At 32.2% G+C, this 130,333-nt stretch overlaps 12 protein-coding genes, 3 long non-coding RNA genes and 4 pseudogenes across 34 annotated transcripts; 6 read left to right on the top strand and 13 right to left on the bottom strand.

Annotated features, from left to right (window-relative positions):
• Positions 1-13,005: 13,005 nt before the first annotated feature.
• LOC111291804 (homeobox-leucine zipper protein HAT22-like) lies at positions 13,006-14,923 on the top strand. Its single transcript, XM_022883832.2, has 3 exons — positions 13,006-13,941; positions 14,052-14,131; positions 14,412-14,923. Exons 1-3 carry the CDS (start codon positions 13,447-13,449, stop codon positions 14,689-14,691), a joined length of 855 nt encoding a protein of 284 aa, XP_022739567.2. The 5' UTR covers positions 13,006-13,446; the 3' UTR covers positions 14,692-14,923.
• A 361-nt stretch (positions 14,924-15,284) lies between these two features.
• LOC149516362 (uncharacterized) lies at positions 15,285-16,043 on the top strand. Its single transcript, XR_016345594.1, has 2 exons — positions 15,285-15,698; positions 15,768-16,043. It is a non-coding gene; the product is annotated as an uncharacterized LOC149516362 (long non-coding RNA).
• Positions 16,044-18,899: 2,856 nt separating this feature from the next.
• LOC149516361 (uncharacterized) lies at positions 18,900-19,970 on the bottom strand. The gene is made up of 2 exons (XR_016345952.1): positions 19,225-19,970; positions 18,900-19,144 (listed from the first exon to the last, which is right to left on the bottom strand). It is a non-coding gene; the product is annotated as an uncharacterized LOC149516361 (long non-coding RNA).
• A 3,175-nt stretch (positions 19,971-23,145) lies between these two features.
• On the top strand, positions 23,146-25,821 carry LOC111292420 (uncharacterized; annotated as a pseudogene).
• Positions 25,822-25,836: 15 nt separating this feature from the next.
• Positions 25,837-27,564, bottom strand: LOC111292968 (putative xyloglucan endotransglucosylase/hydrolase protein 6). The gene is made up of 4 exons (XM_022885637.2): positions 27,313-27,564; positions 27,086-27,186; positions 26,790-26,986; positions 25,837-26,544 (listed from the first exon to the last, which is right to left on the bottom strand). Exons 1-4 carry the CDS (start codon positions 27,485-27,487, stop codon positions 26,154-26,156), a joined length of 864 nt encoding a protein of 287 aa, XP_022741372.1. The 5' UTR covers positions 27,488-27,564; the 3' UTR covers positions 25,837-26,153.
• Positions 27,565-34,793: 7,229 nt separating this feature from the next.
• On the bottom strand, positions 34,794-39,148 carry LOC111293167 (uncharacterized). Of its 5 annotated transcripts, none has more exons than XR_016345589.1 (5): positions 39,042-39,148; positions 38,234-38,329; positions 38,071-38,156; positions 35,955-36,012; positions 34,794-35,523 (listed from the first exon to the last, which is right to left on the bottom strand). It is a non-coding gene; the product is annotated as an uncharacterized LOC111293167 (long non-coding RNA). The 5 variants fall into 5 exon arrangements; XR_016345591.1 differs by lacking the exon at positions 39,042-39,148 and adding an exon at positions 37,895-37,985 and having other exon boundaries at positions 38,234-38,485; XR_016345592.1 differs by lacking the exon at positions 39,042-39,148 and adding an exon at positions 37,895-37,985 and having other exon boundaries at positions 34,794-35,332; positions 38,234-38,485.
• On the top strand, positions 39,030-40,995 carry LOC111292279 (EPIDERMAL PATTERNING FACTOR-like protein 2). Of its 2 annotated transcripts, XR_016345588.1 has the most exons (4): positions 39,030-39,764; positions 39,866-39,900; positions 40,010-40,325; positions 40,502-40,995. XR_016345588.1 is itself a non-coding variant. In XM_022884575.2 (3 exons), exons 1-3 carry the CDS (start codon positions 39,659-39,661, stop codon positions 40,256-40,258), a joined length of 390 nt encoding a protein of 129 aa, XP_022740310.1. In that variant the 5' UTR covers positions 39,030-39,658; the 3' UTR covers positions 40,259-40,476. The 2 variants fall into 2 exon arrangements, 1 of the variants encoding a protein (XP_022740310.1); XM_022884575.2 differs by lacking the exon at positions 40,502-40,995 and having other exon boundaries at positions 40,010-40,476.
• A 6,361-nt stretch (positions 40,996-47,356) lies between these two features.
• On the bottom strand, positions 47,357-49,221 carry LOC111293474 (cysteine desulfurase, mitochondrial pseudogene; annotated as a pseudogene). The gene has a single exon (XR_016345587.1). The product of XR_016345587.1 is annotated as a cysteine desulfurase, mitochondrial pseudogene (transcript).
• Positions 49,222-49,331: 110 nt separating this feature from the next.
• On the top strand, positions 49,332-53,040 carry LOC111293473 (uncharacterized). Of its 3 annotated transcripts, none has more exons than XM_089766482.1 (2): positions 49,332-49,462; positions 50,594-53,040. In XM_089766482.1, the coding sequence occupies exon 2, from the start codon at positions 50,615-50,617 to the stop codon at positions 52,847-52,849; it is 2,235 nt and encodes a 744-aa protein (XP_089622608.1). In that variant the 5' UTR covers positions 49,332-49,462; positions 50,594-50,614; the 3' UTR covers positions 52,850-53,040. The 3 variants fall into 3 exon arrangements, with proteins under 3 accessions (XP_089622608.1, XP_022741941.2, XP_022741940.2); XM_022886206.2 differs by lacking the exon at positions 49,332-49,462 and adding an exon at positions 49,556-49,754 and having other exon boundaries at positions 50,599-53,040; XM_022886205.2 differs by lacking the exon at positions 49,332-49,462 and adding an exon at positions 49,556-49,754.
• A 1,048-nt stretch (positions 53,041-54,088) lies between these two features.
• LOC111293475 (cytochrome c oxidase subunit 6a, mitochondrial-like) lies at positions 54,089-56,565 on the bottom strand. The gene is made up of 4 exons (XM_022886209.2): positions 56,346-56,565; positions 55,968-56,074; positions 55,762-55,804; positions 54,089-54,346 (listed from the first exon to the last, which is right to left on the bottom strand). Exons 1-4 carry the CDS (start codon positions 56,458-56,460, stop codon positions 54,309-54,311), a joined length of 303 nt encoding a protein of 100 aa, XP_022741944.2. The 5' UTR covers positions 56,461-56,565; the 3' UTR covers positions 54,089-54,308.
• A 1,213-nt stretch (positions 56,566-57,778) lies between these two features.
• Positions 57,779-61,969, bottom strand: LOC111292221 (agamous-like MADS-box protein AGL29). 9 transcript variants are annotated; one of them, XM_089766477.1, is made up of 3 exons: positions 61,720-61,969; positions 58,612-58,690; positions 57,779-58,532 (listed from the first exon to the last, which is right to left on the bottom strand). In XM_089766477.1, exon 3 carries the CDS (start codon positions 58,489-58,491, stop codon positions 57,943-57,945), a length of 549 nt encoding a protein of 182 aa, XP_089622603.1. In that variant the 5' UTR covers positions 58,492-58,532; positions 58,612-58,690; positions 61,720-61,969; the 3' UTR covers positions 57,779-57,942. The 9 variants fall into 9 exon arrangements, with proteins under 9 accessions (XP_089622603.1, XP_089622606.1, XP_089622604.1 ...); XM_089766480.1 differs by having other exon boundaries at positions 57,779-58,523; XM_089766478.1 differs by having other exon boundaries at positions 61,793-61,969.
• Positions 61,970-63,332: 1,363 nt separating this feature from the next.
• Positions 63,333-64,991, bottom strand: LOC111292346 (uncharacterized). The gene has a single exon (XM_022884671.2). It carries the CDS (start codon positions 64,662-64,664, stop codon positions 63,540-63,542), a length of 1,125 nt encoding a protein of 374 aa, XP_022740406.2. The 5' UTR covers positions 64,665-64,991; the 3' UTR covers positions 63,333-63,539.
• A 1,847-nt stretch (positions 64,992-66,838) lies between these two features.
• On the bottom strand, positions 66,839-68,978 carry LOC149516360 (uncharacterized; annotated as a pseudogene). The gene is made up of 4 exons (XR_016345459.1): positions 68,966-68,978; positions 68,402-68,886; positions 67,900-68,111; positions 66,839-67,805 (listed from the first exon to the last, which is right to left on the bottom strand). The product of XR_016345459.1 is annotated as an uncharacterized LOC149516360 (transcript).
• Positions 68,979-70,123: 1,145 nt separating this feature from the next.
• Positions 70,124-72,653, bottom strand: LOC111292422 (tubulin alpha chain-like). Its single transcript, XM_022884809.2, has 4 exons — positions 72,419-72,653; positions 71,516-71,750; positions 71,061-71,431; positions 70,124-70,980 (listed from the first exon to the last, which is right to left on the bottom strand). The coding sequence occupies exons 1-4, from the start codon at positions 72,509-72,511 to the stop codon at positions 70,324-70,326; spliced, it is 1,356 nt and encodes a 451-aa protein (XP_022740544.1). The 5' UTR covers positions 72,512-72,653; the 3' UTR covers positions 70,124-70,323.
• An 850-nt stretch (positions 72,654-73,503) lies between these two features.
• Positions 73,504-77,882, bottom strand: HSL2 (HAESA-like 2). The gene is made up of 2 exons (XM_022885983.2): positions 74,764-77,882; positions 73,504-74,043 (listed from the first exon to the last, which is right to left on the bottom strand). The coding sequence occupies exons 1-2, from the start codon at positions 77,327-77,329 to the stop codon at positions 73,652-73,654; spliced, it is 2,958 nt and encodes a 985-aa protein (XP_022741718.2). The 5' UTR covers positions 77,330-77,882; the 3' UTR covers positions 73,504-73,651.
• Positions 77,883-88,950: 11,068 nt separating this feature from the next.
• LOC111293205 (malate dehydrogenase, glyoxysomal-like) lies at positions 88,951-92,803 on the top strand. The gene is made up of 8 exons (XM_022885984.2): positions 88,951-89,493; positions 89,940-90,254; positions 90,613-90,702; positions 90,789-90,872; positions 91,867-91,902; positions 92,079-92,168; positions 92,298-92,392; positions 92,498-92,803. Exons 1-8 carry the CDS (start codon positions 89,200-89,202, stop codon positions 92,568-92,570), a joined length of 1,077 nt encoding a protein of 358 aa, XP_022741719.2. The 5' UTR covers positions 88,951-89,199; the 3' UTR covers positions 92,571-92,803.
• An 8,194-nt stretch (positions 92,804-100,997) lies between these two features.
• Positions 100,998-105,158, bottom strand: BAM1 (Leucine-rich receptor-like protein kinase family protein). Its single transcript, XM_022885982.2, has 2 exons — positions 102,460-105,158; positions 100,998-101,899 (listed from the first exon to the last, which is right to left on the bottom strand). The coding sequence occupies exons 1-2, from the start codon at positions 105,044-105,046 to the stop codon at positions 101,430-101,432; spliced, it is 3,057 nt and encodes a 1,018-aa protein (XP_022741717.2). The 5' UTR covers positions 105,047-105,158; the 3' UTR covers positions 100,998-101,429.
• A 7,506-nt stretch (positions 105,159-112,664) lies between these two features.
• LOC111292375 (putative hexokinase-like 2 protein) lies at positions 112,665-115,510 on the bottom strand (annotated as a pseudogene). The gene is made up of 7 exons (XR_016345586.1): positions 114,871-115,510; positions 114,626-114,777; positions 114,260-114,438; positions 114,092-114,167; positions 113,854-113,992; positions 113,460-113,776; positions 112,665-113,011 (listed from the first exon to the last, which is right to left on the bottom strand). The product of XR_016345586.1 is annotated as a putative hexokinase-like 2 protein (transcript).
• A 3,898-nt stretch (positions 115,511-119,408) lies between these two features.
• On the bottom strand, positions 119,409-121,989 carry LOC111292211 (transcription factor bHLH18-like). Of its 2 annotated transcripts, XM_089767272.1 has the most exons (6): positions 121,882-121,988; positions 121,460-121,543; positions 120,997-121,374; positions 120,769-120,903; positions 119,940-120,311; positions 119,409-119,804 (listed from the first exon to the last, which is right to left on the bottom strand). In XM_089767272.1, the coding sequence occupies exons 2-6, from the start codon at positions 121,493-121,495 to the stop codon at positions 119,730-119,732; spliced, it is 996 nt and encodes a 331-aa protein (XP_089623398.1). In that variant the 5' UTR covers positions 121,496-121,543; positions 121,882-121,988; the 3' UTR covers positions 119,409-119,729. The 2 variants fall into 2 exon arrangements, with proteins under 2 accessions (XP_089623398.1, XP_089623397.1); XM_089767271.1 differs by lacking the exon at positions 119,409-119,804 and having other exon boundaries at positions 119,819-120,311; positions 121,882-121,989.
• Between the last annotated feature and the right edge of the window lie 8,344 nt (positions 121,990-130,333).

Below are 130,333 nucleotides of genomic sequence, written 5' to 3'. Positions count from 1 at the left end.
ATTCTATTGTTCATAAGAACTTTTGAAATTACTACTTTATTAGTTCACATTTATTATTAATACATGAAATGTGTATATGACAATATGAATATAAATTAAATGATGCATATTATTATATTTTCTAACAATTTGATTTTATTTAAGACGAAAATGGCATTTTTGGGATTAAAATTATTTATTTTTATTTATTTAATTTTTTTAACTTTCTAATGTTTAGGTAGAATTAAAAAAAAAAAAAAACTTGATTTTTTGCTTAAAAAATTCATATGAAATTTTATTTTGAGAAATGTTCTTAATGCAAAAAAAAAAAATTATTTGAATTCACTCTAATATTTAGATAGGGTATTCAAATATCATATCTCCACAAGAAAATATTATCGTATTTCTACTTCCAAAACTCCTTTCTTTTTAAAATCATTTTAAAACCACAAAATATCCACACTTCAGGTCTCATTTCAGTTTATCAACAACCACAAACAAGATAATTTTTAATAATATGTATGTTATTTATTAGTTTTATTTTTTACAAACTCTAAAAATAATATTATAAAGTATTAGAATGATTAAATGTCATGACATAAAATGAAATACTAATAACAAATAAGAAAATAAGAGAAAAAAAAAAAAAACCCATAAAAAGCCCTTGAAGTTGAGCCCACAGCACCATAAAGAATACTCAAATCTGGCAGCCCAATTCCCAGGGAGGGGTCACAGGTCAGGCCCAGTCTAGGTTTCATTTACAATTGTAAGTTTTATTTGCTGAATACTTGAGCTCAATTCATTAATTAATAAGTAATTTAAACAATAAGTAGTATTGTTAATAGAATGTTATATTTTTTATTTTAGTAATTAAATTTAAATTTTAATAATTTTAAATATAAAAAAATATATTTTAATATTAAAATTTGGGCAATTTTGTAAGTACAATAAAGGTTATAAATCTTTAAATAACTATAAAATGCATATATGTTTGTTTACTACAAATATACAAAATTCAAGTTAAAACTCAAATTCAAATCCAAGTTAAGTATTAAATTCTTTTTTTAAAATCAATGATAATTAAATTGAGTCAAATCATGTCAAATTTGAATAGTTATATTATTATTTTTTTGAGACAAACTTAAATAAAAAATAAATAAATAAATAAATAAACTTCAAGCTTCAAGAATTATGGTCAAGTTAGATCTTGAACTTTGCGCATATTGATTTTTACATCCCTAGTTTAGATGAATAATTTTTTTTTTCATTTAACGTGTATTCCTTTTGAAATTGAATAAAAATAAATAACATGTTTAAATTATTTTTCTTAATATATGAAACACTCTCAAAAGCATATTTATCACTTGCTAGGGCTCTGTTTAATTTTTGTTTTTATTTTTTCTATTTATCTTGTATTTTCAATTCATGTTTAGCATTTTCTTTTGTTTGGAAAAAGAAAAACGATAAGGGTAAGAAATTTATTGAGAATAATGATATTTTTTATGGAAAAATATTAATCTTGGAAAACGTGATGGGTCAGATCATGAGTTGATGTAGTCAAACTCAAGCAGTCAAATCTTTTATAAATAAAAAAATTAAAAAAAAAGCCATGAATAACATGTGGGCCTTAAGGAACCGTATTGGAAAATTTGATAACCATAATTATGGATTTCTATTTTCAACCACCGATAGTTGGAATATGGACTTTGTATACTGACATAGACCCATAACCAATTATAGCAATAATTAATTACCATTTTCTCACAAACCCATCCGAATCCAACCAATGAAATTTGTTGATTATTTTTATACACAAAAATTATAATTTGAGAATATAAAATAATTTCGGATATTAAAATTTAAATACGAAATATATATTATTTTTTAAAATTGGTTTTTTATTAATATCGTTGGAGAGAAAATTTTGGTGTAACTTAATCAAATGTTTAAGTACAAAATATTTTAGTTTTGGTTAAAAATAAAAATACTAAAAGGAAAAAAAGCTGAAAAATTAAAAGAAAATGATGGAGGAGGGGAAGAGATAAGGGTGGATAAGTTGTAAAATGAATAAGAATTTACATCATTACATGCTTAAGACCGAATCTAAATATAAAAAATAAATAAAAATTGAAAGCCCTTCCAACTTTCCAAGTGACGAAAAATAAATTCCATCTTCCACAATTCTTGTCCAACCCCAATTGGTGCAAAGCATCGCTCTTTCCCCAGTAGTGAATTCCCATCATAAACTCCAAAGTTCAAACTCAATATCATAGCTTGATTAATAGTTAAAAAAAAAGTAGTTAACTCATAATAAGATTGGTACCAAATTTGTTTGGCTTTAATTTGAGAATTACTGTCTATGATTTATTTGTATTATTGATATTTGGGGTAAGAAAAAAGTTAAAAAAATAAAAAAAATTAATTCAAAATCATAATGTTCGATTTAATTTGGATCAATTTTTTTATTCAGTTTGAATTAAATTTAAATATTAAATTTATATATTAGATTTGAATCAGACATCGGATTAATAACTAAAAAACAAAAAAAAAAATTGAACAAAACTTAATTATATATATTTTAAAAATCTTAATTTCAAAATTTACGATGAAAAAAATATATTTATGAGATAAAAGAGAGTTTTTACAAAAATCATGAACATTGATATAAATAGTAAAAAAAATTGTTATAAATATTTAGATATAAACAAATAGAGTTATTGAAATTTGAAATTTAACTTAATTAGTTTATTAGTTATCCTTAAAAAATAATATCTAATAAATTTAAAATTTAAATATCAAAATTTACAATTTTTTTCTCATCCCTAAATTACGTTTTTAGTAAAAGAAAAATGATGGGTTAGCAACTCAAAAATCTAATATCATTCACCTCCTTGGAGAATGAGTGTTGTGTAAACTTATTAAAATTTGAGTTGTAATACATTAATACAACTCCCTTGTATGTTTCTAATCAATGAAATTCCAAAAAAAAAAAAAAAATTTAACCAAAATGGAAAGAAATTATATCTTTAATAGAAATCTCCCAAATAATTACACAACATGAAAGCATAATCTTGATGTTCATTTTAAGTTTGGCAACATTATAGGGAAAAAAAAAAAAGACAAGGCAACTCATCTTCAATTTAATCAATTGTTGATTTTAATAAGAAGTTAAAGACAATTAATTGATATAAAATAATGCAATATGGTCAATTTGATCATCTACCATATGAGTTTTAAACTTGCCTTGAATGGCAAAAGGATTGGATGGGGGGTGGGAGAGGGGTCCAAAGCTCACGTGGGCATGGGCATGTTCTTGTCTTTAGCAATCCTTTTGCGTGCCGCCCTCTGCTTTTTCAAGTTCATGGTTCATACAAACAAGCTCGGAAACCTTTGGCACTTTATGGTGGGGCAAGAAAGTGAAAGAAAATCCTCAATCCAAAACCATTATCTGAAAATATTTTCTTGCTATTTATCCATCAATAATTTTCAAAAAAATAAAACGGATATTTATCCATTAAGAAAGATGGTTATTGTTTTGACAAACTAAACGAGTTTAGATATTACTTTATACTATGATTAAGTAATATATATTAACATTAACCGTATATGTTTTAATAATTACTTTATAATCACTTGAATTATAAAGTAAAATTATCGAATTCAAAACTTGATGGTATAGTTCAAAAGATAATAGAAAAATCATCGAAATCGTATTTGAATAAATTAATGTAACATATAACTTTTAAATTTTGATCTAATTGGCATGTATGTTTTTGGCTATATGTCTTTATTTCTTTACCAAGGTTAGGTGGAATCCAATTATCCAACCAAAATTTGGGAACTTAGTACATGAAGGAAGCTTCACATATCTTAGTTGCAATATATATACACCTTATGAATGGTCCCTGCCTCAATTGGATGTAAAGGGAGAAGAGAGTTTAAACCATTGCAACCACAACCAAAAGTTCAGGTGCATGTGGAGGATAGTGATATTTTTGGTTCAACTTTAGATTCCAAATGTTAAGGTTCTATGTTGTGAAAATGAACCAAAGTACACATGAAAATAGAGAGGAAATTGGATTATATAAAAGGAAATATTCATTTTACCCTTAGGGGCATTTGGTTTATAGAAAAAGTAATTTCCAAAAAAGTATAAATTCCTAACAATGAATGATTTTTTATGATATGGGATTGCTATCGATGCAAGAAGATTGAAAAAATCAAATAAATTTTTTTCTTTTACAAAACTTATTAAAAGATAAATTATTCGATAGATCAAATTGTTAATGTTACGTCAATGTCAATATATGTTTGTTTTGTTTCGTTTAAATTCTGTCACGTAATCTTTAATTATTTTTTTTAAATACATCATATGTATGTAATAATCAATTATAAATATTTATTTCAACCATCTCATAATTAAAGGTTTTTATAATAAATAAATGACTTTTAACACAAACATGATTATATATGCCATTATTTGAATAAAATAAACATACGTGGACGCTTTCATAGAATATTTTCTCAATTTAAAATGGATGACAATTTCAATTTGAGTGTGCAATCAGAATAACATTAATTAATTAAGGAGTGTGGTCTTCAAATTAGAATTGCTGGCATACAAAATTGAAGTTTAATGGTAAATGGTAATAAATTCGGCTACTACCATCATTCCTTCAATAGAAATCTAAAGCTAGTTTGGTGAGCAAATTGGTGGGGAATGTACTAAACCTTATAATCCCCATTAATATTTCCTTTTGGGACAATTAAAGCTTCTAATTTGCTACATCTCAAATTGTTAGATTTGCACAAGAAAATTTTCACTTTTCGTATTCTTTTTTCCTTTTTTTGTAATTAACGTTACCAATAATCATCTTTTATGAGTTAATATATGATAAAAGTTTAATTATAAATTTAAAGACATCGAAATAAAATTTCATTATATAGTAATCTAGTGATTTTATTTTCATAAAAAAGAAAGTTGTCATTTTAAAATTTTTAAAAATCGTTATCAATCTCTTGTAAGGTGAAACCAATAAAATCATGAAGGGAAATCAAAATAACAAATCAAGTTGAGAAAGGATCGAGTTAAAAACTATGATATTATAAAATTTTTTGAGAGGACCATGGTCTTGGTTGCCCTAAATTCGGTCGAGTTTTAATCATTTTTCATTAATTTCATGAATATATATACATACAAAAAAGTTAATTTGTTGGGCAGGCAAAAACATCCGAAGAAACTGTTTAGCATAGGAAGGACAGTATGTCACCATTTCACATGGAAGAAAAAAAAGAGAGAAAGAACAATTTTCTAAACATGGATTGTTTTAAAAAAAGAAAGAGGTTCATCTTATTTTTGTTGAATTATAGGTGAAATTATGAGTAAAAGTCTTAAAAGACCAGCCAAGGCCAAGTCCTTATGAAAATAATTTATGTTTGGATGTTAATTTCAATAGTTCCATACATGGAGATTATAATGGAAAATGCACTTCAATGATTCAAATGAGAAATTTGCACATGAATTTTGTATTGATGTGGTACCTATGGAAATGACAATTGGGTGAAGAATTGTTTTGGACTGATTATCTTGCATTTATGGTTTCATGATTAACTTTGGTGGGGGAAAAGATAGGTAAGGTTGTCTGCCCCAAGAGCCAAACAAAAGGGTAAAAGATTAATGTTACAAAGAATTTAAATTATGAATCTTAATATGATATTCAATTTTAATGTAATTAATTTTAAATAATAATATATAACAAGCAAATAATCATTTAAATATTACATTATTTATAGATATTTTTAAAATTTAATTGTATTAAATATTTTATTCGTGACATTATTTTATTTTAATATTTCATATTAAATTACTCTTACTTTTAAAAAATTAGCAGAAATATTACAAAGTATTATGCATGTTTCTGGTTAAGTAAAAAAAATAAATCTATTGCTGTTTGAACAGATAGAGTTGGGGGGTTGGGTTGGCTCAAAATCTAAAATATTATCAACCCCACTAAAACTGAGTGACACAATTATGACACCGAGAATAATTTTTCAACAGAGAAAGAATAATTCCAACTGCAAAAACTTAATAATATCCACAGCTATCACGCCATGGCCCCCTGTCCAAGTAGCCATGCCCATCCCCATGTGGCTTAGCTCTGGCCTCTGGCACCCACAATCACTGCATCACTGCAGCCATGCTCCACCCCACCAACGAATCTGCCCATATCTAAACCAACGAGCCTCTCCATCTGTTGCTGAACCCTCCTTTTCTTTATGGTTGGACCATGGGACCCTATTGCCTTAACTTTGTGCCACAATGCAGCCGGCAATTTCTCAACTGTTTCTGCCTCCCCCTAAGGTCCTTAGCCCCTCCCAAGCAACAAGTTAAAATTTGGGGTTCCCCTCCAAGTACTTAATGTGGGGTCCTTTCTCTTTGGGGGTTTCCCCTAAATGTCTCCTCTCTTTTTCCGATGGGAACAAACAACAAAGAGGAAGTCACCATTGTTGGGGGGTCTCCCATTTCCCTACTTTCAAACGCAAGCAATGATGTTTTGTGAAAGCTTCCATCCCAACAAGTCTTATTTAAAGAGAAAAAAAAAAAAAAAAGGGAAAGTGTTTTAGTGGGGCAAGCTAAAGCTTTTGCTTTAGTGAAAGTCGGTGGATTTGTTGATGCTCCCTTCTCTTGACAAAGGAAATAAAGAACGAAAAAATATATATAATAAAATCAAACAAAGATTAATGTATTACTATGATTAAATTGATGGTTTTGTTTTCCAATCCCAAATGATTCTACCTTTATAAAAATTCAACTCATCCCCTCTTATTATATGATTTTTTTTTACATTTTAAAATTTTGTTTGTATCTAATATTTCCTTTAGATGATAAAAAAAAAGTATTGGCACACATCAATTTGATATATCTAAATTTTTTAAACCTCAAGTGCATCCAACAAAGATCTTTTTATGATTTATTTTTCATTCACATTCATTAAATTTTTTTAAATTAAAAATTCAATCCCAACTCTTTTTAATGGACCCTCATCATCAAATGATTCCGCCCTTTTTTATTATTTTATTTTTCCTTTTCTACTTGAGGTAATATTCCATATTTTATGTCCAATATTTTTCCAATAGAAAACCATGGTCTGAGTCAAAAGGCACCTACGCTCCCTAGACCTTTTAGCAAATACAATAATAATAATAATAAAATAATTTGTACAATTATTATTATCCAAAAAAAAAATTAATTAGGTCTCCAAATACATTAATAATAATAATAATAAAGTTTAAGTACAAAGGGGATTATATCCACACGTGCATGGTACGGTATTTGTTCTTTAGTTTGTTAAAGTATGTGTGAATAATAACAATAATAATAGTGCATAAATTTCTAAACATGTGGCTGGAAATCTCCGTGTAATTTAGTAGGTCTATGGACCTACACCTAACTTTGTTTTTTTCTTCCTTCCCTCTTATAATAGTAATAGTATGAAGACTCAAATTGAAAATTATTTTAATTGTAAAAAAAAATATTTTTTAATATTTGAGGTTGTTAGAGAATGATCAGATCATTCGTCACTCTATTAAGACATCCGTGAGTAAAATTATAAAAAAAAAAATTATGTAAATAATTTTGAAAGTCCTCTAAGTGATTTATCTTTTATTCATGTTCATGTACATAAAAATTTTTGTTACTCATGACAAAATTAGACGTTGAAATTAAAATTTAAAGTATCTAAAGTATTTTTTTCATTATCTCATTGGTTACCCAGAAAAATTATTTTCATCAATTTAAGTAAAATTATATTTAAATTCATACATATTATTTAAGCATAGAAGAAGAGATTGTATGTATTTAAATTTAAATATTAAATTTATTAAATATTATATTTTAAAAATGATTTTATATGAATCAATTAGGTTTTATTTAGAATTCAACATCCATTCATTTTAAATCCATACTATATTAAAATTAGTTCCACATCAAGTATTCAATTCAACATGACTATAGTACACAAATAATACCTTAGTCTTAATTCCATCTCATCAATTACCTAGGCTAGTCTATATTAAAATCTTCCCATCAATTATGTAAGTCTATCCTAATCTTATAAAGGTCAAAAATTAATAGATTTCTAACCATTTTCATGAAAAATAATCAAGTTGCTAAATTCAATTTGGACTATCGTCTAGAAGAGTAATAAAATTGAAATTTCGTTACAATTGATTTAGACATATTTTTAAAAGTTAATATTCAATAAGTATGAAATTTAAATTTTAATATTTATAACTTGTTGTTTTATTCTCAAGTTACATTTTTTTTTGTAAAAAAGAAAAATAAAAATTTAACCGAAACTAGAATAAACAATGTTTCTATGGTAATATATATATATATATATATATAAATAATTTGTGTCCACATATATAATATGATAATAATAATTTCTTTATTCCATTCTCACATGTTACTAACAAAATTTTAAATCAATTCAAAAAATAAGTGAATTTCATTTAAAAATATATCCATTAATTATTCATTAAATTAAATGATACAAATATTTTGGACTAAAATTAATAGGACATGTAACATTGCATAAAGCTAAAACATGTACAATTAACATCCTACTTATCAACTATAGAAGGTAGATAAATAGTCATTAGTGTATTAATTAAAGAAATATTTTGGTATGATTTCTAAACTTTTAACCACTTTAATTACATCTAATGCAAGCAATTATAATCTTTACACCCTTCACTTCTAGCAATTGTTAAGGGGATAAAGTAAGACAACTATTTTTTTTGCGACTCTAGAATACAATGTGAATAAGGGAAGTATTTCACTTATAATTATTATAATATAATTAACTAATCATAATATAAAATTATATAAATTCTTTCAAATTTTATGTAAAACCCACACTTATAAATGATGAATCTTTAAATAATTTTTTATTATGAACTTTGTACTCAGCCAGGCAATTGAAAATATAGGTAAATATATATTCCCTCTATAATTTGCAATTTCAAGTATAAAATCAATGGCCTAAAACCTAAATCATTCTAATCCTATTAGAAAAAAAAAATTCTCACCCTATTAGATTGATTAAAAAAAAAAACTCATTTGGTTTCTCTTGATTATATGAATGCTATATTTAATGTAAAATATGAAAAATGATTTTATTTATAGGCAAATTTTTTTTAAAATTTTACAAACAAAATTATTAAAATGATACATATATTTTAAGACATATTAAAAAATAATAAAATAATTAAAAATAAAATATATCAATTTTTTAATTTTATTTATAAAATTAAAAAATTTATCATCAATATATTAAGAACGAAGTCAATATAATACTGCATTTAATAATATTGTTGAGAATTATTAATTTATTATCATAACATTTAGAAATACAAAAGCATTTAAACTTTAATAAATGCAAAGGAAAAGAAAAAAAGAAAAAGTGATCCCAAATTCTTACCTCCATCATTGCCAACTTCTACGCTCCAAAATCATCAAACCACCACGGAATCAAATGCCCATCATACCAAATCATTGGTGGCCCCTACCTGTCTCTTAAAATCTCTCTTCCTCTCAACATGCCACGTGTCCATTATTTAATTAATGGAGGAGATTTTTTGCGTTCATATTAATTAATTAATTATTTATTTTTCATTAAATTAGCGGATTTTTTAAAATAATGAATGTTTAATTAATTGCAATCATGCCCCTCAAAAGTGAAGGACAGGATGTGGGCTACCAAACATTTAATTCATTGTTTAATTAATTAATTATGATAAATAATTTTTTGATTTTTTTCTGGTTGTTTCAAAGTCAATGTCTATCTTCTTGTGTCCAAAATTAATGTCTAATAATATGATTTGCCTTTGTTAATTCACCCACTAGCTGACTCAATCTTTTTGGATAAACCACGTTTGCATAAATCTCATTACACGTATCTTTTCCCCTACAAAATCTGGTTGTGCTTCTGCTCCTTTTTTTTTTTAATTAAAATTTATTTTTTCATGTCGTATAACCAAAGTTGTTTATAAATAAAGCCATACCAAACTTACTTGGGTTGGATTTAATAATAAAATATTTTAATATTTTCTATGCATCAATAAGTTATAGTTGTTGGTTGGATAATGAAGCTTCCCGTGTGGGATGAAAACCCTTTTAATAGACCCTATGAAAATTCTATCCCATAGGATAGCAAGAAAAAGTACAACAAATAATGTTGCCTTTATGAAGTCTAAAATTCTATGTAGCCATTCTTTTCTTTTTTTTTTTCTTTTTCATTTATTGAATAGGGAAATGTGCCTATTAATTCTCCTTTTTCCTAGAATCATTTTTATACCCAAAAGAATATTTTTTTGGTATTCAAATCTTCATTTCATACGTCATTAGGATATTAAGGAATTTTTTTTTTCATACGAGAGTAAACAACTTTATATAAAAAAAAAAGATAATAGTATTAGAATTTACGTTCACATATATATTTTTAAGTTTCTTAATTACTAAATCAAAAGGTAAAAGATAGATATTAAAGAATATTGAGACTCAACTTGGGTTTAAATTATGATTTATCATAGATTCTTTTACATAAATTAAACTTTATGTAAAAAAAGAAATGGAAATTCAAACAAAAAACCCCTAATTTATTTATTTTTTTAAATTCTTTCATTCAAAATTTATACACACACCAAAATGAGTCCTTTTTTTTTATTTTATATAGTATGATTTTATTTTAGTTGACTAGCCCTTTTCCAAGCAATGATAAATCAATAATATGTTCTACGTTGTTGCACCCATTCAAAGATTGCTTATAATCTAAAATTAATATGTATAAATTTTCCTCTCATTTTTCCATTAGTTAACAAGCTAACGTGTCATTTGATTGTTAGGTTGGCTATTTCCTTTTAGTTTTCTAAAGCAAAGATATTAAAAACGTGTTTCTTATTTTAAAGTACATATTCACATATATGCAAAAAAAACATGTTAGCATATAAAAATAAATTATACATTACAAAAATATAAAAGAAAAGTATAATTATTTCGAAAAGTAAAATACATAATTTTACTTTTATATAAAATAATTGTGTTAAAATTATTATTACATTTTATTATTTTTTCATTTTTCAATAAATTTTTAAAAGGTGAACAAATAAATAATAAAAAAACATATACCACAACAACCCAACTGCCAAAAGCAAATGATGTTTACAGTTTACTAATGGTCTCGACTCGTTATCTTGAAGCTGAAGATAGTGATTCCCATTGGCGTTGGCTGAGGCTGACTCGGCATATGCTTAGTGACCGTACACACCCACACACAAGCACCAAATTCAGCCTAATCCGAGGATCACGAAAGAAAAAGCACAATAAAAAACTGACTAATCAGAGAACAGAATTCCTTTACAAATTTCCAATTGATTAGTAAACAGAATAAACTTTTCGATTCAAGTTTCAAATTTGATCAGCTGATGAAATTTTATTTGAAAAAAAATATTTACTAAACCATGGAGAAAACAAGCCATTTTATTTCGTGGAAACAAGTGCACCACACCTTTCTGATAAATGACTGGTCCAGGGGGCCAACCAACAATCAAAAGTCCCTCTATTGAAGCAAAATTTTCGTTCGGAGATAATGATTTGATTCGGACAAGATTTGATTTGATTTTTTATATTATATAATATTATAAAAATTTAAATTAAATTATTTATTAATTTAAATAAAATTTGATTTTATTAATTTATTTTTAATTTATATATATTATTTTAATATAAAATTATTATTTTATTTTATAAAAATTTAAAAAATATATAAAAATTTAAAAATATATAATTAGATTTAATTTAATCTTTCATTTTTTTATTTAAAATTCGATTCAAATTTAATATATATATATATATATATTTAATATTTAAATTTAATTTAAATTAAATAAAAAAATTGATCTAAAATTAAATATTATAATTTTAAATTAATTTCTAAATTTTTATATTTTTTTTACGCCTTTAATTTTGTATGTCTTAATTTTTGGGTTTAGCCGGTAACAACTAACAAAAGTTTGATCTCGTGTTATTTGACTTTGTTTTATTGTTTTAGAGGGTGGTTTTATCATGTTTTGTGGGTGACCCAACTTCTGATCATTATAGCCGACAAAGCATTATTGGGAAGTGCTCATACAATGTATAGGAGAGGGGGGCAGTAGGCCCCAAACTCTCCACATCAACTTTTCTAGTTAAGCAAAGATCCGGATTCTTGCTGATGAATCATATTCTGGCACCATTATACCTCTTTGAAACCCCTCCAATGGTGTCTTGTACCTGCTTTTTGCTTTCTTTTTATTTCCCTATTCAACAAACAAGAAAACAAAGAAACTACCACATACATTATCATTGAACTATAAGAGAGAGTGGACATCCTTTTCTAATCTCCATATTCATAATAAGCAAGAGAAAAACTGCCCACCAGCTTTTTATAAATAAAAACCAAAAGAATGAAAAGAAAAGAATAGATCAAGTTCAAGTGCAATATTTGGTAAGCAAGGTGACATGATACCCATCTTTAACCAGTTAAACCAGGCATGGAGTGGGAGACAGTTCATCTGGTCTGTTATAAAGGGAACTTGTTAATCCAACGATGTCCCCCCTTGGAATCATAATCTCAAATTTAGGCATAGCTTTAATAATTACCCAAATTATCACTATTATACATCAAGAAAATTTGTAGCATAAGTAATCTTTGAATGGGTGCAAAAGTATAGGCCATATATATAAATTAGTGGGTATTGTTTGGGAAAGAGTGAACAGAAAAGAAAGTTATAATCTAAAAAATAAATAAACAAAAAGAAGAAAAATATCAAGGATGTTGGGGACATAAGTTAAATGAAGCAAAAGTTGGCTAATAATTGAAACATGCAAAGTAAAAACAACATATATACATATAGTAGAGTAGGAGTAAAAGTTAAATTTGGTACGTTAATGGGTGGCGAAGTGGTGATGGATCATTCTGTTGATGTGTTTCCCATTATCATGTGAATTGTGGTTATTTCTATGGGTTTGAGAGAGGGAGAGGAAATTGCCTTGTTTGTTTGTTAATATAATGGAGATAATTGTGGTGGGCTTCAAATGGTCAACCTTTGTATAGAGAGAGAGAGAGAAAGAGTAAGGATAGATAAGGATAAGCTTTCATAATTTTTTCTCGCACACCCAGATTCGTTTCTCGACTCAATTTATTCCTTTGATTAATAATCATAGCCAACCACCCACCCAACTCCCCCTCTCAAAAAAGTCTTTGCTCATTCTCTTCCCTTCTTAAGACCCTTTTGCACCCTCAATATCTTACAAACCACTCTCCCCCTCTATCTCTACTTTCTCCTCTCTTTCTCTTCTTCCTTCATTTTCTCCTAACAAAAAAACCTGTCCAACTCCATTGGTAAAACAAATTTTTCAGCTTAATGGGTCTTGATGATGCATGTAATACAGGCCTTGTTCTGGGGTTAGGCTTCTCATCGACCCTGGAAACTCCATCCAAGGCCAACAATCAAACACCCAAGAAGTCACCATGTCTCAAGTTTGAACAAACAGCCACGGCAGCCACAAGTTTTGAACCGTCGCTGACGTTGGGGCTTTACGGTGAGAGTTACCAAGTTACTGCTACCAAAAAGATTGATGTGAACAAAGGTGGTGGTTATCTTCATCACCATGAGGAACCTGCCGCCGGTGATTTGTATAGTCAAGCTTCTCCTCATAGTGCTGTTTCTTCGTTTTCTAGTGGTAGGGTCAAGAGGGAAAGAGACCTTAGCAGCGAAGAAGTAGAGGTAGAGAAGAATTCCTCTAGAGTTAGTGATGAAGATGAAGACGGTGTTAATGCAAGAAAGAAACTCAGGCTCACCAAAGAACAATCTGCTCTGCTCGAGGAAAGCTTCAAACAGCATAGCACTCTCAACCCTGTAAGCTCTTGCCTCTTCCCAAATCTTTTATCTGATATTAATCACTCTCAGCCTGATTAATTAGTTTTGATAAATTATAGTAATTGGCTGATTATATTTTATGCTAACAGAAGCAAAAGCAAGCATTAGCAAGGCAATTAAACCTGAGGCCTAGACAAGTTGAAGTATGGTTCCAGAACAGGAGAGCCAGGTGAATTAATAATCTTTAGTCTTTGTAATTAAAACCATCAACCACAAAGTTTTTAAAACAGATTAAACAGTAAATAACGGGGAAAATTTTCCAAAAGGCCCACGAAAAGAAAAAGCTTTTCTGTACCCCAAAAGAAACATTATCAACAACATTTGCAGCGCAAAGGAAACAAGTACTTCAAAGAAGCTGGCTTTCATTTTTATGTCTGGAAAGTTTTTGGCTTTACTTTTCAATTATCAAACAAATCATGAGAATTTTTTTTTCTTTCTTCTTTTGACAGGACAAAGCTTAAGCAAACTGAGGTGGATTGTGAGTTATTGAAGAAGTGTTGTGAGACTCTGACAGATGAAAATAGGAGACTGCAAAAGGAGCTACAAGAACTCAAGGCACTCAAACTGGCTCAACCCTTTTACATGCACATGCCAGCAGCTACTCTCACCATGTGCCCATCTTGTGAAAGAATTGGCGGCGTTGGCGATGGCAATTCCAAGAACCCATTTTCAATAGCTTCAAAGCCTCATTTCTATAATCCCTTTACCAATCCTTCTGCAGCTTGTTGATTAAGTTTGTTTAGAACTTAGTCGCAAAAAAAAGAAGAAAAAAAAAAAGACCCCCCGCAACCCAACTATTTTTTGGTTAAAGGGCTTTTAGTGAATTAAAATTAGTGTAATTAATTAATTTGTAAACAAACAATAGTATAATTACCGATCAATCTCCTCATCTTTTTTAAATATATGTTTGTAAATCATTAGAAATATATAGTATCTATGAAGGGATTACTGTTAGTATTTATTATTGATTCTTTTGTTCCATGTCCAATGATAGACTTCTTGTTTTGATCATCTGCCCTTTAAATTTTTGTTGTTTGCTTTGAGATGATTAATTTGTCTGACGACAACATTGCTTTGATCTTTTTATTTTTCAATTTGACATAGTGTTTTTGACTGTCAATAAAAGTCTGCCCTGATATTTGTACAAAGTTCTAATTAAAAAACAGAAGGAAATAATGGTGTTCACATTGACTTTCTTTTCAAGCTTTTTCAAATCAAAAGTTAGAAATCTTGTTGGACATGTTAGTTGAAAATCAACCATGTATGTACATATATATATATATATATATATACACTTGCTCTGAAACTTCGTCTAATGTATTTCTTTGAATGTATAGTACAAATGGGTCATCCCACTTTCATGCTGAAATAGTGCCCACCTTTTTAGGTGTCTCAAATGAAGAAGAAATTGGGATAATGATAAATCATTTGGAGGTTATGAATGATATGATTAAGTGAGAGAGGAAAAGGTTGTGGGGAGAAGGAGGTTGGCTCACGTGTATTTGTCTCTAATTTAATTTGTTTTCATACTTGAGAAGAGAAAAGCTCGAAAGCGAGAGAGAGAGAGAGACTGTCAAGAAAAATTTTTATAAAAAATAGGTGGTGAGAGGCGTGTAGACAAAGAAAGGAATGGATGATTCACTTGAAAAACCCACAAAAAAAAAAAAAGAAACGAGCAAGGGAAAATTGGAGGCCTAGCCATAGTCTCGTGAGATGCTCTCTCTTTAAGGGAACTGGTAGGCCATGCCCCACGTGATGTCCCAATGGCTCATCTCTTTTATTTTTCTCACAATCTCATCATGCAGATTTTCCATGAAGGTCAGACAGGACGACCCTTCTATTATATGGGCCCCAAAGGCATAGCGACCACCCCTCCTTTGCCTCATTTCTCAAATCCACTGTTGTAATTAAAATTCCAAATCTCATCCCAAAAGCAAGATATTCCACTTTGCAATAATGGAACCTATCTTAGGTTTCATGATCTATTGTTCAAGTGGAAGGTCTTTTTGTCATGGGTTATTGCAACTTTGCAAGTAATACATGTATTCGTTATATGCACGCTATCATGATTGGTGTGGTCATTAACATGAATGAAGAGAAACTTCTCTCCTTAGCAAATAGATAAGTATTAAGCACTAATATCTAAGTTCTGAATGTATTCCATTGATGATGATACCAGACAGTGCATTCTTAACGAACTCAAACAAAAAACAAAATAATTTTGGTTATGTTATTATGTGTATTCATCTAAAATTATTGATAACAAGGGTAAGGTATTGTGTATAAAAAAATAGTATTAGTTTTTTTTTTTTTTTTCCCTTTCATTCTTGTGATTGATGGCCTAAAATTATGGTGTGGACCAAGAAAATGATGAGAGCACTTTCCTGGAAAGAGAGGGTGACTTTCCACGAAACTACTCCAGCTTCCCTCGTTCTCGTCCTCATCATCATCACTTTCATCACCCATTTTTTTCCATCGCCATCATCATTATATGAACTCTTCAACCCTCTTTTGAACTTGAAGCATAAAAAATAATTATTCATTTGACGTTCGCCAAAGGATTATTATTTGTTATTCCTACTCCTTTTGGCAGTTTCAAAGAAGAGTTGTTTTTTTGTCTATGGGTGCTAAGCAAGTGGGGGGAATTACAGAGCAAATTCTAGAGTGGGAAAATTGACATATCTCCTTTAAATTAATAAAAAATTTTCCCAATTCTAATACTAATAATTAATAAATAATTCCTCTCTTGCATGATTAAAGATCTGCCTTACGTATGTGCCAACGTTATTATACCTAAAACACTGAAACCCCAAAAGACATGTGGCTTGTGTTGGCTGATTTGTCGGTCCATGAAGCTTTTGTTTTTGATACCAAAGAGTTGGATATGGTATTATCAAACAGATCTTTGCATTATTTATTTTGTATTATTTTTCGCCAATTAATGTTTGATAGCAACTAAGCTGGTTTTTAATGCAAGCAAGATCTGGTTATAATGAAACAGCAAAACATATATTAAAAAACAAAAACCTACGTGTTTTTTGTATTAAATGACATCCCCCTCCAATTATGGCTACCTTGAGTGCAATTTCTTCCCTGCACCAATCAAGCTTTCATCAGCCATTTTCCAAAAAAAAAAAAAAAGGTCAAGATCAAATTATTTATATTTAGTTTGGTTGATATGCTTGGAAAAAAAAATAGTGTTAAACGATGATTTGTATAGCATTTCGGATTTGGATAGAATTATTTATTTATTTTTAAATAAAAAAATTTTTATTTAAAATCCAAACGCCAAAAATTTTATACTTCAAATTTTTTTTTTTTTTAAAAGTGCAGTATTAATATTTACCGATATCAACAGCAATCAATTAAAAAAAATAATCATTTGAATTTTTTTGAGCTAAATATTTTTATAAATTTCTTTTTTTTTTTTACCTAAATGTTCATGTAAATCTCATGAAGCTCACTCATAGAATATCCTCATTTAATTTGTCTTTAGCCTTTTGAATTAAATATACTAGACTTTAACCGTAAACCGACTTGGTAGTTGGTTTTGATTAAAAGGGGCCAGATTCTTGATTAGGGTTAGGCAGGGAATTAGCTCATGATTATTGTTGATTAAACTAGACCTGACCCTGACTCATCCGTGATAAAAAAGTGGGATTGATAGAGCCGACCTAGGGGATTAGGAGTAATATAAAAGCAAAAATATAATTGAGGGTTAAAATGACTTGCTGCCAAACTTAGTCAAATTCCTATTTATGGAGCATAAGATTGCACGATAAAGTCAAAAGGAGAATCGGGGAAGGTCCATGTTGCTTCAACAATGATATGCCCTACATAAATTAACTCTAGTAGAGATGAGAAATCAAACTCAATCATATCAATAACATGTGATTTTTTTTTTTTTAATGACACGAAGGATTTGCTTTTTGAAAGCCTCTATCTAACTATTTTAAATGTCGTAAAGTCCGTCGGCAGGTGTAAAATTGTGTTATCTTTCAACTTATTTAATAATTCGATAAAATCATACTTAAAACTAAAGTGATATATTTTAATTCATAAATTTATTTAATTAATTTATGTAATTATTTTTAATAGGTGATATCTAATAAATTTAAATTCAGATTTTAACTTTTATAAATTTTTTTATTCTCAAACTCTTATCTTTCTTATACAAAAAGAAAAAATTGTTTGGCCCATGTTTTTGTTTATAGTCATGGGTTTTCATAGCTAAAAGATTATTACTTTTTTTCCAACTTAAAAAAAAAAAATTGCTTTGTTGTTGATATAATAATGTGTCTTTTAGGGACTCTGTCTTCCTGTTTGGGCACTTTCAAGGGGTTATTTTTCTTCCCATGAAAGGGAAGGACAAGATAAGGAGAAAAGACATGATGACTAGGCCTTTTGGCTGAAATTGCTTTAATAATTTGTTCCATAAAAAATATCAATTATATACATGATTGCAGCAAAAGATTACAGACTGAAAGCTGTCGTCGTTTGAAAATATAGCTTCCATGTAGACAATTCTACAAGACTTTTAAACTTGTTCCTTAACTGGGTTTAGTTTAACAGGTTTCTTTTTTATGATGTTATCGGCTGCATTTTTGTCTCCAATTCAAGTTAATTAGTCATGAAGATGATAAATCTTCAAAATTTTATCATACTGATATAATTTTTCTTCAGGTTCCATATCCAATCTTGTGAATGCAAGAATATTGCTGGAGTCTTGATTTTCATGTTTACTATTCTTTTAACTATTTCAAATCTTGCGTCAACTGTCAATGAAATTTTCATATTCTACAAAACCCGTAAAAGAAGTAAACAAGAGAAACTGTCATTCAAACCTAACCCGTTTTTTCTTGCATTGAGAAAGGATAACATGCAGTGAGAGAAAATCAAGAAAAGAGCATGGCATGTGATGTAAGCATTCCAAATCAAATCATGAACATGGGGGCCCTCTAGCGTTTCGTTCAACAAGCTGGCACTGTCAAACACATGACATCCAAAAGATTGGTGGGGGAACTGTGGCATTGCCATGTTTCATACATATCAACGCATCATCCAAAGGGAAACCAAATCATACATATGAACAACATTTGGATGGCCCCGTGACTCGCCCTGCCATGACCGGAACAGACACAGGAAGAAGAAACTATTCCAATTAATATACCTTGAATCAGTCCTACAGAAAGGAGGACCACAATCAACCAAAAACTTAATGTAAACAGAAGAATGAAAACTTGACAAGGCAGTTTGTCAAACCTTAGATAAAGACCTTTTATGGTAGTCTTTATAGACAGTTTCAATCAGATTTAATCAGGGACTCACGCCTGCAACCATTTCTGATATCCAATTATCTTTGATGGGTCCCCATAATCTTTTTAGCTTTTTCAGCTTTGTTTTAGTGGTATTAAACAGGGAATGACATCACCATCATGAAATTTGGATGTAACTTCCTCATCATAAATTTTTTTTACTGTTTTTTTTTCCCCAAACCTTGTTGTCCCAATGTAAAAAGGAAGCTTTGGATTGCCGATGAAAGAAAAAAAAAAAAATCTTTGAAAAGTATGCTCAAAGGAAAGATTTGGGGGAAGATTCCTAGAATGATTCTTTGGTCAAAAATCAAACACGACTTGAAGAACATACCAATAATTAAGCTGATAAAAACCCTTTAACGTCATTTCTCTTAATTGTGAACAACAGGCTCTGAAAGCTCTATGAATTTGCTGCTCGGCTCTTTTTTTTTTTTTTTTTCACTCCATGTCTAATTTCTTCCCTCGTTTATCCACAGAATTTCTACTTGTATATATGGGATTTTCTCCCATTTTTGAATACATATAATAATAAATTAATAAAATATTGGTTTCTGAAAATATGGCAAATACTAAATATTGGTGGATTTGGGTTGGGCATAGTATGAACCACAAGGTCACGGCCCAATTCGTTTTGTCCCCATCCAACGGGCTAGAGGGGGACGGTTGGGCCATGACGATTTTTTTTTTTTTTGATGAAACGAAACGATACTTTAGATCCAAATGAAGGATATCGGTTTTTTTTTTTTTTTTTTTTTTTACAGTTAATTTCAGGTGATTAAAACAAATTGCTTCACATGTAGCATTTTTATTTTTTTGTTGATAAGCATGATATTAAGGCTTTTTGCGATAGATATATATATATATATCTTTCAAAACAAATGCTTAAAAATTATGATATTATTATAATCAATTACTGTATATAATTTTAAAAATATTTTTATCATCTTAATAAATATTTTTAGAATATTTATTAATAAATGATATTTAACATATTTGGAGTTTAAATTTTAACACATCTAACCTTTTTCTTTTATTTTTAAATTGTGATTTTTTTTATATCAAAAACAAAATCTTCTGCTCCAAGATACATATCTATGTCAATTATTTTTGGCCAATAAATTGCACGTCAAATTGATAATTGGGTATTTATTACTTGTAAAACAGGTACGTAATCTAGTAGTCAAATGTTGATCATCTCTTCTAAAATGAAATCTCGCAAGAAAGTTTAATTTCCTTAAGGTATCCTACCAAGAAAGTTTAATTTCCTTAAGGTATCCTACCAAGAGAATTAAAATATACTTCTGTCTTTTTCTCAATGAAAAAAATATATTATTGGAGAAAAGACAGAAGGATATTAATAATTCTGCATTAAATTTCTGCACTTTCCACAAAAATTGGGGAAAGAGGTGTTTGTCAAAAGAAAATTGGTCATTTTAAGCTCTCCTGATCTTCAAATATTGTTTTTTTTTCCTGATCTTATATATCCATGATGTGATCTTATATTAAGAAAAATATTGAAGGTATTATAAAAAAAAAAAGGGAAAAAGATTGAAGGAGATGTTAAGATGGACAATTTGTTAATTTGAACATGAATATGGAACTTTATTTGTTGAAAATTGAATTAAAAGAGGTCTAAATGGATAAGTTATTATGAGAACAAGAAATCATTTCCTAGAGATAAAACCAGCAATAAGTAAACGTTGTAAATGGAATGAGAGTAAGAGACAAAGGATATAGCAAACCAGGAACAAGGCCAAGGTTTATATAAATAACAATTATTCAGGCGTGTGTTTCAGGTGTTTTCTGTAAATAGACAGATTGTTATCGAGATTGGTGCAACTGTTGGGACTTCTGAGTGTCTCAGACAAAAGTACAAAATGGACTTGGTTAAGAAGATATGGTTGTATATAATCTGTCCACTGGCTATCCATTCAAGGTTAAACGGTAGCCAAGTACAACAGTAACTACTGTCCAAAAAACTTGTCCATAAGACGAACCAGACATCGAAATGAAGATTCAAAACATTCATCGATCGCCCAAAGGCTTTTTCTGATATCCCATTTTGTTTGAACTTCCTGATAACTAGCTGAATCATTCCTTCAGGGGGTCTAAAACAAGATTAATTCAAGCTGCTTTTTTTGAGTATGCCAGTCTTCCTTCATCAAGAATCAGAAGTGCCTCCTTCAGCAGCTATATATTAATATGGTTAGTGAAGATCTTTTCTAGACATCTTACCGTCATGTCATGGTTCATGATCATGCTTTTGAATAATCGTTAATCCAACAAGTGAGGTCGAGTTTTGTTGAATGGTGATGAGTATGGGTGCAATTACATTTCTTCTTGTGATTCTATTGATTTTTGCAAATTTTGGAGCTCCAGCCGGTGCTCCTGGAACTTACAATTTCTCCCAGACGGATTCATTCTGCAAAATTTCTTGCAATAACACTTTGGAGGACAAGAGAGGTGTGCCAACAGGAGCAAATCCTCTCCATAACAGGCAGAAGAAAGGAAGAAATTAAGTTGGAGGTTAATTTCCCCAAGCTCCTCAATTTTTATTACGAGGATGGAATCATAAGTTGCATTTGCCAACCTAGCTACTCTCTCTGATACATCAATCATAATGTCCCTTGTAATTAATCTAGTGCAAACCTACCCTTTGAATTGAAATGATGACAAGATATGATAATCATAATTAACTTTTCTTCACATGAAAGATGCATGCTGATGCTGAAAACAAACAGCAAACAACCTTAAAGCATAGAACTAGAGTAGAGTATTATATTATTTTCATCTTGTCTGCTAAATGTTTTCATCAATACCACGCGTGATATGAGAGATAATTAAGCTTCTACAAATTAAATATGAAAATTACAATTAAATGATATTTCTATATATGCTTGTCCGGTATGGTTGGTTTTTTCTGATGTTCTCTTTCTGTTTGTCAGGTTTCTTATGAACCTGACTGGCCGCCTAGCTACGACAATATTCAATCACATTATATTAACAAGGATTGATTTGATTGTCAGTTACTTTATATTTGTATTTTAATTTGTAATTTAAGTATAAATAATATAATTATTTAGCTTAACTTACCGTAATTTGAAAATAAAAAAATTATAAATTATAAATTTATTAAATATCACTTTTTAAATATGATTACATTAATTAATTGAATTTAAATTAAAATTTAATAATATAAGATTTTTTTGAGATTAACTAATTGAATTTTAATAAATAAAATACATTAAAATGATATTAATTTAATTTATATAAGGGTTTTTTTTTGGAGTATATTTAAGGGTTAATTTGGTTGCATGGCTTTGTCAAGTTTTGGGTGTGGTAAATATCTACTATTTCTACTTAATTTGCAGAGTTTAGGTTATCAAAGTAGAATACAGGGTTGAGCCAGTGGGCCGGCTTGCAAAAGATCTCTCAGCCCACTGAAAAATTTCCACGTATCTTGTTTTCTTACGGCCCCCCCCCCCCCCCCCTTTTTTTTTACATGTAACTTATGTAAACTACTAGCTTAGTCCTTCAAGTATTTTTTATTTTTTTTCTTAAATATTTATGTAAATATATTACTTTTCACCAAAATTCTCTTTATGTAATCCACTTATTCTCACTGTATAGTTTAAATTTTCATATAAATTATAAAGTTTTTTTTTTTTTTTTTGCTTTTAGTCAAGTTATTTCCTTATGCTAATTTTATGATAGAAAAAAAAAAAGAACAAAATAATTATTTTGAATCCATATATAGTGTACATTAAATGAAAATATACTAGAATTTTAACTACATATATATGATATTATATATACAATTTACACTGTTAATATGATTTTTTTTAATAAAAAGTGTATTTAATATGATATGCTCATTGTATTTACATAGTCAGATAACCTGATTAATTGTGCAGGATGAGGGATAAACCCTTTTCATAGAATCTTGAGTGTCTTCTGAAGGCCCAGCCACCAAGGCCCCCTGATGAAGGGAAGAACAATCATCTAGTTGAATGTGGAATCTGTTATGCTTAATATCTCCCCATTTGTAATGCTTTACATGCTTGAGATGTTCCTGAACTATTGTTTGTAGACTTAACTCTAAAATGTTCATGCAGGTGATGGGTTCGGCCCTAACAGTGGAACTGTGACTGATTTACACTTGTGAGAATAACAGTTGCAGCAACGCTTTCCACAGTATGTGCCTAGTGGACGGGTTGCATTCTATCACAATGAAAAGGCAGTATGTCGAGCTCTTAAAGTGGTTGTATATTTTAATCTAGTTCATACCGGAGTGTAATTTTATTTCCTATCTGCTACGTGTTGTGATCAGTTGAAAATTGTTTGGTTGCTGTGGCATTTCCTGCTGCTGGAATTGGGCTACCTATCTGCTCGAATGATCAATCCTGCAAACAAGTTGGGTCACTTAATCCTTGTTCATGTCCTTGTTTATGTCTTATTGATCTAGTACACCGAGTGCCCTTTTGCAGAGGTTGGACCCACTGTACCTGACCTCATATTCTTTAGTTTCAACTAGGTACTGTAGTACAACCTGTGATGAGAGGGGACCCACATGAAAGTTGGAGGGGCAATATAGATTGGATGTAATGTGGATGTCTTCTGGGATTTGGATGCATCTGCAATTTTTACCAAGCTTTTAAGGGCACAAATACATTGTCCAATAAATTATTGGGGCTACTTTCACCGGAAAAGGTTGAATAGCGTTAAGGTTTGATAAGTTGATGACAAAGAGCTTTTTTGCTTTTCATTTTTGTGTCAATTTACAGGTGACTCTTTCAGTTATTTGATTCAGGGTACAGTCTCTCCATACATTGTAAATCGGATTGGCTTCCAATATTTCTCATTGCTTGTGCATACCCCTCATTTTTATTAGCTGATTTGCAGATTTGTGTTATGTTATTATATTTTTCCTCCTTCCAAACACTCGAAATAAAAGTTTCCCAAGGAATTGTTCAAATTTATCTTAACATTTTGAGATGTGAGATTATCTGCAATTAGTTTATGAAAAAATATTAGCGGAAACTGATCTTCAATGCTGTTGAAAGGCTAAACTAGCACTAGGCGTCTTTTTCACTTCATATCATACCACGTTTACCATTGGGTTTCTCTTTCTTTTTCCTTGGCAACTTGGTTGTTTAATTTATGGTTGTTCGCTTGTGTTGCAGGTCATTCAATGTTCAGTTTGGTCATTGTCCGTACTGTTCAGAGCCAGTTGCAGTCAAAATCAATGCCACAAAGAATTAGAGATTTTATTAGTTCTTACCAAAGATCCCAAGCTGATTCATCCTTCTCAGAGATCCTCTCATTGAGGGGAAGATTAAAATTATAGGAGCCTGTGAATTTCGTAATGGCCAAAGCAGCTAAACTTCTGAGGTGAGGCACCATAAACTCTAAAAGATTAAAGCTTCTTTTGTCCACGCAGCTACTGAAAATCCATTCCATTTTGCTGTAATGAAGAGCATTAAAACAGGACTAACAGTTTCAGAGAATCCAATGTAGGTTTGTGCCCACTTGTACTCAACTGTTTCATTTACTGTGACTGGTGACCAACAATGACTTGTGGCTTTCTCTTTATTATTATTATTTTTTTGGAGAACAATTTCCATCTCTGCACTTGATTTTTTTTTGAAGTCATGTTAGAATCTGATTGAACGGGAATGGAGTTGCAGATGATATTGCTGCTTTGCTGCTGCTTCACAGTTCACTGGATGGTTTCTGCTTTCTAGTACTAATGGGGTCGTGCCATGATTTATTTGGGGCCCTGGACAGTAAATCGTAGTAAATACACCTATAAAATAAAGGTAGTTGGCTGGCTCTCCCCAAGTTGTATATGTATTTGAATATATCATTTGTTAGCAGCTACCATGAAATTACAAATTTACAACTCCTTGTGGATTGAATGACAAAAAAGGAGGGGATTTAAGTCGTCCTTTTCTCTAGCCCATATTTTGTCCTCTTCTTTACCATGTATAAGCATTAAACTAGCGACTTAAATGACCAAAACAAAAATTAAGCCAGTGGTACTGATTTTTTTCCCTTTCTGAACCCATGTGTCATTCACTGCAAAACTTAATCTGCAGCTAAATCTTTGGCTAAGCATCCTCTCCTTCCCGAACAATGATTAAAAAAAAAAAAAAAAGGCCATAACCTAGACCTCACATAGAAATGAAGTACTTTCCAAACAAATAATATATATGGACGAGATCAATGAACCGACGACTAATCGTTCACCCTGGGACCCTGAATGTGGTGCACGTGCTTAATCAAGAAACAACTTTTATGTATTTCCAGTACCAAATGAATCAATATTGGCCAAACATTCAAGTGAAATACAATGCATCAAAAGAGAGGGGACCATTCATTAATCAATTCAAAGCAAACATTTCAAACACTAATGAATTTCCAGCGTTCTGTCATTTCCTTACAATAAATCTATTTTGTTGTTTTGCATCATTATGATGAACCATTAAAATACGCCAACCATTTTTTTTGAAAGCCAGCTAGATTTTTGCCTTTGGCCATGAAAAAGTATAGATAAGAGTTAAATTAATAAATTATCCTTTTGATGAAAGCTTTTATTAGGCACAAAATAATATGCTCCAAATACAGACAATACTTGTCTACAATTAGAAATTGACTTTGCCCATTCCAGGAACCCTACCTTTCACTTCACAATTATATGCACACAAGAATAACTTATTTTCCTTTATAATAACCCCAATTTTTTGCATGGCTCTCTTATAACATATATAGCTATTATTGTACAAAGGCAGGCGTGTACGTAGAGTATGACATGAAACGTATGGTATATCAATATTCTGGACAGTTGAGTTTGGATATGGAACTTTGGATAAGATTTCAGATGCCTGCCATGCACTCCGGCGGGGTAACCGGGTATCGAGACTTGTCGGTGCAGTAATTGTAGATCATATGGTTCATACGAACCCACCTGTATCTTCTAGCTTCCATGGCATTGAGGGCTTGGTAAGCAGTCCCCTCCCACCAGTTACTAGGGCTTGAGGCACAGTTTGCTGGCCCTGGCACAGGACATCCTTCAATGTCAAAGTCCTTGTAGTAGGCTAAGAAAGGAGCTTTGCTCCAATCAATTTTCTCCAGGCCTCCTCTTGTTGCCCAATCATCAGCTTCCCACAGTGTTGAATACACTCCCATTGGCTGGAACTTTGGATATGGGATGTTCCTAGCTTCATTGTTCTTGTAAACTCTGATCGGCACTTCATCAACATAGAACCTGTAAAAACCACCAACCACAATTTAACAACGACCCATTAATAATAATAACCATTTGTCAGTTTAACTCAACTAATCCTTGTATATCATTAATTAAAGTCATCCCAATTAATCATGCTTGACTTTATACGTAAAACTTTATGGTGTCTTATTAAAAGTTGATACAACTTTTATTGATTTGATAGATATTTTTTTCTCTCTTGTTTTCCTCCTCCCATTCCATTACCAATATTTTACCCAACTTACACAATATGATGATGGTTCCACATAATCGTGTAAGTATGGAAATCTGCAGCAGGATCAAACCAAAGGTTAACTCTTTGTTCCCTGTCACCCTTTCCATGAGCATAGATATTGGTTTGAACAGTATAAGGCTGCCCACTTCGGTTTCCCAAGAACTCAAAATCTAGCTCATCTCTTACAGTATCTGTATCAGAATTCATCTGCAATCCGAATTAAAATGAAAACCAACTAATTAATTATTTTCAGTGTCTGAAAAAATATATAAAGAGACGTGAAGCATTGAAGATTATGTAGCGTACATAAAAGGCGGTGACTGTTCCGGCAGAGTCACCAGGGATGAGCTTGATCTTCATGCTGACACGTCCGAACAAATACTGCCTTTTGGAAGCAAATCCACAGCCTGAAAAAAAAAATGAATAACAAAAATTATAACATATGGTTTTGTTAATCATGATTATCCAATTTAAGGTTTCCAAAATAAATTTTAATTACTTCAAATAATAAGTGACCCCACGAAAAGTGTAACCTGAATTTTGGTCTAGAACAAGTTGGATGGCCCTCCCTCCATCGATTTGCCTAATATGGGAATCAGACCAAGTGATTCTAAAATCTTCAAGGAAAGTGGCTGGTCGTCCTGAAACAGAGACGGAAATTGCAAGAATACAACAGAAAAGCAAAAGAAAAGCATTACTTAAAGCCATGGTCGTGTAAATTAAGAAGAAAAAGGAAAAGAAAGAAAGATAAGAGAATTATTATGATCAAGTTTGTTGTAAAGATGACATGGGAGTGTAGTATATATATAGGTGGGAGATTAAAGTGAGACGGTCGATGTAGACTGCTGCATTCAAACGGAAAGTGCCATCACCAGCTTAGCTTTCTATCCAGCTAATGGCAAGCCGTCATTAGGCCCTACTACACAACTGTAGTTATTTTGCCTTCGGAACCTGATGTAACTCATACAATAGCTTATGCTTATATGATATTAGAGTTTAATTTACTCGATCCATGTAAATACTTTACGAGATGATATTTAATATATCTAAAATTTAAATTTTTATTTTAAATCCATACTGTGACTTGAATTTATGCTTCTATCCAAAATTTTTTTTATTCTCATCCTTTTGTTTTTATTTCCAAACCTAATTAACTTATTTTCTTATTAGATTTTGTCCTTATGATTAATCACTGTCAATAATCGTCAATATTCTCAACGGTGAATCCAATAATTTTTTTTAGAATATTCACTTATAATATATATAATTTTATTAATTTTATTAATAAAAAGGGCTATCAACAGAAAATTTTGAAGTATTTAGGAAATTTTTTTTTTAATTTTTGATGTTGTCCATAAACACCGTAAATTTACATTTGATTTGACCCTACATATCCTTTATCGTGTGCCATCATCATCAAAATATATTTACATTATGAATTCTTCTAACACTTTATATAAGCAGTACTTAAAATCGCCCGACTCTTTGACTCATTCGATTTTTGAATTATATATTGCCTTAAGATTAAAAATAAAAGTGAATTATTACTTATCAATTAGATTATGGGTCAATATTTCATTCATGGAATTGATTTGGCATGAACCTAACCGACAAGCTGTGCCTAAAAATTTTAGTCAACTAGCCTTGGACTTAATGCCATAGCCAATCTCATCCAATCATCCTTCTCTCATCATATATCTTTGGACAGCCAAGAGATGGTGATTGATAAGGAATGGGGACTGGCTGGATTCAACTCATAATTGCTAGCTCCTAAGCATAATTTAAAGATGCAACTGATTGGCATTTGATTTTTTTTTTTTTTTGTTCATAGACGAAATAAAAATGTTATCCATCAAATTGAAGGGAACCTGACCGATTGGGGCCAAATTAAGCTTCAAAACAGCCAGAGAAAGACTGAGAAAAATATAAGACAAAGAGATTATTTTTCTTTCTTTGCATAATGAAATAGAAGAATCCTGGGTTTCACCAAACATTGGCTGCCACGTGGTTTCCAAGTCAATAATTTTTGTTAATTTCCGAGCCCAAACAGGCAGAACTCCAATTTCAACGACGTGGAGGTTTCTAATTGGATATAGGACAGATTGATGACTGGGTTAGTAAATAGTGGGGACCTCTCTTGATGTGCCTGTCAGAAAGTCGGGAAGCTTACGTGTTAAAACAAGATTGGTCTATTTTGTTGCAGTTGATTAAGGTAATTTATGAATTTTTTAATTAAATAATTATGATAATAATATAGAAAGCAGTATAATATTTGAATTACTTCATAAGGTATTATTCACGTAATAAATTAAAAAAAAGAAATAATTTCCTAATCCAAAGAAAAGAAGATAGGACATTTTATTTTACTTTATTTTATTAATTTTAGTGTATAATATAAGATGTGGGTGGAGATATTTTGGGGCCATATGATAGAAAGATTTCATAGAGGAACAGGTGAAAATTTTTGGTTTTATTTAATGTTATTTTATTCTTTTCCAGCATGCTATCCGTTAGTGTTGTCTACAGTTTTCTTTTACTTTTTTTTTTTTTTTTCATTTTTAGATTTTTAATGATCTCTCCACATAAATTAGAATCAACGGAATAATAATAAGAAAATAAATCTTATGATTTTTTCTATTTACAATGAAACACATTATCTTATCAGATTTTGAATTATTATACAATAAACAAATAATTCTATCTTATCTTATAAATTTAATATTAAAACCATTATTTCCATAATTACAAATTTATCAACTAAAATAAATTTTGGTAGGACTGCTCTTGGTGCCACTAAAAGAACATGGAAACCACGAGAAAACTTTGGAGCATGTGACAGATTTTAATATAGGAAAAGCCATGCTATTAGTTGATCCCTATCCACACTTTGTACTTAATGTAAATATATATTTATGAGAAAATTAATTTAATTCGAGGATCAGTTGCACCTATTACACAGTTTTATAGTTAAAATAATTAATATCTGTGCAATAATTATGGCACGTTTTGCTTCATTAAAATGAATAATTGATTAAGAGTAAGGATTCATTTACATCAATATAATTGTTACACTTTTTTTTTTTTTTTAAATTTTGAATTCGGATCAAAATAAATATTTTATATCTTAGCTATTTTGATTTAATGATAAAAAAATATAACACTTATACTGATATAAATGCATCTCTACTCATTAATTAAAACTAGATATTTTTTTGTAAATTAAAACAACAAAACGCCGCGTTTCACTTTCCCAATTCCCACCACACTTGCCTTTTATTATTACATAGTATTTTCTTAAAATATAAAAACCTAACCTCTTAAGAATTAAGAAACCTAGGTAATTAGGGTTTGAAAATGAAGCGAATTAATATCGACCCTCCACTATCTTTTCTCTTGTACAAGGTTTTTCTTTTTAATGTACAAGGTTATAAATTTGTAGGTTATTATAAGCCTAGCTAATTAAACCTTCAAGAAAAGCTCACGAATTAAAATAAGAAGAAAAAAAATACTTACAAAGGAAAGACATGAAATTTGTGTTAAATTTTAGATGGGTATCCGACTTTAAAAAAAATTGATAATATATTGGAAGGCATTTGTTATATTTATGTGTTTAAATTATTTTTATTAATTTAACTGATTTGATTTTTTTTTTAATCTTCATTCTAATAGACTTATTAAATTACATCTAAAATCGATTGATAATAAATTAATTAGTGACATTGTTATATATATGTTCAAGTAAAAGTAACTATTTGGAGTTGCCCATGACTTTAATTAAAATTATTATAAGCATATGATCATACAAATTCTTTTTTTTTTTTTAATATAAAAGAGACAATTGCCCTAGAATATACCTATCATTACAAAGGTTAAATTTGATAAACTTTAACAAATTATAGCTAGTGAATAATGACATATGAATTGAGATTGGCTCCCTTTATGTTTCCTGATTCCGTAATTTTTTCTTACATATATAGGAATAGTTTCGGCAAGGTCTCAACTGTACATGGTTACAGCTTGACTGTAGTTTTCATAAATTTGGATGCCATTAGCATTTAAGAAGATATAGATAGAATTAGGTTAAAGGGGACCAGAGACCAGAACAATTGCACGAATGGAGGGCATTTTACGACTATACGTGTTTTGATAAATTTGAAAGTTATGATGTCAACATCGGCCAGGTATGTACGTCTTTGAATGGTGGTGATTGATGTATGGCTGGTATTCATGTACACATCCACATGATTTCATGGATTTTATGGATATTTAAACTTTATATATGTATAACAGTACTTCTCCTTCTATGTACAGAAGTGTTGATTATCTGGTAGATAGAATTTCATTAATTGCTAGAGAATCAATTTCATCTGAGCTGATCTTACTATTACGCTGAAAATTCCCTTAATTGGATTTTTGAATGACTAAGTGCTAATTTTTTGTTTGAATTTTTTTAGTGTTCGATGATTAATATATAATAATGTGGAACAATTTTTATGAATGATTATATTCATTGAAGGATGAAACAATCAGATTATCCAAGAAAATAAAAACCAGCACCTTATTAACTTGATTAAATCGTGTGAGGATTTCTCTTCTATTCAAATTTCACAGGAACCTAAAGTAATTTGTGGGGTCTGTTTAGGGAGGAGCTTGAAGGTTGGCACAGTCCAACAAGAAAATAATAGAAGAATCTCACCACTTTTGCAATATTATCTGTAGTTTGATTTGAATGCTTCCCTTATTGAATTTGGCTAATATGTCTTTCTCCATTCATGTTATTATCCATTTAAAACTTAGACATGAGAAAATGGGCACCCACATGCTAATGGATAAGAAAAAGGTATCCACCCAATTTTTTTTTTGAAAGAAAGGATAATTATGTTATAATCATATTGGCATTATCATGATGTGCATACTATAACCACCTTCAACACTGCTCTGTTTTTGTTTATGCATATTTTATTTATTTATATCAATTAAATGACCGATAATATAAGTTTTTTTTTTTTTTTTTTTATAAATTTCAAACCTATTAGATATCATTTTTTAGGTTTTGCTTAGTGAGAATGAAGGAAAATAAATGAGGATAAAAAAATTTCTAATCTAATAGTTAAAATTCATAATTACTTTCTTACTTTCCATATAAATCTAACAGATTTTTCTTACTTTGTAATTTAATCATTAGATTTATATATTTTTCATTCTCGAACCCTTTCCATTCTTTCTATTAAACAAAACTTTAATAATAATTATATAAATTAATTGAATTAAATCGTCAATTTAGTCTTATCTTAATTTTGTTTTTTGGCCAACATAAGTGCTATTAATTAATTATGGTTAGTTTTCTAACTAATTAATGAGCTTTATTAAAAACATGTGACTTGTGCAAACACAACATTATTACATTTTTTTGGGTTTGGTTCACTAACTAATTAGGAGTTGTAATTTTATAGAATTAACAAATATATATTAGGTCTTTCATATAAATAAAGGACATTCTACTACTTTTTATTTTTATTTTTTACATAATCTATTTCCTATATGTACAAAAGCAAAGAGAGGATTAATTAATTTTAAGCAAATTACCAAATAATTATTTCTTATTATTTACCTTAGGGTTTAGATGGGATCATGGTTGGGAGTGACATGGCTTTGAAACCCTAACAGTTTGTGGAATATCAAATCAGGCACTATCAATTTGTCTTTAATTAAGCATTCAAAATTTGATTCGATTGCAAGGCATATGCCATCGTTTTCAACTTGAAAAAGATTGTTAATGTTATAATTATTGAATAAGTATCAAAAAAGCATATCTAAACATTTTTTAAGATTGTATTAAATGATCTAAATTAATTAAATTCAAAGAAAGAATATAAAAATAAGGATTTCGTCTTTGTGTATAAATAAATAATATAAATTGTAAAATAAATTCTATTTAAATTATTCTAATAATTAAAAATATCAAACTTACCATCAAGTCAAATGTTGGGTCGTTTAAACAATTATTTTAACTTTATTATTTTCTGTTGCAATCAAAGTTCTGACCTCCAAGCCGTATATAATTTTCCTCATCGTTATGTGCATTGTATATGAATGAATAACAGTGCACGGCTGAAGCTCATTTAATGTTGCATGGCAATTGCACGTGCAGGGAAGGAAATGCACTTGCCCTGAAAAAGACTGCTCAAACATTTTTACTGTTTACATGCAGAAGACTTTTTGGCTAAAATAATTGCGCAATCATTTAAGATCTCTTTTTTTTTTTTTTAAGAAATAATAAAGATTTAAATTAGATTAAATTTGATTTAATTTTTTTTAATAATGTATAATATTATAAATTTTTAAAATTTAATTTGAATTCAAACTTACATTTTTTTTTATATCAATTCAATTCAAATCGAATTTTATTAGTTTAATTTAATTTATCGGTTTTTAAATTTTGTATATGTTATTTTAATAAAATTTTTAATATATTTAAATATATTTTTATATAAAATAATTTTTTTATTTTATAAAATTTAAAAAATATAAAAATTAATAAAAATATATAATTAAGTTCCATTCAGTTTTTAATATCTTGATTTAAAATTCGATTCAAATTTAATATTTAAATTTGATCCAAATCAATTAAAAAAATCAAATAAAACTAAACCGAATACTTTAAAGCTTTATCCTCTTGATGTAATAAAAAAATAAAAAAAAATTAAATATTATAATTTTATGTCTCCAAATCTTTAACCTAATGATTAAAGGTGTTTGAAGGAATATCAAGGACTTGATTTTAAACTAAATCTCTCCCTTTCTTTTTATTTGTATTAGAACTTTGTTCTCTTGATATAATAAAAAAAAATAAATATTATAATTTCAAATAAATTTCAATTTACTCAAAATTTTTTCCCATCCCTAATTCTTTTTAACTTCTTTTACTTTCAAGCCAGCCATTGGCCTATAATCCTTCGGACCATTCAAAGTTAAAAGTTTTAACTTAATTATTTTTTTTCATAAAAGAACGAAAATCCAATTACCCTAAAACTTACAACACTCTAAGCGTCATCTTACAGCAATTTAACTACATCAAAGCTGCTTCCGATTCTTCAAATACAAGTTCTTTGAAAAGTACATTTATTTATTTATTTATTTATAATCCAACTAATTTTCAGACATTGAAGGGATGCAGGAGGGGGGGAGGGAATCTTTTCCTTTCCTATGCTATATATGTTACAGTCCGTGCAAACAAATGTGGTTGAGGCATGGGTTAGGGGAAACCTAAAACACACAGCCTAGGCTCACGGTAAGTGGTCCATGACCTCAATTTATTTCGTTTTTCTTTTTGGTGACATTTATTTCGTTTTCGATTGATCAGAAGATTGGTTTGGTTACTCTATTGTTAAATCCACGTGGGATTGCTCACTGTCCTTTCAAGGTTTTGAACATTCAATCTTTTAAGAAAGGCCATTGGCAACTTGGATTTCAACTTCAACTTTGTTTTCAGTTTCCATTCTTTTCCCTCTGAAAGTCGATAGCAACAACGGGTTTTACAAAATTATTCAAATCAATAATATATTTAAAATTAAAATTTTAACATATAAAATTTATTCTTTTTATTTTCATATCATAATTTTTTTTCAAAAAAATAAAATTGTGTAATTTGACAAAGTCGGATAAACAATAATAAAATATGGTGGCATACCCACCGACGATGTAGAACTACGTAACATGGAAGAAGAAAGAAAAGGAAAGGAATAATATAAGCATATGTTTAAAGCTATTAACGTCAATGTCTTTCTCTGAAAATTATATGTACTTGATGAGCTCATAACCACACAATGAAGATGAAACAGAATAATCTCATCAGCAATTTGATGCCTTAGAAATTATCACCATTATTATGTTTATTTCCCATCTTTATAATTGTCATTCTCATTTCTTTTTCCTGGTTTTCAATTTTCAGCATAAAACATGGGCATGTCAAGATCATTCCCCTGGAGAATTGTTTTAGAGACACTTTCAGTCACTTCTTTTTTTTTTTGCTAAGCAAATAGATTTATTAATAGAAGATTGTTACAAAGACGGAAATCATCACCCAACAAGGAGGAACTTAAGATAAGAAGCGCAAAAACAAAATACAATCAGTGGTCGCATAAGCAATAAAAGAAATCAGCACCAAGGCTCAAAAAATGTTACCTTATTCACACCCAAGTTAGCCAGATGATCAGTAACACCATTCTCTTCTCTTGGGATCTTCTCAAAAGTAACATCCACAATAACAACTAAAGACCAACAATATCATTAGAAAATTTCCTCAATCTCCATGGCCTGTCCAGCTTTTTGGTGATCCAATTAACATCAATACTAAATCTGGTTCCATTATAAGACCAACCTTGCTGAGCCACTCTGTTTTTATGAACACCTCCATGGCATGTTTGATAGCCACTAACTCAGCGTTATTAGAATCAAGCACTCCCAAGGGAGAAGAGAGCATAGCCAAGATAGTCTGACGAAACCCTTAGCACGCCACATCATCCTGTTGGATCAAGGTTAACTCTAGCACCCCTGTCGGCATTAAACTTTAAGGAACCAGCCAGGGCAGGTTTCCATCCAAATAATGTTCTCTGTCTCTTGCTAATGCAAAAATAAAATGGAACATACAAGATAGCATTTTCCACCATGTAAAGCCATCAGGAATAGATTCCTTTTGAGTGGTATTGATCCAGTATGCAGACCTCAATTTGATCGCTTCTTACCTCCATTGTTTTACATAGCCATTAGAATCAAGCAGTTCATGTCAAATTATGAATACTTAAATCAATTCTTTTTCCATAAAGATGACAATTTTCACTCCCATCTATTGTTCAAAACTTGTTCTAATATCTTATTCATATCATGAGACTACAAGGAGGGGAAGAAACCTAGAACTTGTTTTCCCCAGATTTTTTTTTAAATACAGGAAGAGGACACTATGGCTTAAAATCTAAACTCAGATATCATGCTGATAAAGTTGAGCTAAGCAGCCTCATGATTTGCTAGACTTGTGGGATTTGGGTTGGTAAGAAGTGACTGCAGTAATTAATTTACTAATAGATGTTTTACAAGGTGAGGAAGAGCATCCCCAAACTAAAAACCAACACAAAAAATAAAAATAAAAAAAGGAAAAAGTGTTAAATTAATAGACTACCTGAAAGGATGTCAAAATTGTCGACACATTATGAAAGGGCGACTGTGCATCCTGAGCCCTGAACAATATCCATAAACAGGAACCATCATTATAAACTGCATAAGCCATTTATAGACCAGGAGAACAAGCGATGAAACTGGAGAAATCATACAGTAAATGGTATTCAAAGTATGAGCACTAATGGTGAGAAAATTAGCAAAGAAGTCCAGAGTATGCTTCTAATCTCAAGGATGGAAAGTTACTTTAAAGTGTTCAATATGGGAATAAGTAAACAACGTGGGCTAAGTCCTTAAAATTCATTAAGTTTCTTAGTTCATGTCAATGAGTAAATTAGTGAGACACACCCTCTACTCTTCTTGGTAAAAATTGATTCTACAAAGTCTTCAGAGTCACGGAATTAAACCAAGAAGTACATCAAATCATTTGTAAGTGAATATCATCTCTAATTTCCTGTTTTGTTCAATTTTTTAATCCTTCAGATCAAAAAATCAAAATTTTCTGTTTGTATACTTGATAATAGTTGGCTCTTTCCCCCTTCTAAATATCAAAATATTCTTTTCATCTTTTAACTTGTTTCTCTCTTTATTGCATTCATGTATTAGGACATTATCTCTTGCTTTCTCTGTCACAAAGCCAAAATAGAGACAGCCATCAAATTAATGGAAATCTGTTCGTAGCACTGTTCCTTTTTTAATCTTTCCATAATATTCCATTTTATTTTTCATTTCCACCAAACATCCTCAATTCCACCTCTGCTTATCTCCTCTAAAATCAAATAAATATTGAAAGCAAAGATCTTTGATCAGAATTTCTTGAATTTTCTTACATAAATAAATGAAAAACCAGTATTCAAGTTTGATGAGATTAACAGAGAAAGCCAAAGCAAAAAGTATTCTACATAAAGTTCAATCCTAATTGGCAAGCAAACCTCAAAAGATGCAACCGATTTAGCCACCTACTGATGATTGAGGTCAAACAGAATTAATTTAGTATCCGTGTTCCATAAGTTAACAATCAACTAGGATTACAAGGATTTGAAGGTTGATATACTTGGCATAAAGCAGCAAGAAACAGAAAGCAACGTTATCTTGAAGAACATAGACCATCATGTCAACTTGGTTTAATAGGAGAGACCATCCCTTTAAATATGTAGCAACAGATGAGATTCTTTCCTTTTCCTAAAGTACAGAGAAAGGAGGGAGCATCGTGTGATAGAAAAATGAACAATGAAAAAACAAAGTGAGGAAGCAAAAGTTGCTGAACCTTTAGATAGAAGGAAAACGATATTGTATCAAGGGGGGATACTGAACACCAATTTCCAAAGACTCCAAGAACTAAAGGTACGTTTGATGGTTATTTTGCAACTAGACCCTGGCCTTGAAGCCAAGACATTTGCTCTCACTCCCACTCATGCATGTCCAGACTCACAAAGTTCAGATGATGGCAGATATCCATGTTCAGAAATTAGCTTAAATGAATGAAATCTCTGCAGGATATAGCTACTCTATCTCCTCTGTATCCTTGACAATTGAATAATTGCAAAAATGTTTTGGAATTGAAATTATACATAAGAGTAATCTCAAGTTTAACATGCTGGTTCACTAACTCCCAACTTAACAATCATTGTACTCATATATCAAATTGAAAGAAATCCAAATGTTGCATTGATAATATAATAGTAGAACTAATTTGTAATTTCAACCATTACGACGGATTTCGCCATCATGTCAGCACCTTTCTTTTGGTGATAAGATAAATTTTACTCTTTTTGTCTCAAAAAAACTGTCTTGTTTGCATATCATTAGTCGTACCAAATTAATGTCTAAAATTTGTTTTTAACTAGTGATAGCTTAAGAGCTTATAACTAATTTCTATAGCAATTGTTTCAGATTAAACATCAATATCATCATCCAAAAAAAAAAAAAAAAAGTAAAACTAACCATTATGATCAAACGTTTCAGAAGTAAATCGAACACGTGGCGGCTTTTCCGGAATTATCACTAAATGTTAACCTCAAACTGAACATGCCTCCTACATTTTTTTGAATTTCATCCAAATTTATTAAAAACAGATAACATATTAAAAAATAAACTAAACTAAATTGAGATGAAATTACCTTCCCAGAGAGTCTATCGAGGCCAAAAATTTTGTGGCGCTCCAAAAGAAAAGGCATTCAACAGATAAAGGACTTGCGCCATATCCCTGTAATTAAAATAAAGTAATCCGTAATTAGGAAGGGTTTAATAAGATGTAAATGGAATTGAGTTGAGATAATTAACCTCCGGTGGCTCGTTAATCATGTATTGGAGATCGGACATGAGACGGAGCTGAGCTGTTGATGCCATTGATCAAAATCTCAGCCCTTCGGTTCAGATCTGAATCACATTGTAAAATTACACAATCAAAATGACTTTAAAAAAAAAAATAAAGAAGAGAGATCGTGAGGGGAATCCAAGAAACGGAGGAAGGAATCAAAACCGCCTTTATCTGTTGAACGTTGATCGTTGTTTCTCTTTTAACTTTTATTTTCAGGTTTTTGTCGGGGATTTTTTTAAAAAAAGCAATTTTATGATGTTTAGTAGATTAAGAATTTGAGCGGAGGCCCATAACCATTTGGTGCAAATAGTCAGTCCATTATCTTATGGGCTCCAATGGACCCAAACATGATCTATAGCCCTATGTATATTTATATATTAACATACCAAAGGGAAAAACAATATCTAAAAAAATTAACAAAAATTCCCTACGATCATTCATTCATGTGACCATAAAAGACCAAGAGAAGTGGAAAAAGATGATCAATCATAGAAAACAAATCATATCTAATTATGCAAAAGACATGAGCCCAGGCGCATTGCATGTGATTAAGCCATCATGATTGTCATTGAAGACAAAGAGATATCCGAGGAAGAAAATATCGTATTTAGATTATGCCCCTTCTCTTTTTTCTCAGTGAAACAAAAGAAAAAAAAAAAAGATATGGCGTGATGAGGTGGAATGGCTCAGAAACCAACCAAATCCCTCCAAAAAAGCAAAATCAATGGTAAAAATTTTAATATTAATATATCAAAAGGAAAGCGAAATTACCCAATTTCCTACAGTTGTTATTTCATGTCCGTTTGTGGGAACTCGGTGGCGTTTCTGGTGTTTCTTTGTTGTTAGGTTCTTTTAGTTTCTTCTTTTTTTGAATTCCCTTCTTTTCTATGAGGGTTCTGTCTTTACTGTCGTTGCCGCTATCTTCTGCCCTGCTTCTGTTTGCTTCTCCAAAATCGTCTGTGTTTGAAAAATCTTTGTTGGTATTGTAGCTTAACAGGTCGGAAAAGGCTCAAGAATCGAGGTTAATAAGGTTCTTCCCATTTCTGGGTTTTTTTTTTTTCCTTAGATTTCTGTATAACTTATTATTTGTCCTTCCACGTTCCATCATTTCAACAGAGAGCGAAATAACGCTTATATCATGCTGTCAATTCATTCACTGAAACCGCTCTCTTGTTCTGTTATATAAACTTATAGCTCTCTTTTTATCCCAAATTTGCCATTTTACCTTCCTAAATTCTCAGTGTCTTAATACTTGTTTGAAAAGCTTTATATTTATATAATTAAAGTCTCTGTCTTGGCTCATTTCTTCTTTTTCTCTATTGAGTTCTTCTTCTTCTTCTCCGTACCCTTTGCCTCTTTAGCTTCCTTCTATTGTTATCTTCTTCAAAATGGTTTGTAGTCACAGTTTCGTATTTTGCCAGAGACCCTGCTATTTTTCCCTTCTTTTTCTCTTGATTTTAAGCACAACCCAAGTGATCAGATACAAAGCTGAAGGTAATTATTCATCTTTTTCATAAAAACCGTTAAGTTTTGAAAAGTTTTTTGTGCTTGGTACAATTTGAAGTTAATTTTCTTGTTCCAACTTGCTTTTGCAGGTAGACCAAATCCCAAATCTGATAGCCTTTCCAAGGTGAGATTGCTGTCAAATATCTTTAATGAAAACAAAAACTATATTTCTTTCTCTTCTTATCATACAATGAATGCTGAGAATGTTTCTTTTGTCTTCTTACTTTGGATAGACAGTAAATGAAGAGAAGGCGACGTTGAGAGCTCAGATAGGTTCAAGGCCGCCAAGGTGTGAGAGAAGGTGTAGCTCATGCGAGCACTGTGAAGCCATTCAAGTGCCAACAAATCCCCAAGTCCGAAATGGGAACAGGAATTCTTCAACATTAATCTCTGATGTTGCCTATGCAAGAGGAGATTACAGCTCCAACTACAAGCCGATGAGTTGGAAATGCAAATGTGGGAACTTCATCTTCAACCCCTGATGAATATAGTTCGCCAGAACAGAATTTTATGTTCTTGAATACCCGTTTTTGAACCATTTAAATCAGTGTAAGACAAATGTTAGTAATTTTTTTTGGCTTTGTCTATTGTTCTCTTGCTTGTGAGAATCAGATATTCTTATTGTAATTTCATGATTATCAGAATCTTTAAAAGCAATTATATACGACTAGTATTATTCCATGATCATGTTGCATGCTCAGTTAGTCTTGTTCTTCTTCTCTCAGATTCTCCTTGGACCGTATGACTACTCGTATACGGTTTACACATACGTACAGAGATACGATTTCTTCGGCAAATCGTTATGACCTATGAGTACAATCATATATTTTGCGAAGTGAAAAAGTTTCCCAAAAGCAGCTACAGTGAAGGGAGGGGTTATCTAGAAATTAGGGAAAAACAGGGAGAAAAAGTTTTGCTCAAAAAGCAGACAATGATTTGGCTTTGCACAGTTTCACCACACGCCATCGACTCTCATCTCTTCGAGAAGTGTTGTTTTCCGAACCAAAAATTTAATTAGGAAATCAACAAATCGAACTGACCTCTCACTCTCTCAGCTAGGCGCTCTATATAAGCTCATGTCTCAACACAACTCTACGGCAGATTCCAGTTGTTTTTGGTCATCTTTCTATTATTTCTTGGCGTGTAAGAAAATCCATAATAGCAATCCTTTTCCTTCTCCACTTCTCCCTTCCCACTTTAACAGCTTGCCAGGAATCTCAAAAGTGATCTTATCAACATGCCAAAATAAAGGTCAAAAGCAAAAAGTGTTAGTGGGTTTCATTGATCATGTCAACTTTTTTAATAACTTAATCTTGGTTTTAATCAATAATGAATTCTCAATGATAAGAATAATGCAGAATCCATGGCATGCCAAGTAATTATCAGCAAAAATCAGTGGCATGAGAAGCGAAAAAGGTATTCCACTTAAAGGAGTAAAACGTACTAGGAAGGGTAGCTGTTTTTACGTAAGAGGAAATGTAAAGATAGAAGAGAAAAAAAGAAAGAGAATCATGGTGATTCGGAAGAAGCTGACGATCAAATTTGATGGGATATTTCATTAGCATATTTCTATCTCTGCTCGATCTTTTTTTTGTTGCTTGTTTGCTTTTTTACAAAATTCATGCATCTTTCATATAGACATGACTAAACAAGACCTTCCTTTACGTACGCAGGTACGAATTTTTGCCTCTTAAATCAATCCAATAAACAGTAGATAGCAAGTTCCTGAATGATAGCAGCTAAGAGATAAAGCAACAGCTGCTAGGAACCAAAAGCCATGGGGTCATAGCCACTTAGCGTTTGGGTAATGAGAATTCATAAATTTTTTTAAAATTTTAAAGATGAATATTTGTTTCTCACGTTTATTTCAAAATAATTTAATTATAAAAAAAAATATCAAAATTTTAATAACATCCAAAGTTTTCAAATTAAAAATCTATATTTTTTGTGATATTGTAAGATTTCAAGAAGAAAATTATTTTTATTTTTAAATTTGATTTCAATAAAAATAATAAAATAACTATTACCTTTTTAAAAAATCTATGATTGAAACTCAATTGTAAATTTTTATATAAAATATATTTTTTATTACAATTGAGGCATTTGGTGTAAAAAATATCTTAAATAATTTTTTTTATTTTAAGATTTAAGATTAATATTTTTATAAAAAAATTACATAAGATATAAAAAATATCTTAAATAATTCATTTATTAATCATAAATAAAGTTATTATTTAAAGCATTTTCTATACAAAAATGCCTTAAATAATTTTTTTTATAAATTAAAAAATAATTATTGAATGATCCATAATATAAAAAAATAAAATAATTATTTAAGGTATATATGTACAAAAAAACACCTTAAATAAAATAAAATAATTATTTAAGGCGTTTTCGAAACACTTTAAGTAATTCTTTTATAAATAAATTAAAAAAATTTTTTAATTTTTTTCATGATATAAAAAAGTGACAAACACATTAATTGATTTTTTTTAACAATTTTTTCTATCAATTTATGTTACACAAAAAAGTGCCAAATACCTCAATTGATAATATTTTATAAATAAATATAGAAATTAAGTAAAATATGTTTTTTTTTTTTTGTTAAATGCATCATTTATCATTTATGTATTTATTATTAATAAAATAAAATAAAAAATACCATCATATATGTCAAAAAAATTATGATAATTATACAATAATTAATATATGTGGATATTCCTCAACTAAATGAGCAAATTTGAATACAGGATGACTTAAAAATTCAAAAAAATTCTAGGTATCACACTTTTTTTATAATCATACTTTTTTTTGAAATTTAAGATTCTACGAACTAAATGTTCCCTGAGAGGTTTTTACAATCGAGAGTGGTTTTATCTGCTTTGAAATTTTATTTTATAGAGATTTTCATTATGTAAATATTGTTTTTTTTTTTATTTGGAATATATGATTATATGCCTTGTTTAAACGTTCTAACTAATAGTTCTATTTTATTAACCTGAAACTTAGTATAAAAAAATCCCATTTTATTATTAGAGAGAGGATATATATATATAAATTATTGAGTTACCCAATTTGGTATCAAATCCATAGGTTAATTAATTACCCATGGAGAATAAGTTAGGTTGTCCATATAAATTTGAGTTTAAGTATCAAGTTATAATTTTTTATGTGAGTGGTTTAAATTTATTATATATTAATCTTTTAATTATATATTTTTATCATTTTATTTTTTATTTTGAAACAAATTTATTATTGTATTTTTAATTTTAAAACAATTTTGATCATGATGTAACGGTGAGAAATATTATATAAAATATTTTGTTAAAAATAATTTTATAATTAAAAAATAAATTAAAAATAATATGACAGTGAAAAAGATAAGATCAACGGAAAAAATTATGATGTGATACTGTATTTAATAAAATATACCATGATGAAAGAAAAAAATAAAATAAAATAAATTAAGAAACTAAATAAAATAAAATAAAATATTTTAATTCATGATTGTTTTTCCCAATCATATCATTTTTTAAATTATGTTTTGAACTGTAGAATAACTTCTAACATAATTTTCTATTCAACATTTTTCTTAAGTTGAAAAATTAAAGATAAACTTGGACTGCTCCTGTGAGTAGATTGATAAATTTACACCTTCTTTCTATAAAATTTATATATTCTCCTGCGCCCTGGGCGGTTGTGGGCAATGAGGGCATTCACTGCTGCAGTCCTTGGTGCCTTTGCCTATGTTTCAGTTTCGGGCTTTGAACTATACAAAATGGAAAATTTTTCCCTTTTTGGTATTAACAGGATTTAAGACCCAAAGAAATAAACAGAAACTGATATAGCAAAACTACAGCAGCACATCTCTGCATCAAGCAGCTGAGCCTAGATATGCTTGTCAACCATGGTTTCTAAACTGCCAAAGCTAATCATTCTTTCAATTTTGTTTACTAAACATTGATGATACCTGACTGGACAATGACTCTCTCGGGTAAAAAAAAACTGAACAATTCTGTATCAAACAAGTTTTGAATTTGAATCGAAATAAGTTTTCCCATTTTATATTGAACTGAAGAGGGGCAAATAACAAGTTCCATCAAGAAAACAACATAGAAAAATACAGTGGGGTTTTCGTCAGAAACTGCACATGCAAATTCCAAATGCAACCCTTCATCAATTATCATCTGTTTCAGTCCTGGGTTATCCATAAAGCTCCGCAATGTTTATCTGTTGGGAAAGAATATGAAGGTACATTTTTTTGCAACAGTCACGTGGGGACATGGGGCAGCACCTCCTTCCATGTCCTTAGAAAATAAAAAAGTCCAAAGCTTAAAGAGAATGTTTGGGGCGAAGGTCGAGACAGACAACTGAGAAAAAAAAAGCAAAAGGCTGAGGCCCACAAAAGCAAAATGGATTCTGATTCCCAAAGCCTGTCTCTTTCCTGCCAAGTGCTTGGATGCCAACAGTCATTGAAATTTCTTTTTCCCTCGACTCATGGACATTGTACTTCTCATATACAGAAACAGTAGCAGGGCCAGGAGTCACCGTTACGATTCCCAGATGACGTGGAAAGGCACCAGTAATCAGAATGGATGGTACAGCATTCTCTGCTAAGACATTTTCCAGGGGCCATTTTGAAATTGGATTTTTTTTCTCAACCAAATTTTCACCTAGGGAAAGATTAATTGCAGATGAGATTCTACAAATTGGAATGAATATTTAACAGAAACGACGGTTACTGTGCCATTCACCAGTTGCTTGATCTATTTAGTTTTTACATATAGAGGGCTTTTTCAGGTGCCTAGAAGCCATTTATTCGAACAGGGATTTTATTAAAGGAATATCAATTTATCAAGTAGAAGTAATGATCTTTGGTTCAACCAATTATTGATTTAAACTTGGAAAGCAAAATGATACTGACCTTCTCTTCACATTGAACGATCATCTAATAGCTATTTGAGGAAAATGTCCCCTTCTTGCACGAAAAAATAGAAAGGGTTAATATATTTTAATAATCTCCTGAAGTATGAGAGAACAAATGAAACTCTGGAGCCATATCCACTGGTCAGAGCATTTAAACATCTATGTTTCGATGTTTAAACACCATTAAACTTGAGAACTTAAAGACAGATAAAAAAAATCAGCCATGAAACCAAGCCCGTCAAGATTGACATCCTCATTTTACAAATATAGTCCAAAATAAATACTAGAAGCACTTGTTACAGATAAAATGAATGCACTTACTGTGTTTAGATTGAGGGAAGGGGAAAGGAAAAAAAAAAGTAATGAAAACAGAATTTTTTTTTTTGTTTGGATAAATTTTTAATTAAAAAAAAAAGAGTAAAAACTCAATAATTTTTTATTTTTCTTGTAATAGTCATTTTTTAAAATATTTCAACTTAAGAAAAAAAACTAAGGAAAAGAAATTTGAAAAAAATTATTTTTATAAAAAGATTATTATATTTATATTTTTATTATGATATTAGATTTGATTATATAATTGATACTTTTTATAAAATTAATTTTTATGAGTATTTTATATAACATCGTAGTTTATAAATATTTTATAATTTTTCAAGTATTAATAACAAAATAAGTTGAATTATTATCAGAATAAATTAAAAAATTAAATTAAATATAAAATTAAAAGTAAATCAATAATTAATTAATACATCTTATCGTATTAAATATCTTTAATTTTATTTAAAAAGATTTGTTTATACAAATTAGGTAGTATAAAAATATATTTGTATATTATATATTATTTTATAAAAAAAAGTTATAATAAAAATATTATAATAAATTATTTTGTTTTCTTTTTTACTGTTCATCCAAATAATGATTGTTAAATTTCTTTCTTTTATTTTCTTTTATTAATTTTGATTATTCAAATAAAAGAGTACTTATACTTTTTTATTTTATTTTTTTTATTCATTATATTTCCAAATATAACGTTAAGGAAAGATGATCAAGATGAATCTTGAATATGAAATATCAAAGTTATGTGAAAATCTAGAATCTGGGACTCAGTGCTTGATGTAACCAGTCATTTTCCCAAAGCAATTGGATGATTGGGTAGCATCAATCAAAAGGAAAGAATTAAGTATTATGCCTGCTTAAAATTGTAAAAGCTGTGCCTAAACTGAGTCGTTTCCCAGCCTAAACATCCTTGAAAAAGAGACAATATCTAAACCAAGAGAAGCAAGATTTATGAAACGAGTGTTACCGCGTAGTTGCCTATGGTTAAATTACTATATATCTGCATCACTAAAGTGATTATGATTGAACAGCCTAAACAATCCTTGGTTTGTGTCCTGCAGTGAAGTTGTTTACCAGTTGTCTTAGATGGTTTTAGATTTATATAGCACACAGCATGGCTTGGAACCTGATGTTTGAATCTAATATTTATTAATGATGTTTAACAATATGGCTTAATGTTTCCTTCAAAACCAAAGTTTTGAGAAAAACCACAAATTGGACTTAACTCAAACGGTAAGAATGGGATAGGATTTGGCATTCTATTAGAAAAAGTTTGATATAAATAGATAATGCATTTACATATGGAGAGCTAACAACTTCGGAAATTGTTTTCCTTTTTCCTGAGTTGGGCTCAGAACTTGCCCATTTTGAAGAATTCATGCAAAAGTCTCAGTTCTCTAAGGCAATAATCCAGACAGCTAACATGCAGAATAGAGGGCTTCCTCCAGAATCTATAAAATAACAAGCCCAAAACCAATCGGGTGACATAGAGTCATTGTCATCGCGAGCCAGGTCGCATTCTATATGACAAGCATGTATAACGTATCTTTTCTGCAACTTTATCCATAGGCTGTAAGCAAGTACAAACACTAATACGCAATGGATCGAGTAGTCAAGTGTCTCAACAAGACATATTGAGGAAATTTAGAGATTTATGGTTATGCATCACTATCAATAATTGCAGCATTGGCAGCCATCAAACATAAAGGACCAAGTGGAGGCAGTTAGTATGGCATTAGCTGATCTTAATGCATTATGGAGTGAAAATCGAAAGTGTAATTCTTGACCACCTAGTGCCTTCCATGCACATCTCAAGAAATTTAAGTTGTCTCCCTAGTCCCCCCAATCAGCTAGGAAATTATACTCCAAGTCATTCTCCGCACTTTAAATTAACACCATTATTGGGAGAATGACCATCAAGATCTAGTCATACCAATCATTCTATAGACCACTATTAAGCTACACCAACATCAGACCCTTGTAAGTACAAGAATTGTGCACCCTACCTTCACAATTCAATTCAATAACACTTCCCAAAATGGTTAAAAGGGTAGCAACATTCATCAGTAGTGAAAGCAAATCACCTACTTGTTGAGGAAAAGGGGCAAATGTAAAACAAACAGAACTTTTTCAATGTATTCAAAAGGCTAGGGACGGGTACAAAAGGTTTAATGAGTGGAATCCAATGGACAATAATGTTCTCTCACAAATTTGGTCTCAAATGATGGTGACTGATGAGCCACTCTACAATGCTTGATTTCATCTGAGACTTTGCAATCGTTTCATTGCTAGCAAAACTGGCGTATCATTACAAGTGATGACTACCAAAATCATCAAAATATTTCATTCATCACAAAAAACAAAAATAAAGTAGTAGCTAGTATTTTGTATGCGACATATAGTGAGATGAGAGGTTACAAAACATAACAAACAACTTTGCTCCTGCAGCAGAAACATCTCTTATTGTTCCTATTATCTAAATAGGAGAAGCCTAAGTTTGAGGAGAATTGAGTATGTTTTAGTCTAACACCAGCCCAGTGTCGACTATACCATCTGCTATCCATAATAAATCAACTACGGAAGCTCTCAAGGCATTTACAAGGATAACAAAAGAAAACCAGGATAAAGTGACACAATTTTGGCTCTGCTTAGTCAGCTCTAGCTGAAAGGCAATATTCATTCAACATGTAATTCATATCCAAAAACGGCTCAGCCAAATACAAAACTTGATCAATGCTGCGACCATTGAATCTGCTTAATATCAATCCCTTCCTTCACCATCTCATAAAGCGGACTCATTTCCCTCAATTTCTCAACCTGTTTCACAGTAAGCTCAACTGCCCTATCAATCTCCTCCTCAGTAGTAAACCTCCCAATGCCAAACCTAATAGAAGTATGTGCCATATCCTCATCCACACCCAATGCTCTCAACACATATGAAGGCTCCAAACTGGCACTAGTACAAGCACTGCCACTAGACACTGCTACTTCTTTCAACCCCATTAACAAACTCTCCCCTTCCACGTAAGCAAACGACAAGTTCAAATTCCCGACATACCTCCTATCCATACTCCCATTCACCACCACCCCATCGATCTTGTCCCTAATCCCATTCAACAACCTCTCTTGCAAACCTGTAATCCTCCTCTCATCATACTCCATTTCCTTCATGGCCAACTCACACGCCGTTCCCATCCCAACAACAAGCGGGGTAGGCACAGTCCCACTCCTTATCCCTCTTTCTTGCCCACCTCCATTCATTTGTGGCTCAACTCTAATCCGAGGCCGCCTTCTCAAATACAAAGCCCCAACTCCTTTAGGTCCGTAAATTTTATGCCCGCTTAAACTCATTAAACTAACATTCCATTTCTCTACATCAATCTTAATCTTACCCAAAGCTTGAGCCGCATCAGTATGAAAAGGGACATTGAATTCTTTACAAATTTTACCAACTTCCTCGACCGGTTGAACCACCCCAATTTCATTATTAACCGCCATAACAGAAACTAACCCAGTATCGGGTCGGATTTCCTTTCTTAATCTATCCAAATCAATAAGCCCATCAGGCCCAACAGGCAAATAAGTTACCTCAAAACCTTCCTGTTGAAGATGCCGGCAAGAATCCAAAACGCATTTGTGCTCCGTTTGTGTCGTGATGACGTGGCGCTTCTTGTCTTTGTAAAAATGCATGACGCCTTTGATTGAGATGTTGTTCGATTCGGTTGCGCCGGAAGTGAAGACGATTTCTTTCGGGGAAGCTCCGATAAGTGCGGCGACTTGTGCGCGGGCGGTTTCGACGGCGGATTCCGATTCCCAACCGTACAGGTGAGTACGGGAGTGAGGGTTTCCGTAACGGGAGAGGTAAAACGGAAGCATCCAATCTAAAACTCTAGGGTCCACTGGGGAAGTCGCTTTCATGTCTAGGTAAAGCGGACGGCCCGCGATTTTCACACCTTTCATGGTTATTCCCGTAGGATCCTCACACGCTGGTGGGGAAGAGACGGCGGCTGCGGTGGAGAAGAGGCGAATAACGCTAGTTGGTTTGGTTTTGGTCAGGGTTTGACGAAGAAGCATCGAGGCCATTCTTTTTCCCTTTTTTCTTTGGACTTTTTCCTTCCTTTTGTTCGGAGTTAATGGGAAGCAAAGTAGGAGAATTGGTGTGGGTGAGGAGGAGGTTTTGATAAAACGACCGACCATCGACTTTTAAATCGATGTCAACACGTGGCAAATTATCTGCCATTTAAAGAAAGAAGTAAAGAGTTTATAGTACTTACCACCTGTCGATATTGAGTTGTCTTCCAAGCTGATAGCGATTCAAGAAACAACTTCATCAAAACGACGTAGTTAAATAGTTGTGATTCACGCTCTATTAAGAGAGTGAAAGGTGGGACAACGGGTCAGAGTGAGAATTGCAAAGATTTGCTGTGAGTGATCTTATAGTATAAATAAATAAATAAAATCTTTTTTTATATATCTTTTAAAATTCCTTTATAAGGAGCACGGATGCAAAGATATATGTGGTGTCTGAATCACTCTGTTTTTCAATTTCCAGATCCAATCTCATTTTGGCATCGACACCATAACTTTTAATCTTGAAATCAAGATTTTTTTTCTACTTTTGTCCAAATTCCTGGAAAATATTACCATTCTCAGAATTCCCACTCCAAAAAAAAGAGGTTTCCTTTGTTAGTTTCTTTGTGATCGTTTGGATTCTGGGTAAGTCTCTATGAAAGCTTTTTGAATTTAATTTGGAAGTGTTAAAATGGGCTTGCTTATAAATGCAAGTAGTTGATCTGTTTCAGATTGTAATGCAAGTTTGGATCCTACATTTTATTTCTTTTCTACTATTACTTTTTTTTTTTTTTGAGAATTACTGGATGAAAAATGTGATTGGGTTTCACTGTACTTTGTTATTAGCGATTCAATGAGCCATGTTGTGGAATTTTCAAAGTTGTAATTTTTTTTTAATCTTTATCTCTTCATATTTTGTGTCCTTTTTACCTTCAAAGACAAAAGAGTTGAATTTTATGTCTTGATTAAGGCTACAAATAAGCACTGGATTCTGGAATCGTTGATGCACTGATCTTTGCTTTTTTTTTTTTAGTTTTAAGGTTTGATCTCTTCTTGTTTAAATGGTGTCGTTGATGTCTTTAATAATTTTGCCATCATTCTTCTTCCTTATATTTTCTATTTCCTTTGTATTAGATTAGTGTAACTGTTATCATTAGTGTGTTCAAACCATATTCCCTCATGGAAAGTGGAAAGTTGAATTGAATATCTATGCTTTTCTCATTTATGATTTATGAAGGCTTGTGAATTTTCTGTTCTGTTCATGATAAACTACCATTCGAGCTTTAGTTCATGGAATGATCTGGATTTACATTGCATATATTTTCTTTTAACAATAGAAACATTTTCTGTTTGACTTTTCACATTCATTCTGTCATGTGAGGCTGTTATTGCTTTGTCGTGAACTTTTCGTTGATGAAATATACAAGTGTATCTAATTATAAATGTGTTAAAGAATTCTGATGTTTGTGGTGTTTTTTCGGCAGGTTAGTTGAAGGGATTTCATCATGTTCAGGCTTTCACCTCGTAGGAATCAAAGATCCAAAGGGTTCAAGGTAAAGCATGCTCTACAAATATGTCTTCTGGTTGGTGTTTGCATCTGGCTGCTTTACCAAGTTAGGCACTCTAGTGAGAAGAAAGCAGTGTACGAGAAATCTGGGAATCAAGTCTTAAAGTTGGGGAGAAAGGACATTCCTCAAGCAGAGGAAACAACTATTAAGGATGCGAGGCACAAAGAGGAAGAAGAGGACGAAAGCAAGAATGGAGAACAAGATAACAAGCCTGAGGAAACTGAAAATGAAGGAAGCCGGAATGGGGATGATGATGCAATGCGTGAGCATGATAATGACAAACCTGAAGGGGAAACTGAGCACGGAGAAGTTTCAATGATAGATGGAGAGAAGGAAAATGAAGAAAGTAGGAACGATGATAGTGAAGAGACTAAAGAGAAGGAAAGTGGGGAAAAGGAGAGTGAAGAGAAGGAGATAGAAGAGAGCAAAGAAAAAGATAATGAAGAGAGTAAGGAGGACGGTGAAAACAAGGAGAGTGAAGCCGTTACGGAAGAAAATGAAAATAAGGCAAATGAGGAGACACAAGAGGTCAATAATGAAGAGAAAGAAAACACCAAGGAGAGTCAAGAAAAGGAAAATAAACAGGTTGGGGAAGAGAGTAATGAAATGGAAAGCAGTGAGAAAGAGGCAGAAAAAAGTGGAGGTGGGATAGAGAATTCAAGTACTTCAAAAGATCAGGTTCATGATGGAGTTGACGGGAATAATGAAGAAGCAAGAGAAGAACATTACAAAGGGGACGATGCTTTGAGTGAAGTCATCCATGATACCCAAAATGTAGCGGTCGAGAATGAGGGAAGTGATCCAGAAAATTCCAATGAGTCAGAGCAGTTGGAAAACAAAGATAAAAATGAATTTAACCAGGAGAAGGAAATGAATAGCAGTGAAGCATCCAATGGCCATCATGATGAGTCAAATGTGCATGAAAATGAAACAACTGAAAACAATCAAGAGAGTGGTAATGAGAGCAATCAGGATGAGTTGAAAGAAGACCTCCATCCTGATCTCATGACAGCTATAGAACCAGATGAGCACCAGAATGAGACAGATACAACACCCAATACAACTCAGAATGAAAATGCTATAGTTCAATCTGAGAAATCTGACTTAGGTGGCAATGATGAGCAATCAGATTCAAATAGAATTCCCACTTCAACTGAGAATGGGGATGGAGCTAATGGAGGTTCTACAAGTTCCTCCAGTAACTCTGAATCTTTTGAATCAAATGGACAGACTGAGAACTCCAATGCATGGACAGGATCAGACAGCAATTCTGCACATTCAGTTACAAGCCAAAGTGATAACACAGTTCAGACCGAAGAATCCAACAATAATTCTGGAGGAGAGGGGACACGAGAAAATGTTCTTTCGTTAAACACAAATGATAATTCAAATGCTGGTCCGAATGAGGAAGTTCATTCTTCTGATTCTTCAATTGCCAAAGAGAGTGAACCAACCTCGAACACAAATGATAATGCTGGTGCAGGTCAGAATGAGAATGATAGCAGCAATACCAACAATGATGGAAATGCAAATGGGAATGGCAGCAGCACTGACAATCAGAGCAACACCAATGACAATGCAAATGCAAATGAAGATGTTACTCAAAAGGACAGCAGCAATTCGGATGTCAATGAAATTTCTGCTCAGAGCAACATCAACAACAATGAAAATGCAGGTCAGAATGAGAATGGTGCTGCTAAGAGCTACAACAACAACAACAATGAGAATCCAAGTCAGAATGAGAACAATGATTCTGTTCAAAGCAACACCAGCAACAATGAAAGCTCAAGTCAGAATGAGAACAATGCTGCCCAGACCCACAATAATGAAAATGCAGGTCAGAATGACAAAAACAATGTTGCTCAGAGCTATGACGATGGCCATGGAAATCAGGGTGAGAATGAGAACAATAATGCTCGTCAGAGCTACACAGATAACAATGGAAATGCTAATTCTAATCTAAATTCAGATCAAAAGGAATTGGACAATTCTTCAAATTCATCAGATGCATCATCAAGTACAGATGGAAAAACTGATGCAACCCAGAATAATCCCACTGCTTCTTCTGATGCTTCAACTCCTCAAGAACTGAAAGAAGCTCAAACGAATTTGGGAACTTTGCTAGCTACCAGAAATGAGGCAAATAACAGTGAGAATACAGCTGCGGAGTGAACTTCCAGATGGTCTCTTCACTACTTGACTATTACTGTCATTAAATTTTTGTTTTCTTCTTCCTGAGATGATCAGGCAATTGTAAGTTCGTGGCTACTTGTGCTTCATTGTGATATTAGTGCTGAAATATATTATTTTGTACTTGTAGATTTCTACTTATAATGAATGACATTCCAACTTTTCATAAGCCACATATGTAGTTTTAAAACGTGTTATACTGTCTGGCAACAATGAAAGTTGTAGGTTTGATTCAACAGATTATCTTTCTGCAGGGTACTGTTTAAAATAGAAAAGAAAATCCTCTAGTTTTTCTGCAAATGTGTGTCGTTGCTGCATAAATCATCATCTTGAAATGGGAGTGCCAGCTTTTTTGTCCAATCCATGAATTTGTAGCTTAACTTGGAAGGACCAGTGGGGTTGGCAAAGCAGTAAAACCTGATAGTGGCTCAGGACCTAAAATCTATCTGGAAACACAACCCTCAACCTTAAATCTTTGACATCCCAACATCCGCTGCTCGGATTAACCCCTGGTTATGGAAAGCTTATATGCTAACTCTCCCGCATTCCTCCCTCTGGCTGTATGAGGATCTCTTGGTAATTCAAAATTAGTTGCTTTTTTTTCAATATAAGTTGGATAAGTTGCCTTCATCTTGAACCAAAACTTGGATGGAAAAGTAATGTTAAATGCATATAGAGATTTTTCAAATCTCATTTTCAAAATGAGTTGACTAATAATAATTGATGCAGCGAGTTATAAGTGCAAATGTTTTCGTACATTATTGCTTATTAAAACACTTTCTCTTCCACAAGAAATGTCTCCGATGATTTGTCAAAATCATACCAATATCCTCCTCTTTCAATGGGTAGTGTTCCACTCTAAAACCATTTTCTTGTCATATTCTTACCATTCATCCTCCTTATTCGATAGGTCGTCTCAACTCTCAAATCATTCTCGTGTAGCTCCACTCTCCCTTCCGTATTTCGTATTTCCAAGAGGAAGCCTAACTCACATTGGCAGCTTCGCTAGGGCCTTTAGAAACCACGCCAATTGCATCCAACGACACCCCAACATTCCACTTTACTCTCCCACCGATAATAACAAAATTTTCTCTAAAACGTAGCCCCTTTAGGCAGCCATGGTAATTTGATGTCTTAATCAGGTTGAAAAAGAAATTTATGCTTCTGAATAGCTTATGTGAGCCTCAACCTTAATACAGGAATATATAAGAAAGTGAGGTGTAAAGAAAATTGATCCAAACCATTCATTAATCTTATTAGTTCGAAACAGAGTATGGCAGACAACCATATAGAAAGCCTAATGAACTTGCAATGCATGTCTTGAAAACATTAACATCCAAGAAAAGATCCATAGTTATCTGATTGATATGTCTGAAAAGTTAAGAAGTGTGCTAAACTTGGAATGATATTTTTGTTCAAGTCCAACAGCCCATCGGCCATCCTAGTGATGCTTCTTCTTCTCAAACAGACCATCTGGACCTGAATACCATAATAAAATGATAAAAAGAGTGAATCAACCAATATAAATAAATAATGTGAATAATAAACTTAATTTATACCATCCTTGACCAGACATTAATCCACTTCCAATATTGAAAAGCATAATTACATATTTCAAATGATAGCACTAAATTTTGCAACTAGATTCAATGATCACTCATCAACATGTTTATTTAAATAGGCTTATCAATCACAACAAAAAAAAAATACATGCTAATATTTTCTGAGATTCAAAATACAGTTACAAAGAGACGACCCAATGCTTGACAAGGCCCAAAAACTCTTAAATTATTATAAATAAGCAATGGCCTAGGTATAATACTTTACGAATAAGAACTATGGTGATTTTTGATAGTTCATTGCAATATGATTTTCAAACTCTGCAACCAGTAAACTAACAGTAGTTAAACTTTCTATTATCTTGAAAAAGGAAAAGAAAAAAGAAAGATTTTCATCAACACTTTATGAAATTTGAAAACACAAAATGGAACATAGCAAAAACTTGAATTCTGTCATTTATAAGATCCTTAGGTTGGTTAAAACAAGATAAAATTAGAGACAGCTAAATCCAATGATGTAATTGTAATATGATTGAATGAAAATGAATTTTACACCAGGTCTTACGGTGAATCATAGCCTTAGCAATTTATTAAGGACTTAGGCATGGAATGACAATTCAAATGCTCTGTTGTATATCTAAAACCAACAAATGTAAAGATAGGCTGATAGGGAATTTCACCTAGTATTCCACATAAGAGAAAATTTTCAACCTGTTTGTAACTTTTAAAGAATAATCTAACATACACTAGGAGGTAAACATTCAACATATAACAACGTTTCCACTACTAATCTTTTATAGAACTGCAAAGAGAGAGTGAGTGTGAGAGACAGGAATCAGAAAAAAAAATTCACCATTCTTTTATGGGTAGAACATGGAAAACTAATAATTAGCAGTAACCAAATTAAGTTAAAAAAGGCCAATCATAATTGGTTGGCAGTTAGCAGATTTCCATATTATTTAACGTGCACATCATCATTATGATCTGGTGATTTTAAGTCTATATAATTTGCCTAAGATAAAGTATAGATGCTTAAAAAAGCAAGTGATTTGAACAAAATGAATTGAATTTATTTCCAATCAACCAAAGTCAGTAGAATTCCATTTGATTTTGGTTCTGAACAGAACCTAATTCTCTAAAATTGTCTAGAATTCCTTCCATTCCAAAACTTTTAAGCAAATGACGGAAAAGAAGGAAAAGCAAAAGAAAATCCAGTTATGTCATTAGTTGACTTGGAAAGACCCAATAGAGCCTAAACAGCAAAATTAAACACCAAAAACAAAATTCAAATAAAGCCTAAATAAATTGAAATTCATAACAATTAGGATAACATACCCCAAGGGAACTCTTTGTTGCGAATGTGCAAATATGAGTACGGCTGCAAATATTCACACAAGACAATGTATCCAATAATCAGTTATGAAAAAATAATGTACCTTTGAAGTGTAAATGTAAATTGTAGAACATACCTATAACTAATAACAGCAGCATCCAAAAATTAAAAAAATAACTAAAATTAAACAGAAAGAAAGTAAGCTCACAGTAGGCTCTTCATGATGGGAATGACCCTTTGATAGGTTATAAATTGCTAAAACAGTGCAGGTTGCAACGCCTAAATATGTTATTTTCTCCCATTTCGCCGTTTCATCTGAACAAATAAATTATAAATTCATGTTAAAAATGTGATTAGCTGTTTGGATTTTTAAAAGGTCCAAAATTTCAATTTATGGATAATCCAAATTCTATTTTACTTCTTCTATTTCCAACACAGCTTCGATCAAAACGTCAAGGGTAAACTAAACACTAAAACCCTAAAATATCAACAACGAAAAATATATATAAGCAATCCGTACGTGAATAAAGTAAAATGATTTAAAAAGATAAAAAAGACAGAGAGAGAGAGAGAGAAGCTCGCATACAAGCATCATCGTGATGAGAAGAGGAAGCGAAGCCTCGCTTGAGAGGAGCAGAAGGACGAGAACCACCGCGAAGGGCGGTTCGGAGGAGACCAGATCGCACGCTCGCCATCGCCATTTTTGTTTGATTTTTCTCTGTTGAAATGCGATTGGAAAACCCTTTCTTTACCCTTCTTATTTTGTCAGCATTAGAGGAGAAGGGCTTAGTACGTGCGAAGTGCGTGGCTCTTGCCCCTACCTCTTTTTTTTTTGTGAATAAATTATAAATCCATGAAAAAAAATATAAACTTTTTTTTTGGTCTTTTTTATTTGAAACTTGATACGTTTCCCTCTAAAAACAACTTCAATGCCACTAAACTAACGGTTTATTAATAAATACATAAGCCTTTTTCCTCTAAAATAAATTGGAGGATGAAGATAAATATTAAAAAATATGATCATATTAGGAAATAAATTTAGATGCTAGTGCATTCGTATCTCCTTTTAGAATTATTAATTGTGATTCTTTTTAAGTTAACAGAGTACTACTTCCTTCCTGTTTTAGTTTTTTTTTTTTTTTTTATAAATTATTTGTAATGATAAAAATTATAATTATAATTAAACAATTTTTTTTAATACAATTATCTTTTCTAATAATTATTACAATATATTTATTTAATAACGAATACAATTTAAATCTCAATACTAACACTTTTTTTTTTATAAAAACTCGAGTGCAAGTATTATCAATATGAATGTGTTACATGTTTTTATGAAAATTTTAAATTGAGATTATTACCAACAATTATTATTGACAGCTGCTCATAATTATATTAGATTATCAACTGCAAAAAAGTTAATTAATTCTTCTTTTTAAGTTTTTTTTAATGAAAATTGAAGTTAAATTTTGGGGATTAGAGGGGGCAATGGAATAAAAGATTATGACTTTCATCAATTGGCATGAGAACAAGATGCGGAAGCCTCACATTCTTAACTTCAAATTACTAAAGTAGATAATTTACATGCAATTTTTTTCTAATGCAAACAAACACTGAAAAGTCGTTATAAAGATAATCTGTCCTTCACTACAAGCTAATTCAGTGACAGAAGAAATTTTATCCCTCAAAATATGCAAACAATAACCGTTTCTCACCATTGCCCTTCATGTAACTCAAGTACTATTCCTTGAAAATATTACCCTGCCAAACCATTTTTGCACAAAAACATTACCCTACCAAACCAGTGTTGCTGTGTCTGGCCTCTCAGGATGTATATTATAGATAAACTCTGGTATTGTCTATCCACAAATAAGGGTTTGCATGAAGCAACAATGATTTCACTGATTCACTCCCAGTCACAAAGCTATTGTTTCATGAATTGAGGCATGCAAACAAGCAAAAATAAAAAACAGATATTGCATCACCACACATTCTACTGTCACATAAAAATGGTAGATATAAGAGAAATAAGTTTATTATTATTGATTTTCAATTTATTCTCTTTCATTCCTCAGTCCAACAGACAAACAGAGAGGGAATGACTAGATCATTTCACAAAATTGAAGCACGTTTGGCATGACATCTCAGACAATCCCTCTCCCAACTGACAGAATGGGGGAAAATCAATGTTCATGACCAACATCATGGTCACGAGTATCAGCAGGAAAATCACCCTCAGTGGAACCACTGAGAGAAGCATTACTTTCTCCAGCTGATGTTGAAGTCGAAGCAGTAGGCTCGACTGAAAATTCCTGAATATGCATCCTCAACTTCCCCTTAAACTCCTGCATCATTGATTTCAGAGTCAGCAGCTCCTTCAAGTTGAGTTCATTAACTGGTCTATCCACCAAGCTTTGGCCCTGGCTTTGGCTCTCCATCCTCATCTGTTTGAGTTGCTCACCTCGAATTTTTTCAGCTTTCAGTTTTTCAAGAAGATCATGGTATTTTTTGTTAAGCTCATTCAGAGTGGCCTCTTGCTCAGCCTCAGCACGGCGGATTGCATCAAAATCTGGCTTCCTGGGATGGCCAACAGAGAAGGCCTTGCCACTAGGTGAGTAAACAACAAGGGCAGTCTCAACAGCACATAAGGTACAGAGTTCACTGGCCTTCCTGAAGAGGCCAGATCGACGCTTGGAGAAAGCAACCTGCTGGGCATCTGCTGCTTGAATCATCAACACTTGAGTCCTTCTGCGGCCACCCTTTCCTGACAATCCTGCCATTGAGATAGTACTAGAAGAGCAATGAAAAAAGTGTTTGAGGATGAACTCGTGAAGTTTAGAGGACAAACACACCTTATTTATAGGACTTTGATGGCTAGGCTAATACTCAGAGGTATCAAATTCTCACTCTCGGATTGGTCACCTCTATTTCCTGCCATATATTACCTTGGCAGTCATGTAATCATAATAAACTCTTCTATTTTCTTTTTACCACTTACTACTAAATGACAATACTGGAAATATCCTTAGTTGGCATACTTTAACAAAATCACACTTTTAGTGCTTGGATGCAAATGGAAGTTAAATTCCAGGATATGCCTGCCATAGCCGCAAAAAGATGTAATAAGCCTGCCAAATTTGTGTAGGGGAAAATGTAACGGTGTTGAATGTTTCAACGCATGTAATATTCCCTCTATTACTTCATACTATAAACCTTTTAATCGAGACAAAAGATTCATTAATCTTCGGTGTAAAGTTGTCCAAGTACTCAACTTTCCCTATGACCCAAACTGCAACTAGAACCACATGGTTCACACAGTGCTCTGAGCACCACATGGTACGGGCAACCTGACCGGACATTTTCCTCAATAAAAACAATTAACTTAATATAAGCTCAAGAATTGGAAACAAAATAATTACCACATTAGAGTAGGTAATAATTTCTGATAATTACATTAATTGTTATGAATCATAACTTTTCTATTTGAAATGCAGACACAAGCATGACGAAAGATCTTTGCCGTTAGACTGATTATGTTAATGTAATGGCAGGTTTCATTGTCAATCAAGAAAAGCATACATCTAAATTTTGAAGGACTACAATCGTGTGAAACTAATTTCTCCGAGTATAATTAAATTACTTTCCTTAGGTTAGAAAAACTCTCCTCTTGGGGTAGAAAGTTATTATGAGAACAGGTGCAAACGGTGTGACTTAAGCCTGAAAATTCTGATAGGAAATGGATTCTTATTCTTATTAACAAAGCCATATTTCTCTAACAAATATGTGCACAAAGAAATATTCTCTCCAACACCAAAATAAACTGTTTACTGATTATAATTGAAAAGAATAGTTCACTTTTGTTAATAGTAATGATGAGATAACAATAATAACAGAAAATTTCAACAGAGCTGTATAGTCAGAACCTTGCAAAAAGCACTCCCTTTTTTTCTGGAGATCTGTCATTTTTCTAATCATATTAATCAAGCTTTGATAATAACACAGTCAATTCAAACACAAAAAGAAAAGTAAGTAACTTTTTCACAAAGAGGTTGCAACTGAGTCAAGAGTTCTTCTTGCATTGACTCAGAACAGAATACATTTTACTGATTTAGAACTTGTTTTTCAACTTAAAGCATATGCATAAGCAAAAAAAAAAAAAAAAAATCCTGCCTTTTCTGTGGATGCAACACTTGTGAGTTTGAGAACTATCTAAATATATCGTATCTGCCATTTATTCTCGAGTCTAAGCCAAATGAAGAGATTGAGAACATTCAATCAAACATCTGCAGCTCTAGTTATTACAAGAAATAAAAAATCCTTTGCCTTCCTCAGATATTTTAAGACATTTATGCCACAATTTTTATCATCAGTCTAGAGTCTAGACAAACTTCATTAACCTTCATAGCATGTGCAATGCACCACAACCACACAAAAGACTACAATATTTATAACAATGCTAAGATATTTTTGTAAAATTGAAGATTAGAAACCAAAGATATAACTGGTTTCAAATGTTCCAGATGTGATGATCATACTGCCAACAATTTCATTCTGAGGAAAAAGTTATTTTTTTTGGATAAGTTGTAAGTTTTATTTATCCAAAGCTAGCAGAATTCTGCTATAGTACAATGAGGAAAAAAATTGTGATATCTATATGCCTTTTCATTTATCTCATAATTGTTAAAATTGGTTAAAATGAGGCACAACTTGAACAGACACAAAAATAGATTTTCTGGAATAATGTGCAGTGCCCTTAATAGCATTAAAAAAAGGCAAAAAAAATCTTCCAGAACATCTGTCAATCTCAATAACTTAGATATATATGCCTCCCCGCTCTCTTTTCCTTTTAATTAAACAATCAAATGCTTGAAGTCAGTTACATCTACTGCTAAAATGGGATTATAAATTTCAAATTTCCAAATACAAGCCTTTAGATAAGGTTAGGTAGTACTGGCCTGGGATAAAACTAAAAAGCTACCATCAGTGTCATATGAGTATGCACTTATTGCTAAGATACATGGTAGTATGATTCCAGACATGTCTTGATTTCAAGAGTAGTTTTTAGCTTTTACGAATGATTGCCACATGGTAACAATATTCCAACTTACCATGATTCTTGGGATATCTATTAGACACTCACTTTTCCCGGCCAAAATGTTCAGCTAGTCCACTATCAACTTCTCAACTAGGTATATGTGTTATCATCAAGAAATAATCTTGTAGCCTAAAGTCCGAGAGGCATACTACCAATTGAGATAGCTAATGTGGTTGATACATTTACGCAACTAGAATTTGCGGCATATTGCAGACATCATTAACTAGACTATTTAGTTTAAAATAAGAATGAACTAACCAAATCCTTACCATTATCTCAGGGTCTAACATTTGACGGCACTAATATTGGTAACTATGCTTCTCTTATACGTTTAATTGTGTATTAAAAGAAATAATAGGATAACTTAAGTGACTGAACATTATTTATTCGACTAGCCAGTTTCCTTAACCTTTCCCATTTTATAGCCTCAATTCACAGTATCTGTTCAGTTGATAACAAATGCAAAAAATCAAACATATTCTCATTATAAAAAGAATTCCAACTAGGCGGTCTTCTGTCATTTAGCCAGTCAGAATCAGCCAACAAGAGAATGAAACCAAATAGCTATCCACAATAGGAAGTTATTTCTGATTATCCCCAGTTTATGATGAGTTTCTGTCCTGCTATATCAAGTCTGACCAGGATTAACTAATTGTTCTTGCATTTAAAAGACAATTGCTGCCAACATTCCTTCTCAAACTTCATTGTCAAAAACTTTGGAGTACCATTATTTTCTACATTCAAATTAAATATCAAACTAAAATTTTATCAAGACCCACGAATGCAAAAATTGAATATAATTGCCAAAAAAAAATGATGCGAAGTCATGGTAATGGCAGTAAAGAACAGACTAAACTACACTAACAGGAATGTCAAAAGGAATCAACTTCAAATTAACTGAATGTCAAGAGACATATGCAGTTGAAAGACCCCCAAACCTCGTTTTGTCTGTGATCTCTAACGTGTATCACAGCAAAGACCAAAAACATCCCAGGATATGAATCTTGATAGCGACAGACATCCCACAGCAAAACCAACATTTCAGACCCGTCATGTGTTTTCGTGATACTTCACAAAGATTTTGTTAAGCTATGTCTGTTAGGATAAACACCCAAAAAAAAAAAAAAAAAAAGGAAAGATGTTTTTCCTTTTTGTTAAATATAAAATTGACATGTAAAATTTGAAACTGGGCCTAAGTTTAACTCTTAAATGGGCCATTCGAACCATGAATAAAACAAACAAAGACCAATTACATATTCAAAAGTGAAAGCTTTTAACTAAGCCCACGCCGACCAGACAAGTTAAGAATTCCCATCCGCTTGACCACCAAATCAAAAAAAAAAAAAAAAAAAAATCCACTTATTTTCCACACACATTTAACCAAAATTTTCGGCTGCGGCTTGAAACTTCCGTCCAACAAAGAGACCCACCTCCGACAACCTAAAAAAAAAGCACAGCTTGGACCGTTGTCTTATATGCAAAAGCTTCAAAGTCACCGTCGAAGCAAGTCACGTCTGGAAATTTGAACCCTTTATGAGGAAACAAGAGTCATTTTTTTGGGGTCTTCGTTTTGTTAACTTGACGACGTACATGGGTTCCACTTACTTTTGGTAAAACTATTTCAATGCTTATATTAGGCAGATGTAATAACAATCATTCGATCAAGTTAAACCTCTCTGTTGATGATGTATTTAATATATATAAGATATTAAAATTTATATATTTATATCGTATTTTATAAAAAATTTATTTAATTATAATTTTAAATTATATCATTTTTATATTTTATTTTTATGTTATATTTATATCATATTATTATATTATGATTGAAAAATAAAATTTAAATTTACTTAATTCTTAATTATTTCCTTCCTCAAATCTTTAAATTTGACAAAATAAAACAACAATTACACGGCTTTTGACTATAGTTCTAATGTATATGTTTTTCATTCGATTTCTAGAAGATTTTTTTCTTTCCAATATCTGTCACCAACCATTCATCCTTGACCTATATATAAAAGCACATAATGCCATTCCAAGCCACGCTAACACAATTCATTGTCTTCCCATTTTCCAGCTAATTAACAAGAGCCAGCTTGACGATTGAAGAAATTAGAGAAGAGATCGTCAGATGGTGGTTAAACAATAATTCTCTACACCACTTTCATATTTAGTTTTTCAATTAGATTAGGGAATTACCATTTTTTATTCTTTTTGTCATCCAAATAGAATTTATGTTACAATAGTTTCGTGAATGTGTAATATTTCATTGAAAAGATGAAAAAAAATAATTTTAAAAGATTTGAAATTAATTAAAAGCTATGAATCTGTCATGCTCTCTTGATTAGATTTCACGATGGTCCCCAATTCACCGCACCAAGCCCATCAAGATTTTGAAATATACAGCTTTTGTGGATATAAAAGGGGACCATTGACCATATTTTAATCAATGCAAGCAAAGAAATAAATGACCAAATATATTAAAGATCTTCCTTTTCTATTTGTAATTATGTAAAAAAATTATTTACAATATAATTAAATGTTTGCATAAGAATATTATTTATACGGAAAATACTATATATTGTATGATAAACTACTGAGCTGAGGTGAGGTCCCTCACACTTGAAGTGTCTACACGTGAATCAACTGTTTAATTCTGCTCTTTTGATGATCATCATCCTCAAATTAACAGCTATTTAGACGTTGAAGTTCCAAGCAAGGCTTTTCTTCCGCATAGTTAAAAATCCCATTCCCAAGCTCTTCGTCGTCGTCATCGTCGTCGGTATCAATAACATCGTGGAGATCAAGTGAGTACACCACATCTTCCCTACTCCAGCCCGCACGTAATAACACAACTGACAAAACCCTTACGTGCCAGGCCGCATCCTCTCCGTCCATCACCAATTGGGTCCCATTCATTTCCTGGTTTTCGTTTTGTTCGCAGCCGTCCATCAGCAGCGCCTCCCTCACTTCATCCTCTCTCCACCCTCCCTCCCTCAATCTCCAAAACGCTTCCTCCATACATTTCCCTAACCCTGAGTCCCCCTCCACCTCACCCGGACTCCACCACCCTCGCGTGACCCCACGCGCCACCACTTTTTTTCCTCTTTTAGCCACCTCTGTCCAAAACTCAATCCTCCGTGCCGCGGTCGCTGCCCAAGCTGGAACATTGTTAGTAACACTATTGGTTTTCTTCCTCATGAAAGGCTTAACAACCCCACCTCTTCTCAAGAATTCAACTTCTTGAAAAAACCTAGTAATATCAAAGCTCAAGATTCTGACTTCCTCTCCATCAACGTAAAAAACAGGGTTTCCAGCCACGTTTGGCGTCGAAGGGATATAACAGTTTCTATATATAGGAACAAGAAGAGGCGCTTTTTTTAATAAGTTTTTAACCAAAGCCAAAGCTTCATTTGAATTTGAAGGTTTAGGACCCCAAGAATCAGACCAAAAGTTGTGGAACGTAATGTTCTTGGAGAGAGACAAGAGAGGAAGGTTAAGGAGAATGTTAAGTTGTTGAGGAGAAGAAGATCGCCAGTTTGGGAAAGAAGGGTCGATAGGGAGGCCTTCTTGGAGGATAGAGCGAAGGTCAGGAGGGAAAGTGAATTGGAAAGTCGATTCAATGGAGGAGAATTCCTGGTCAGTTAAGCCTGGGAGGATTGGAATATCAAGAGATTTAAGATAGTCGATAACGGTTTTGGAATAAGCAGCAAAAGAGAAACAAACAAGCTTTGATCGTGCTGGTCCTTTGGCTGCTTTGAGTAAAGGGTTTGGAGGTTGGGTTTGGGTTGTTGTTGCTGTTGCAGCCATTCGAAATTAAGCTGAAGAAATGGAGAGGTTTGATGGTTTTTCCTTCGGGTTTTCGAAGGCAAATTGAGAAAGAAAGAGAAAGAGCTTGACTAAGAATTGGGAGAGGAAATGTGAACGTCTCTCATGGGGGTGGCACTGGCAAGGGATGGGTTACTTAAGAAAGAAGCAAATGGACGGAGGAGAATGGGGAAGTGACATGGAAGCCTCGTTGATAATGTTGTTTTCTCTTCTTATATATATATATAACCACTGTGAGCCTCCAATTACATCTGCTTTCTTGTTTTTTTTTTTTTGCTTCAATTAAGGGCTAAAATAAAATTGGATTTGGATTGGAAGGTTGGAATTGCACAATTTCTTCACCACCATCACCCCATTCCTTCAATTGAGATGGTATTTAATCACCTACACTAAACAACAAGAAAAATTCTAATAAAGTAGTGTTCAGTATTTCTTAGTTTACAAACAAAAGGGTCAGAAACGTTGTATTTGTAAAAGAAAAGAAAATTATATATGATTCAAATTCAAGATTTCTATATATTTAAATCTCACAAACCCCACAATTATTTGAGCTTCTTCTTTTTTAAGCCTAATACGTTTTCGTACAAATGAGATTATGTCTCTTAACGTGAATGGAAGTTGCAAAAATAATTAATAAAATTACAAAGACTTTAAGGCTTTTTGATAATGCAATGAGAGGAATTTTTATGATATTCATAAAATTTTAATTATAAAATAATATTACGGTGCAGTGAGAATCCTTCATTTCATTCTTAAAGAAAACCTTAATCTTAAAAAAATTATTTTTTGGAGTTATAGATTGGAATAATATTTAGTATGAACTTGAAGTTAAGACTATGGTTGACAAGAACAGGATTGATAAAATGCAATGAAATATTGCAAATTGATTAAAAAAACAAGAAAAGAATTAATATATTGTAATAAGCATATTAATAATTTGAGATAGTGAAATGGAAACCAGCTTTTTTTTTTTTCCTTATGATAGCCACTTAAAGATATAAGATTTCAATCATTTGTCCAATCAAATAAACAAGTACTTTGACTATGATTCCCAAGATGATACAATCTTCTCCTTCCTTACCTAAAAGAACTTTAATTGTCTCCTAAAGATTGATTTTAATAATAACCCACCATACATAAACACCAGAAATGGTCACACCAGAACATGACACACTTTTTATTCATTTCAACATTTCTGATAGTGATATAAATGTTGGCCATGGGCTTCTGGAAATTGTAGAAAGATTGCCATATGGCATGAATTTCACGTTTAGTTTTTGCAGATGGGAGGAGTCATCAAGGATGAATGACATATACATTTTGTGTTCATGAATTTTATATGGTAATGAACATTGGAATCCAAGAATTTTCCTTGTTCAAACTTAGGGTAAGGTTAATTTTATTCTTTGTTTACTTTTGGTATCCTAAGTATGCTTTTCTCAACCTGGCCATAATACAAAACATGTACTTAGGAATTAGAATGGGTTCTTCTTGTTGGGGTTGGAAGGATTTGTCACATTTCATCATGTTTCCACTCTAATTGTCAATTAGATTTGGAATTTTCGATTCTTGTTCTTCATCATTCGTATATAAGTTAAAGTGTTCAAACTTTTCTTCCTTCTTTCAAAATAAAAAATTAATAATCGGTCTTGGACGATAAAGATGTAACCAAAACATTAGCAATTACGTGTTAAAAGAATTATAAATGTTTTATTATAATATGTTATTTTTAAAAAATAATTTATATAAATTAATTAAACTAAATCTTAAATTTCATCTCGTGTCTTTTTGTATTGGGCCATATAGTCCCGTAATTCCCGTATCTATATGTAAGACAGAAACATAGAACAAGGTTAGGGCGAGAAGTTTTAAAAATAAATTCAAGAAAATAAGAAGTCTAGGCCTGCTGTTACTGGGCCCATTCCACAAATCATATAAAAATTGTTCAACATCTTATCTTAATTGGTAGGTTTAACATTATAAGTCGGTTGAACCAACGTTGGGCCTGATTTGAACTTTTCTTGCTGTACAAGTAATAAATTTAAAATCGATTGATAACAATAAAAAAATTCAATTTAAATATAATATCATATAAAAACTTAATATTAAAGAGGATAACTTTACTTTAACAACGTCAGACGTCAATGAAAGCAGAAATATATTGGCCCATTTGAGCATAATCATCCATTATCAAGTACATTTCATGTCAAACAAGAATCTTTTGTTTGAGTGATATCTTCAGCTCCTGAGCTAACATTATCTACTATTTCCTCTTCATTTTCATCGTGTGCTGAGACTACTACAGCATCTTCAAGCTCATCTGAAGCATCCTCATCATTCACAAAACTCCATACAGGGAAGAGTTATCCTGCTTGTATTATTACACAGCCTTATCATAGAAACTTCGGGAGATAGTATTATATATATTTCTCCGATTGAGGCTCTTTTTGGTGGACACTAGCAGGCCAACTAAGAGTTTCATCACTTGTCACTCCCATGTTTGTAACTGAAGCATCCTTGTTGTTTTCTTTAGGTTTCTGTGACGGAATCGAAAGGACAGCTTTAGGGGCATCTACCTTATTGCCATTAGTCTTCATTTCTAAAGAGGAATTCTTGTCAATCCCACAGCCACAAATAAATTTGGATGCCAGGACCTTCCTAGTGAACTTGATTGTAGAATGCAGGCATTGATAAATTATCTCCATCAACTTCACAGTTAACACTACGATTTGTTATGACAAATGGGATCTTCTCGCCACTATCTTTCAGGGTACTCGAAGTGGACTGACCTGTTTTTTCCAAATTGTTCAGAGCAACTTTATCAAAAACAAGAACTCTAGCCTCAGGTTGAACTTTAATTGCTGCAGGCTTTCTAACTCTTGCTCGAGGATGAGACTCATCAGGAGAAGCCGACACATCAACTGAAGCAACTGACCTCTTAGGTGTCCCCCTCTTTGATGCTGCTCCAGATAAGCCAGTCCGAACAACTTGAGCGGAAGGCTCATCCACGGATGGTCTCAGAGCTGAAACCTGAGCTTCAAGCTTTGTTAAGCTGCTCTTGTAATCAGCTATTTGTGATTGCAACTGACCAATAACGCTCCATAGTTGAACATTCTCAATTGACTGCATATAGAAACAGATAAATTAAAGTGTTAACAATCATGGTTAGAAAAGAGGAAAACAGTACTAAAATAACATTAGGTGAAGAAAACACTACCATTTGAGCTTCCCAAAGTAGTTGGTGCTTCTGAGAAAGTTTTCCCATTGGCAGGATAATCCCTCTTTGAGAGGACTCTCCATAGGTTGCTGAGCAATTAGGCATTGGTTCAGGTGCTGAAGAAAAGTAGCCATAAACTCCTGGAAAAATATAGTTGAAAGATGGCTGAGATTGTTGACCACGAGTCCACCAAGAAGAGGGATCCCAAGGACCTGTTAACATGAAAACTCCACCATTACATCGCTTCAACATCTTGAAGAAGTTGCATTTAGCAACTTCTTGAAGACTAATTTAGAAACTATGCTAGATAAATTAGACGAATGCTCAAATCAATGACAAATCATATTAGCATCATATATCCATTGATAATCAGTTTGCAATCAAGTTAGATGTAATAAATCAATTTGCACTAATTATAACCACACAGGATAATTTGAGATGATAAACATGAATTGGAAAGAACTTTGGCTTGCCTTACTAAACTACTTAGTTGCAATACTACCTGGAAAACCTGGGTATGGGCCAAATGGTAACAGAGATTTTGAACTTCATGTTGGCTTCTTGAGGTCGATGCTCCAATTATAGCAGACGGTTTCCAGCTAGCATCAACTGTTGAGATGGAAGTTAATGGCTGAAATTTAGCAGGCAGGCTTACTCCAGGAAGATGATAACTAGTTCGCTGTGGCAACCAAAAGGGTGTGGTTGATTGAGCTAAAAGCACTGGGGTTTGGCCCTGCTGGATTGGACGATTAGGGGAATTTGGCTGCATTGGTGCTACTTGCTGCCATCCGCTTACAAGAATAGGAGTTGATTGGCTTGGTGCACAAGGTCTTGGTTTCAAGCAAGACTGCTGGGCCGTCTGTTGAGTGGTGTATAGCCGTTGAAGAATATGTGGATATTGCTCATTTAAGGAAGAAAGATTTTCTTGTGAAAAGCTACCAGTTTTGGTATTCTTTGCAGCAAGTGCCTCATTTGATTGGTTTTGTTCTTCTTAACTTCCTCGCTATGTTCATGATAAATTCACCTCATTAAAATTGGAAAACAATATGCAGTTATAAACACTTACCAACCTCACTCATTAGTCATCTCATCACGGCCATCCATCAGCTGCGGAGTGGAAATGGATGGCTACAATGGGATGAAAGGAACTGGTCCATTGCTAATAACATATAATTTCCATTGTAATATACAGAAAACATGATTTTCCACCACATACAGTTAACATTATTCAACTATTATAACTTGACCTGTTAATCGCCTAGGATTAGAAATCAAAACAACAGCACCAAAAGCATAGAGAATATGAACGAGTTCTCACTCCACCATGCTAAAATGAAAAGTTTTGTTCTTGTCATCTCAAAAAATGAGAACAATTTGGCACTCAGATTTTTTTTTTATAATCGAAAACAAGAAAAAAAAAATTGGAGCACTAGCGTAGCAATACTCTCCTTTTCCTTCGACCCAAACATATTGGGAACACAAAAAAGTAGAAAGTAAGAAAGAAGCCCCAGAATAACCTATCAATCAATGAATTTTTAGCTAAAAGACGCCATGTTTAAATCCAAAGAACAAGTTAAATACGACAAATCCTTCTTAAGAACAATCATAAAGAAGAAAAGGGTCACATACCAAGAGGTCATTTGAGTCAGATTCTTGATTAGAAATAGAGGCAAGTTTTTTATGCTTCTTCTTTTCTATAGCGTTAACTGAGTACTTTTTACAAGCTCAAAAACGTATCTTCTATGGATGAATGTGGAGAAACTTAAGTGCTCTTTCTGTAGCTAAATTGCTAAATTAAAGGAAGGGGAGAGAGAGAGAGAGAGTCAAAGACATTAAAGAGCGTAAAAGGAGCTCGAATGTCTTCTTCAACACAAAGAGAATGAGAAGGAATAGTTTACAGCTTTTTTTCTCTGTTTCATGTTCCTGCTGACCGCTTGTCCTTCTGTCTCTGTTGCAAACCAACTAATAAGTTCTAAAAAATTTCCATATTTCACGTGTGGCACAGTATAAAATGAAATATTTTAGCACCATTGATCAAACGCTTCAGATTTTCTCTGGTGCTGATTGAATACACATTTTCTCATGCAAGTAAGTGTAAAAATTTTTTGGGATGCTTCGTTTTTAGCAAAACATCTAATAGTTAACCATTCTCCCTGGGAACTAAAAAACAGCTGTCCAATGGTAACCATGAGAGAAAAGCCTGAGCCAGAGGGAAGAGTAAGAGTTCAAGGCAGGCACAGGGACTTGTGGCTCAAGCCACAAGCATATCATTGACAAAAATTTTAGTACAGGAACGAAGTCAAGCTACTTTAACAAAGCAAAGCAGTACAATATAGGTAAGATTACTGGAATCCAAGTCCAACCATTATGAAAGCATAGTAGTAACACGAACCATTACTCAAGAACAACAATACACATACAGTTTTAGTATTCATCTCCTTCATCACCATCTTCACCCTCGCCAGACTCAGCACCAACCTCCTCGTAATCCTTCTCCAAGGCAGCAAGATCCTCGCGGGCTTCAGAGAACTCACCTTCCTCCATGCCCTCACCAACATACCAGTGCACAAAAGCTCTCTTTGCATACATGAGGTCAAACTTGTGGTCAATACGAGAGAACACCTCTGCAACACTAGTTGAGTTGGAGATCATGCACACGGCTCTCTGCACCTTAGCAAGATCACCACCTGGAACAACAGTTGGGGGCTGGTAGTTAATACCACACTTGAATCCAGTTGGGCACCAGTCAACAAATTGGATGGTGCGCTTGGTTTTGATGGTGGCCACAGCAGCATTGACATCCTTAGGCACCACATCACCTCTGTACATCAAGCAGCAAGCCATGTACTTGCCATGGCGAGGATCACATTTTGCCATCATGGATGAGGGCTCAAAGGCACTGCTGGTGATCTCTGCAACAGACAGCTGCTCATGGTAGGCCTTCTCAGCTGAGATGACAGGAGCATAAGAAGAAAGCATGAAGTGAATCCTGGGGTATGGAACAAGGTTGGTCTGAAATTCAGTGACATCCACATTTAAGGCACCATCAAACCTCAAGGAGGCAGTCAGTGATGATATCACCTAAACCATTAATCATAAGAAAATTAGTTTGCATTCCCTGATAAAAGTAGATATTCAACAGACAAGACCATGAACTATACCTGAGAAACCAGGCGGTTAAGGTTGGTGTAAGTGGGACGCTCAATGTCAAGAGAGCGCCTGCATATGTCATAGATGGCTTCATTATCAAGTAACACAGCAACATCTGTATGTTCCAGAAGGGAATGGGTAGAGAGGACACTGTTATAAGGCTCAACAACAGAGGTTGAAACCTGTGGTGAAGGATACACAGTGAATCCCAGCTTTGACTTCTTTCCATAGTCCACTGAGAGACGTTCCAGCAGAAGGGATCCAAGTCCTGAACCAGTGCCTCCACCCACAGCATTAAAAACAAGGAACCCTTGTAGACCAGTACAGTTATCAGCAAGCTTGCGGATGCGATCCAAGCATAGATCAACAATCTCTTTCCCAACTGAGAAAAATAGAAGCTAGTTTAAGCGATCAGCATTTCAAGCAGTAAGTATAATACAAAACTGAAGATGACCAGAATTATTACTGGTATAATGGCCACGAGCAAAGTTGTTAGCTGCGTCTTCCTTGCCACTAATGAGCTGTTCAGGGTGGAAGAGTTGGCGGTATGTTCCAGTCCTAACCTCATCAATGACAGTGGGCTCAAGATCTACAAAAATTGCACGAGGAACGTGCTTTCCAGAACCAGTTTCACTAAAGAAGGTGTTGAAAGCATCATCACCTCCACCGATGGTTTTATCACTCGGCATCTGGCCATCAGGCTATGCAAAGACAATTAAAGTTTGAGAAATATTATAAAAGGCGAATACAGCAAGAGTCATTGAACAATAAAGGATTGATGATCTCACAAACCATTTCAATAAAAACATTAACAAACAATTCTATTAATTCCAAAATTTAACACTTGGGATTAGCTGTTCACACTTTGAATCCACTCCAATTTTGGATGACATATTCATCTCCCAAATTCAAAACCATGACAGTAAGTGAAAAATAAATTTTCAAAGTAATAAGCAAGTCTGCCAAAAGAGAAAAAGATACATAATCAGACGGTTACTAAGCGAGCAATTTGTTTCGGGGAAGGATCAGATCTGATCAAAATGAGAGGAGATAAAACAAACTTAAGAGCCAACTCATATAAAACTAATATATCAAACATTTCATTTAAAGACTCTTTACGCATTCAGTTAATAACCAGGTAGCTTGGACAAATCATGAAATCCGATGCCAAATATTTATAAACAAAATAAACTATAATCGCGAATTTATCTCAGATAAGCATGAAAATCCAACATAAAAAAATGAAAATAAGCATCTAAAGTCGAACACATTTTAACAAAATGTATGAAGTCAAAACCGTAGATCTACAAGAAAATAATTGAAATAAGCTGCGAAAGCAAAGAATCAAGCTTAGGAATTGAAAATTCACCTGAATGCCGTGCTCAAGACAGTAAAGTTCCCAGCAGGCATTGCCGACCTGAATACCGGCCTGGCCGATGTGGATCGAAATGCACTCTCTCATTTTCTTTAAGAAGACTAAAATCGAGTCGGAAAAGCTCGAAAATTCGAAAACAATGGCAATCGAACAAAAGAGAATGCGTGTATTAAGACGCCTTTCCTTTTCTTCTTTCTTTCTTTCTTTAGTCGATGCGAAAATGCAATGCAGGATTTTAATTCTCGTTGATTCGGTTTATATAGCCGAGGAGGAGGTTGACAATGTAAAAAATGGAGATAATTAACCGTGGTTAGACTGACTGCCAGCGTCAACCACCCTAAAATTAATTGAACGATGCAATTGAAAGTTTTAAGGGCTACGACGTCGTATTGACTGTAGCATTCGGGCACTAGAATATTGAAGTATAGTTTCGATTGACAATCTCTTTTAAATAAATTCAGGGTTTTAGTCCAAATTTCAAAACCTTGAAAATGAAATTAACCCATTCGGAAAGTGCTTTTTTAAAAGAGTTTGTTTTTATTTATTATTAATAAATTTTTTTAACTTCGTAAATGATAGTAAAAAATTAACACATATTTTTATTTTATTTATATATTTAAAAAAAAGGGAAAAATGTAGGCCGTTTACATCAACAGATTGGTGTGATGTCGTTGAGAATTTACACACCCTTGGCTTGTAAGCCAAGCATTCATGATGTGATCCAAAAATGGATGCCTGCCATCCATCTGCAATAAATATGGGTAGAGGCATGCAAGTTTATGCAACTTGCAGCGATTTCTTTTTGGTGCAATTTTCCATCACAGAAGCATCAACCAACTTTTAGCTTTTTGATCAAATGGGGAAGAAATTAGCTAAGCTGTCATATCTCAAATTTATGTTATGAATATAATTGGATGGATTTAAAAATATCATAAATTAAATTTTAATTATTAAAATTAAAAATTTAACATTCTATCGATATATTATACAATTATTAGCATTTAACATCGCTTCACTGGTAAATAATACCATGCAAATTTAGAATTTGGTGCAATTCAATGGTGAAATTTCTCTGTAAATGAAAAGGCAAAGCAACCCATTTTACATTTCTCATTACTTAGAAATATACATAAACAAAACTACTCAAAATACAAGGGCTAACCCACCATGTTAGCAAACTACTTTGGCACAAGAAGGGAAGATGTGCTACAACGGGTTGTCTCAAAGTCATACAGCTACCAATTGCCCACATCTTTGGTCCTTAAGCAATTCAACTACCTTTCTCATGGAAGGTCTGCTAAGGGGAAATGCAGAGGTACATTTAAGAGCCACATTCAAAACTTTCTCAATCTCCTTCATATCAGATGCAGATGGGTTCATCCTTGGATCAACAATATGGGCTAGGTTTCTAAAGCATTTCTCACCACTGTCCATTCCTCCAACGGCGGATGATGATGATGATGATGATGATAGAGCAGCCTCGGTGACCCACTTCACTAGGTCTTTGTTCTCACCAAATGAAGGGTCATTTGGCCCTTTGCCGGTAATCAATTCTAGCAGCACCACACCAAAACTGTAAACATCACTCTTTTCAGTCACTTTTAGAGTGTAAACATATTCTGCAACCATTTCAACAGCAGGGACTGGTAAGCTAACTTGCATCACATATCATAGCATATTAAATATGTTTAAATCAACAAATGCAAATATTACAATTAAAAACAGATTATCATTCATAAAAAAAAAAAAAATAGAAATTGCATATATTTATCATTATATTGTACATTAATTAGTTTTTTTTAAACCAAAAAATTGATGGAATATTTCAATTTTGTTATTTTTCTGTTAAAAAATTCAATGTAATTGGAAATAAAAAAGCTATATTCAACCATATAGAAATAGAATGAAAAAAATTAATATTCATTAATATAATAATAAATTTGACATTAAAAGTATATGTTATGCAATTCACATACATTTAAAGAAAAAATAGTGGTCCAAGGTTTAGCTTCCACGATCAACACATACCAAACCCATCAAAGCTTAACAGTTGAATAACACAAAATGTTAGGTGCACTACCACCATTTTAGCAACATCTAGTTTAAAACATGTCAATTGACAAAATCAACATAAAAATACTTTATTACTAAAAAATAAATTTACTTTGACTTTTGATGATCAATTTTTTAAAAATTAGATTTTATTTTAAATATATTATTACCAATTAAAATATTTTGTAAAATGATCAAAGTTTTAAAAATTTAATTAAAAAATCAATTCAAATATTATTTATGAGAAGGAAAAAATATATATATAGGAAAAATAGAAACCGTCTGACCTGGCGCAATGTAGCCATGGGTCCCGGCGATTCGAGACATGGCCCCATCGCAATCCCCAACTTTAATCTGCAACGTTTTAGCCAAACCAAAATCCGCCACACGTGGCATCATCTCCTCGTCCAACAGTATATTATTACTCTTCACATCTCTGTGCACGATAGCAGGCATACAATCATGGTGCAAATAAGCCAGCCCCTGAGCTGCGCCGATGGCTATCGTGAGCCTCCTAGGCCAATCGATTAAACCTGCGCACTTATCCCCATGCAACGCGTCACCCAAACTCCCGTTCTCCATGTACTCATAAACCAAAAGCCTGAACTCTTCTCCGCTGCAACACATCAGCAATTTTACGATGTTGCCGTGTCGGATCCGACCCAATGTCTCGATTTCAGATTTAAATACTGTATCCGTCTCGGGTTTAACTCCCCATAGTCTCTTAACTGCCACGGTTTGACCCGTTTTAAGTTTAACCTTGTAAACCCGACCCGATCCACCTGTTCCGATGATATTCTCATCTTTTAGAAACGGGAATATTTCCTCTTCACTAAACCCGACTCGTTGAAATGCTGTGACTTTATACGGGCGTCGGGTTTTACTTCCAAACTTGGAGCGGGTTCTATAAAACCATAGGACTGACCCGATGAGAAGGAGAAAACAAATTGCTAGAATAGCCACAACGTAATAGGTGGTGGGTCTGGTTCTAGCGCACGGAGGAAGCGGTTGCAAATTCGGGCTACAAAGATCCGGATTACCCAATAAACCCGAAATGAAAAACTCGTGATTAAAACCTGAAGGCACTTTACCGTTCAACTTATTATCCGAAAGGTTAAATTGGTTCAGCCTCAACTTCGTTAAATCCTCTGGAATTTTACCACTCAGTAAATTACCGGACAAATCAAGGTAAGTTAATGCCGGCAAGCTACCGAGGGCGGGTGGAATTTCGCCTGAGAATCGGTTTCTGGCCAGGTTTAACTCGGTTAACTCTGTCCACGAACTCACTGAACTTGGTATCTTCCCTGTTAACTCATTATCTTGCAAATCAAGCTTTTGCAACTTCAAATCAGCGATACAAAGCGGCAGTTCACCGGAAAATCTATTTTGGCTCAAATTAATTTGTGTCAAATTCTCCAACCGACAAATTTCTTCTGGAATCTCGCCGGAGAAATTATTACCAGAAATTCGTAGACTTGTCAGCTTCTGAAGGGCTGAGATTACAGGAGAAATCGAACCTTCGAAATGATTGTTTTCTAATTCAAGGAACTGTAATAAAGGGAGACCCCAGAATTTTTCCGGCACCAAACCAGAAAGTGCATTATCACCCATTCGAATATAATTCAACGTGTGACATTCACCGTAGGATTCCGGTATGTTTCCCGACAACTGATTCTTAAAAACGACAATGCGTTGAAGCTTCTTTTTGTAACAAAGAAACGGCGGTAACTCCCCGGTAAGATTATTTGTTGAAACATCCAAATCTTCTAAAGGAGAAACTTTACCCAGGTTGTAAGGTAACTTTCCGGTGAAGCTGTTGTTAAAGAGTTTTAACTGCACGAGATATTGATTGGAAGCTAAAACTTCAGGAATTTCTCCGGTGAAATAGTTGTCGTTGAGATTTAAAGACTCGAGAGGCAACGCAGCGATTTTCTCTGGTAATTTACCGGTGAGACTGTTCTGTGACACGTCGAATCGAAGCAGAGCTTTCAGATTAGCTAGACTCTCAGGTAATTCACCTGATAACTGGTTTTCATAAAACTCAATTTGCTCCAGATTTTTTAACCTTGATAAACTTTCTGGAATTTTACCACTCAAAAAATTACTTGATAAATCGAGATTTTTTAACGAAACCAGATTTCCGATGGAAGCAGGAATTGCTCCGACAAGATTCGACTTCGTCAACCATAGAACTTCGAGTTTCGACAAGTTTCCAATTTCGCTCGGCAAATGACTTGCTTTAAAAGGATTGTAACCGAGTTCGAAGTGGGTTAACTCAGTGAGATTACCTAAAAATGAAGGAACCTTTCCGTTGAGTAAGTTCCCGCCAAGTTGGAGAACTTTGAGAGCATGTATCTGTCCGAAGCTCGGGGGGATATCGCCGGTGAAGTTGTTGTTAGAAAGTTGAAGAACTTCCAAATTCTCAGAAGGGAAATTCGGTAACTCGCCGGTGAATAAGTTGTCGGAGAGATTAATCTCTTGGAGATGAGAACATGAAGAGAGAGCTTGAGAAGAAACTGAACCATTGAGGAAATTTCCGGCGAGGGAGAGAGCTCGGAGGGTCCAAATCCGACAAAACCCAAACGGAAACCCGCCTGAGATACCAAACACAGAAAGATCAATTGAAACAACAGTTTGGTTTTGAGTTTCACAGGTAATGCCAGTCCAATTACACGGGCTTTGATCGGGCGTTGAAATAACCCAGTCATGGAGCATTCCATTCGGGTCATTGAGCTGAGAATCTTTGACCCGAACCAAGATTTGGGAGTCTCCATTAATTGAGATCACTAGAGGAAGAACGAAAGAAAACCACAAAATTAAGAAAAGGAAAGTTTTGAAATTTGGGTTTCTCATTTCAAAGAAAAAACAGAAACACTCGAAAGAGCATGCTTTGTTCCAGGTTTGGTTTTTTTGCAGGTTTTGTAACAAAAGCGAAAGACAGTAACGTTGAGGAGAAATGAAACTATCGCATGAAGACGGTGGCAACTACGAGGAAAAGAAGTTAAAAAGTAGGATTAGGATTTAGAATTTTCAGAGTTTCACATGAAAAGCGATGAAAGAGGCGAATAAATTCTAATTGAACGTTGGAAACTTCTTCTACTTTTCGACCGCCTTTACTTTCTTTTCAGGTTTTATCTTTATGGGTTGTCGCGAGAACACTGCTGCATTAAACGGGTTTTGTAATTACAGGCGAGGATTTGTGGAAAACAGGGGAGCTAGAAAACGTGATTCCCTTTGAATTTTGGCAGTTTAAGGAGTAAGTGACAAAAGAAGCCCTCGATTCCTTATCTGGATCGGAAGAAATGGAAACAAATTACAAACCCAAGATAGGTTGTCAATTAAGGCATTGATGTAAGACTTGGTTTTTGAAAAGACACAGGTTTTATTGGAATCCATGGAAGATTTCATTTTCTTTAGTTAGGCAAGTCAAGAAATTACGGTGTGTTTGAAAATGAAACTACATTGTTGGAATTTGGGGCTTGATTGCTGATAACCGGTGGTGCCAAAAATTAGAGGCAACTTGAAGAATAATGGAGGGAATTGGGAAAGGGTTGGTTTCAGTCTATTCATTCAGGGGCATTTGAGATGGCCTCAAATTGGGAAAAAAGGGTAATCTAAAGTTGGCTGCAGATATAATGCAAAAGCATAGTGGGTTATACTTTTTCCCTCAAAGGAAAAGTAACGTTATTCACTTGACTAGCTAGTAGCATTATTAACTATGGAAAACAAAATTATATTGTGTTATTGCAAATTATCGACAAAAAAATTTAAAACCATCATTGCAACCATGATTACTTCTTGAGTCAATAGGCTTTGTTTGGGAATTTCAAGCTTGGGATATGATGGGTTTTAGGAATCAACCCAAGGGATGAAGCATAATTAAAAATTGTCATATTTGGCACGTTTGTATAATCTATACATTCATGTAGTATATAAAAGGTTTAAGGATAAATTTGTCACTATGCTTTTATTTCAATATTGAATTTTGCCGCTAGATCTTGATTTTTATTGAATTTTGTCATTAAATTTTAATTTTTGGATGATTTTAGGATAAAATTTAACCAAAAATCTTTCAAAATATTCATTTTCAATAATTAATAAAAAATATTAAAAATAAAAAACTGACAGACTTTTAAATTTCTTTGTTTCATTTTTTTTTACTCTTGAAGCCGTTCGTGATCCATTATGACATTAATCAGTAGTGCCAAATGTCAAATCTGCCATATCCCTTCCACAATATTGTTTTTTAAATCCTTTTTTCATGTTGTTTTTTTTTTTTTTTTTAAATTTAACAAGAACAGAATATTTTGTTTATATCAAATTAAAAAAAAAATTATGTGGAAAGGAAGAAAATTGCAAAATACTTCATCTAATATTATGTATGTATCAAATTAAAATTAAAAATAAAAAAAATCATATGACAAAGAAGAAAAATACCAACATAAAAAAAGATTTTAAAAAATGACATGGACATGTTACATTTGGTGTTGGACAATCAAATTTCACCTTAGAGTATCACAATTCACAACTAACTAATACCATCATTGGTCATCCGCAACTTAAATAATAAGAGAACGATCAAAAAAAAAAAAAGAGAAAAAATTTAAGTTTTAACATTTTATAAAAGAAATTTTCTATGTCAATTTTTAATTTTAAAAATTTTTATTAATTAATTTATTATTGTTAATTATTAAAAAAATATTTTTGTTAAAATTTTTCTTTAAATCATTCAAAATTAATTTTAGTGAACAAATTTTAATAAAAAATCAAAATTAAGTGAAAAAATTCAATCAAACAAACTTGGAGCAGCAAAATTCAATATTGGAGTGAGAACTTTGACCTTTGAGAAAATTGATGCTAAATTTAATTTCCAAAGCATCTATATTAGAGTTATAAATGATATATTACTATTTATAAATTATTTAGATTTAATTCAAATTTGATTCAGTTATTATCGAATCGAATTTAAACTTAAATAATTAGATTTATTGATTAAATTAAATTCAAGTATTTTTATATCCAATTTGGATAGTTCACCAATTTAATCAAATTTTTATATTTTAATTTATTTTAATTAATAAAATATCTTAAACTCAAGTATAAATAATTAAATTTTTATTAAATATAAAAATTGAGTTTATTTTTACTCGATAATTGACTCTAATTGAATAAATTTAAATAATCTGATTTTTATTTCGAATCGAATTCGAATTAAAAAAAATTTGATTGAACTCAAATCAAATTTGAACATCAAATTTAAAATTGAATATCAATTTAAATTTAATATTATATTAATTTAAACTTGATTGATTACACTTTTAATTCAAATTGGACCTCGGTGAAGCCAGGTAGAACGCCTCACTCAATGCCCATTCTGATTCTCAAAGCCTTTGACTAAAAAAAAGTGCAGAATTGAAGATTTGCATTTTACCAGGGAGGCATTAAACACATTTTGATTTAGTTTCCGATTTTGGGGAGCATGGGACCTTGGTATCTGAGCATCGAAGATAATCAATTAAGATCAAATTTAATTAAAGAAGGTTGCAGATGCCTGGGTAGTAGCAGCAGCCTGCAGGCTCTGCGTCGCCGTGAAGACTCCGTTGTTTGGACGATAATCTGTTGAAAAATTATGCTTCCCGAGGCCCTGTGTTGAATACCGAATTAGGGATGCCTAGAAAGAAGAAGAGGATAACTTAACTATTTATTACTGAACTAATTACTAAAGTTCATCATGACTTGAATTCTTTTGTTTTTCATTTTAATAAGTTTTTAATTATTCGTCCGTAAAATGTTAGTTTTTAAATTTTAGTTATAAATTTTAAATTTTGATAACTTTAAATAAAAAAATCTCAATGATTTATTGAGAGTTTGATTTCACTACAATTTTAATGCGATGTAATTTAATTTATTATATTATCAATTAAATTTAAATGTTAATTTCAGTATAATCTATTTAATATAAATTTTTTTTCAATCATAATTATAATAATTTTTTAAAAATTACAGTGATAATAATTTTTATTATTATTTTTAATTTCATTGAAATCAATCTTACTATTTATCCAAAAAGACCCTTAATCTAAATTAAAATTTCTGTATCATGTTCTACGGATTTAATCATTAAAGAGACTTTGGCAACTTAAAATAAGTCAATAATGGAATACTTTTGTTTTTGGTATCAAATGCACTAATAGTTTCGTGGCCTTTAACAGTCACATTCCTCTTGAGCAAGCAATTTCCCTTTCACATAAAATTCCAAAGGGACAAAACTTGGATGGTTGAGCTAACACATCTGATTCTCAATTACCTACTCCAAAAGGAAAAAGAAACAAAGGCTAACCATCATGTGATTAACAGCCTTAATCCATATTAATTAAGTTGATCAGATTATGTCCAATGACAAGTGATTCCATAACCGACAATCCAATAATATCACAAGCTTTAATAATTGGATTGCTTATCTCATAATTATCAAATTCAGTCAGTCAAAACACACTTGGGGTGTCAACTAATACTAGGACTTGAACATTTAAAACACAAAAAATCTAAGGACTTGGACTTCCCCAGTCAGGATTGTAAAAGATTCTAGTGCCTGGTGTGGTATGTTTGATGCATTTTTTAGCCTTTGATAGTCAGGAGCAGCAGCCCCTATTGACTACTTTCGGGAAGGTAGTGGTCCAGCTGGATCACATGACAAAACCCAACTCTACCATTGTTGCAAATTCATCAGGTTTTATTTTTAATTAGAGGGCGAATTTTGGATAATAAAAAATGAATGGGATTCTGCAGAACTTCCACTCCTAAAACAGTAATAATACATTACCATCAAGACAAAGACTCTTTCTCCATTCTATTTGTATTTTTTTGTTCTTTGAGGTCCATTCTATTTGTATATCCACAGCTTAAAGTCAAACAACAAAACAAAATTCCATTCAAAAATCAAACCTGAAGTGACCAGCATTCGATTTTATTTGATTAGTCTATTGCTAGGAGATAATATTAATTACATATGAAACGTCAAACCTCATATAATTGGCCGTAGAAACTAAACCCTAAATGAATAATAATAATTTACTATATAAGGTTATATGTGTGTATTCTGCATTACATCATTTCATTTCAGAAGCACCGTTTGCCTTTTTTTCTTGCTGCACTCTAGAAAAGGAAAACCTTCGATCAGTTCCCTGGATGTGACATTCCAAATTAAATTTTAATCGAATTGGCGCTATGCCCTAGTAGTGGGTGCTGTATACCTCAATAACTGCCTAGTTTATCATGTTAAGTAGAAGATTAATATCCCCGCATATCATGGTCTTGATAACTTTTGCATGGTAAGAAAAATAGTAAAGGATAAGTATGGAAAAGTGTTTAATCCAATAGTTAAATTACAAAATTATAAAGTAGTTATAAAAGATTAAAAGTTTGTCTATTTTTGCCTTTTTATAAATTTCCTAGCTATCAAGCAAAAAACAAAGTCTTGAACCAGTTAACTGCAAAGTCTAATATGTTTATGGATGAAAAATATTAGCCTAACTTTCTATTTTGATGGGTAATTGGGCTATGCTAACCTTGAAGGAACGTATTGTAGACGGATATGTGGTTTGCACCATTCTATATATTAATAAAATTAATAATATTTTTATCGAGAATTCAAAACTATTTTCAAGATTTCATTTGATTTTTAGACAATATATTAGAGGTGTTCATGCATTGAATCGAACTAAATCAAGATTAATTGATCTTTTAAAATTTTCACTCAACGTTTGAGAGGTTTGAAAATTTTTGTAAAATTAAAATATTAAAATATTAAATAATTTTAAAATTAAAATTAAATTATTTATATTAATTAAATAATAATCCAAACTCGATCTGAACAAATAACTCTTTATCTTTGAACAAATCTATATATAGTGCACCTTCCACGTTTCCACTTAGGAGACAATGCTTCAACTATTGCTTTGATAATATGAATAGCTTTAGTAAGTGATGAAAATAGCCAGGTCTCAGTCCTTCAATTTATGCCTTGGCTTCATCGTTCGTGCATATTGCCGCATGTCTTGACTTGGTCATTCGACAGGAGTGTTGTATGGTAACATATATTATATTAACTAATATACTAATATTAATATGTTACTGATTAACTATATATATTATATAAGCATTAATTTGTTAAACGAGATGCATGATCCACGGTTTAAAGAACAAAATTCAAATCTCCCATTTTCAAATAGAATATATAAGTATACATTATCAAGGAATTCAATTTCTTTTAAGTAAGATTTCAATTTCAAATCTTGTAAATAAAAAAAATAAATTTAAAAAAATTTATTTAAGATCTGATTCAACTCAATTTTAAATTAATCAAAATTAAAATAATTATCAAATACCGAAAGTCTCAAACGAAATATATACGCGCGTGTATATATATATATATATATATATATATATATATATATATATAAGTATACATTTATTTATAGCCGAAAAATCCCACATGAAAATTTACAATCAAGTTGTTGGTGATTAGCCTCGGAAGCGGCAAAGTTATAATTATATAGGCATAATGATGTGGGTTTGGGAATTAAATTATTAGTTAAGTACTTCAAAGTTTACTTGCCTATAAAATTTGTCTTGTTTTATCTTTATTTGCACAGCAAACCAAGTTCCATAGTACCAAAAGAGACATAAAACATGTCCATGAAAACAGGCTACGTCCAAGAAAAGCACAAATTTTTATTTTTGAATGTGTTCTTGTTTGAATCATTTGTACCGTAAGAAAAACGACATTGTCCCGTATACCTATAGCATTTAAAAAAAAAATTGAATAAATTTCATCATTAGTGACTGAATTTATATCTAAATTTCTTTTGAGTTATTGGATTTTAATTTATCTCAACCAAGTTAATAAAATTTATTAAGTATACTAAAATTGATCTTCCTAATAGATTTCATTTAAATTTTGATAAAAAAATTACACGATTATTACGTCGTCAATCATATTATTTATTATATCAACTATTAAACTCATATAATTTCACGAAATGTTATTAAATTTTCACTCAAATTTTAAATGGATTATTGAATTTTAATTTGTTATTACAGGGCCACTAAAATTTATTTAGTGCATCAAATTTGGTTACTTAAATAAATTTCATCTAAATAAAAGTTAGATAAGATCTAAATATTGAACTCAACAAAACAACATTTATATTTTTCTATGTAACCAAAAATCCTCTCATATCCCATAAATTATCAAAAAGAAAAAAAAAAAAGTAAATTCAGAGCTGACACACCTTTATATTTGTTTTTCTTTATGATACTATTTTTATTTAAATTAAAGAACATAATATTAAAATAAAAGATGAAGTCCTTACAATTTAATTAAAGCATTATTTATTTAATATTTATACTCTTTAATATAAATAAAAGCTGTAATCTATAATAAATATTTAAATATTTATGCTATTTAATACAAATAAAAATAGTAACATTTAATAAATAATGCTTTAACTAAATTGTAAGGATTTTACCTTTTTATTTAAATATTTATGATCTTTAATTTAAATAAAAGCAGTAATATTTTAGAAAAATAAATATTCATTAAATGACTGTCAATTTTGGGTTTACTTAAATTTTTTTATTTTGATTTTCTGTAAGGTATGATAGGATTTTTGGTTATATAAAAAATCTAGATATTATTTAGTCGAATTCAATATTTAAATTTTATCTAACTTTTATTTTGAATGAAATTGATACACTTAACAAATTTTAGTGATCTTGTAGTTCAAATTAAAGTTCAATGATTTATTTAGAAATTGAATAAAAGTTTAATAATTTTTCATGCAATTTGTGACATTCATCAAAAAGATGTGCTATCTTAATTGAGTTACTTTTTTCTTCTTTTCTTTCCCTTTTTCCAATATGGTAGGCATTTCAGGCTGAGTGCAAGGTATATGAGACAAACAACATCCCAAAAGCAAAGGCCATTGAAAATATGGTGAGGAAACAAGCAGATAATACATAGCAACTTAATTCACCCAAGAAATAATTGAGCTTTTAGATCTCAAAAATATATATCCAAAAACCCAAATTTACAAGCTTGGATATGATACCAAAAAAGCTTCAAAGTCAACCAAAACAGCACTCTAGCTCAAGAAAACTTGCCTACTGGCTGGGAAGGGGATGGATAATTGGGAGAGAAGAAATATGAAATACAAATACTAATTTTCCTGCATGTCATATGACAGAAGTACACGCAAACTAATCTCAATTTTTTCTTTAAAAAATGAAAAAAAAAATCAGTGTAACAGTACTCAGACCCCAGACTTTAATGATCCTAAAGATCGATCAGATTAATTTTGCCAGATTAAAAATCAAAATCCTGCAAACTGAAGAATGCAATTCTCAGTAAAAGTCACAAAGTCGGATATATAGTCAGATGGATATGTATATATATATATATATTGTCTTTGACATATTAAAAGCTACAGCAAGAAAATGGGCAATCCTGAAAATTAGAACAATTGATCTTAATAATCATCTGGAGGTCAAAATATATAACTTTCTCAATTAATATAACCAGGAAAGGAAAAGAAAAGCAAATAGCAAAGATATAAAAAAGGATCTGCGATATTTATATGCATGAAAATAAATACAAGCTATTGAAAAAAGGGGAAGGAAATGCAACATCACCATCATCATTATCTTCATAATAACATGAAAAAAGCCAGATTTTCATGCAGATCAGATACATAGATAAGCAGATGATTTCTTCATATATAATTGTATAAATATGTGCTCCAGAAGACCTGTTGTTGCTCTTCCTTTTTCTTGGAAAGTAGTACTTAACAAAAATTTAACCAAAAGGAGTATATAGTATGATGAGAATGATCTAAAACAAAGCACAGAAAACCATAACTACTTGAATTGCCTGGCTCCATCCTGTCTGCCTTCTTTTCGTATTCTATGAAGGAATGTTATTGTTGTAATGGGATAGACAAAGAAAGAGAGAGAAAAGAGTTTACATTTGCACTCTTCAAGCTTAATCCCAGTTTTCCCAATTATGACCTTTGGAATTACATGGGGATGAAGGGAAGGGCAACGCTGCCAGGCAAGGGTAATTTGGTCTCATCAATCCCCAAATAGAGAAATGAGTGGTTGAGAAAGCTGAGAGTTGCTTGTCCTCTTGAGCCATTTTCTGATTTTTTTTCCTTCCAACCCCCCTCCCCCAACCCCACCAAAAGAAAATCCCTTCCTTGCAGTTCTCCCTCAAAGAGAAAAACAGGTTTGAGAGAAGACAGATATAAAGAGGGACCCAGCTGCTCCGAAGGAGAAGAAGCCATTTTATGCATGCAGGGTAATAAACTTTTGTTTCTTGGGGAGCCAAAGCAATTGTTTTTGGGATTGTTGGCTTTAGGTGGCCGGTGAAAGAGTCCTTTCAACTTACCCTTTGGTCCATTTTTCTGGTTAGACACAAGAAACTCTCTTTCATTGTCTCATTCAATTTGCTAATTATTTTATGGGGTCACACCATACTGATGCACAAAGTGGGAGTTTGGATTCCAAGTCGTCTTTAATTTGGTACAGTTGAGCTCATTTTACTAATGATTGAATTTAAATATAAATTTTAATGAGATTTATTTAATATAAATTTTTTTATTTTAATTATAATTATAATAATAATAATTATTATTTTTAATTTTATTAAAATTAATTTTATCTTTGAACTGAAAGGTATATACAAATATATTTAGGTTAAGTTTTGTTTGATTTTTCATCAACTCTAGGATGGTATATATGTTTTTCATTTCTTTCCAATCGATTTCTAAATGGATTGACTTGGAAAACCATAAAATTATGTTGTCCTTTTTTATGTCTTAGTAAGGCAACGACCCAAAATTAATAGTAGTCTTACAAAAAACACAACATAGAAAGATAATAATAGTAACAAGGATTTATGATTTGTAATGGTGACTTAATCCAACTTCCATGATAGTTCGCATTTTGGTCATTTATGCCTCATGATTTCAACTTTGACAAAAATAAATGGATTCAAAGGTTTCAAGTCTTTATTTTTACGTCAATTTATTAGATTTGATAATTCGTATATTTATTTTATATAAAATATTAAAAATTTATATATATATATCATATTTTATTCGAAAATTAAGTATTATAATTCGTTTTGACATAAAAATATAAAATATATTTTTAATTTTATTAAATTTATTTATATTTTTTGTTAAAATTTTAAATTATATTATTTTTATATTTTTTATTTATATCATTTTCGTGTTATATTACCATCTTGAGTTTAAAATTATCATGTTTATAAATTATCCTTTTTTTCCTAGTAAATAGCAATTAAGTTAGGGAATAAACTTGAAATTATAACTATGTCTTGAAAGCAATATGAACTACCTTTTTAGCTAGTTGATAAGGGAAAAGAAAACCAAAAACCATTAAAATAAAAACCAAATTAATTTCCCATTTCCAACATTAATTTACTAAAGAAGAATTAGCCAGCAAAGGGTTGAAAAGGATGGGAAAAGGATTTGGGATGGGATGATGCAACAATGCCCAAATCAATTTATAACTTTATACTTTATATAGTATTATTATATTCTATTTCCTTGGATTCCAAGTAAAATGACAATTAAGTTTCTCAGTTTCATTATGATGTTCTTGCCTTTATGCTTCATCCCAAAAAATAAATATAAAAAAAATTTTGTTTAAAACATTGTTACAATAAAGGATTAACACACATCAATATTTTGTTTTATGCATATTAATATGACTAAGATTGTATTAAAAAATAATTCAAAATTTATTTAAGTTGGTTGATGCAATCATAGTATGACTTTTTTATAAAAAAAACATTAGATAAAGGAAAAGAAATTCTAATTAATCTAAATCTGATATTAATTATTATATTTGTTACTTAATATTTGTATATAGTAAAAATGTCCCAACATTAAGACAACCAGTTAGTCACCCTCTTTGATAATGATGAGGGATATTCATTCTGGTGCTGTGCCTTAGACGTCAATGATTCTCTTCACTCAAAGGAAGCCATCATCAAAAACCTTCTCCAAATTCATGATATTGCAGCCAGAAAACGACATAACCTTTTCTAGAAGCCCTTTTTTTCTCCTGTAATTATTACGTTTGGGATCAGAAATGCCGACCCAAAAATGTGTTTATGGTGCTAAGTATAGTTGAAATAATTAGCTGAAAATTGAAATTTACTGTGCTTAGACTTGAGGAATCAATTGCTAGCTGCCCAACAATATTGCAACTTTATGTACATAAAAGTATCAAAAAATTAAATTAATCAATTCATATAATTACTAATAAAAGATAAAATTCAATACGTTTAAGATTCTAATTAATTTTAATGTAATAATTATAAATGATATGTTGGGTTTCAAAAAGGTTTGGAATCCAAAGCTATTGAGAAATGTGGTTACCTGAATGAGCTAAGCTCATTGGGTCAAGGAAAAATGTGGGTCAGCTCAATAAATCGGAGAAACTCATGGTCATGGGCTAGATTGACTAGAAGTTATGGGCCTCTGTTTGTTCCCTTGAAAGAGTGGGCTTAATTAGAGCTACTCTCCAACCATGGATGCTCAAGAAGAGACAAATTCTTCTGACTAAATTATCACCTTTTTTTTTTTTTTTTTATCAAAATTCAGAATTATAAAATGTGATTCACGTGATTGATTTAAATAATTGCAACGTGTTAGATGGTTGAAACTTGACATCACTTTTAGGAATCCATTTGATCAATGAGTGTGTGTGAGGTTTTCTTAATCGTAACAAAATTATATTAATTTCATTTTAAAAGTATTTGAATTCTAGTTTTTAAATAAAAGAATAAGTATTTTTATTATTATTCAATTATGAAAAAATTAAAGTAACTACAATTTTCAGTGTTGCATTATTCAAAAAGATAAATATAGGAAAAATACAAACATATATATATATATATATAAGAGTAAAGTAAATAGAGCTAAGAAAAAATTGAAAAAAATCGAAATCCAACTCATAAAAATGTGTTTTTTTTATTCATAAGCTAAAAATTTTCAAATTTTACAAATTGAAAATTGTTTAAAAATTAAAATTTTTAAATTTGAAAAATAATAAATCAATTCGATTTTTATTTTTAAATTTATTCAATTCGTTTTTTGAAAAGTTATAATGTTATTTATTAATTAATTTTTGTCAAAATCAAATCGAATCAAATGGTTTTATTGTCTCTGTTAGGGGTATTTAATATCAAAAAAAGAAAAAAAAAAGAAAATTAAGATATATTTTTTTTTGTTTATGACAGGATGTAAAACTACTAGTAATTTTATTTAGAAAAAAAAAATCCTCCGACAAAAAAAAAATTACAATGGCAACATTGGAATTTGGAACAGTAGAGAGATTGGGGCGGAGGCAGCAGTTTTATCAGAGTTTTCCAAGTAATGCGTGGGATCGAAACCCACAACTATTAATTTTCTGGAAAGTCCAGTTGAGGATTAGATCAGTTTCCACGCTTCGGAATTCTGCAACAAAAACAAACAAATCTCTTCACGTTACCATCTTCACCACCAGCCTCAAGCTTTCCCATACCATTGTTTCTCTATAAATTCACAACAAATCTCCAAATCCCATCTCCCTTTCAACTACACACCTTCTAAGACAGGGAACTTTTGATCAAACCAAGGAAAAACAAAGACATGCAGCCTAATAATTCTCAAGTCAACAAACGTATTGCAACAATCTCAGGCCATCTCAACCCTCCCAATAATTTCCAGATGGAGGGTAGTTCAGGTTTGGGCCGAGCCAACTGCCGAGCCAAAGGTGGGTCAGCTGGGTTTAAGGTGGCAATTTTGGGAGCTGCAGGAGGAATAGGGCAGCCATTAGCAATGTTGATGAAGATGAACCCTTTGGTTTCTGTTCTTCATCTTTATGATGTGGTTAATACCCCTGGTGTTACTGCTGATATCAGCCACATGGACACTGGAGCTGTGGTATGTTAATTTTAATGCTTCCCCTACATAAGAATATCCTTTTTTTTTTTGGCTTTTGAATTCCATAAAAGTTGTTTTTATTGGTGGTGTAATTGCTAGACTGAAAGTATTTTAGGGTTTTTGTTTGACTGAATTTGATGTTTTGGTTAGGAATTGGGAGAGAATTATGATCAAGTTGCAGTTAAAATATCAAAGCATAAAAGTTAAACCTTGAAATCAATAGGAAGTGAAGTGGACAACTTTTTCCCCCAAGTTTTATACTTGATTTTGCATTTCGATTTACTGAATAGAACCTAATTTTTTTTATTAAATCTTCTTTTGACATATATTAAGTTTGAGAATGCTGGAGAAAGAGTTGTACATTCTATATAAAATTCTAATTGAAGGTTTCAAGCTTTATTGGATGTTCTTGTTAAGAATTCTAAAATAATGTTGTCGATCCTTAGGTACGTGGATTTCTGGGGCAACAGCAATTGGAGGAGGCTCTAACAGGAATGGACCTTGTAATTATTCCGGCTGGTGTTCCTAGGAAACCTGGAATGACAAGGGATGATCTTTTCAACATCAATGCTGGAATTGTTAAGACTCTTTGTGAAGGAATATCAAAGTGCTGTCCCAAAGCTATTGTCAATTTGATTAGTAATCCTGTTAATTCCACTGTGCCGATCGCCGCAGAAGTTTTCAAGAAAGCTGGCACCTTTGATCCAAAGCGACTTCTGGGAGTCACAATGCTTGATGTTGTCAGAGCAAATACTTTTGTGGTAACTACTAATCTTGCCATTGATTTATTCTTCTTTATTGTTGATTACTTGATTAGCGAACTTTGGTTTTTGTTTAGACAATGTTGGATATGTTTCTTTCTTCATCATTTTGCTTGATGTAGTTTGAACCATAACTTTTGTGGTAATCACAAATCTTCAATGTTGATTAGCTGATGCTGGAAATTGTTAGACAATGTTGGATAGGTTTCTTTATCATCATTTTTGTATGGTATAGAACTGTAATGGAATATATGTTTTATTTTTGATGAAGATACATCTTTGCAACTTAACTGTTATCAATGTTTGGGTCTTATATTCACTCATAATTATTGCCCCCATTATTTTGGTTTCCTTATAGGCCGAAGTGTTGGGTCTTGATCCACGGGAGGTTGATGTTCCAGTTGTCGGGGGACATGCAGGGGTTACTATATTACCTCTTCTATCTCAGGTTAGAGCTTGTTTTCAAACGATTACTTGCTCACTAATTGTTTGGATATGACATTCTATCTAATTATCATTGTTCCCCTTATGCAGGTTACACCTCCATGCTCTTTCACCCAAAAAGAAATAGATTATCTGACAGATCGCATCCAGAATGGTGGTACAGAGGTCGTTGAGGTAAAGCATATTTTCTTTTGATATCTAGACTGAGAACTTGGATGGCATGAAACCCCATGGTGAACTAAAAGTAATCAAATCTATGTATGCTCGATTTTCCTAACACAAAAAGTGTTCTTAAAATATATAACACATCTTATAATTAGCATTTCAAGATATAGGAGGGTTGACTGCAGAGCATTGTAACCTTTAGGCCATTTTTCTTGGACCATGTGCATTTCCCTTTCTTAATAAGTATGATTGTATTAGACAAGTTATAGAATTCTATAAATTGCTTGATCTATAGAAACAGTACTAGTTGCAGCCTGGGGTTGAGAAAAAAGAGATGCCATGGGGTAGAAGAGACCCTTCTTTTTTAACAACATAGATCAAGCGGAAATGAAAAGGTCTAAAACGGCAACTGTGTAGGATTTTTAATTAAGACAAGATCCTGTTATTCATGAAGAATTATTTTGAAATTATCTGGTAAAAAGATGAATCTGGGGATTCAGCTCTGTTTGACATAATGCAGCTGGCTTTAAAAATTTCAGTGTCATACAAAAAAAACCTAGCCACATCATCTAATCCATGGCCTGGATTTAACAACGATGTTGAATGGAGAGAGCTTTGCATTTTTAATTTTCTTTATGGCATCAGAACTTATTATCAGTAGTCACAATATTCTTCACTACGTTAACAGATACCATGGATAAGACAAAATGTTGAGCGCACCACATTTTGCACTTGTACAGCATTTCTACTAAGATACTCTGATACTACACCAAGATTCATGGACCGCATGTTGATTAAGTTTAAGAAATAACCAAGCCGACTGTGCTACTCGGTCTCTTGGTTTTGTATTGCTGAAGTTATCCAGTTAAATTGTTTATGTTCGCATGTAGAATCAATTGTTGGGTTCCGAAAACTGATTTTATTTGTTCTGGCATTCTGTTGCCATTGTGATGTATGCATGCTGAAAGTCTGGTGAGTGATTGTTCTGTGTAAATTCTTGCAGGCAAAGGCTGGTACTGGATCTGCAACATTATCAATGGTTAGTCATATATATATATATTCAGTCTTCTCTCTCTCTCTCTCTCTCTCTCTCTCTCTCTCACACACACACACACACACACACAATAACGAATCACATATTTTGTTTGTTCCTTATGTTAGACATGAATTTACGTGGTTCTGAATGTATACTAAGAAACATAATGGAAAGTGCAGGCATATGCTGCGGTTAAATTTGCTGATGCATGTCTCCGAGGCTTAAGAGGAGATGCTAGCGTTGTTGAATGTGCATTCGTGGCCTCTCATGTATGTTATCCAACTCCTCATTTGCATTAATAGCTCTCCCTATTTCTTCCTGCCCCTCTCTTTTTTTTTATTTTCTTATTTTAGGTTTATAGTAACTACTGGTAATAATTTTCCTTTTCCTTTTTCTAGGTGACAGAATTACCCTTCTTTGCATCCAAGGTAAAACTTGGTCGGTTCGGAGTTGAGGAAGTATACCCTCTTGGCCCACTAAATGAGTTTGAGAGGTTTGTAATTTTTTTTGTTAGAGACCTTATGAATTTAAATCAAATAATTCCTTTGTCTCACATTTAATTCAAATTTAACATAAAAATCCTAATGATGATCAATAGGATTGGCTTGGAGAAGGCAAAGAAAGAACTAGCAGCTAGCATTCAGAAGGGGGTTTCCTTTGTCAGGAAATGACTAGGTGAGATACACTATGGTTACACATTCTACTGATAACTGAAGTTTCTAGGAATAAGGAGTAAAGCTCTGTCTTGTTTTACCAAAACCCTTTGCCATGGGTTCCTAGATGTGAGCCAATGTGGCAAATGGGGGGCATGGTTAAAATTCATGTAATAAATAGATAAATGGTTTGTAAATTAGGAAACACCTATTTCATTTTTAATTCTATATCTATCAAAAGCTAAACCAAACCCAACTCTCCTTTATCCTGCACAGTGGAATATTTGAGGCTTGAGCCTCTCCCGAAATCTGTCTTCCCTCGAAAGTATTTTCCGATGTTACTCATTGGTAATTTGGCTCTATCAAATGAATGGGAGTCCAGCTCAGTTGAAAGGAATTAATTTGTTAAAATCCTTGCTTCTAGTGAGCCTGTCTGCCTGGATGATTTGCTGCAATAATGCCCTGCCGATACTGGCCTCTCTTGCTATTACAGGCTACCTCGGCCGTGCACCCCACCCCCCCTTTCTCTTCACCTTGGTGGAATATGTTTTTACCCTTGTCCCTTGGGAATTGCTCCTTATTGTAAGTCGAAGCAGGCAAGGCAACAAGTGTCTGGGGTGAGTCCAGGTTCCGAACTACTGACTTTCGGTCAGTGTACTGGCCGGAAAACATATGCTGTCAGAGTTTACAAAACGCAAATGATCCGAATTGGGAAAAAAAAAATGCACTTCAGCAATGGACCATGGGTTAGTCGTTGCGATTGTTGGAACATTTCTGGCCCATAACCCAATTGTCTCTGCCAATCAGCCGTTGTTCTCAAGACTGGGCTGAGTAAACGGAAGCTACAATCTTCATCTTTAGTTAAAAAAAGGGGTATGAAATGGCATTTATAACCTGGCCAAACATAAATCATTACCACTTTTGCAAGATTAAAGTAAAAGTTCCTTTTCCTCATCTCTTTATTTAGGAAAAAGAAGACAAAAGAAAAAAAAAATCAGGGCCATGTGTACTCCAGAAATTTCTCTGTCTTTCTGGTAGGTGGCATATAAAGATCACATGATAGCATTTGCATGTAGTGGTGGTAGCTTTATTTTTAAAGCTTTGACTCTTTATCCCTAGTCTTCTTCTACTTTATACTTTTTTTTTTTTTTGCAAAGAAGACTGAAATAGGGAAGAAATTACAAATTAAAGATGATTGAATGAATAAATTAAAATTTAAAATTTACGAGCAAATTTATAAGATTGTTAGGCATTTATTTAGTATGATTAGATCCATTAATTATAGTCTAATAGACAGTGGTAATTTAAAAAATTTCATTACCCATGTATAATATATAATTATTCTAATAACAATAGAAACAAAGGATAAGCTGAAAGATGAGGAATCAATAATCATAGCCCCGTGAACCCTTACATGATTAAAAAAGATGTTTAATTGAGTCTATCCCCTATTCAAATTCCTGGCCCAAAGTTTTATCCTGACCCCACGATTTTTCCATGCATTTGTTCATAACACAACAAAGTTTCACGAATTCTCTCCTTCATAAACGGAAAACATAATGTATTTTATGAATCACCTTTTCCATTATCTTTCTACTAAAAAGTCACAAAGGGGAGCAGGTTTGAAATACTACATGGAGTTGCTTTAATGGGGAAAAAAAATGATGTTGGAACCCAAGCACTTAGCCACCACCACAACTTTTTTTCTTTTTTATTATTTAGCTGTAAAAGGATTCTGGACTAAGAGCTCTTGGATTTCGATTGATACATTCTCTTTCTGACCGATTCAAACAGGCTTATTCACATTTGATTTAGCGAATTCATGGAAAATATCTTTTTACAATGTTTTAATTGATTCGTATTTAAATAACAAAAAGAGAAACTTTCTTTTTTTGGTCACTTTTTTTCTCCTTTTATTGCTTATTAAGCTGCCATGCACTTTATCTTTGTTGAATTTTCAAAAGTTATGAACATGAAAGGCCTTGTCATGTCTATCCTTTTCCTTTTGCTACATCAACCTCAGATGTCTACCTTCGACTGTGTATAATTTGAATTGAAACAGTGTCTTAATTGATCAAAAGTGGAACTGATTTCATTTTTTGAGGGGGAGTCCTTCATTGTTTTGGAATCCAGCAATACAAGGGCATGTTTTCTCCATGCAGCCGTGTTTGGAGACTAAAACTTCAACTCTTTCACTATTCATGTACAGGGTAGCAAGTTAGCCGTATGAATTACGATATGAACTATCTTCAATTAACTTTAATCTATGATTCTATTAACGAGAGCTCGGTGGTTATTTGGGTGAATTAAAGGCCATATTCTTCTCCACTAGTGCCCTTTATTTCTACCAACACCAGTACTTTTCCTCCTGAATTTTAAATCATTCTGTCTCTCATCTTTATCTTGTTTATCATCAATTTTTTTTTTTTGGTCTAGCCTATGCAAAGTATACCATATACTTTCAAGGAAATGGCATAGCCCCCTATTCATGGTCTTTAACGAAGTACAAACACACTAAACCGGACATATTTTTACCACGCATATTAAAAAAAAAAAGAGAAAGAAATAAAGTCTCTATAACTTTGCCACTGAAAGGGGGACTTATGTGAGTTGTTAAATCATGGACTGGTTTCTACTGCCTATAACAAAAAAAAAAAAAAAGAAGTATAATAGCCTTAAACCCTAAATAAGAAAACAATAAAATTGAAATTACAGTGGTAAAAGTTGATAAAATTGATGCACAGTGACAAAATTCAATATTGATTCATAGTATAGTGTCAAATTCCACCTTAATCCTTATACAGATTATAGAGGTATTTAAATGTAGTGCTAACATTTCATTAAAAAGCAATTAATGGTAAGTGTTTTACTATAGTCCAATCTAGAGTAAAATATTCTATAATATATTTTTAATTAATAATTCACCAAAACCTTTTACATTGTATATCAACATTAATTCAAGTGAAAATGGTATTAATCCATTATTTAAATCACTATAATAAATAAGTAAAATCATGTCATACACTCTTAATACATGATTAACCGGTATCTATAAGCACCAGTTAAGCACCGATTAAGATTTTATAAAAAAATTATAAATAATTTATTGTCAAAATTTGAATTTAACAAGAATAATGCATTAATTAAAAATTTTTTTGAAATAACATCTTAATTGATCTTAATTACAGGTACTTAAAGGGTACAAGGAAATTTGCATGAGGGCATGGAATTGATGATGTCCAAAAGTTTGGGGAAGTAACAGAGAAGAACAACTCATGAAAGAACACAATAAATGAAGGCATGTGGCCAAGAATGGTACTGTACAATAAAAGATTAATACAGAGCAAGTATAATTGATCATAAATGAAGCTCTAAGTCCAGAAATCATAACTTCAAATTGAAGTGCAGTCAAAGAGAGAAAGCAGATGAAAATGGTGGGTTGCCACAAACATATTAAAGGCTTACCTACATTGTGGACTCGGCTTTTAACTTCTTCCCTATTTTCAGCTTTTATTGCTAACATCTAAACCTCTCTACTCTCTAGCCCCCAACATGAATTAATATTACATCTTTTCCTTCTGTTTGCCTAGCCATAACTCACATGCAACATAAACTGGCCCACTTGTTTGTCCAAAAATATAGAATCCATCGACCAAAGATAGAGAGGAAAAAAAGTTAAATATCATCGATTACATTCGCTAGTTTCTTTTTGATTAATATTTTTGTTATTTGTTATTTTTAATAAAAGATTTAAAATAAAAAATAATTGAAAATAAGAGACAAATAACAAAAGGGAGATGAGCTTAACAACTTGGGTAAGTCACCCCCTTCTTCTTTGGTACATATATTGAGCAAAGATGGCATGCCGACCCCACCTTAGCATAGTTTCTGAATTAGAGCTCGGTGCTTTGGGATTTATGTTACTTTATTTTTGGTACAAGGGAGGCATAGTTACGAACGAAAAAAGAATTATAAGTATTAAGATTTAAATTTTGAATTTATTAAATATTATATTTTAATATAATTATATAAATCATTTGAATTAAATACCGTATTCAAATTCTTTTTACTATCCTGCATTTGCATTCTAATTTGAAAAGCATAATAGATGAAACCCTAAAACGAAAATTTTGGTTTGAACATTTAGCTTGCACATTCACCCTCTTTCTATAATACAGTCAAAATGTTCAGTTAAAGAATGAGAAATATCCTAGCTATTGGAAGGGATAGCAAATCAATAGAAACTTTGGATCCAATTAATTGAACAGCGACAGATTTGTAAGAAAATTATAGTGGACTGCTCTTCACGAATAAGCATTTAATTCCTGGCCAAATAGATTGCCATTCATTTAATCTTTTGAGAGGTCACCATTTCTAAAGAGAGAAAAGGATGGAAAAAAAGAAGATGGGGACAGTGAATTTTTGGCACTTCCACGTTGATTGTTACATCAGTTAATTTTAAATGACTTTAAGAAAATAATATTGTATTTGTCATGATTTAAATTTAACCTAGACCTATTATTGTAGAGGGAAGCAGTGGATTCCAATGTAAGAAAATGAAGACAACCTTGAAGATTTTTTTATATTGTTGTACCAAAAAGAAAGGCTGATTTGATACATGCTGGATGCATTTTTTAAAGTTGTTTGTCATTTAGGAGAGTATTTTATCTTTCTTATTTTGACTTTTTCCTTGTGTATTTTTTTTTATTTAATTTCTCATGTATTAAATTATTTAAGAAAAAAAAAAAAAAGAAAGAAACATCGACATGAAATATCAAATTGAAGTCCCATTCACAAGAATCTTGAAACACATTCTGTTTTCCACCTTATCACATTTACCTCATTTTCTTGTCCTTCATTCCTAATGTTTTGTCGTTTCTATTTGGGTTTTTTTAAAGGTTCCCTAGAATTCCATTTCTCATCTATTCAACATCAATCATTGAGCAATGATCCATCCATCTTCCATTCAATGTGTATATATATACACACACTCAAAGAGGATTATGCCTTTGAAGAATTAGAGAAGAAAATTTTGTAAGTACTAAAAATCAAATTAATTTAATCTTGCAAGAATTTATTTTTTTTTAAAGAGGTAAATAAAACATTTGGGTTAAAGATTTGTTGTTTTTTCTTTGTCGAGGATTGTAGTAATTAGCCATAACCTTATAATATTTCAATTTTTTTCCTTCCAGCTTCAGAACTTCTTCCAATAGTAGATTAGTTAGGAAACTAGAGTACAAGACCTTAACTTCGATGAGATAGATTTAGACAAAATTTTTTAAATGAAATTTGTGAACATTTTTATTAAAAATATTTAAACAAAAATTAAAATCAATAGATTAAAAATTTTCGTTATATAAATTAAATATACAAAATTTTAAATAAATTTAAATAAATTTTGATATATATTTTTAGATAGGTATTTTTAATAAAAAAAATATTAATAAAATTTTTTTTGTTAAATAAAAATTGATCAAATTTGAATTATAAATAATATTTTTAATTTTTTATATTATTAATTTTTACATTAAACTTTATTAATCTATCAATTTAGATTTTTTATGAAAATTTTTATTAAATCATTTTTTAAAAAATTTACAAATTTTATCTAATAAACTTCATATAAATTTTACCGTAACTTTGATATCATTCTTTGAAAACATCAATGTTTAGGTTACGTATCATTCAAATTATACTGTTAACTAGAAAGTCTTTCATCCTAAGACTTATCTCAACACTGATGTCGATATTTAAAATTTTACTAACGAGTATTCTAAAGATAGTCATTAAGATTATTATTTGAAAGAAACTTCATTCAATACAATAAAGAAATTTTAAATTAATTATCAATTATTTCACATTAAATGTGAAAAATATTTCTATAAATAACATTTTAATTGTCCATGTGTCGTGTCATCAATTATTTTACATTAAATGTGAAAAATATTTCTATAAATAACATTTTAATTAGTGCATGTGTCGTGTCATCAATTATTTCACATTAAATGTGAAAAATATTTCTATAAATAACATTTTAATTAGTGCATGTCTCGTGTCATTATCTTTTCCTCGTAAAATCAACTTATTGGTGTATGCAATGCCGATATTTATATGTCCAGCAACTTTCTCTTTCTTATCCCATGTGTGATCGAAACAGTTTGCTTACTCCCTCAAAGCTACTATCTTGCTTTTTTTCACTTGAAGTGCTTTGCGTGGTTAGACTTTGTTACTGTACTTTATTCCGATACTTTATTGAATGACCAAATTGGCCCATCTTGTCTACCCCAGCTTGGAGTGCTAGGCGTGGTTAAATTGCGTCGCCGTGCTTTACCTTGACACCTTATTAAATGGTCTAATTGGCCTATCCTATTTACCCCATTGAGGGGTTTGGCATGGAATCGTGCGAGTAAAAAGTTAATTTTGATATCATTTATCATGTAACTATTATTTTTTTATCGTAAAATTAGTTTAATGGAATTTATAATGTCAATGCTTATATGCCTAACAATTTTTATTTTCATATTTGATATGAAATTGAAACACCTTACTTACTCTTTTAAAGTGTTTGACGTGATACATGCTCGTAATCTTTAGAGACATTTGTTTATTTATATGTATGTAATTCAAGTATCTTGGACAGATATCATAGAAAAAAAAAAAGAAAAATAAATAAAAGGTGAAATTTTGTTGATATTAAGTGACATAATGAGTAGGTGGGATTAGGTTTTGAATATTGATGTCCACTTATTAAGCTACCAATTATTTAGGGACTACCCTACATTCAATGTGCTAAATTGCCTAATTCAACCCAAACCGACGGTATAAGCTCCTTTAATAGACATAATAAGGACAAAAGCTTTTTGTTTTTCTTTGATTTACTTGTAGGAATATCTATGGAAGAACCAATTAGTAATTATATAATTTATTAGAATGTTTTTCAGTCCTTCCTGCTGTTTTCCCTTCATTATTTGACCTTCACCTGTCACAAATGTGTAATGACTCAGCATGCAAAAGCACATGTATGATAAATTTCTTAATAATATTAGTAAAATTGAAATTATTGGCAAAGGAACCTTTTACATTATCAACACAAGAGATAGATTATAGCCAAATCCCACCAACCATGCCACAAATGGTGAAAGCTTTCTTTAAATATTAATCATCCTCTTGAACGAGGGCATGGGGCAGACAGTGGGGTAGATTATTAGTCACACCCTACTATGAAAAATTGAAGTCCTTCAACTTATGTCATTGGGTGGGTCTCAGTGCTGGAAAAACAGGGTCATCCTATGGACAAGACATTGTTAAAAGTTAGAGTGAGGGGCAGAAATATTATTGGAGTACACAATAATAAAAAAATACAACAAGTAATGAACTCATTTTTAGCAATATTTCACTCTCCATTTTGCAAATTGAAGAGAGACGTCAAGGGAGGGAAGGAGGAAGGTAGAGAGAAAGGAATAGATCTCAAATACAAGTGTCCTGAAATATTTTACAATATTTTGGTAATACAATGTTTCCAGGCATAAATCAAAATCATTTAGGTGATTTGGTTCCTGAGTTTTCACTCTGCAAATTCCAATATGAAATGGCCAATTAAAGTTTTTGAGTGCCTGCCATCGAATTAATCCCATCAATCAAAAGCTTTCCAGAAGACAAAAGAATGCCATACCAATCTTCTTCATGGATTGGACGTTCCACGTCAATAAAAAATTATACGTACAATCAACAATTATTTTTAATAATTATTACAAAAGAAATTGTAAAAATTTGAGATTACTTGGCTTGGCTTGTCAAATCGGAATAAAACTCGCTCCAGTATGGCCACTTCTTAGCCAGTGTATCACAAATTATAGCCAAACACAAGAAGATACAACGACCACTACCAAACAGAGACATCGGCTTTTGTCATCATCCTCTAAAAGAATTTCTAATAATTCAAGAATCAGGGTCTAACAACCAAAAGGACAATCTGGCTAACTAGGTAACAAACTCAGAGAAATTTGCATTTGCATGTGAATTCAAGTTGCATGGCATGTGGCAAAGGCCTCAAATGGGGTCCGCCAACTGGAAAGGCCACCATTTGCCTTTGCCCCCAAAACCAGAGACCAAAAAAATTTTAAACCCTTACGGTCCTGGTCCCCCCTGCTACATTTATGGCGACTAAGAATCTACGTTATTTGTAGTTCAAAAATGGTTGGCTTCTGTTGAAGTGAACAAGCAGCACCCATTTCACTTTTATTCAATTGAATTCATAAAGTCAAGGACTCTGAAAAGCCAGAACCCCACAATCAGAAAGCCAACGAGTTTTCTCTCTTCACCAGAGGAAACCTATTGGCCATGGTCTCGGCAATTGAGGCCACTGGTTCATCAGTGCTTATGTGCCTACCCACGCTATTTCTAGGGCAATTGTTGATTCTACCATTGATGAACAATTAGCACAGATTTCTACAGACCCCCCAAAACCCAATTGGGTCTCTGTCAATATTTTAACTCTGATTTGTCAGAAACACCTTAAAAACAGTGACATTTGCTTTGATGGTTACACTGGAGCTTCAGTTTTGCAGGGCTCGAACAATTAACGGATGTGAAGTGCCATAAACAGATAAGCAGAAGGGTGAAGCAGCGGCGTTGCAGCCAGTAGTACAGCATGATGATGAAGCAAAAGTTTTATAAGAAAATGCCACCCCCCCCCCCCACCCACCAATCCTACTGTACAAAAAAGGAGAAAAAACAGAAAAGAAAATCCTTCAAACGTTTAAACACCTTAAAGTTAGAGCAAACCCCCCCAAAAGATAAATAAAAGAACGCATAATAGTAACTACCACAATTCATGAAATTTAGAGCACAAGCCAATCACTTCAAAACAAAACACTTTTAAATGCTAAGAAGATCAGGCGCTGGTGATTGAGGTGTTGGAGGCTGCTGCTGGTCTTTTGGGTCCTTTGTTGTTCCATTATTAGGAGACTCTGAAGTTGTGCCTGGTGATGGTGACGACTCTGTGACTGTGGGGTCTCCCTGCTTTGAGTTGGGTGGTTTTGGGAGTTCTGTTAGCATTTGAACCACTTCTCTCATTGTCGGTCTCTCTACAGCCTGTTCTTCAACGCAGAGCATCGCCACGTAGAATACGTGCATCACCTCATGGAGAGGAACTGAAGGGAGTCTTGGGTCAAGGATTTTGAGAACCCCTTCCTTGTTCGAATCTGTCATTTTTCGAACCCATTGAACAATATCCACACCATCACCAAATTCACCAACTGGTTTTCTGCCACTAACAAGTTCTAAGAGGACAACACCAAAGCTATACACATCACTCTTCTCATCCACCTTCAGTGTGTAGGCATATTCTGCAAAAAACAGGACAATGAAATTCTTAGTCAAATTACAGAAAAAAGCAGTATGAAATTGAATGTAGAACAGTTAATTGGACTGTTAATTTTTACCTTCCGCAGGTAAGTGAAAAAAAATCACAACAGATCATTGGAAACAAGCAGTTGGAATTAAGAAAATTTATTTTCTTGTTATTGTTTCTCAACTGTGGGCAGGAGTTTAGTTGGTCAAACTAAACTAGACTGATGCACTTTCAAAGCTGCCAATACTTATTGAAATGAAGAAAATATTAACTTCCCTAAGGACGATTTCGGAGCTCAAATCATGCCAACAAGAACATAAAAGTCAAACCAAAGTACATAGGAAATTATTGGTAGGCATTAATGCATGATCCTAAACCAAATCATAACAAGAGTCAAAAAGTTCGCTTGGAAATCATTAAGTTCTTTCAACCCCCTTTTTTTTTTTTTTCGTTTTGAAAGAAATTAAAATAGACGTTGAAAATAAAACTAGTACCAATTTTCAGAGACAAAAACAAGAAAAAGCCAAATTAATTAATTTTAGAGGTTGATTATACCTGGAGCGATGTATCCGTATGAACCAGCTATGGCAGACATGCATTCAGATGTGCCCGAATCTTGCAGAAATTTGGCAAGACCAAAATCAGCAACATGTGCTTCGAAATCAGAGTCAAGGAGGATGTTGTTTGATTTCACGTCTCGATGGACTATCAAAGGAGAACAATCATGATGAAGGTAGCATAGCCCCTTAGCAGCCTCAACTGCGATCTTATATCTCGTATCCCAGTGCAAATGACCCCCTTTCTTGCCATGAAGAACCTCTCCTAAACTCCCATTAGGCATATACTCATAGACCAAAAGATTTGTCTCATGATTTGAGCAAAAACCCAACAGTCTCACGATGTGCCTGTGCCTAATCCTGCCCAGAGTCTGTATCTCAGCATTGAATCCATGATCATGAGAAGAGCCTCTGCTCATTGCTGGTAACCTTTTAACTGCAACCTGATCACCACTAGGCATAATTCCCTTGTACACGATCCCAGCTCCACCTTTTCCAATTATATTATCCTCCTTCAAACAATCCAAAACATCATCACAAGTAAAATCCAAGCGCTGGAAAGCAGTTAACTTCCAAGCCCGAGACTCACTGGCCTTTTTCAAGGACCTTGCTTTGATTATAGCCGCGACTGCAAACAAGATCGAGCATACAAGCAAACCAATAACAAGCAAAAGCTTCAAAGAAGCAGAGAGTCCACCTTTAACATGAGATTGATGAGTTCCATTAGCAGTCCCATCTTTACAAGGCCCTAAATAAGGGCCACAAAGTTCAGGATTCCCCAAAAATGAGGTGTAGTTAAAGTAACTAAACTGACCAGAGCCCGGAACTAAACCAGAAAGATTGTTATATGAGAAATCAACTGAAGTTAAACTTTGCATAGAGGCTATTGATGAAGGAATGCTACCAACAAGATGATTTCTTGACAGATTCAGGTAGTTTAATATCCTCATACCTGTGATCTCAGTGGGAATCTCACCCGAAAGCTCGTTTCGACTAAGATCAACAAAAGTTAACAGCTTGCATTTGCTAATTTCAGGAGCAATCGGACCTGAAAACTTGTTATGACTAAAATCCATCTTCGAAAGTTGTTGTAACTTCCCAATCTCAGCTGGGATTGGACCGGAAAACTCGTTCCCATCAAGAAGAAGCTTCTGAACACCTGAAAAGTTACCGACACTAGCCGGTAAAGCCCCCGAAAGCTGATTGTTTGATAAGCTAATTTGCCCAAGATTCACCGAAATGGAAGAGTCAGTAACCGGAAACTCCCCGGTTAAATAGTTATCCTGCAATTCAACTTGGGTAAGCTTAGGTAAGCCGAAAAGGCCTTTTGGAATTGATCCATTGAGAAAATTTTCCCCCATTCGAATCCGACTAAGCGACTCACATTTCCCCAACGATTCTGGAATTGAACCAAACAAGAAATTCCCCAAAGTAATCAACGTATGCAACTGGTTGCCGGAACACATATCCGGCGGCAGAGTCCCTGTTAACTTATTCGACGAAAGATCTAGAAGCTGAAGCTTTTTATTACTTCCCAACTTCTGAGGAATACTTCCCGTGAAGTTATTTTCCCATAACTGTAAAACCTCCAAAGCAGGCAACTCACCAATGAACTCAGGAATCTGTCCGTGAAGCTTGTTTCTGAAAAGATTGAGAAGAGTCAAGTTTTTGAGGTCTGTGAAACTCTCTGGAATCTCTCCGGCGAGCATATTGTTCGATAAATCCATGGATTTCAAGCTTTTTAAGGTTCCCAGCTCGGGAGTTAAGGAACCAGAGAGTGCATTGACTTGGAGAAACAAAGTGTCAAGCTTTTGTAACTTGCCGATTTCCGGTGGTATTTCACCAGATAACATGCAGTTAGCGGCGTCGAAACGAACAAGTTCTGACAAGTTTCCGATCTCCGGCGGCAAACCACCTTCAAAACTATTGTAATAACCAATGTACAACTCCTGTAACTTTGTTAAGTTACTGATTTCCGGTGGGATTTTACCTCCGAGTTCGTTACCTGAAACGGCTAAATATTCAAGATGCTCCCAGCGGCCGTAACTTAACGGGATCTGACCGCTGAAAAAGTTTCCTCCCAAATGCAAGTGTCGTAAATTAGGAAGCTCCGTGACGGAAACTGGCAAGTCTCCCGTCATATTGTTGTTGTATAAATCGAGGACTTGAAGGCTTTTGAGTTGGGAAAGTTCGGTCGTGAAAGAACCGTTGAAAACATTGTTGGAGAGGTTGAAATAACGGAGGGAGGAAAGGGCGGCAAGTTCCGTTGGGATCGGACCGGAAAGCTGGTTGACGGCGACGGAAAAGTTTTGGAGGAAACGAAGGTGGGAAAAGGACGGGGAAAGAGTACCGGACAGGTTGAAGTTAGTTAGGTCGATGGATGTCACGTGACGACCGGTGTAATCACACGTAACTCCGGTAAATGAGCAAAGGGGCGTAGTTGCATTCCAGTTAGATAGATAAGATTGAGGGTCGTCGGAAATGGAGGATTTAACAGCGAGAAGTGCTCGAAACTCGGAGACGGCTCGCGCGGCGGACTGAGAAATGTGGAGGAGAAGAAAAAGAAAAAGGAGTAGTTGTCTCATTTTTTATCTACTTTTTTAGATTTTCTTCTCTCCCTATTTGGGAAGAAAGGGAGGGACGGAAAAAGAGGGTGGGAGTGAAGAAGAAAGAGTGAGGTCAGGCACTTAGGCTAGTGAAGAAGATGAGAAATGGTGTGATTTTATTATGTTTCTTTTTTAATTTTTTTAATTGTTTATTTGTTTGGTTACGGGTAGAGCTGATTTTTTAACAAAAAGGGAGAATTTTCATAATTGACAAAAGTTTCATTTATTTTAATTTTGGACTTTGTTGTTGGGTTAATTTTATTTATCTTTTCTTTTTATTAAAAAGAAAGAAAAAAAAAAAAGAGTTGGCTTGCTTTTGTGATTTTGCTACATTTGGAAGGGACATCAATAAAGTTTGATAAAGTAAAAACATAATTAAAGGAGAAAATTTTGGGTTAAGAGAAGTGACTTTAATCTAATGATCTAAAATTAACTCATCAAACTACTAAATCTAAGCAAACTATTTTTTCCTCACTTGTTGAATTTATTCCCATCATTTGACCCAAAATAGAAACAAATTATTAATATTGTTAAATATATATTTGAATTCGTGATTTAATTAAGTTAATTCAAATAATTATTTTAAAATAATAATAATAATAAATATAATTTATAAAATTTAAATTTTAATAGTTATAATTAATTTTTTTTATCTTTATATCACGGTCTGCTTTGTATAAATACATACTAATAGAGACAATAAGAATCTATTTATATTAATATAAATGTTATATCTTTTTTATTCTTACATCAAAATGATTAAGTGTAAATGAATTTTTATTTGTGTTAATAATTTAAGAGAATGGCATATTGTACAATGAATATTACTATTTTAGTCAGACAGCTAAAAGAGTTAAAATTACTAAAAAAGTAAATATTAGAAGAATGAACGGTTGCTAAGTGGGTAAAAAGAATTAACTCCAAGTTTGAATAAATGGGCTTCTATGTTTTAAAACATTGTAGGTGACCAAAACTTCGGAAATTAAAGGGGGAAAGGAAGGGATTGGATAAGAGTTCCGAAATGAATTAAAATTTGGAAAATTTGTTTGGTGATCCATTATTATTGTATCAATGTAATTTCATTTTTATTTTCATTTTCTTTTAACACAAAATGATGAATCGTAGCTGCAGCATTGATGTGCAGTATGAAGATTTTGGCATTACTCATACACAGGTTTTGTATTTTTGGTTGAGGCAACATATGTTAGCTGCGGAGGTTGACCTTTCTTTTAGAACATTTATTGTTCAATTAATTTCACGTACTAGTAAGCTTTTACCCCATTATATGTAATTGTAAAATTAAATAATGTCTTTTTTTTTTTTTTAAATCTCAAATAAATAAAATTTTCGATTCCTCACAAAAAGGATCATAATAATTATGCATTTCAAGGTTAAAACAGATTATTGATAGAATTTCGAATTAAATATCATTTAAATTGAGATAAATAAAATTTATTAATTGAATCAAATATTTAAAATTATTTTATTTATTTATTATATTAAATATCACTTAAATTGAGATAAATAAAGTTATTAATTGAGCCAAATACTTAAAATTATCATGATAAAGATTATGAATAATTAAATTCTGAAAAACAAAATTTCAAATAGCATTAAAGAATTTTACTAAAAATGATGGCTCACTGGTATTATTTGTTCCAGGGTCAATAGACTGAAAAAGAGACTGCTATTTTGTTTTGTAGTCAGATTGGTTGCAGGACAATGACCTGATCGCAATCAAAAGAACTGAATCACTGTTAACAAAAACATTTGGATTAGTGATAATTAAGGGAGGGGATGACCCCAAAAAAGGGGTCCCATTTTGTGGCTGATGCATCCCCCAAAGGATCAACCATGGGACACCTAAAACAAAATGATACAAAGTTAAAGAGGGTCACATTACCATATGACCCTACATTATTAACTACCATAGAAACAAATTTTATACTACAACTAGAAGAATAAGAAAAACCCATCATCATCCATCATATATATTTTTTATCCCACCATAGCCAAATTCTCTCCCAATGCTTGAAATGTTTTCGCATTTCATTCGAAACAGGTTTTTTTTCTTGGCTACATTGTAGAATCTGAGGTGAGAGGATTGGCAAAAGGGTGGGGGGGAAAAATGATTTATAATTGTTAAACAGTAATGATTTTTTTGGGGATGGTGGTAAAGAAAGTTGGTCAAATTTTGTTGACTGACACAATTGGAGAGACACGAGAAGTGGTGTTCTGTTTTTGGTAGAAACCCTGAAATTTCGGATTTACCCTCAACTTACCCTTTGGTAAGACAGGGGACCCCGCTAAAGGGCACAATAGGAAGGAAAACGGAACAAAACCGGGCTTGCTCTCTCAGGGAAAACAAAATGACCAAACAGTCCTCACATGCCAAGGGAAAGCGACGCGTAATAGGGGGAGTCTTCCGAAAGTGACAATGATGATCCCTTTTTTACCTTGTGGATCTCAGCGACTTTTAAAAACCAAGTGTCCCTTTCAGGGTGACCAACGGCCATGTGGTTCCAAGGGTATTTTAGTATTTTGGTGTTGCTGTACAGCTAGCAAAGTTTTTTCTTAGTTGCCTTGTTTATTTTGGTTCATTTTCAACTTTCAACCTGGATGTGGTTGATCAGAGATTCAAAAGAAAAAAAAAAATAATGATTTAGGGCACCCAAAGTTTGTGAGTAAGATTAGGCAGCACTGCCACTGCCGTTTCTAGTAATCTACAGCCTTGCAGTGGTAATTAAATGGCTAATAAACACTTTCAAGCAGAACCTTATCTAAAAAGGTTCATCACTCATTTTAAATGCTTCACTCTCAACTGACAAAACCATTTGATGAATTCTATTTTTTTACATCAAGACGCATTGGACCTAAGCTGGGCACTCAAATTCTAACAGTTGAAGAGCTTTTATGTTGATTTTGTTTATGAATTATGCCTCATTTCAACTATTTAGAGTTTGTAAAGAAAAATATTGAATAAATTCAAGATTTAATTTAATTAATTTATATAATAATTTAAAAAATGATATTTAATATATTTGGTGTTCAAATTTTTAGAATTTATTCTCTTATTTTCAATTTACGAATTTTATTATTAAAAAACATAAACATTGATTAGATAAAAAATATTTATAATTGTGCCAACGATATCATGAATAATATTTTAAAAATAAAATTGTGAATGTATATGTAAAAAAATTATATATTTATAAAATTGTTTAAGAAGAAAATTAGATCAAAGCAAAACCCTTAAACATCACTTATATTATTAAAGAGTGTTTATAATTCAAATAGAAACCTTGGCTAACTGATAAACTTTTCTAAAATTCATAGAAGTGAGAAGGAAGATTTGGAAGGGTTGGAGGTAGGGTTAGGTGGGAGGTTGTAGATTTGTTTTATGGAGTTCAATGGGAGGGAGATTCGCTGGTTTCATCTGCTTTTAGCTTTTTTTTTTTAAAACAACCTTTCACTTAGAACTAGAAAAACTTTGGGTTAAGATAAAAATAACACTGAGCCCAAAGCTCTTCCAACCCAGAAGACACGTTGTATGTATCACTATTTTATGCCTTGAACGGTGTTCCCTTTGTCCCCTTTCACCCTTTGGAAGACTCCCAAGTCCTAACTCTCTCCTTTCTATGAAAAAAAAACACATCATGGAGTAGTAGTTTTGGGTTGGCTTCACTTTCTTCTTGCTTTTCAAGAAGTGTCTCTAAGATTATGATCTTAACGATGTATTAATCCCCCAAAATAATTCAAATAATCCAGAGCTTGCTTTATTTATGGCAACAAAGGCTCCTCGTCGGTAAAAATTGATGCATTTAATTAAAATTTCTGAATATAAAATATTTAAATTTGAATCTTTTGATTTTTTAAGTAGTTCGCAAATTTGATAAATTTTAAAAAAATAAAAAAATTCATAAATTTTCTTATGTATTAATGGTTTATTCTAATTTTGAAAATCAAATAATTTTCTTAAAAAAAAAAAAAGCCTACTTAACTTTTTTTTTCATTTTGTTTTTCAGAAGGATTTTTTGGTCTGTTAGGAATGGATAGTGTTACAAATCAGCAATTTATTTAATATTTTTTCTTAATTCTTGTGCATCCTACATTTGTTTCTTAAAATAATATATGTTGTACTTATATGAAAAAAATATTGGTTATACGAAATGTGAACGTCCATTTTTTCTATATATAAAATGTGTTTTTGCTAACTTGTACGTTTAATGTAATATTTTAAATTAATTAATGTATTATTTATAGTAATAATTTTATATTAAATTCAATAGTTGATCACTTTTTTCATAATTTGTATTAAATAAATATATAGTAACATAAAAAAATATATCTTTAAAGCATTGGAATAATGTTAAATTTCTCTTACAATTGATAATTTAACTGCTTTGGAATAACCTGAAAATAATAACTGATAAATTTATGTGTACTTAATTTTTTGTAAGCAGTCGGATTGTTGAACACTTAACATTTCTTATATATCAATCAATTCCATGAAACTTTATCTGATTTTCATAATTGTAACTTGCACGTTGAGACCATTAATTGATTTGTCATCTTGTAAATTGGGCCTAATAAATAAAAGGTAAAGAAAAAAAAATCTTCATCAAAATTTCAATATTCTCTAATACAAGTGATTTGAAGGCAGAATTAATTATGGGGGACCTCCATATGAATCTATACAAAGCAAAAAAACCAAAAAAAAAGAAAAGAAGGTGATAAGGTATAATTACATGAAGGGATGATTACAAGCACTAAAGCGTCTCAGCCTGCAAAAGATAATTTCCTTTGTATGGTCCTCATTTTACATAGTTTGTGGGAATCAAAATTATATTAACTTCTTTTTTTTTTTCAAATCTCTCTTTCAGCTTTATTTGACTGTGATACATTTGTTGCTACTAACTCAAATGTCTTTCTTTCCTATTCCTCATCAAAATAATATTCACATTCAATACAATGGAAAGGAACACTTATGATTTGATGTATAAATGAAAATAAAAATGTTTTCGTTACTCTTACTAACATTATGTGACATAAAGTGATTAGCGGATTATCATTTCTCTTCACTTTCAATTTTCTTTCTTTTTCTTTCTTTTCTTCCTTCTTTCTCTTGGATGTTGGGGGAGAGAGTGATTGAGGAGAGATTGGGATTGCTTGTGGGGTTAAGTTTCATTTTATTGATTTGAAATTGTCAATTTTTTTGAAACCAAGTTTTGCAGGTGTGTGATTCTGATGCTCTCAAATCCCTCTTTCAATAAATGGATAATCAAAGGGTTTTTGTGTCACATGTCAATGAGTTTGAAACCATTAATTTTGCAGGGAAGCTTTACTTTATATCTATTGCTTTGTGTAATAATTTTGTTTTGGTTTGGTTGTAAGCCAATTGTAAGCCAATTGTAAGCCAAAATCATTGCTGCATTTGCAAGCTTTAAGGAAATTTTTTCCTTTTTCCATTAATTTCAAATCGGTGGGAAAGTAAGACTATAATCCAAGTTTACAAATCTATCATTACCACTAATTATCACCAAGGTATCTGGCATCTTGGCTTAGTTATGGAGTTTAAGGTTTCTTGTCAAATGAATTCAAACTCAAAAGCTGCATCTCCATTGAGTGGTACTCACAACCTGTGTATGTAAGTTTAATTTGAATGATAATTGCTTGGTCATGATCAAGAATTTACACGGTCTTATTTATAAAGAAATATGGTTTTCATATAACCCATGAATGATGCCAACTTACAATTTGAAACTACAAGCACCAATTGTTTAGTTGGATAAACCAGATAAAATGAAATGATTCCATTTCTGTCTGGGTGTAGAAGCTTCATTTACTCAAATTATTATTGATTTGCAGTTCATATCTCACTGTCATTAGATTTTCTAGCAATTGCTAATATCGTACATTACAACAGCTAGATTATCAGATATGATGAAGTGAAAATGACATGAGATTGAAAATTCAACTATGAAAAACATGTAGACAATAAGCCCTCGATAACATGCAAAAATTTTCAAAAGCCGTATCGGTGATGTGGGATTGGACGTCAAAATTGTAAGATACTCATTTGACCTGATGTGAAAATCTTTGAATTAATCACTACTTTTTAGTGTAAATGATATAACTGAGAAAGATAAGGGTGGTCCATCAACAGCTCGGTGGGATTAATAGGGAACCAGGGGCCAGGACTTATCCTCTTAAATTCTTGGCCCAATGAACGTGTGGGCTTGCAAACAGGCATCTCTTACCTTTTTCCACTACCTAATGATGTTCTGGGATATGCTTCAAAATCGAATTGGAAGAGATTAAATATGTGACAAATAGGTTTATCTTCATCATTTCAGGTTTATTAAGATGCACTTTTTTTAATGCATGTCTTATCATGTGGGAGCATCAACCCTGAAGAGCTTGCTGAATTCTTTCTGCTGTTTCTGGAACTTGTGCAATTGCATTAATGTTATAGGAAATTGACAAAGAACAAGACAATGGTGTTTTAATAGGTTTGTGATTTACCTTATAGCTAGCTCCAGTCATTTTCAGCGATTATGTACACCATTTTGGTCAAGTGGGCACCAGTACTTGTTCCTGCTGCACATTTTTGCAGGTTTTGACACCCTGGAAACCTTTGCTCCTTAGTGGAATAAGTTAAAATAAGAAAAAAAATGAAAATCTTACCAGTGAGTTACTTTCTTTGCCTGGTTGCCTTCCTAATTACAGGCATTATGTGGAATGGTTTTTGACACATTCAGACAGCTGCTCTTTCAACTGATAATGATATATCAAACATGCCTCTGTTGATCTGCTTCAACAGAAAAGCATGCTTGTCCTTTTCGTACGAAGAGTCACAAGTCACAACCCATCTATTAGCATCAAGACTTGAATCCCAAGATCTCAATCTTTCTTCACAGGAGATAACATTGAGCTACAAGGTTACGGCATACATTTAATATTTCATTTCGGATAATCAGCTGAAAATTTTCCTTTACTGTTCAAAAATCCGAATTTGTCTACCGATACCTTATTGCAAGATATCCAGAATGGTTTGATCATTTGTTAATGGATGTAACTCCCTCGGTAAACAGTTATATTGTATATAGTGGAAATGACGAGCAGAAGAACCCGGCAAAAAGGGTAAAAAGAACATTAAGACACCAAGATGGACTATTCATTTTGCATGCTTAGAAAACATGTATACTGAGAGATGAGGTATAATAGTGTTAGGAATCAGAGGTCAGGATTCTTAGAAGTGGGAAGAAGAAGAGCTCCAGCTCCAGAGCCACCATGAGAATGTTCAACTATTATTTTGTCCCACAGCTCATTCCCAAACACTACTGTGGAGATAATTTCTGAAGATTCCGTGGTGCTCATGCAGCCCACCTTTTATTATAGTTACACTTCTTCTGCTGGCTATTCTCCCTTGCTTCTTTATAATCCCAGACGGGCTCCGAGCTCCGTTACAATGCAACATACCTCTGCAACAATTTCTTTTGCCATTGTTGTAGAATTAGTATCTGAGGTTGATGAAATGTCAAAGCCAAGGAGACAGTTTCCACTTTTTGAAGTTTTAAATGCTAACACATCTTGGTTTCAAAAACAAGAGTTCTATTAAACTGAGTATTTGGGTATCTAATGATTTCAATTTGATGACCCCAGATAATATTCTTAACATTCAATAGCAGGATTGATACAGGTTTTGAATATTAATGTGTGTCCAAAATTTTTTCTATATTTTCCTTATATTTAAAGGGTTATATCCTATATCCATTTTCACTTTTAAGGTGACGACATGCGTTTGATCTAGCTATATATGGTGTACATTTCTGGAATAACAATGTGATCAGCAAACTTAACCCCAAATATTTCCTTCAGTTTTTCACGCACAACTTCACGATCTTCTGATGTATCTGATGCATAGCAGCCATATCAGGCGACCTAAGGAGGAAAAGGTAGATCAGATATTTATGAATCAGTTGAGGTGTCTTTGACGCAATACTGACCTATATATGACCACAGAAACAGAATGAACAATTCTTTTTTTTCTTATAAATTCTGCCAATTATTAATGGTTATTTTCTCTATTTTGGAGTCAAACAAAATGCAATTATGCAGGCAATCATGCACTTAGATCGAAATTATTGTAATTCACCTTGTGTATCTTAGCAGGTAAGAAAACCAGAAGTTTTAGAGGTACAGTTTCATCAAACAGGGCTGCTTCCTGGGCCATCTTAAGTTCTTAACCATAGCTCTTCCTACAATTTCTTTGAATGTATATTGCCAATTTAATGATTGTTTTCTCCTTAACAATTATTTTGGAATCAAATAAGATACAATTAAGCAGTCAATGATGAATTTAGATTGAAATTATTGTAGCTTTGTTTACCTTAGCAGGTGAGGAATAAGAAGTTTTGGAGGTACACTTCGACCAAACAGGGTTGTTTCCTGCGCCACCTGAACTGAAACTCTTCTTACAATTTCTCCAAAATGCATTCCTGAAATCAGCATTTCGAATATCTCAGATAAAAGAAGGTTTAGAATCAAGTGGAGAAAACTTATGCCTTCAATTTGAGACATTATTTGATATGCAAAGTTTGCCTCACTCGGCAACCAGGGGTCGAACTTTCTGCATCTAAAGAAGCATCATATTGAGTTATCAGGAAGATGGCTGGAATTGAAGTTTTCCCATTCCATGCTAATAACCTAGAAAACAAAGCACAAACATCAAATTTATGTTCACAAACCAAGCAAATGAAGCAGCATAAATAGCAGTTACTCACTATCTCGCCTTTTTTTTGGCAATAAGCCCTCGCACCTGGGAGCTGATTGAGCTGTATCTACATAAGCAGCATTTATTGCAGCCACACTGTCCTTATTAAAGTATCTACCAACAGCTAAATTTCCAACAGTATCATCAACCTGCTCAATATCTTAGCTGAATTAATTAACTCGAGAAGGCTCTTATTCAATCCCATAAACAATGTTATTTGAGCAATCCAAGCCAACGAAGATGCTCACTGATACATAAACTCGCATATTTAAGCCATGTTTTTCCAGAGCTTGATTGATTTCATTGATCAGTGCCTTTTCCCCCCCTGATCGCACAGTGAGATTCGTAAAATTAGGCTAGTTATGGAAGCTTCAGAGTTGGGATTATAAAATCTTTTTTCATTCTGTAACTCAACTGTGTCATCAACAGAGAAATTCTTCCATTTAATAGCTGAGCCAGATGTGGCTGTAGCTTGGTCCGCTGCATATCACAAGGTAAACCCTAGTTTCTTGTCATTTGCTGCTGTTTCATCGTTGTTCTCGGGATGTGTCAAGATAAACCTTGTTAGCTACGAAGCAATGAAATCGAATAATTCCTGAAGAGTGAAGACCAATAGGTTTTAAAAGTTTCATATGATTAAAACTTTATTTATCAATCAAACGATCAACATATTGGAAAACAAATCAACTAAGTCAATTTTTTTTCTATGTATCCCAAAAGGTCCTCCCATACTTACACAACATATATATCATCATATCGAATCAGCAAAAGTAAAACCATACCTGTGAAATGGCCAGCATGACATTGGAAGGAACATAAATTTCCTCCCTATATAAATCAGAAATAGCCTCATTTTTGCCTTCCAGCCTCGCACACACCATCCAAAAATTTGTCTCTCAAGTTAACCCCAAAATGCATTCCCTACTCATTAATCCTGCCACCAATGCAACAGCGCCAAAACAACATTAATATGTAATATAAAACAATACTATCTACTGTATTTGAAGATTGAGGTCTGAGATTTTACCCAGTTGGAAGAGGAGAGACGTAGGAAACAAGCATGTTGAGGATACTTGTTGCTTCGTTTGATGAAGTAAATGAGGCTTCCATATTAGAAACCATGGCATTAGGCACTTGCAATAAATAGGGGACTGGAGTTGCACTTTCCCTCGCAAATTTACATATAATTAGTTGGATTTTGTTCCATTGTCTGTCCTTTTTTTGCTTCCAATATTGCCTCACTAGAGCCACCAGTGCCACAACTGTTTAAGAAGTTGTTTTCACTAATGGAAGCACTACTTCTTTCTTCATCTTTCTCTAATTAGATCGATATTGGATAACAGAAACTCCCCTTTTCTCCATAGTTTATAATTAAATCTTCCTTTTCATATCTCCGGTTTGATAAGGTAAATAACAGAAATCCCTGAAATCAGAAGGAGGAGGGCGGAAAGTTCTTGGTCGTGCTAGACCAGAGACGGCATAGAAAATCTCGGATTCCAAGCCCAAAGAAATGCAAGTAAGAAGCCTTGAACAGCTCAGATTGGGTCTGTCTAGATAAATATTGGGTTCCATGTGAAGAAGGCATTCCCATAACATAACTATATATAGGCTACTTGTGGGCAAAGCAATGGATGGTAGCTCAACTGGACCCAAATTAGAGCTAGGTTATGGCCCAATTCTCTAATTTACACTATCAAATATAGCTACAAATTTCAAGTAAACCATTTTTATGATCAAAAGGTCTTTATAAGAAAGAGACATTTAAAAGTAAGAATCATTGTTTTATACGTTAAGGATGAAGATTTTGAATTGTACAAGCTGTTAGTGTGTAGCGTTAATTTCTTAAATATAATTTAATGAACATGCGATAAGCATATATATTCATTTGTGAGTTTAAACATTTTATTGTCAATGTATATATCAGACAAATTTCTGAATCTTTTTCCAGACTTCCACTTTAAAAAACTTGTATGGAAGGGTAAAATGCCAAGAAAAAACCCTCTTTGAGTTTCTTATTACCGACTTGAATATCCAACTTATTAACCTAATAAAAGTGAAAGAGATTTGATTAAGCAGCTACGAGATCGTAAACAAAAGAATAAGACATGGAAAACTTTGCCATTTTCAAATCAGCTGCCTCCTTTTTATTCTCTTCACTTTCTTGAGTTAAGTCATTTTTTTTCCCAGTGATAATTTTTGCATGGAATTCAAGAGTCTTTACTAAATCAAAAGTTTCGAATTAAGTCAAATTTGTGGTGCTTAATTCAATGGTTTAGTGGAATATTATTGCTTTGTACTTCATATTTAAACGTTTGAATCTTTATAAAATTATAAATCTTTGGGCAAAAAACTGTTTACTTATTCCTTTCACTTTATAAAGTCAACCCGCCAAACTTTACTCTGAATCATCGATGATAAACCCTATGACTTTTTTTTTTTTTTTTTCTGCATGCCCTTTTGAAGATTAGGCATATACTTAACTACTTGAAGGCCAACCATATTTGATGCATGAAATCAAGGAGGCACGGCTGGGTTCCAAAGATAAAGGGTAAATAAAAGAAAAAAATGTAGGAGAAAAGAATCATAGATAGAAAAATAATCATTTATGAAATAAAAAGAGATGACTTTATTAGATATCTAAGACTTTAAACTAAACAAACGAATTAGATTAACACGTCTTGTTCAATAATTATATTATTTTTTTTTAATTTCCTTATTATAACTTAATGGCAATCCTATAAACGTGCTTGTAGTGTTAAAAAAATCCGTCAATCAATATATACATATGACAAATTCTCCATATATCCAATCATATTTGATTATTTCTTGGTAAGTTATATATTTGTCCATGGGCCAATTTTAATTGTTTCAAATCAAGTTTGTTTGATCTTTGAAAATTTTTGTTCAAGACTTAAATTGATCTAACGTATTCAAATTTTTTTAAATAGAAAACATATATAAAAATTTAAAATTTAAAATTAAAATTATATAAAATATTTTTATTCATTAAATATTATTTTGGTATGATGGACTATGCTTAAAAAGTTTTACCCAAACCTCAATCAAATCAAATGTGATATATGATCTATGGATAGATAATAAGTAATTAGGTGACAAATTCCAAGTTGTACGGTGGGAGTGTGATTGATTACAGGCACAAAATAAGAACTGCGTATAAGAGTTCTCTCCCATTAGTCAAGCATTGGCAATCTAGAAAGATTTAACAACTTAATTTGAATGATTAAAGGTACAACCGTACAAGCTTTTTGAAAATATGTGGATGAAATTATTATACATTGATATATTAGTAATAAAATAATAAATTATATTGAACATTTTGTCATAATAATCGACCCCACTAATTCCTAACGTCCAGCACCGTGTGGAAAAGCTGGTGCTCCGCAATGAACATACTAATCGGCTGGAGCAACACCCACTAAACTTTCGCAAACTTGTCCCCAAAGAAAGCAAAGAAAAAGCCAAAAACTATCGTTGTTTTTTTTTTTTTTTAATTGTACAATGTTCATATTCATGTCATAGCGCTTGATGAGTATTTTTTTAGTATCAAATTTACGTGTACGTTTTGCTATGATCAATTCGTGACAATGTACTATCGTGCATATAAAAAAATAAATTTTGTGTTATGATATTAATCCAAAAAGTTAGGCAATGACAGATGTTAGTATCGAACTCTGAGTTGAAGATCAAAATCTTGAAATCACAAAAAAAAAATAAAAAGTTAAAAATAAAAATAAAAAAATTTTCTTGCATTTAGGTTTCGATACTTAAGTCAGGGATCGGATGTAAGAAATTAGAAGAAGAGTGAAAAATAAGAAAAGTAAAAAAAAATGAGATTAAATAAATAATATTTGAGTGATTTTATTTATATGCGGAAGTTGAAGGATTTGTGAAGTAGAATAACGATATAACCAAGTTGATGTTATATTATATATGTTAGATCAGTTCAAAAATCGAATATACCCCTTATTGTTTGTTGACAATTTTTAATAAAAAAAATGATTAATTTACTCTTTAAGCCCTAAAAATACTTCAAATAGTTGTCAATTATTTAACGGGAGCAGATAATATTTGACCTATTGGTTCTAATAATTAGAGTATCATATTGTTTTATATATGATTAAAATTTCATCTAAAATCTAAAAAAAAAAAAAAAAAGAGTTTGGGAGTTCAATTAGTCAAAGTATTTTACTAACAAATCAGTCCAAAAAGATTATATAGAACCTGAAATGAATAAATATGCTGAATAAATGCCTAACGTTTAGGTGGGGAAACTCCAAATTTGTTGGATAGAAACATTTAATTTTTCATGCAGTGGAAATGTAAAAATGGTATGAAAAGGAAGATAACAGAAAGAACACCAACAACATTAATTGTAGACGTATTTATATAGTCGTCAACGATTCTTCAGCCCATATCAAACCCAATACCCAATACCATTAACAGCACCGACCATTATTTTGAACTGTTTAGGGTCAAAAGTCGTAGCAGTTATCTCTGATCCTCCTTACACGTAGTTGCCTCACTTTGACTATAATTTCTCCTTGCGAAGGTTCATAGAAATTAATTATTGAACAAGAACAACAAATTTTTCATTACAAATTTTTGGGATCTTTTCAAAATGCTGTCTATTTGGTCGGTTTTGGGTTGGTTTAGTTTCATCTTTCTCCATTATTCATCAATCGCAAAATCTAGCCAGAAGTGTTGGTTTATTAGCAAGGTCGACTTAGTCTTACACAAGTTAAAACGATGGAGTTCCTTAAACCCACTTTATACAGCAAATTAATTAACCACAAACCGTCAACTTAATTATGCTCTCCAACTAAGCTTGAACTTGATTAAAGATTTGATTAGGATGGTGGCGATTGATTTTAAACTACATATATAGAGCGGGGTTGTTGTATCAAAGAGTAAAATTTATTGAATTCAAGTTTAAATTTAATTGATTTATATAATTATTTTTTAAAAATAATATTTAATAAATTTAATATTTAAATCTTAACAATTACAATTTTTTTTCATATTTTTGAATTAGGACTCATTAATTAGTATTAAAAAAGAAAAATTTATTAATCCTTTTGCACGAATTAATTAACTCTAGAAAGGAGGGAGATCCCTATTTTATAAAATCTCCGCAAAATCTCAAGGAGATAGTCTAATATTTATTAAGGAGGCTTTTTTTTTTTTTTAAGGTAAATGATAGTTGTGTTAGTTAAATATTAACAACGAGAGGGTTAAACTTGTTTTTTTTCGGCTAAACAACTTTAAATATGTTATTGTAATCATACTCGGATTTTGATGTTTCCCCTTATCTGTACATATGTTTAAGATTTTTAATTAGAAATAACAATTTAAAATATAATACGGTATGAAAAAAAAAAAAAGATATGAAGAATACAATTTAAAATTTTAATAAAAATTATATTTGAGTTTAACAAAATTTTAAAAAATATATTTCATGATTTCGTATAAACAAAAATTGTGATAAATAATTTTCATATAAAATATGACATAAATACATAAATTACTAATATTTTACACAATATAAAAGACAAATCATCTTGTCTACTTTTAGCAAATTAATAATCACCCATCAGACTAATCTTTTAATTGAGGCATCCTATTTATTTAACTAGGAAGAGCGCCTGTTATTGAGAGAAAATTTTCCGGGCCATATTGTTACTCTCTTTAAGGTCCGAGGAAAAAACCAACAAAGATAAACTATATAGAAAATTATCAATGATCCAAAAAAAAAAAGGAGAAAGAAAAAACTCTACAGGGCTTAAATTCCTAGTTATTTTCTCCCTATCAAATGGAAATCAATGGGCAATCTTGTTTTCTTAACGTGTACATCGTTTTGCAAGTTCATCAAGTGAACTTCAGCAATACAAGTCGTAGGCTTTTAACAAGATCCTTCACTGTCATTGAAAACTCAGTTTCAATCTGCAACAATAACCATGAAATTAAGGCTAAATCAAGGGTTGTAATTAGAACTTTTAGTTAAACAAAACATTGAATAGAAAAGGAAGAAACAAATAAAAGTTCCTGGCCAGAATTTCTAAAAGGTTGTGAAATTACCTTAGCAGCAATGGTTATGTCAAGAGTAGCTTGTCCAAACGGCAAGACATTGCTATTGACCACAGAGAGATGAAGCTTTTCCACTTCATTTATGATATTTGATATGCACCTTTTATGTTTCTCGCAGTGGATTCTAATGAGCACATCCTTGTCTGAAACTCTTGCTTCGATCTCGGGGAAGGGCTTGTTAGGTTGGCTATCAAAGTTCTCATCAGATGAAGATGTCTCATCATCTGCATAAATTTGGGTTTTCTTCACAAAAATCACCGATTTCACTGTTTGCTTAGCCACTTGTTCCTCAAGCGTAGCCACTCGCTCTTGAAGCTGTTTCATGTATTTGATAGAGTCTCCAAGAACAGAAGCCTTGTCCATCTGCATAGACATATTTGATCAGCATAAGCCAAAGCTTAATTTGTTTCTTTTGATGTATTCCAAAAGTTATTGCATGAAATGCTATATTGTATGAACTATATATGAAACTAATATTAGGCTAACCTTCATATTGTGTGAAAATTAGAGTCCTCTCCTCTTCTTTAACATTGAATCAAGCAATTTAAAGTTTAAACATGAAATATGCAACCATAGCTAATAGTTATTTGAAAGAAACATCATTTCTTGGCTGCTTTTTCCCATGAAATCATGGAGTTCTTTTATAAGGGAAGGTAATTATAGCAAATAAAACTTAATAGTAGTTTTGATGAAATTTCAAAGCCACAACTACCGACAGCACTTGTTTTCTACATGGACCTAATTAAACTATAAATAAAAGAAATTAAAACAGGAACCTTTGAAAAAAATATATCTAGACTGAAAGACTTTGAACTTGTACCTTTTTCAGGCCAGGAATAAGTGCTGAAAGAGATATGAACATCTGGCTGAGCTTTTCACGGCGTTTTCTTTCAGCAATTACATGATCTTGAGAATGTAATGGAGTCCTAGTCAATGAACCGACCCTTTTTGAAACCTGTCCAATTTTAGATGAACAATATTGGTCCTTTTAGGCAGTTTGCAAAATCAAAGATGGAAAATATCCCGTATAATTTTTATCCGAACCCACCTCATTTTTTGGTTTTTCATCACAGTCTAGACCATAGTATTGCTGAGATATAGCTGCTGATGAATTTGAGTTGTCGAAGGAGATTATATGGGAAGAGGAGGAAGGAGCGGCCTTTGGTGGGATGTTTTCTGTGATACAAGAGTTCCAGCTGGTGGTCTTGATCTGTTGTTTGATTGGCCTTTTAAAGTCGTCGATCTGATGAAAATTAGCTTCAATGCATAAACCATTGATATTATTGTTGTGGGAGAATTTCTGGTCGACATTTGGATATGATGAATAGCTCTCAGAAGAAAAATATTGGAAATTTATATCATCAAATGGATAGTCAATAGGGTTCATCATTTGCTGTTGTGGGAAAAACGTGGGATCCCCCATTTCCTGTATTTGAAACCATCAAAACTAATTACATACGAAAGAATTCTTTTCTTTAGATGGTTGGGAACAGTGGCAGAAGAGTCTTTACCAGTTCAGATAACCATTTTCCTGAAGCGATTTCCATTAAAGAAGCTTTTCCTTTTTATCGTTTCTGTTGAGGCCGCCCTTAAACCTGGAATGATTAAAAAAGACAACAAAATCTTAGAAATGAAGGCACCAAAAAGAAATCAAAGCAATCAAAAGTTGCCAAGATTTCAAGCTATATATCTGATAGGCTGATACTAAAGTATTACCCCCGTTATCATCCTTGCTGTTGACTAAAGAAATGAAATAAAGGACGTCATACAAAGAAGAAAAACTAAGCAAACTAAAGCACAGATCAAGAAGAGAAAATCCAAGAAAGGAAACTCAAGGCTAAAACAGCATAAAATGGCATAAGATGTGTAATTAATGAAGAGCTCCAAAAAAAAAGTCAGTGTGGAGTTTGGAGTAGGGAGTTGAAAGGCTTGCCTTCAAAACAAAGACCGGTAATTAATGAAAAGCTCCAAAAAAAAAAAAGTCAGTGTGGAGTTTTCGGATGCAGTTTAACGGAAATTATTCTTTCCAATTCGCCAGGAGGAATCAATTAGCAAATCTATATATACAAGTGTACCGTACGTACGCGCTTCCAAGTAGTCTATGGTGTCCTGGCACGCGTGAAAATATTGCTCTTTTTTTCTAGTTTTCACATTTCATTTGAAGGCTCTGTTTCTGACTTTGTCATTTGAATTTAATATTAAAATATAAATATATATACCCACATTTATTAAGAATTTCTTCATTTTCTTTTATTCGATGTGGGTTTTTCACATAAAAGTTATACCAATAAATATTTCAATGCAATGGGATAATTGGTATCTCTTAATTTCATTACTTACCAATGAAATTTTAGTTTAATGAATAGGAGGAAGTCGGGTTTGATTGCTTTATATATTTGATTTGATTAATTGATTTTTTATATAGAATACTTGAATATAATTATAATTTTACTTACATTAGTAATTTTGTAAAAAAAAAAAAAAATTCTTTATTTCAATTAGAAACTGACCTTGAAGTTTGTTTAGTAATTTATGGAGCAATTTTCTTGTTAGATTCCATTAATGTTGTTTTGAGTAGCTTTGTCCTTCTAATTAAGTCCTCTATTGTATAATTTTTGTAAGAGATGGAGTGAAAACAAAACTTCCCCTATAATTGGGTACTGATATTACTTGACTTTTCTAAGAATAAAAATCCAAATGTTGGAAGCACATTTTATATTAGGAAATGGATATATATGAATACAACTTGAAGAATATGCTTCTCATCCTCCACATTAAACAGAAATATTTTTGTCTCCAATGAGCTTTCTTCTATTCAATACAACATTCATCAAGCAACAAAGTAGGATGAGTCTGACAATATGGTCGGTCGGAGAAGGGGGAGTTTGGATTATCTTTGAATATCTTATGATTTTTTTTCTGATATTATAAGTAAAATATAATGGAATAACTGGTTTCATTTAATTTTTAATTTTAATTTTAGTTTTCATTTAATTATATTAATCATTATAATTAAAAGAAAACTTAACAACCTTCATTTAGCTAAAAAATTGCCTATGTAACACGGTCTAACTCTTGAATTTGCCTATGTAACATGCTTGGAAAAGAACACTTTCTAGCGAAGAATTTTGCAACATTTAACAAAGGAAATGTTTTAAACGTTTTATGGCTCCAATGAGAGAGTTTTTTATTTTTTTGTCTGTAACCCTACAGCATAACATATTGGAAAGAATGGAACCCCAATGACCCCAATTCAAGCAGCTGTGTCGTAGTTGTGATGCAACAAATTAGAAAGACTGAAAAACTTTCACATGCCTATTTCTCTTTATTCTAGAGTTTAAAGACGTGTAAGCAACTCACATGCAAAATTAGGAACCTCAGACGAAGGATCCTATGGCGAAAAAGATGGTTCCTACTTCCTATAACTGATCAGTGCGACAGAGAAAAAGAGAGAGAGAGAGAAGTGGTCAAAGCTGGTTCCACTTTCCACACGAGCAGCGACTTCTTCCTTTCATTTCCTTAACAATATGATTAATTACATCATCTATTACATAATAAAGGAAATTTGACAATATAAGATGGGTGATCTCGAATTGAGATTTTTTTTTTGGTTTTATTTTATGTGGTAATATCTGATTTAAAACCATCAATTGGCTTGTGTTTTCTTGATCATATTCTAGTTATTCAATGGATGATCCAAATTTAAAGATTTTCGCAACTTCTTTGAATGATTTGGGATCTAATTAAGAGATTTTATTATGCATTTTTTTGGCCTAAAGACAATTGCATAGGACCTTCAAATGGATTAGTGTGGCTGTGGCTCACAAAATGGAGGGATTATATGTTGTTAGCTGGAATAGGGCCCCCTGTACCTTCCAACTCCATTGAATGGTCTCTCTCTCTGTTTTTTTTTTTTTTTTTTTTAAGTATAAAGCTAATGCCAATTCTATAGAAGATATGAATTAATTTTGCTATCATCTGTAAGATGAAATTAATTAACATCTAAATAAGACACCCCCACCAAGGAAAAAAAGAAAGAAATTGATCAGTTAGGAGGCATTGAAATGAAATAGTGTAGACACCCAATTTGGTCCAAGCTTGGATTAATTGGGCCTGGTCTAAATGGGTAAATTAACTTATTTTATTTGTATTTTTTATTTTTTTCTTTTCAGTTAACTGTTTTGAATTTTATTTTTATTATTATGTTTTTTTTAAAATTTTTTTTATTCTAAAAGATCAAAGAAAAAAAAGAATTTGCCGTGAATGGTGACTAGTAGGATTGAAGTGGAATTCAATTTGTTTTCTACTAATCTTATTCAAAGAGGGAATTAGGGTTAATAAAAAACTCTTATGATTGAACCCTATAAATAACCCATAAATCATACACAGAAATACATAGGGGAAATACACGAAACAGAGAGAAAACAGAAGCAAAAGGTGTTTAGAAATGCATAGGTAAATTTTAGAAATTTTAGGATTTTTTCTGAAATTTTCGGGCAATTTTTTTTTTGGGAAAATTTTGAAATTTTCATATTCCAGTGAAACTTGAATTTTTCGACGTGCTTTTTCAAAATCCGGTGAAAATTCAACTGGATTCTAGGTTCTATTAGAGAGAAAATGAGAGAAAAAAAGGGAAGAGAGAGAGAAAAAAGTGAGGCGTCTGAAGGAAAAATAGGATTTTTGCCTTTTATACTTACGCAAGACGACGTCGTTTTGGCGTTGAAAATCTTAAAGAATCCTCGCATTTTGCCATCGGGTGACCCGACCCGAGCGCCAACCGTTTTTTATCCGCACTCGACCTGCGTGCCAACTGATCCCTAGAGCCTAGCTGAGTCAAGTAGCGTTTTCCCAGCCAAGCCCATGAGTCGTTTTTTGTTTCTGCAGTCGAGCCACTTTCAAATTTTTTTTTTGGTATTTTCTTATTTATTTTATTTAAGTATTTTATTTATGTATTTGTTTTTTTTCTTTAGTATTTTTTTTTCTTCTTCCTTTACTATTAAATTAAATAAATATAATAAAAATAAAAATTTGAGAATAAATATTAATTATTTAATGATGAAATTTATAGAAATTTCAAATGGTAAATTTTTATAAAATTCTTAGATGAGAAATTTTGTCTAAATTTGGTCCAAATGGTGAAATAATTTAGATAAAGTTTCAATAACAATAATTAATATTTATTTTCAAACAAAAAAAATTAAAAATATAAAAATTTTTGAAACTAAATACGAATTACCCAAGGATAAGATTCGTAAAAATTTCAAATGGTAAGTTCTTAAGAAATCTCTAGGTAAAAAATTTTCTCTAAATTTAGCCCAAATGGTGAAATAATTTAGATGAAATTTCAATACAAGTAATTTTAGTTTTTTTCAAATAAAAATTTTGATTGAAAATATTTGATAATTATCCAAGGATGCGAATCTTAGAAATTTCAAGTTGTAAATTTTCTAAGAAATTTCTAAGTAAGAAATTTCTTTAAATTTGTCTCAAATGGTGGAATAATTTAAATGAAATTTTAATAAAAATAATTGTCATATTATTTTCTTTCCAAGAAAAAAAAAGAAATAATAAAAAAGAAGAATTTCTAAATAGGCCCAAATTGTGAAAAATTTAGAAATTTCGAAAAAAAAAATTTTTAATTTGTCTAAAATGTTAGAATAATTAGATATATTTTCAACAAAAAAAATAAAACTAACAAAAAATTTTCCAATGACAGAGCTTTTTCAAAGAAACAAATGGGATCTTTGAATACTCTTGAGGTGATAAAATATTTTTTAAGAGTTCTACTAGATTGATAAAAGATTTTATAAATTATTTTCAATATTTCAACATAAAATTTTGAAACCATTAGACTAAAGATCATAGGATGAATTCAAAATAATATGGTACTATCCTTTCGATGGGCATATGAGGGTGCTATAACCTTCTCCACATGTAACCGACTCCCGAATCCTATTTTGGTTAGTAGACCTGAACCTATTTTTTTAAGGACCTTTAGTCAAGCTTAGGAGTTCTTTAAAATGATAGATTCCTTAAGTGACCAATCACACCTAAATAAAACAAATTGGTAGTGACTCTATTTATTAAGTCTAGCTATAGATTTATAGATCTATATGTTATGATAGTATGACGACTCCATTTGGGATGCTAGAGAGTCAAGCCATAATTTTTGAATTTATCTTACTCTTTGGTCTAATGGTTTTAATGATTAGTGTTTACTAACATCTTTTTTCTTTTGTCTTTTATTTGATTTTTGGGGCATAAAACTTATATGTTCCTTTACACACACTACCATATGCATTTACATTACATGAGCTCTATACCCGGGCCTCGTCTTTCCTAAGAGAGAGTAAAGTACCTATGCTCTCATGAGATGATAATCTCCACAATGGCTAGCGAAATACTCTCACTCAAATTGAATCCTTTTTGTTAGTAGCCTGTGATGGGTGAGCATTGGACTGCCTTACTAGTCTGTGATGGACGATAATGTAAGGAACAATATATGAACCTTTAGTGGTTAAAATTATCTAACCCTGCATATAGTTCATCCTTAAGTGGCCAGCCTTAAGATAGAGCCATTCCTACCCACCAATAGATATAACCCAAAATTAAGACACAAGAAGAAACAATTTGTGTATTGCTTATCTAACCCAGCTGTTTGTTTGATTCTGTGTATTTGTAACATTTCCATATCATTTCATTCTATGCATCATTCTCATGTTCATATTTTAACATTATTATTTGCATCATTCTTATATAGGAAATATTTACCACATATTAGTTATTGATAAATCAGATCTCACACTTACATCCATGGAAAGCCAAATGCAACCAAAGTCTACATTAGTCCATTATAAGTCCACTCATCAATTAAAAATCAAGTCAGAGGAAGGTAAAAAAAAAAGTGATTGCTTGCCTAAGAATTTTATCTCATCATTGCCTGAAAGAATTCATCTTGAGCTACAACAAAATGATTTAGCCGATTTAAGCAATGTCTGGGGATGCATGAGTAGAACGAGGCATAAGGTATTTGAGAATAGATATAGAGACATAGCTTCACTACTTCAGTGGATATGGATAATAATCTGATTAGAGCCATCATTCAGTTCTGGGATCCTTCTTATAGATGTTTTATCTTCAATGAAACAAACATAGTACCCACAATTGAAGAATATATAGTTTTACTTCGCTTTGACTTGCCAAACTCAGACAAGATCTACTGGTCAAATAAGATAGGCTATCATAAAAAGCTACTGCAAATGCTTGAACTTAGCTTGCCTCAAACCGATGCATATGTCTAGACAAAAGGTGAAGTAAAGCTATCACATGAAGTTTTCTACATGATTTCATCCAGGGGCATATAGATGATGATCAAAGGTTAGTGGCTATGGCTATAGCTTTTTATGGGCTGATGATCTTCTCAAAAGTCATCAGGTATGTCGATGTCATAGTGATAGATTTTGTTGATCAGTTAGCATACTAGGTCACTATAGCACCAACCATTTTGGCAAAAATCATTCATTCTCTAAACTTTTATCGCATAAATGGTAAATGTCGATTCAATGGTGTCTACAGTTGCTGTATGTATGGATGAAGAGTCACATTGAATGCAAAAAAAGTCAGTTTTGTAAACCATACCTTTGTTCTAGCATCTCAATCAAGGAGTTTTGTTACATCACATGGCCTCAAGCAAAGTCAAAAGAAGAATGGGTTTTTTACTTTCGAGCCCTTGATAGTCAAGGGATAGTTTGAAGAACACCTTGGATGCATCATGATATAGTGTTATATAGTTGTGGAAATCGATCGTGAGTGTTCTTATTAGGCCTATGGGGTGCTGTTACTTATGCCTCAACTCTGGTAAGAAGATAATCTGGATGTGAATAATTCATTCCATAAACTTATGGACTTAACCGGTGAGAATTCTCTTTCACTGATAAATGAGCATATGGAATGGTCAAAAGAATAAAAAAGGCATAGAAGCAAACCACTAAAGTTAATCAAGTGAGGCTTACTTATGATGTCACCCCAAAATATAGTGTGTGGCATACGAGAAGGGGAAAGGACATTGTGCTTCTTAGTTATCAATTAGGGCATCCCCCAAAACCCATTCTTTAAAATCCTTTGCTTAAAATGAAAATAGCTAAAAAAAAACTCTAATCTGAGAAAAATAAGTTGGAATAAGAAAATAAGCTATTGAAGTTAGAAATGGAAGAGAGTTTGAAGCTTCAAGAACTGAAGATCCAGAGCCTGACAGAGTAAAAAGATTAGTGAAAAGCTTTATTTAATGATCTAGACATAACACATTCATCAGTTACACTCGAGCTTGCCCAATTTTTAAAGAAAAATGAATTACTAAAAGTAAAGATAGAGGAAGAATAAAAGGCCATTGTTAGGGCACATATACATAGCTAGATGCTACAAAAGATAGTGGATCAACGCACAGCACATGTAGAAGCCTTGTTTGATGAATGTTAGAGACAAGCTCAATAGAGTGAGCTATAGAAAAACATGTGCATAGAAAAACAGAGACACTTAATGCATTTGTTCAATTAGATATGCATTATTGCAAATAAAGCATCAAGAATGGAGAAAAAAATGAAAGGTTTGAAGGCTATGGTGCAACCAGTGATAGATCATGGGTGACGACTGCTTGATTTCCTAGATGAGGTACAAAATCATTATCAACGAGCTAGAAAATTTATAGTGAGGCATTAGAAATAAAGGATGATGTTTAGGACTTTAGAATATTATTTTAACTTTATTAGGATGTAATTTTGAAATTTTATTAAATAAAGTTTCAAATAGAGATTTCTTTTATCAATAATGGTGATGTGGCAAATATTAGTATATTTCATGCATATATTTGCATATCATACATAGAACACATAATTTCTAATAATCATATAATTATGGTACTTAAAGTTCAAAGATAGCTCCATCCAGCAAAAATTCAACTTATCGATACAACATAAGAATTAGAGCTAGACAAATGAAGCAAAAAAACTCTCATCAACTTGAAAAGATAAAAAAAACACAAAAAAAGCTAGAAAATGAGTTGAGTAAGATTCGAGATGCTCTCAATAAGTTAAACAAGGGAAAGGGGATAGAAGAAAACACAAGCCAATAGGGCCCTCAATCACAAAAAGTGACTGACCCCCTATATCCACTTGGTTTTGGTCCACCTCAAGCCTAGTCTACACAAGAGGTTCTTCCACAACAATTCACATATCCTACATATCTTGGAATACCATCAGCTTCTAATTCAGGGCATTACCACAGCTATGTGAATCCTATATTTACTGAAAAGACAATAAAATTGATTCAAGTTCTTGGTCTATTGAAAGAAAAAGAGAAGAAAAAGGCACAAGTGGAATCTCAAAAAACTCAAATATTAGTATGTTAGAACAAAGGTTACGAGCTATGAAAAGAATAAATTTTTATGGTTTTATTGATGCTGCTAGGCTTTATCTGGTCCTAGATGTGATTATCCCGCATAAGTTTAAAGTACCAAAATTTGAGAAATATGATGGTATGAAGTGTCCAAAGATTCATATTACTATGTATTATCAGGAAATGATAACCCATACTAATAATAAAAAGCTACTAAAGCATGTTTTTCAAGACAGCCTTACAGGCTCTGCTGCTAGGTAGTATGTCTAGTTGGACAAAACTCACTTTTGTTTCTGGAGTGATATGACCTATGACTTTATCAGTTGATATCGACATATTATGGATTTGGCCTATGACCGTTTGTCTTTACAGAATATGAAGAAAAAGGCAAACGAGTCATTCAAAGAATACGTCCAGAGATGGAGAGATGTAGCTTCTCAGGTGTAACCTCCTCTAACTGAAAAGAAAACTACAGTATTGTTTGTCAGCACCTTGAAATCTTCTTATTATGAAAAGATGATAGGGAATGCAACAAAAAATTTTATTGACATGATGATCTCTGGTGAAATTATTGAGAACGTCATAAAAAATGACAAGTTAGAGGGATGAGAAGTATGTACTAAAAGGGCCCTAAAAAAGAAGGAGACTAAAGTTCAGGCTATGAGCTTTGATAGACAACAGTTCAGGGGTATCAGCCTTACACACCATAGAGCTACTCTTAAAATTATTCTACTATGAATAATGCTCATCAATACCAGTCAAATCTATAGCTACTTTACCCTCAAACCTATCAATCCCCTTTTAAACCTCAGATTGCCACATATGGCCTTAACGCTCAACCTTTCCCTAGACCTTAAATCCATCTGGCTAGTCCTATGAGTGGTTTATGAAAGCAACGAACTAATCATGAAAAACCTATATTTGATCCAATTTTTATTACTTATACAGAGTTATACCATGAGCTCTACAATAATCATCTAATTGCTCCTAATCGA

Source organism: Durio zibethinus, chromosome 10, assembly GCF_047325235.1.
Source record: "Durio zibethinus cultivar Kanyao isolate XHJ-2024 chromosome 10, ASM4732523v1, whole genome shotgun sequence".
NCBI classification, from domain to species: domain Eukaryota; kingdom Viridiplantae; phylum Streptophyta; class Magnoliopsida; order Malvales; family Malvaceae; genus Durio; species Durio zibethinus.
The sequence above is the reverse complement of the archived record's forward strand: the minus strand, read 5'-3'. Positions and strand labels throughout refer to the sequence as shown.

Excerpts from the sequence above, each read along its gene's own strand:
- LOC111292968 (XM_022885637.2), bottom strand. The coding sequence starts at position 27,487 with ATGGCTTTAAGTAATGCTTTTCTTTTGCTTTTCTGTTGTATTCTTGCA. Across the intron at positions 27,187-27,312 it reads TGTTCTAGACCAAAATTCAG|GCTGTGGATTTGCTTCCAAA; the intron begins GTTACACTTTTC and ends TTTTTTTTTCAG. Across the intron at positions 26,545-26,789 it reads TGGAACCATCATCATATTGT|GTTCTATGTTGATGAAGTGC; the intron begins GTAAGTTGGGTA and ends TGGTTTTTACAG.
- LOC111292211 (XM_089767271.1), bottom strand. The coding sequence starts at position 121,495 with ATGGAAATCGCTTCAGGAAAATGGTTATCTGAACTG. Across the intron at positions 121,375-121,459 it reads GAAAATGGTTATCTGAACTG|GAAATGGGGGATCCCACGTT; the intron begins GTAAAGACTCTT and ends TTTCAAATACAG. Across the intron at positions 120,312-120,768 it reads TTATTCCTGGCCTGAAAAAG|ATGGACAAGGCTTCTGTTCT; the intron begins GTACAAGTTCAA and ends ATGTCTATGCAG.
- LOC111293205 (XM_022885984.2), top strand. The coding sequence starts at position 89,200 with ATGCAGCCTAATAATTCTCAAGTCAACAAACGTATTGCAACAATCTCA. Across the intron at positions 90,873-91,866 it reads GTGGTACAGAGGTCGTTGAG|GCAAAGGCTGGTACTGGATC; the intron begins GTAAAGCATATT and ends AAATTCTTGCAG. Across the intron at positions 92,393-92,497 it reads CCACTAAATGAGTTTGAGAG|GATTGGCTTGGAGAAGGCAA; the intron begins GTTTGTAATTTT and ends GATGATCAATAG.
- LOC111292346 (XM_022884671.2), bottom strand. The coding sequence starts at position 64,664 with ATGGCTGCAACAGCAACAACAACCCAAACCCAACCTCCAAACCCTTTA.
- LOC111291804 (XM_022883832.2), top strand. The coding sequence starts at position 13,447 with ATGGGTCTTGATGATGCATGTAATACAGGCCTTGTTCTGGGGTTAGGC. Across the intron at positions 13,942-14,051 it reads AGCATAGCACTCTCAACCCT|AAGCAAAAGCAAGCATTAGC; the intron begins GTAAGCTCTTGC and ends TTATGCTAACAG. Across the intron at positions 14,132-14,411 it reads TTCCAGAACAGGAGAGCCAG|GACAAAGCTTAAGCAAACTG; the intron begins GTGAATTAATAA and ends TTCTTTTGACAG.
- LOC111293473 (XM_089766482.1), top strand. The coding sequence starts at position 50,615 with ATGTTCAGGCTTTCACCTCGTAGGAATCAAAGATCCAAAGGGTTCAAG.
- HSL2 (XM_022885983.2), bottom strand. The coding sequence starts at position 77,329 with ATGAGAAACCCAAATTTCAAAACTTTCCTTTTCTTAATTTTGTGGTTT. Across the intron at positions 74,044-74,763 it reads CCATGGCTACATTGCGCCAG|AATATGTTTACACTCTAAAA; the intron begins GTCAGACGGTTT and ends AAATGGTTGCAG.
- LOC111292221 (XM_089766475.1), bottom strand. The coding sequence starts at position 58,539 with ATGGCAGGATTGTCAGGAAAGGGTGGCCGCAGAAGGACTCAAGTGTTG.
- LOC111292422 (XM_022884809.2), bottom strand. The coding sequence starts at position 72,511 with ATGAGAGAGTGCATTTCGATCCACATCGGCCAGGCCGGTATTCAGGTC. Across the intron at positions 71,751-72,418 it reads GTCTTGAGCACGGCATTCAG|CCTGATGGCCAGATGCCGAG; the intron begins GTGAATTTTCAA and ends GTCTTTGCATAG. Across the intron at positions 70,981-71,060 it reads TTAACCGCCTGGTTTCTCAG|GTGATATCATCACTGACTGC; the intron begins GTATAGTTCATG and ends TTAATGGTTTAG.
- BAM1 (XM_022885982.2), bottom strand. The coding sequence starts at position 105,046 with ATGAGACAACTACTCCTTTTTCTTTTTCTTCTCCTCCACATTTCTCAG. Across the intron at positions 101,900-102,459 it reads ATACGGATACATCGCTCCAG|AATATGCCTACACACTGAAG; the intron begins GTATAATCAACC and ends TGTTTTTTGCAG.
- LOC111293475 (XM_022886209.2), bottom strand. The coding sequence starts at position 56,460 with ATGGCGATGGCGAGCGTGCGATCTGGTCTCCTCCGAACCGCCCTTCGC. Across the intron at positions 56,075-56,345 it reads TTCTCATCACGATGATGCTT|ATGAAACGGCGAAATGGGAG; the intron begins GTATGCGAGCTT and ends TTATTTGTTCAG. Across the intron at positions 54,347-55,761 it reads CAACAAAGAGTTCCCTTGGG|GTCCAGATGGTCTGTTTGAG; the intron begins GTATGTTATCCT and ends TATGGTATTCAG.
- LOC111292279 (XM_022884575.2), top strand. The coding sequence starts at position 39,659 with ATGGTTTGTAGTCACAGTTTCGTATTTTGCCAGAGACCCTGCTATTTT. Across the intron at positions 39,765-39,865 it reads GATCAGATACAAAGCTGAAG|GTAGACCAAATCCCAAATCT; the intron begins GTAATTATTCAT and ends TTGCTTTTGCAG. Across the intron at positions 39,901-40,009 it reads AATCTGATAGCCTTTCCAAG|ACAGTAAATGAAGAGAAGGC; the intron begins GTGAGATTGCTG and ends TACTTTGGATAG.